At 27.7% G+C, this 144179-nt stretch overlaps 10 protein-coding genes and 2 non-coding genes across 13 annotated transcripts; 5 read left to right on the forward strand and 7 right to left on the reverse strand.

Moving 5' to 3' along the window:
- Positions 1–1255: 1255 nt before the first annotated feature.
- Trnac-gca lies at positions 1256–1327 on the reverse strand. The gene has a single exon. It is a non-coding gene; the product is annotated as a tRNA-Cys (tRNA).
- A 9819-nt stretch (positions 1328–11146) lies between these two features.
- LOC123300440 (general odorant-binding protein 70) lies at positions 11147–22010 on the reverse strand. Its single transcript, XM_044883017.1, has 6 exons — positions 21910–22010; positions 21019–21112; positions 16824–16918; positions 15435–15470; positions 12853–13003; positions 11147–11621 (listed from the first exon to the last, which is right to left on the reverse strand). Exons 1-6 carry the CDS (start codon positions 21982–21984, stop codon positions 11536–11538), a joined length of 537 nt encoding a protein of 178 aa, XP_044738952.1. The 5' UTR covers positions 21985–22010; the 3' UTR covers positions 11147–11535.
- Positions 22011–33355: 11345 nt separating this feature from the next.
- Positions 33356–35361, reverse strand: LOC123305825. 2 transcript variants are annotated; one of them, XM_044887659.1, is made up of 5 exons: positions 35238–35361; positions 34802–35155; positions 34549–34747; positions 34277–34457; positions 33356–33394 (listed from the first exon to the last, which is right to left on the reverse strand). In XM_044887659.1, exons 2-5 carry the CDS (start codon positions 35153–35155, stop codon positions 33370–33372), a joined length of 759 nt encoding a protein of 252 aa, XP_044743594.1. In that variant the 5' UTR covers positions 35238–35361; the 3' UTR covers positions 33356–33369. The 2 variants fall into 2 exon arrangements, with proteins under 2 accessions (XP_044743594.1, XP_044743595.1); XM_044887660.1 differs by lacking the exon at positions 33356–33394 and adding an exon at positions 33513–33579.
- A 13557-nt stretch (positions 35362–48918) lies between these two features.
- LOC123304915 (1-acyl-sn-glycerol-3-phosphate acyltransferase delta-like) lies at positions 48919–52548 on the forward strand. Its single transcript, XM_044886467.1, has 6 exons — positions 48919–49191; positions 50120–50292; positions 50470–50631; positions 51053–51391; positions 51906–52125; positions 52310–52548. Exons 1-6 carry the CDS (start codon positions 49014–49016, stop codon positions 52396–52398), a joined length of 1161 nt encoding a protein of 386 aa, XP_044742402.1. The 5' UTR covers positions 48919–49013; the 3' UTR covers positions 52399–52548.
- A 9767-nt stretch (positions 52549–62315) lies between these two features.
- On the forward strand, positions 62316–64182 carry LOC123292108 (1-acyl-sn-glycerol-3-phosphate acyltransferase 2-like). Its single transcript, XM_044872653.1, has 7 exons — positions 62316–62334; positions 62392–62564; positions 62668–62829; positions 62895–63092; positions 63154–63291; positions 63960–64058; positions 64168–64182. The coding sequence occupies exons 1-7, from the start codon at positions 62316–62318 to the stop codon at positions 64180–64182; spliced, it is 804 nt and encodes a 267-aa protein (XP_044728588.1).
- A 168-nt stretch (positions 64183–64350) lies between these two features.
- Positions 64351–66377, reverse strand: LOC123305969 (gonadal protein gdl). The gene is made up of 5 exons (XM_044887812.1): positions 66344–66377; positions 65835–66013; positions 65581–65741; positions 65372–65520; positions 64351–64519 (listed from the first exon to the last, which is right to left on the reverse strand). Exons 2-5 carry the CDS (start codon positions 65942–65944, stop codon positions 64379–64381), a joined length of 561 nt encoding a protein of 186 aa, XP_044743747.1. The 5' UTR covers positions 65945–66013; positions 66344–66377; the 3' UTR covers positions 64351–64378.
- On the forward strand, positions 65970–68704 carry LOC123305964 (osteopetrosis-associated transmembrane protein 1). Its single transcript, XM_044887808.1, has 6 exons — positions 65970–66346; positions 66416–66581; positions 66654–66768; positions 67423–67652; positions 67711–67879; positions 68644–68704. Exons 1-6 carry the CDS (start codon positions 66252–66254, stop codon positions 68694–68696), a joined length of 828 nt encoding a protein of 275 aa, XP_044743743.1. The 5' UTR covers positions 65970–66251; the 3' UTR covers positions 68697–68704.
- Positions 68705–69035: 331 nt separating this feature from the next.
- On the reverse strand, positions 69036–71387 carry LOC123305965 (chromatin modification-related protein MEAF6). Its single transcript, XM_044887809.1, has 4 exons — positions 71089–71387; positions 70739–70942; positions 70625–70661; positions 69036–69531 (listed from the first exon to the last, which is right to left on the reverse strand). Exons 1-4 carry the CDS (start codon positions 71164–71166, stop codon positions 69152–69154), a joined length of 699 nt encoding a protein of 232 aa, XP_044743744.1. The 5' UTR covers positions 71167–71387; the 3' UTR covers positions 69036–69151.
- A 96-nt stretch (positions 71388–71483) lies between these two features.
- Positions 71484–73554, forward strand: LOC123305963 (peroxisome biogenesis factor 2). The gene is made up of 4 exons (XM_044887807.1): positions 71484–71876; positions 71950–72381; positions 73163–73375; positions 73435–73554. The coding sequence occupies exons 1-4, from the start codon at positions 71763–71765 to the stop codon at positions 73513–73515; spliced, it is 840 nt and encodes a 279-aa protein (XP_044743742.1). The 5' UTR covers positions 71484–71762; the 3' UTR covers positions 73516–73554.
- A 3515-nt stretch (positions 73555–77069) lies between these two features.
- On the reverse strand, positions 77070–91966 carry LOC123305962 (paternally-expressed gene 3 protein). Its single transcript, XM_044887805.1, has 4 exons — positions 91836–91966; positions 89300–91282; positions 79302–79415; positions 77070–77427 (listed from the first exon to the last, which is right to left on the reverse strand). The coding sequence occupies exons 1-4, from the start codon at positions 91839–91841 to the stop codon at positions 77323–77325; spliced, it is 2208 nt and encodes a 735-aa protein (XP_044743740.1). The 5' UTR covers positions 91842–91966; the 3' UTR covers positions 77070–77322.
- A 2835-nt stretch (positions 91967–94801) lies between these two features.
- On the forward strand, positions 94802–94873 carry Trnaq-uug. Its single transcript has one exon. It is a non-coding gene; the product is annotated as a tRNA-Gln (tRNA).
- Positions 94874–121345: 26472 nt separating this feature from the next.
- Positions 121346–123258, reverse strand: LOC123305968 (hemolymph lipopolysaccharide-binding protein-like). The gene is made up of 3 exons (XM_044887811.1): positions 123052–123258; positions 122088–122388; positions 121346–121681 (listed from the first exon to the last, which is right to left on the reverse strand). Exons 1-3 carry the CDS (start codon positions 123154–123156, stop codon positions 121509–121511), a joined length of 579 nt encoding a protein of 192 aa, XP_044743746.1. The 5' UTR covers positions 123157–123258; the 3' UTR covers positions 121346–121508.
- Between the last annotated feature and the right edge of the window lie 20921 nt (positions 123259–144179).

Here is a 144179-nt window from a genome sequence, read left to right on the forward strand (position 1 = left end):
TAAATTCAGATTTTCGTTGATCAAAATTACTATATAATAAGTCACATTTTATTAAAAAAAAGAATCTCGTCGGAACTCTTTAAGATAAGGTGAGACAATAAAATATAATTAAACGTTTTATTTAAAGTTTTTAATTATGTTATCTATGGGCTGTTAATATTACTTTTAGTTAATTGTTATTGCTATTAAAAACATTAATGAAATAAACGCCATTCTCATTATTATAGACCGTGAGCTGGTAATGAAGCGAAATTTCCATGATTCTTTTTGTCTGCCTTTTGAGAAATGATAAAAACTTGGTAATATATAAAGAATCGAGATTTCGATTTTTGTTTTTCAAAATATTTTTCAATGTCGTTTTCTGTCTGCCGAATATGTTAAAAGGAAGTTCTTGACAACCTACCATTTTATCCACTGATTCTGGATAAAATAGTAAGAAATTTGCTACTATCGAAAGCCTTGAAAAATAGGGGTGCAGATCCATTACTTTTCGACGAAAGTGTGAGGGGGTGGGTCGCCGATTTTGATGCCGATTTTTTCTTAGAAAGTACATCAGAAGAGGAGATTATCATGAAAATTTGAGCCCGATTCGTCCAAATGGGGGCAATGGAGATTTTTTGAATTTTGAAAAAAGTCGATTTTAGTCATTTAAAAAAATTTAATTTATATTAAAATTTAACAAATTTTCCATTTGACTTAACTCCGCACACTTTTGTCGAAGAGTAATGGATCTGTCACCTTTCTAAACGGGTTAGCTTTTTAATATCCCCTACAGTTTTAAGTTTTTAGATTTGAGCTATTAAAATTATCGTTTTTAACATATAAATCCTATATTAAAGTGTTTTTAAAGGTATGCTTTAGTATGTAATAAGGCCAATTTGCTTAAAATTAAATTGGAAAACTTAAATTCATTAGTTTAAAGAATAAAAAACATTTTCCTATAAAGAAAATTATTACAATGCACCACTCGCTTTTCCATAAAATACATTTAATGTGATGAGTTGGTGACATTTTTGTTTAATTTCTTCTATAAGTGATTTTCTCTAAATCTTTAGGCATGCATATTTCAAAAACTATGATATATATTCTTAACTTTCGTCTAATTTCAAATATAATCCATCCTCAAAATTTGTAGGTGGCGTTAGTCTGAAATAACCACTAATTTTTTTAGTAACGCCCTAATAAGGTAGGCCTTAAAATATTTCTATACAATTTCCTTGATAATTAAAATTTATTAAAAAAAAGTTAACGTCTCAGGGGACACCCGGGTTTGAACCGGGGACCTCTCGATCTGCAGTCGAATGCTCTACCACTGAGCTATATCCCCATATGGACTCTAATTAGTTACATTGATACTGTCTTTAATGCTTTGTATCACATATTATTTTACACCCACGATTTTGGCTATTTAATATATTTACATAAATAAGTAGATATATACTTTTGTTTATAAACAAAAATAATGCGATTTACTTGAATTAACAAGTATAATTGAAAACTTTTTCACAAAAACATGGGCCTAGTCCTCGTCTTGGTTATACCATTTAATAATTTCAACCAAAACATCAGATAAAAAATGCCCTAGAGTAGTCCTAATATATATTACCTACTATATTATCTCTATTAATATTAAAAACTGGTGACTATCTTTACTAATAGTGAAAATGATTTCCGTTAGGTCGGAGGTAATATTTACTGAGACAAAGCCATCGATAACCACTTTGAGTAACATTCTCGTTATCTTTGATGCATTTCAATTGATATTTCATAAATACCTACGTTTTCTTTAAAAACATTCTTTAGATCGTGATAAATCTAACTAAAACTACTCTGTACAGTGTTCTAAATTTTTTTCGTACAGCGGAATAATCGAAGGTTAGACAAACGTTTGCAAAAAATAAAAACAAACATCTTAGATCTATATTTCATCTTATCTCTTAACGTTTTTATTCATTAGCCACTAGTAATGAAGATCCATATCTTATTCTAAAATACTTCACTTGTCTTATTAATCTTTACACAAAAAAATAAAACAATGAAATAGCAAACACAAAAAAAAAACATAAAATATTGCGCAAGATATTAAACATTGAAGTACTTAAAAATCTTTAAAACTCACGCGACTTCTATATATAATTATGATAATATGACTAAATAAAAGTAATACTATATTCTACAAGCATAGTTTTCATATAAAATTTATCACGAAACAAATATACCGCAAGTATAGCATAAAATACTACATAAGAACCTCTTTTAACAAGACATAACCATCGTTCACGGGCCACCTCCTTATTTCCGTTTGTTAACCTATATTTAGTTTTAGTTTCGACTTTATTATTTAGATTTGATGCATTCCATAATTCGAATTTAATTGAGCACCGAACACGCAAAGAATTTCTATTTTTAAATCTTACGAACTGTTTTGATAAATATTGAAACTGGCTGGCTGGCTTTCGACATTTGGGACAGGTTAGGTTACAGTGGTAACCTTAAGGTGATAGCTCCTGAAACATCTTGCACTACTTGCTATTATTGTACATATAGAGGCCTTTGAAACGGGGCTATAATTTAAAAACGATATATATATTCCCCATTACATACTTTCAGTGACTCTTTTACAGAAATAGAGCACCACAGTTACTTTCCAGACTTCTTCAAAAATGTTAGGACTTCAGTATAGCTTCCAATTTGGGATAACGCCTAGATTTCTTATTCCAGAGTTTTTCGGGTCGCTGATTACGAATCCGAAGTCAGAATTCTGATAGCAAACTTGCATTAACAATCGAGTGCAAATTAACTGCTACAAATATGACGTTTATTTATACGCTCCATAAACTGTAATCAGAAATACATTTTTTAGAAATACTTGAATCAAAAATAGCGACACTGGTGTTTTGTACATAGAGGTAATTTACTTAAAATAACATCTCAATAACAACAGCTAATACATCACATTAAATACATAAATATAAATTCAATTGAAATTAACAAGCGTAAAATAATTATTACATATTTAACATCAATAATAGGTACTTTTGTGTTTACAAATAATCTATGATACCTGTAATTATTTTTATAGATTCGTTGTTATAAAATCACTGATCTATTTCATATAACAACTGTACAAGTATTCAATCTCTTTAATGTTTGATATATTCTGTTGATTTGCATATTTTGATATTCATCAGCTATTTAAATTATGACAACTAATACAAATTATTATGAAATATATATTTACGTGAGGTCTTTAAATATATGGTGTTATATATATTTAAAGTTCAAAGCCCTCAAATATCGAGTAACGAAATCAGGTAATTAAAAGCAAACAAAAACAATTGTACAAATTTGTATCCTAAATCTTCGCATAAAATGGATAAGAAATTAATAAAATAGATATATGCTTAATTAATTATCAGCTTATAAAACCAAACAAGAAATCCATTATTGTAAAAGTCTCATTTCGAACTTGTCTCGCGCACAAAAAATATCCCAGCCGAAGAGATGAAGGATCACGTTTAAATATAAGATATAAGAACTTCTACAACGTTTTATTATAAATTAAAATTTTATCCATGCAGAAATGCTTAGACTGACCAAGCATGAACGTTTCTTTACGTACAGGAATGATTTCTAAGTGTTGCCGTTTAATTTCTATTAGTATTACCTAAGTATGCTAGTACTTATAGCAGCTTTTTCCCAGACTATACGAAACTAGACTGAGATGATGCGAGACCAATTTTTACTAGAACGAATTACCTTCGAACATTTTTTAAATTGCTAATAAAACAAAAACAAACTTGATTGAACCTCTGCCATGCATCTGAAACAAAAAAAATCTAACGACATTTTAAAATTCAGATATACAATTCAGCATTTCCTCATAAATACCGAAAAGACACCTTAGTTAAAAACAATGGGTGTTTTCAACCTTAATATAAAAAAAAAAAAAAAACCTCGTGGAGAGAAGCTTAAAAAACGCTAATTTTTAGAGGTAGTGCCACTATTCTCTGCAACGCGCTAGGTTGGGGCTGGTGGATTTTCTACTTACAAAGTCAGTTTTTCCAAAGCAACTTGAAAACCGTAGTATACTAGGTTTTGGATTTTAATTTTGTAACTTCAATAATGGAAAAATTTGTATCTCGTTTCTCTAAAATCAATAGTTGCCGTTGCTATGACTTATCAAAGATTATTAGTAACTCCGAAAAATTTGGTCGAAATTTTCTAGATAAAAGCTGCCATCAAGCTTGCACGTAATGATTCCGCAATTCTGTTTGGTTCACAACGAGGGCGGTTTGTCTAACTAAAAGGGGCATGTTTGTGGTTTTGTTATTTTAACCGATTTTAACGTTATAAACCTTTTAATTTTTTTTTAATAGTAAGAGTAGTATGGTCGTAAAGAAAATAATTTTATCTCCGTCCTAGGGCTAAACAGCAAAAGCAAGGTAAAATCAATAATACCTCAGTAACTACTTATTTCTCCGTCCGGCACAAATGGAACATATATCGGTTTAAAATGGACCTTATACCTCACATCTCTAAATCCAAATTAAACGTTTTGACATATAGAATATTGTCTACTCGGAAATGGAAATTTGGCGAATTTATAGTACCTGATGATTTAGATGAATCTTTGCAGTTGAAACTGAAATGAGTTTGATATTTGTTTTTTTATGGTATTCGAAAGCTAAATCTACCAAAATTGAACGTTTTTAAAGAAGGGCTGAAACATTAAAAATAAGATTCAAAGTTTCCCTGTTATTTCAGTAATTCTCTGGAAAATTTTAAATTTTAGATACTAACTATAAGAACAGCAGATACTAACTATAACTACTTAAGAACTTTTAAATACATAATTTTAGTAATAAAACAAAAAATATAATTAATTTTTATGAATATCTAAGTAAATTTTTTGGTTGTTTTTATTAAATAAATGATCGAATTAATTTTTCAAATTATAATTTTTAATATCTGTAAAAAGTTTAAGGATGTGAAACAGGATCTAAATAATCTTTAATGTTCGTGTTTAATTAAAAAATCTCTATTTATTATAAATGTTGTGAAAGTAAGCATGTTTGTTTGTTTGTTTGTTTGTTTGTTACGCTTTTACGCTAAAACTAGCGAATAGTTTTTAATGAAACTGTACAGCAATATAGTTCATGCTTCAGAATAACACATGAGATATAATTTATAAAGATATATTTATTTAAAAAATTTTTAATTAATTTAGTTTGACATTACCATAAATTACAGATTTCTGTAAAAATAGTCAATATAAAATACTTCACGGACATCTTTTCTGAAATACTCAATAATTACAACTATTATACATTTACAAAAATAGAAAACCATACATATATTTGAGCTGTGTAAAACAATTCTTACCAATATTTCGAGTGTTATAGAAAGGGGATAAGCGAGAGCAATCTTTTTCAACCAAACTTTTAAACCCAGCGAAGCGGGTGTGTATCACTCTAGTATATAATATTTTTTAAATATAATTGTAATATATATTATTTTTAAATAATGAATATGTTTTTTGTAAATGAATAAATTATATAAAATTTAATTATTTATTTATATATTTATTTTTTGTATGAATTAAAAGAACAATATATTTACGTGATAATATTAAATTTCTCACAAGATAAAAATTATTATAATAATTTATTATATTTGAACGAATAGATCTCTCGAACACAATCTGTGTATAAAATGTTAATAAATATTATAAAATATTATTTCTAATATTTTTCTCATCAAATAAATATCCATATTAAATTGTATTTATACACAATGTTCAAGGTGCATTATACCATTTTTGTCTGGTGGCAATGAGTATTTCATTACTTTTTGGGGTTTTTCTCATTATTACAAAAATTGCTTAAACGATGATCTAAACGCTATTTCCTTGTGAATATATGAAAAAAGTTTATCGATTCATACCTTTAAAAAACATAAAAATGCAATAATATTGATAAATTAAATGTAATATTTTGATAACAATTTTTGGATCAAAATTACCCCATCCACAGAGTTTCATCAAATTCCAAAACAAAATTTTTTTTCCTTTTTCTCGATTTTTTCAAAGTGAAGAAGTGTACCCCATAAAAAAATTGCAAAAAATCGATAAATTTTTTTATATCCAATTTCAATAAATTTTTGTAAATAAGGTAATTTTGACTCAAAAAGTACAAAATATTCGCATTTTTATTTGTTTAGTTGATTAATATTGTTTGGGGTAAAAATTTAAAAAAAAAAACATATATTACTAATTTTAAAATTATCTTTCAAATTATAAAGACGTTTCCCCAGCATGCCACTTGTGAGAAGATAGCAGAATAATTAAAATTCTCTGTAAATATAAACCACATGAAGTTAAGAAACCCTTGGTAACATTACAAACATGCAACCGTTGATCTATATTTGTCTATAAAATTATTAACATGGGTTTCCGATATACGAAATTCACATCCCCTTTTTGATCCCTAGATGAATTTCCAAAAATCCCTTCTTAGTGCTCACTAACGTCATTCATGAATTTTTTAAAGACGACAAAAAACTTCCAGTTTTTAATTTTAAATTCCTTCCAGTTTTAAATACAAAATATTATTATTCGAGGTATTTTGGATCTATATCATATACTTGGCTGAAGATTATTAATATAATCAACTGTTGCTTATTGGAAGAAGATATGTTTCTTATCTCTATAGATAGCTAATTAAATTTGAAAAAAAAATAAATTTTTAATGCACAATTAATATTTTACTATAAAATTATATTATTATTATTAATTTGGGAATTCTTTAAATAAAATTGCCTTGGCTTAGTTACTTATATATCTTTTATATAAAAAATACAGTAGGTAAGTATACAGTTAAATAATAATAAATATTACATATAATATGGTATAGATGAGATGGGATGATGGTACATTAAAATGGCATTGTACTTACAAACACTGACTTCTTACCCACAACAACAACAACAAAACATTACAATTTAAATTATTGCAATTAATAAAAATTTGATCTTTATCTTTTTATAAAATAAGTTATTGTTTAAAAAAAAAAATAAATAAATTTAATATAATAAAGGCTAATTTGTAAAATTAACAAGTGTTTTGTATTTTATTTTGAGCCGGTACTTAATTGTGATTTTTATATCCGTTTTATTATCAATACAAACTATAGTTGTAACCGCAACTTCACATGCGTGGTTTATAGATTTGCAATTAAGGTTTCTACTTCTATATAAATAGTAATATAAGAGCAATGAATTCAAAAATTTCCTCTTGCAAAGTGAAATTTTCGAAGAGTCCGTTCGCGTTGATTCGGATATCCATCGACATGAGACTATAAATCAAATAAGGTGTAATCAAATAAATTAAGGTCTCGTGAAAGATATCGTCTCGCTGCCAAGACTGGTCAGTTTGTTTCCCAAATGGTTATAAATAGAATCATAAACAAAGTCTCAACGTTGATGTAAGTTTTTTAGACATAGACTATAACCAAACAAATGTAGCTAGCGAAAAAAATAGCACACAGCTGAAAAGAATGACCCGAAATTAGTGGATTTCAATAATAATTTCAACAAAATCGGATCAAAGTTGCCTGTCTTATCAAAAAAATTGAAATTTTTAACTTTATGGCGTCATCAGAATCCAAAAAATTTAATTTTGCTCTATTACATCCAAATTTTATCAAATTTTGATAAAACCAGTATGTAATCCTACTAAATTGGGGTCATACGTTTCAAATTTGTGATCAAAAAAATTAGCCTAGCTCTAATAGGTTTCAAGAATGTGGAGTCCTGGTTCCGGAATTAAGCACATAATTGGTAGCTAGCAAAAAACTAACATCACAGCTGAAAAGATTGCTGTACCTTTGACATAGCTTTAAATTGAGTTACACAACTTGTTCAATTTAGCTGCTTTACAAACAATCAAGAAAAGAGAAAAAAAATTCTCAACCAACCAAATTTTGAACATAAACCCTATAAATGCTATTGTTTTGACGTTTTGAGATATTAACAATCAAAAGCTCTCCTTACGTACCTTTGATGTAGAAACTAAAATTACGATAGCGTGGTATCACTTTTGAGCATCGAGGCACTAAAGACTATGTCAAAACGCTTTTAAAAAGAGTCATGAAGTGCTGTCAAACCAGGCATTGTTAATGGCAAAATAAATAAACGAAAAATTGCTTGCTTTTTATAAAAATTCCCTAATCCCTTAAATTCTTCTTTGGCCAAGTTGACTTATATTAGTGACCTCTTATCAAAGTAGACTTCTTATCTTAGTGACCTTTTTTCAAAGCAGACTTAATTCTTATCTTAGTGTTTTTATAACCTGTATGTAGGAAATAAAAGGTATCCCAAAATAAAGTCTACATTCTTTTGAATCACTGCGCAAATACAATGAATCTGACGAGGAAAAATTGCATGTCAACTGATAGCTTGGGTATTTGGGAATTGAATCTCTATGGACCATCATTCCGTTTTTAGAGTGGACTGTAAAGATTACAAATTCCGTGGGGTAATCCTAGATTAATTTTCGTGCGATCCTTGGTACATTGCTATATTTTACCTTGTATCACACACATTGTAGCATGGGTCACACGTTTTTATTTTAAGCTCCTTAATATTTGAATTCTCAAAAAAATGATAGTATATAGAGCTTATTTTTATTCCATCGTTGTATTTCGTTGTGCTTTTTGATCCTTGGTACCTCCTACACTTTCCTCTACACTCATTGGCGAATAACTTAAAAATCATATTTCATTTAGCTTTTTTATTATATAAATATATATATTTTACAAATTTTACATTGAATAATTAATTTTACAAAAATTATTTAATGACATTGATAAAAATCACAGAGACATTTTTAATTTAATTATTTTGGTAACTATTTTAGTAAGCAGTAATTAATTAATAACTGTAAACTATTTTTCAAACCCTTAATTAGCAAGTAGACATTTGACATATCCATTTATTGTGATAAAAGATACCACATATAATTATTGATTGGTTAATACAGGATTGAGTGCAAAATATACCTACTAAAATTTTTGTAAATACACTCACTATAAAAAAATAGAAAAACCATTCCGAAATATTAAAATTATACCGAAATTTCCATCAGCTGTATATTAAATAAAACTAGTCGTAGAGGAATAATTTATCCTTATATATTTTCCTTTTTAGTTTTTGAATCTGAAGCTAAATTTTTGAATCATTTCCTACCGCTTTGTATCGATGATTGAAAAGCGGCGAAAAGTTATTCTTTAATTCTATTTTGGTGTATTTTCATACTATATACAAGCGTTTATGGTGTGAAAAGATTATTTTGCAAGAAATCGATTAAAACTTCTGTAAGCCATTTATATTATTTTTAAAATTTCTTTCGAGTCTAAACTCTTTTAAATATTTTAATAAAATTTCATCTGGAAAATATGACTAAAGTTTAAAATTAAAAGGATATTGTTTTTAAATAATGCTATTTTTCTAAGTGTCTAATATTTCCCAAGAAGATATAATATTCCAATTTAAATGTAATAATTTTGTTTAAATAGTTTAAAATTAAAATAAAAAAAGCTCGTATGAAAATATTTAAATGCGCATTTGAAAAAAAAGAAATAATACCCCTATTTTCTTACAAAAAAAATTTTACATCTCGTGTACGATACCATATTCAATCTCGACTTAAGGTATTTCCAGCATGGTATCTGCAGTTCCTATGCTAAGGCTATGGTTAAAATTTTTTTCGACATAATTTAACGAAAAATTAAATTTAAGAATTTAAGGTAGTACCAGCATGGTATTTGCAGTTTCTATGTTAAAGCAATGGTACAATTTTTTTTTCGACAGAATTTAACGAAAAATTAAATTTAAGAATTTAATAATGCTTACTATTAATTCCCAAAGTTTCAGAAATTTTGACCGTTTAAAATGGGAAATAATTATGCCAACGTCCCAATTTCGATCAATTTACGTCAAAATTAATATCTCGAAAGTGAAAATTAATTTCTAATTTTTTTTTTTAGAATTTTATTGTATAAACATTTTTTTCTACTTTTTCTTCAATATATAATAATATCATAAAAAATAGTTGGAGAGACCGGACATTTTACATGCTTTAAATGGGACATGACCCTCAAAATCGCGAACTTTGTCTTTAAATATCTCGCGATCTAAACGGCCAAAAATTATGAAATTTTAGGAATTCATAAATAAAGCTATTATAAACCGGAGAAAAAAATTCGGCCAAATCTGTCGAAAAGTGATTTCATGCTGGAACTACCTTAATGCGGTAGGGGATGGTAAAAGTTTTCTTCTGTCTAGAAATATATCTTTAAAATGAATGAAACTCGGACATTCAGACTCGGACAAGCTGTTTCAGAAAAATTTATTATTCAAAAATATACGATTTTTTATGATGAGTGTTTGTGTCGATGGAACTGATATGAAAATACAATGTAAATGAGTATTAACAGTCTAAGAATCTATAAATTCTATAATTCTTTTAATCTGCCATTTAAGATGGATGAATAAAGATAATTTTGTTAATTTTCTCAATAATCGAACTTAAATCCTACGAAACAGAAGTAAAAACAATCGTAGAATATTCTAATTATTTTATAAAACCCAAAATATGCATTGTAGTGCGTATGAGTAAATCTATGATTTTAATGTATTGCGAATATGAATAAAATGTTGGAAACGCACCAAAAAATGATTCGGTAATCACTCCTTGAGAAAATCATTTCATTTAAATGTACAGTATTTGTTATGAATGAATAATTTTAACTTTATATTACTTAAATGGGCCCAGTTTAGAGACCCGGTATGTCCTAAATTTTAAAAATAAACCCTCATATTCAAAGTGATTTCTCAACCATCTAACTTTTTCACATTAAATTTTAGTCCATTGTATTAACGAACACTGAACAAACAAATTAATTTCTAACATATTTTAATAAAGGTACGTAATATGCGCATCTTTCGACCTATTTAGCCCAACCCTATAGAGTATATAATCGCAGCAACGAAGCTCTGAAGCTCGAAAATTTGAACAGTAAGATGGATTTGAATGCGGTTTTCTGCATTCGATTCGTTAGAGCGTCAGGAAATTTTGTGACCTGCATTAATAATAAGAAATTAAAAATATGCAATTTTCATAAATACAATTCGGTTATTAGTGGTAAAAATGACTCCAAACTTGTTACTAGAGTGTTTTTGGGGTCGCTGAACACGAAATCCACTTAACTTTCTTATAACTCATTCAAATCCGTCGTACAATTCAGATTTTTCGAACTTTGACTATTTTTAGTGTTTCGTTTCCGCGACTAATATTAATAACGAAATACTATTTCAAATTTTGACACCTGAATTTATATGCCATTTATAGTCCTTAAAAAAAGTTTTCGTAAAGTTGTGTAGATAATGAGCCCAATTTTAAACATATTTAGAATACTTGTTAAATATAAAACTTTTTCATATCACGTTTCTTCGATTTGTTGTTGCTGTTGTTATTTAAGGTGTGTGTCCACAGTATTCACCAATTTTATCAGATACACATTCGAACACATCAAAAGCAACATCACAGTGTTTATGAGCATCTGAAACAAATAATTTTATTTATAAGTAAAAAACAAAATGTAAATTTTTAAACATTACTCTATACCAGTCATTCCCAAAGCGGTCTATATCGATTCCTTGGGATTGATTCAAACAAGAAAGGGATACGGTAGCGTTAATAAGAATAAGGGGTCTATGAGAATGGAAAACGATACAATTGATTGAATTGAATTGAATTATAACACGTTTAATGTTGCAATACAGCTACAAATAATTGAGAATTTCCTCTTGTACTAATTTACAGGAGTAATTTTTTTCTAAAAAAGGTTATCATAACGTACTGAAAGTAAATACACAAAATCCTTACAAATTGGGAGAGGGAAGTATTAATTTTAAAAAAAAAGGTTTAAAGTAAATGTTTTAAGAAAGTAGATTCAAAAGTTAAGTTATTATCATTTATCTTGTTTAAACAAATATTAGTAGACATATCGGTCAAATAGTCAATAAGTAAATCGTCATAGTTGTATAAGTCATAAACGGTTAGCGATACAAATAAAAAAGTTAGTTTACAAAAAAGGTAGGTAATTTAATTATCTATAATAAAAGTTATTAGCATTTTTGGTCTAAAGTGCACGGTTATAGAGATATAGCCTAAAACAGTTTTTCTTCAAATGGAGGCCCTCCCCCCCTATTTTTGTAAGCATTTTGTACATTTACATTCAGTACGTGATACTGAACCTATTTAAATAATAAAATAACTCCTGTAATTTAGTAAATAGCTTCTATATAACCTGTATTATGCAAGGCTTATACAGAAAACAAAAAAACATTCACTCTTTCAATGTTAGAACACAAAACTTCCTCATCACTATATCGTATTATGATCTCGCAGCTTTTTGAAGATATTCGAATTTCAACGGTGGTTTTCGTTAAGAGATTACACAGACCTAATCAAATCGTTGCAGATACATTTAAAAATTTTTTATCGTCCTGATAGATATTAACTTTTCCGTAATTTTTTTAATTATATTATTGTATATCCAGTTAAGATGTTTTTTGCAGTTTAGTGTTCAGAGTAATGAATTTATTTCTTAAAAATGAATGCGTTTTGGTAAAATTAAAAGTTAAATTTTAATGGCTTTTCTTTTATCCTTTTAATTTTTAATCTAAAAATTTAATTGTCTAAGATTTAATATCATTGATTTAATTTCAACTCGATTTCAGCTTCTGTTAATTATATTATTGTAGGCCATGTTAAATTTTGTTATTTACCTTTTTCAAATAAGTTAGTATGCTTTCTATAAGCAGTTCCTAAACATTGTTGTACTGCTTGATATGTGGCTACAAGATACCCTTGTTCTGCAACACCTTCTGTATACAAGTTGACTAATCCTTGTGTGGTTGGAAAACCATTTTGATCAACCTAAAACAGATATAATTATAATATGAAAGAAAACACAAAAACTATTTTAGAGTGTAAAAATACAAGACAAGAAAAAACAAGTAAAAATAGACAATTGACTGAGTTAATCGTTGAAATACCTTGCAAATAGACAGTTGAATATATGTGCTTGTATTGTTTTTTATAAATAGCATAACCTTTGATAATTTTAAAAAACTAAAACATTTGGCCACCGACTTCAAGAAAGACAAATAAAATAATATCAAAGAAAATATAATTATATATTTACTTTCTTCGACGTTAATGTAAACATGGCTTCGAATATAAAGGTAGGCGAATGATTCAAATGAAGCTCCAACTGAAAGGCCTATCTATAATCATACACTTTGTCTAATATCTGAGTCCATTTACCGGCAATAGTACTGAGAATGTCTACTTCCAAATAGGCTAAAATCTTTTGGACACCTTATTGTGTTTTATCTACTTTACTCTATCGGCGCAGGTTTTTCTTTTAAGCAAGTACAAACAAACCAGGGTATCATAAGATCATTACTCTTGTTTCCCATCACACTCTACGGTTCATTTGAGCCAACTACGTTGCCTATATTAGACCTTCAGTATAAAATTTTCTTTCCAATGAAACCACTATCATGGGAACTCACCCTACTTGTGTGTTTTATTTGACTTTAAAAGACAACTTTTTAAAAAACATAGAGAGGAATTAATTATTTAACGTTTTAACTTACAAGAAGCAATAGATATTACAAATATTTTAGTCTTTTTACAGATATTTTGGATGTAAACACAATCAATGACTGTTGTGCAATGAATGGACCTTGAGTTTTATCTACGGAGTATCTATAAATGGAAAGTTACCTTAAGTATTTATTATATGATAATTATTACATGTAAAACAAGTATTCATTTATATCTCTTCTTAATAATTAAAAATAACATTTTATAGTGATTGAATGAATTTGTGTCATTACATAAAGAACAGACAAACAAGAAAAGGACATTTTGTCTCGTAATAATTAGGCCACAGTCTTAAATGTTATTGAAAGTGGTTTGGTCCGTAGATATAGTACCATTATATAACTTCACATCATAATAAAACTAGCTACGGTACCCTCTGTTTTCGCATGCAGCCATCTTATGCATTATACCCATTTAGTTGACCTAATAATTTTAGAGATCCCACATATTGATGGAAAAATTTTCTAATATTCTAAAGTAGTATTTCATCAATTTGCGTGAAATCGGTAGCTTTGTGTTAAATTATTAAAAATTTTACGTAAAGGATAACTGTTACTATTTCACATTAATGTTTTTTTTAATAACATTTTCTTAAGCCCGGAACATTAGAGCAAATGTCAGTGAAATATATTAATTACATCAAGAATAATTACCATTGTCCCGTATACTTCGTACAATTTGATAAAATACATTTTCAGATATTGCATTTGTAAAGAATTATCCCTAACATAGAGCTTAAGTTAATGATTCTTTTACAGATTAAATGTTTTTCACATATATTGGAAGTTCTTGAAAAATATTATTATAGGCAACACCAGGGTTAAAACTTAAGACTTCTCGATCAGTAGTACAATTTGAAGAAAGAAGTATGTGTGTGTGTGTGTGTGTGCATACACAGTACGTTCGTGGTCACTTTTTCCTGATCGATATAGCGCGAACAAATAATGATATTCATTTCGTTGAGGTGTCGATCGGAGCGTATTAACGGCAATATGATCCGGCATTCCATAACATTCGATCGAGGAGTAGATGTAACAGACACATTTTTTTGTTAGCTGTTAATTATACAAATAACTAATAGTATAATAATAAATGTATGGCCTGCCATTTTATGATATGTCATAAATTAATGAAGACTGTGTGTGCCGTTTCATTTCCCAAAACAACGTAATTTGTATAAAATATCATTCCGATTAATTTATTATTTCGGGGTTTTCAACACTTATTTCAGAAGAAGATTCTTCCAGCATATAGCAACCACCACTACCCACGGCTTGTTTATATTATTTTAGAAACATGAACGAAGAGTAATAAATGAAAAAGTTTGTTTGTTTTCTAAAGAAAGTATGAGTTATTACAAAATGAAAAGAAATAATATTTTACTCATTATGAACAGCGTCTAGTCGCTTAAGACAATTGTCTTACTTGCGTATTATGTACTCTTTGAGTCAAAAAAATAAAGATAATAAATCACCAAATGAATTGATTCATTGAAAAATCAACTAAAAAAACTTCCTAACCGCAATTAACAACTGCCATTAATGTAATCATTCAAAATTGTATAAAAAATTGCAATTGTTCGTTATTGCATATAGGTTTAATATAAATCGCAATTGTTTATTTTTATTTGTCATTAATCATCGATTACACAATCAATTCTAATTGAACTATGTAACAATCATTTACATATACTTACAGCTTTCACTTTACGATAAACGCATTGCAGAAGACACTGTAAAAAAAAAAAATTAAAAACATTTAATTGTTTTGTTGTTTTATTTGAATAACTTATTATTTTGATTACTATAATATTCGACCGTAAGCCCATAATAAAGCGAATTTTTCTACTATCGTTTTGCCAGACTTTGAAAAATGAGGAATTAACCATGGCTCGAGTTTTTCTACGTTTTTCAACGATTTTCTTTTCCCTGTCATTTATTTGTTTTCAATAACTATCTTTTAAAATCATACGACAGACAAAAAATAATCGTATACAACCAGATTTCCATAAAATCGACACTTAAGATACGGTTAAAACATCAATTTTCTTTATTACAGAGAAATCTCCAAAATAATCAGTTAAAAAAATTATAGAAATTTCGCTTCATTATGGGCTAACGGTTTGCATGTACTGAATAATGAATAGCCTGCCTATGGTTCAATAAGGATGATAAGTACGATTTAGACCTATTAAAAAAATCTATTCAATTAGGAACAAGATTTTTTTCGTAGTAAGATAGAAGATAAAAAATTAAGCCCCTTATTTATAGAATGGCCACCCGAATACTCCAAAAAATATAAACTATTGAGAGAGAAGTTTGTACTATCACTTATTATTTAACAGAAATTTTAAGGATTTTTACTTCCATTTTTTAAGGAATAAATCTTTTCAATATTTAAAGTAAATCCTGATTACTAATTTGCAACTATGCACAAAAAATTATTTGTGCGTTTACGGTACGAAGTTCTACTTTTAATTTATACATCTCTTTTAGAACGGGTGTAGAATTTTGAATTGAAAATTTATAATTTGGGGGCTTATTTAAGTTTTAAATAGATTGGAACTGTTTAATAGATATTATAGCACGTGCGTCCGGGTTTAGGTGGCAATTCCAAAAATGAGAAACATAATTTTTTACCTTAAGTATTTAATGGTATATTAATAAGACAGACGGACACATTTTGGCGTTTAAAATAAATAAATAAATAATTGAGTTTAATCTCCGTTTTTCAGATCTCGTCTATAACTGAGGCCATCCACATCATTATTTGTAATCTTTACTTATTTGTTAAACTACAAGCGAATATACAATCAATTTAATGATGTGGATGGAGTCGGTAACTTCGTCCTTATCCAAGCGACGACAGTGTGATAAATTTACCGCCCCATAAAGTATTTTTGTTCACACTACCGTTACCTGGATTCGAACCCGCAATCTTCCAGCCAGTAGACAAAGCAAGTTAAGCAAGTATGGGATGAAAAATTAGTTCCACTTAATATGAGTGTGAATTCCTTCTTAACTTCAAATCATTATATTAATTTCCACAAAGTAAAGCTCACTACAACTAAAAAAAGTTAACTTACTCCAGCAATTTTCTTTTCATCATCAGTAAATGTTTCCCGTTTTGATCGTGATTTGCCTTGAAGTGCTTGTTCTTCTGATAATACATTTAATGCTTCTGTAAATTTCAATAAATAAAAGTTATAGTATTTATTGTAAATAAATGTAAAAATTATTAACAAATATTACACAATATATTACATACATAATTGTAATTTCAGATTCTCGTGTTTGAAGAACATTTTTTTATAAAATTATTAGACTGAAATAATCACATTTAGAATTCCGTAACAATTATTTTAAAAAACAGTAAAATAACAATATTTCACCAGGCTGCTACTGTTAAAATGTTTTCAAGAGTAGCATTAATTTATAATTTGGAAATTTAATAAATAGCGGTTTTAGAAAATTTTATATTATAGAATGTTGGAAAAAGATTATAGGTTCTGCAATTTTTATCATAAATGATCGGTTTTTATTTTTTAATAACCTACACAAGTCACACATTTTAAAATATAAGAAAAAAAATTGTTAACCGTTTTTAATGGTATACCGTTTGGGTTTACTACCTTACTCGAAAGGGGATAAATATAAATCTACACAATTTTGGTATACATACGAACGTCTTTCATCCATCAATTTTGATAGATATATCTTACAATAATTAATATAATCTTACAAAGGTACATTTTTGTACCTTCGGATGTTTAAATTGACCGGATAAATTCTTTTAAAACATGAACGCAGTCTCTTTTCTCTTGCAAACTTGGAGCATTCATTCAAAACGTGAATATTTGCTAAATATTTCAGGCGTATTCATTATCAAAATACAATAATTTTGGTACTTCTATAGTAAATCAACGAAATGTCAAAGTTTTTATCGTCATCTGACTGCTCAAAGTCCAGCGATAGTTAGCTGCTAAGTATATCGAAAAAATTTACAGGTTCTCTTTGTAAAAAATAAAAAAATATTCTTAAACATAATTTAAGTAGGTACTGTTCAAGATTTCATATTTTCAAAATTTTCATACAATAGTTAAAACAACTTATTTGAACATATTATTTTTTTAAGATTTTTACTAAAAATACAATATTTACTTGGCGCGCCTATTCCAGGAAAAATTCAAGACACCAAAAACACAATAGATTTTAACCCGCACGATGTTTTAGTACAAATTTTGTAAAAACTTAAAAACCTTGTGTTCTAGAGAATCCTTTATTTTTAACCTGTTTTATATGATCATAATAACTATAAATCGTAAAATCGTAAACTACGGTTGAACAGATAAAATCGCTGCGGTTTTCCGCTGTATAGAAACCTATCATAGTGACCATGAGAATAAATGTGATGTAGCAATTTCCAACCGTTTTGTGCTTATTTAGTAAAAAAATATCTTGCAATAATAGAAAATAGATGGGAAAGTTTCATAATTATACACTAAACTATAAAGATCATGAGATCACCCATATAGATCATAGAATCTCACATTTAATAATTAGGTTTATTACACTACTAAGGAAATTAACCCATCGAATAAATAAAATTAAAAGTAAGAATTTAACCTATGTAAGTTAGTATAGATGTAGGTAATAATATATACAAGATTATTTTTTTTTATGTTTCCAGTTATGAAAAATTAATTGGAATATAAAAAAACGGTAGAATTTGAGTGTTCTTATTCTTGGGGGGAATGAAAACAAGTTGTCTAATTTTATTTTCCGAGGATACATTCCGGGTCAAACGATGTCCAACTTTCTTTTCTTGGGTCTTAATTTTCGAAACCAGATTGTACGATTTTTTAATAAATCAGAAAAAAACTTTTTTCAAAGAAATTTCTTTTTTTGGGCCTTAGTTTTCAAAATTTGATTTTACGATTTTTAATAAATCAAAAAAAAAATTTTTTGTGTATTTCTTTATCATAAGTTGCTTGTTTCTCGATAAAAAAAGGATATGCACAAAAAAATACTATTTTGAGAATTTGTTGGCTAAAAATTTTATTTGAGAAACTTTATAATCTAAATTTAGATGGCAAAAATTGAGATAAATGAAAAACAATTTTTAGACAAAAGTTGCTTTTTTACGACAAAGACTCTACTAAAAAATATAGGTAAAACCAAGTATAATCATTGTTTCATCCGGTACCAGTCCTCGAAACAAAAAATTGGACACATATTGTCATTTCCTCCGAAGAAGACCCAGATTTTACCAATTCTGATATCCCAGTCCATGTATCAAATCAATCCGTTTTTTGAAAAGATTAGTCGGAAACTTTTTTTAAAAATTACCTGTATAGTTATAAACAACTATCTAGTACCCAATACCTAATTAATAAATAATAATATTACTGCACTTTGAATAATAAATTAAAAACGAAAGTAGTTTACATATTTTATTTAAATATAAATAAATATTATATTTAAACATTTTAGATAACAACATAATATTTATAAAACGTCTTATTAGATTTTTTTATTATGCACACTGATTTGATTATATCTACTTTTAATAATATTTGTGAAAGCAAAATGACATATTTATATTTATGATCGTTTAATTAATGGATATGGAGATAGATATTAACAATTAAATAATTGTAAAAATTAATTTATTAACTAATCATCTTTTTTGCACATAAAAACTACTTTTGTTTTCTATTTTATAAAAATGTTACCTCCTATTACGATTCCAATACAACATTTGTTCTTTTTGCATTGGTATAAAAATAATACATTATTTAACTAATTTTGAATAATAACATTGATATTTCATTTGTATATATGTTACAGGAAAAATCAATTGTAATAAGAGTTGACTCTTCCTAGGCAGAGTAACCTATTGCTAAAAACATTAGTTACAGTTAATTGGAAATAAATAAACACACTTATCCTATTTGAGTTAATTATGCCTCTGGTTTAATAAAAGTGGATGAAAGTAAATTAATTAAGTTAAGTGTAATAATTATGTCAGATTCCTTGTTGTAACAAATGATAGTCTACATTTCTATTAGTTGAAGAATATACGGACACTATCGTGTGTTTGGCTTGAGTCTCACGTTAAGATAATTTGGAGTAGATAATTAACGTGAGCATAATATTATTTTATTTTTTTTAGTACAAATTAAGTTTATAGTACGATTGAGTTCATTCACTGATCCTCAGAAAATCTGAGAAAAGCTCAAAAAACTTAATAATATATTACCAAATTATGTTGACGCGAAACTCACGCTAAACACACAATAATGGTCGTATAGACACACCTTTTTTAGGGTGTGTTCCGTAATATTCACCAGTATACTAGGCAGTGCTCATGACGTCATATTGTACTGGTAAAACGGGCATGATAGTGTACATGTGTTCACCGAGTGTTTGTGCAAAAAACTTATTTATTTTTTGTTCATTAAGAAGGAATTATGGCTTCTGAAAAAGACTTACTCGTAATACATGAATACAATAAGAATATATATTTAAGAATATATATACACGCACTGACCAGTATATTTCGGAACGATTCACCAGTATGGCGTCATTAGTACTGCACAGTATACTGGTGAATATTACGGAACATACCCTTAGTATTTAGTGATTTTTCTTAGTTTTTTTAAATTTTTCTATGTAGGTAAACTTATTAATAACTTACTTTACAATCCTTACTTTATTGAATAAAGGTTTAGCCTTTCTTATTGGTTTTTTATTAGCTGCTAGACTATTTCCTTGCCAAAACTTTTACTACAGTGAGAGTATTTTACTACTAGCTATAGTTAACTCTGGCTAGTTATAAATGTTGATCAAATTTCAACATTTTTCTTTTTTTTTTTTTTTTTTTTTTTTTTTTTAATTAACTTTTACTGAAAATACCAGTAACAGTCGACTTTACCTAGAAAGAGTCAACTTTTCCTGTAACATAAATCAATTCTTTGTCTCCGGAGATGATAATTCATTTTCATAGTAAAGTGTTACCCTTACTCCTGATTCAATGTATATTAGGTCAATTATATCGTCAGATAAAATCCATTATTGTTAGATGAAACTTATTAATGGTAAAATTAGAAACTTTGTAAAAACTAGTGTCATAAATTATTTACATTTTTTATAACGGATGCACTGGGAAATAATACATTTTGAAATTATCTACACATACTTTATATCATTCTCAATTCTTAAAAGTGAGATTGATGTTTAAAAATAAAAATAAATAATAATAATAAGTTTGTTAATTACCTGTAATAATTGCAATTTTAATTTCATCTTGACAACTTCCAATTACTTTTTGAATTCGCAATGGAGCTAATGGTGGAGTTGTACACCTTTTACCCTTGAAAAGAAAGTTAAATAAAAATATTTCATCAAATTCTAAATATTTCTTTGTAAATATCACTTAGAAATTGACACTTCTTCAGCTTGTTAGCGAAGGAGATTAATCGAAACCGAGTGTGTTAAGTTTGCTTCAAATTTAAATTATCAGTAATACCTAACGGTCAATTTAGGAAAATTTTACACGCATTTTTATTTATTTCAGAAGTCAATAATTCCCAACCGAACTTTTTCGAAAATAGATTTTTCCACCAGAAAGGATCATATCCTCGTTTTGATTCATTTCAACTTCCGCAATTGGAATTTACGTAATTTTTCACTAATCCCTGGTTTTTCTTAGTCAATTTGTTTGTCCAAACGAAGAGTAAATTAATATTTTACAAGGGCGTCTTAATTAACGGATTTTCAAACGATGGTCAAAACTCGTATTTTACCGTTTTTTTAGGATTCCAATCCGTTTTTGATAAAAATAGCTAAAAACTTTAAAAAAAATAAACTCCGTGTATGAAAATTTACCGAATTTAAGTAAATTATTTGAATGCGCCAGATTACATGAAATATGAGAAGCGATCATTTTACTTACTAAAATATAACAAAGCCATTAAACATTAATTAAGTTCGAGTTAAAATATATTTTAGCTCCTGGAATTACTACGCTATCTTATTTATCTAATAACAAACTATTAAGAACTTTATAGTGAGTAATTTAAGTTGCATACGTTATAGTACACAACACCGGTTTTAAATGGTTTAATTTTATATAAATTTACAAAATAAAATTTTTTGTATTATACTTACAGAAGAAGCAGCACTATTTACAAATCCAGTTACAAAAGCAACAATACTAATTGAAATAACTAAATGCTTTGCCATTGTTAAATTTAAGATTGGTAAAAACAAGATAGATATTAAAATTGTAAACAAATCGTTGAATAATTCACTTGAACAACATCCAAGAACTGATTATTATAAAATATAAAAATCAGTATAGGTAATATACTACTTAATTTAAATTTGTTGATACAATGAATGAAATTTTACCTTCATTTCATTTAATTCTTCGACTAGGTACTATCTTATAACGTTACAATATAAACCCCACTTAACAAGTACCTATTGCATTATAATACTTATGTAGTTATTTAGTATCTATACCTAATATTATTACATATTTAACGATGGTTTTTTTAAATATTTTTCATAAAATATGATTTTATATTATTATCAAAAAACTTGTATATCTATAGTTGAATACTGAATAATATTGAAAGGCTCAAGTAGTAAGTAAAGGCCTAGCATGCAAGGAATTGACGATTTCTATAACCATTATACAGAGTGTTCTGTTATTGATAGCAGAAAATTATACCAGTAAATTAAGCTTATCAAGGCAAATGGAAAAGCTATTTACCAAATTTCGATCAAAGGTCGGATTCGGGAGATGTAGCTATGGGAAAAATAAAAAGATTTATGAATTCACAGACCTATTCATTAAATTAGTAGGTGTCACTTTAGAATATAGAGGGGGCTATCATAAAACAATAATTGATTGTAAATTGATTTAATTGGGTAGTGAATATTTTGTTGTCGTTATTTATAAAGAAAACAAAAAAATAATTCACCATTAAATTGGGCAATACGTAACACAAAATCTTAAACATCGTATCACTTTACATCTTCAACACAATATACATAGTGTGGTTTGTCTGTAAGTATGTGTATATTAGCATGTATTTGATTAAAACGGACCTTAGTTCATTTGAATGAGGCAATAGTTCTGCAGTCAATAAGAGAACAACCTGTATAATATTAATTTTAGAAAGATAATTAATATTTCTTTCTTCGTTGGACTTTATTTCTGACTTATGACTGTAATTTTAACCCGCGACTAAAAATAGGAGTATTATAAGTTTAACTGTTCTGTGTATCTGTGTGTTTCTCTGTAGCACCGTAGAGCTTTTAAATTTATGAACCAATTTTGATTATTTTTCTATTGTTTGGGAGGTAATTCGATCGAAAGAATTCTGAGTTTTAAGTTTCCGTACCCGAGACAACTAGAAAAGAGGTGATGATCTTCTGACGGATGAACAGATTTTCTTGAAACATAGCTAAGAACACTCTCGATTAAATTACCTTCCACACAAATGAATAGATCAGGCATGATTTTCTCCGAAAGTTAGTCAATATGCCAATTACGTATTGTTTCATTCTAAGGCTCGTTCGATTACGAAAAGTGAATTTAACAACATGTGAGTAAAAATTCGAGCATTTTTCTACGAAAGAAGAAGTGGTGGAAAAAATAAGGAATCATTACTAAAAATATAATAATTAGGTTTGATTTTCAATCGCGCATTGTAATCTCTTACCAATTTGTCCTTAGTAAAATTAATTATACTCTAACCTATAAACTCTGGTATATTATATTTCTACACACAAAATTTTTATTTGAAAGACAAAGGAACCTTTCAATTTTAACACAATCATGTGAATCTTTGACATAATATTTGTTAATTTTTAATTAATTTAATTAGCAATCGCAAGAAAAGTATTATGTGTTCAATAATAAAATTTAACACTTCTCATTATACTTTCTGTGTGTGGCAGGCATAGATGAAAAACACCATTTCATAAAAAGTATTATAAAATGTAATTTCATTATTTTCGTTTCTATTCAACCAGTCGAAACTAGTCAAAATTTTTCCGCATATAAACTTTCTCCAACATTTATCCCTTTCTGATAGTGGCACAAAAAGAATAAATATAGAAACATAAAATTTAATTTTATGTATTAAATTAATATATAGCAATTTGTCGATCAGCGCAGCGATTCAACTAGCAATATGAATGATATTCAGCCATGGCGTATAATACATCATTTAATGAACTTTCTGGCAGGCTGGCTGATGATGGTAGGTACGATAGGGTGGCCATTTGACAAAAAAATATGAAATATCTGACATTAGAAATATGAAATATACCAAGGTATACTAAGTTTAGTCCCAAGTTTGTAACGCTTAAAAATATTGATGCTATGAACAAAATTTTGGTATAGGTGTTCATAAAATCACCTAATTGGTTCATTTTCGGTAGTTGCTCTGTCTGACTGTCGTCTGCCCGTCTGTCATCACGATAACTCAAAAACGAAAAGAGATATCAAGCTGAAATTTTTATAGCGTGCAACATAGGTCAAGTGGGTCTTGGGTTCGTAGGACCCGTCTAGTAAACCGTTAGAGATAGAACGAAGGCTTAAATGTAAAAAATGTTTCTTATAAAAAAATAAACTACTTTTGTTTGGAACATTTTTTCGTAAACATCACTGTTTACCCGTGAGAGCGCAAATTGTATAGTATGTATTATAAGGGAATATCAGTTATACATGTGTGACATGTATGTATGTTTAATGTGACAGAGTAATCAACACTGTCTATACATGGTATTTAAACAATTAACTCAGTCAATTGTTTGTTTTCACTTGTTTTATTATATAATATATTTTAAAAATATAATGTATTGTACTGAGATCAAATAGCGTAACTTAATAACACAGTATACATGTAAGTAATTAAAATATTATTTGTTAACGCAATTAAACTTCACTTTTATACTAAGTCTACGTAGAAAAAGATAATCTTCTAATGGCACACCCTTTTCTACTTGCACTTAATATATTACAACGAGCTAAAAAATAAATAAAGTACCATCAATAAAAATTTCAATAATTCTGATTCGGGGATTTAAAAGACTCTACTATAATTTAAGAATTTAAAATAAAGAAAATTTCCAGTATAATTCCATATAATTTTTTTTATGAATATACTTATAATAAATAAGTATTCTGTACCATGGCTGATACATATACAAACTAATAGTAATCATAAGAACACAAATAAATATCATAATTTAATAATTTCACTACCATAATATGTTATAATTTTTATAAAATGTCATGTGTAGTATTTCTTACTAAAATGTAATGTGTAGCATTTTTACGATTTTAAGTAAATTGGACACAATCCTAAAGTTTAAAAAACAGCAATAAAAGAGGTATCAACTTGAACTGAGCCAAGAACCAATCATACTATGCCTAGGTGATCTGTGTTCCAAAAATGGCTGTTATTGAACTTTTTATTTTCACAAATTCTGTTCGAAATATAGGTTGACGCGCACTCTGACGAAGGAATAGAAGAAAAATTTGTCTGTTTAATCGTTTTTATGTGGTAGGTAAGGAGTGTATATGGGTTATTGAACAATTTAGTTGAATACGGTGTCGTTGGATTTGTCTTAGGCCCAAAAATAACAGGCTATATTGTGTATAAAATTTTGGAGCCCGTCAGGCAGCCGTCTTTAATATATAACAAAAAGTCGAAATAACATCGTGTTTGATATAGTAAGAATATTTATGAAAATTTCCTATATATACAGGATTTTGCAGTAAGAGGTTGCCACTTATGTATTTAACTATCTTTTTTTAACACACTAACATCAATGTATCAAACAAAGATAGCCGAATATATAAAAGTGGTAAATTCTTACTGAAAAATCTTGTATTGTTAAAGAAATTAAATTGAATGCAAGCCAAGTGAGCCTAAACACGAAAGTCTAAAGCTAGGTTGAGACATCCATTGCCCAGCGTAGTGGAAGAGTAACTTTCTGTAATGAAAGTTTAAAGTAATTAAAAATTTTTGGGATTATGTTATTTTGTGTTTGTTTATGTTTGACAAAAAGTGTCTAATTTACTTTGTACCATTTCCAATTTAATTAAATGATAAAAAGTCATCATCATCTTCTTGTATTGTTTATCAACAGAAGATACAAATTTTATTAAACTATTGTCTATATTATATTTCATTTATGTTTTTTGTTTAGCTAATTAAATTTTCAGCTTGCTTAACTTTACTAAATATATATATGACGTACAAATATGCATATCTCCTGTGTTATGTCACACATCAAATGTTTAAAATGAAAATGAAAGTAAAACCCATCGTCCATCACATATTTCTTAAGTAGCAATCAACTTTGGTAATGATTTAAGAATATTGAAATAATTTTTAAAGAAAGATTTGTTTCTCAATAATATAGGCAATTTAATTTTTAAAACTTAAAAAAAAGGACTATTTTGAGTTTAGTGCAATATTCGGAGCCTCGTGAGCCTCGTGGAGCCTAAAATAAAAACGGAACGCATAAAAACTGTGATTTCCAGAAATAGATGCCCAAGCTTTTTTTTTTTAATTGTGATGAAATGCAACTAATCTCCTTTAGGTTATATTATCCTATGAACTAATCCATAACTAATACGCCAGCGAGTTCCTTAATACATAACATAGCCTCAAAAACTATTATAGACCTGGTAGGTTTTGTTGATTTTTTTTTGCGAATGGCTGAAAATACTTTTCTAAAGGGTAATTTTGTTCGCTGATCACGAATTTTTGGGTCATTTTGTTCCCCGAGGCAAGAAAAAAAATACGGCCATTTTTATGCGTGAAATTTGAATTGAACATGGAAATTTCGGTTTTCTTGAGTCTAGCTTTGAATTAGATAAAAAATATTTCAGACAAAAATTGTACCTAGAGTACATATGCAAAATTTTCCGCCCACTACAGTTCATTTGAAGATCATGAGCCTCAGATATGGCCCCTCATGCTCATTTTTACTGTTTTTTTAGTTTTTATAGGTAGATTCTAAATTATTTTTATGCTGTTTTTCCTCGCTTTTGTTTTTTTTTTTTAAATTTTAAATAACGCCACTTCCGCCGCTAAAATCAACAATTTCCAGAAAATCGTAAAATTGAGTTTTAAGGCCAAAAAATTCAATTATTAAAAAAATCAAAATAGGTTCTGTAGATTTAGGTCATTGTAATTTAAAAATACCATCCATTGTAAGCTTAATCAGTACCCCGATTTCTGAGCTAACTTAGAAGAATTCGAACCTCGAAAAATCTGCATTTCAACTTACTATTAAAATTTGTATTTTATAATTTTTTGTATAAAAATAAAAATTTGTAAGATAATATCCAACATCATTTTCGACAAATTTTATTTCATTTTCACCATTATATTTCAAACAAGATAGCACAAAAAAATTAAATCCGAATATTTTATCTGTCTATGTCCATGATGCTTGATTGAACCCGGTTTATACAAAACAGTCCTAAATGTTTAATTAAAACTGCAACTTAATAATATTTTGTTTTTATTATTTGAAAATCATCTTCTCTTATAAAAACAAATGTAGAAGGTAAAAGTTTAATGAACTTTCTAATTATTGCAAATCAAAATGTATAAAATTATAAAATTATGATTATGAAAAATGATTCCATTTAATATCGTTATAAACCACTTAGTAGTTTTACATACATCAAACCTATTCATTATGATGTAACACCAAAATTTGTTGTCCAATTGGCAAATCAACGGCCAAAAAAACATAGACATATTTATATATTTACTTATTTATTAATGACAAAACAAAATAACAACATATGGCATAATGATTTTGAAATATTAAATTATATAATTTGTAGATTTATTACCTCTATATATAAATAAATAAGCCAGAATTCGTACAAAAATTGATAAATCACGGAACTAAAGCGAATGAAGCTGGTCATGTGAATGAGATCCTTATAATCCACATCAGCAGTTTTCAAATTATAAATAACTAGCGGACCCAACGTTGTCCTGTGCAAACTTTACTCCAGTTAATTAATACCTATACTATGCTTAGTCCAACCAAACCCAAATTTACTCCTACCTATTGGATAGGCCGCTCTAATAAATTCCTATACACAATACCTGAATAATAATAAAAAATACCTCAATACTATTAAAAATATGTACATAGTACATAGTAAGTTGTAATATAATGTAACAAAAAAAATGTTTAAAAAAATGTTATTTTTCATAATATGATTTATATGCGCTCCCACCATTTAATGAAATTTAATTTTTTTTGATGCAGAACACTAAAAAACAGTTGTAGTGGACCGTGGAAATCTTATCCATTATCGGATTCACTTGAATATACACACAAAATTCCATCAAAACGGTCCGCCCGTTTAGGAGGAGTACAGTGACTAACACATATTAATCGAAATATATATAATATATAATATAAATTATTTTTTCATAATAAAGACGAGTTTCATAACAAATTCATTAAATTAATTATTCATAAATATTACTGTAAGTATTAGTTTTACAGAAAAAGTGATCAAAGGATAAATTAATTATTGAAGCTATGGTAAGGTGAAAATCCATCCAAGTATTATTGTCTAAGATCCGACATTAGAAAAACATTCCCTCATCAGTTAGTTGACGAAACAAGCACTGAATACGTTTATTACAATAATAGGAATGTAATCTCTGCCAGGATAGCCCTGCTGCTATTAATTTTAATTAATTAATTAATTAATTAATAATCAATTATTATACAATTTCGTTATTTTAATAAAATAATGTTTAATAAAATAAATAATAAAATTTCATAAGTACCTACCATACCATGAATATTACACTATAAACCTATTTATAACAGGCTGTTACTACCGCTACGGTTACCTGCGCACACCTGGCTATTTTGTGGTGTTGGTCAACAAGCGGAACTGGTTACAAAAATCAACTTTTTCCTATGATTAGACATTTACGTAGTATCAGCGAATATAGATATTCGAGTTAAAATTTTACTCCAAAGATAATTAATGTGAAAAATTTCATCATATACTCATTTTTTCTACTTGCAATATTTGTTGGGTTATTTGAAATTCTTCCGAATATTTTGTACGTGTACTGTAAATGCGAATAGTTGATTTTTTACTCTTTCCGCTTAATAATCATACCAGAAATACGTTTTATGTATTTTGTAGCAAGAAAGATCCAATAAACAAGCTTAAGACAGGATAGTAAGTTTTGTTTCTAGTAATAAACCTTTATAAAACCAGTGAACTCTTTCCCTTTCGTCTTACACTAGCCGACCATATACAGTATGGGTCATTTTAATCTATACACCTAAATATCTAGTTTTGTAGTTATTCAATCAAAAAATAACTTAAAGAAAAGTTGCAGAATTTGATGAGGGGGCATCATGTTCTGACATCACATCAGATTGTACCTAGTTCTTCGGGTTTCTTTAGTAGCCAATTTAGATCCTCTATCTAGATCTATTGCCCTCTATTGCCTTTGACAACTTTTGGCTAAAGCATTTTTCCGTATTTAGCATGTTTTCTTTCGATTAAATGCAATAATGACATATTTTCAAGTCGCACTTTTTCCGAAAACTAAAAGTTTTTGAAAAAATTTTTTTAAAAAAATTTTTTAGTTTTTTATGAGGATCAACTTTTTAATTTAAAGTGTTTAATTATCTCTTGCTGTTTAGGATGTAAATTGGCTATTAATAAAACACGAAGAACTAGGTCCAATCTGATGTCAGAACATGATGTATCCCATCAAATACTGCAACTTTTGTTTAAGTTATTTTTTGATTGCTTAACTACAAAACGAGATATTCGAGTGTATAGATTTAAATGGCCCCCCCCCTGTATACATATTGAGGTTGGTTCGCGTTCGCAACAGATTTTTTTAAAATTATTTTTGGAAATTATTTAACAATGATTACTTATTGATATTTTGAAAAATAAACAAAAATTAATGCAACATTGGTTGCGGTTTTTATTTAAGATAATTATTAGATACTATTAAAATGATTTTGATAGTTTGAGAAACCTTTCTTATTAGTAACGCACTAAAAAGCAAAAAAATAGTTGAAAATTTATTACTCATTAGTTATACTGATTTAAAAAGTTTGATCTTTCTGTTAGAGGTGAAACAATTGTTACCAAAAAGATATATCGCTAGAAAACAGAAACATGAAAACCTGTTTTTCAAATGAAAACCTATATTTTTTGTAAGTGATTCGTATTTCATAGCAGAAAAAATTACTTTTATTTGAAAAAAAAATTTTTCTTTTGTATATTTTTTGTGAATTGAGCAAAAAATAACAGATATTTTCACTCATTTCTTATGCGAGAACTGTTGTTTTTTAAGAAAACTCGTAGAATGAGAAGAAGTGTCTTTATTTAAACTCGAAATCATAGAAAATTTTTTCAACCTTCATACATTTTTTGCAAGTGTCAAGTGTAATCCTGTATATCCGCCTTGTTTGGAATACCTTCTTTGATTCCATTACTCTTAAACTTCAAGTAAAGTGTAGTTTGACAATGAGATAAAAAAATAAAATCTTAATGCTTGCTTGACTTTGGATATTTTGAAAATTTTTTTTAGATATACATATTGCAATGTTTTTGCCTACTCTATATATACAAAATTATATAACATATGTACATTGTATAATTTCAAAATTAAAAACAAATAAAACAAGTGAAATCAAACAACTGACTGAGTTAATTGTTAAAATACCATGTATAGACAGTGTTGATTACTCTATCACATTACACTATACATGTCACACATATACATAACTGATAATCCCATATTAATACATGCTATACAATTTTCATCCAATAGTTGTTTATTTTTTTATAAGAAACATTTTTTACATTTAAACTTTTGTTCTATCTCTAACGGTTTACAACATGGCTCCTACGGACTCAAGGCCCAATTGACTATGTGCCTCATTTACAAACTCGACCTCACTTTTTACGTCCTGAGTGCGCTGTAAAAATTTCAATTTGATATCTTTTTTCGTTTTTGAGTTATCGTGTTCACAGACAAACGGACGGACGGACACCCGAAAACGGGCGAATTAGATGATTCTATGAACACCTATACCAAAATTATTTTCGTAGCATCAAAATTTTTAAGCGTTACAAACTTGGGACTAAACTTAATATACTATGTATATTTCATATATACATGGTATAATTATTGGATTATGTATACATACTTAAATATTTTAAGTTTAGATCTAGATTGACTGAAAACACCTGAATGTAAATATTATTTACATCAACAATCTATTAAATATAAAAATTACCAATCGTTTCAATATAAAACAAGCCACAGTGCATTAGGCCGTTAAGGTCCAGATCAAAATCTTTAAATCTGTATTCATTTATAACTAAAATATATTTTTCTACAATTTTATATTGGTCTAAAATTTTGTATACATAATTTCAAAAATTCTCAGAGGAAGTTTTACTCAAATTGAGCCATTTTCTAAATATTGCGCTACAATATTCGAAAAAACCGAAAAAAGATTTATTGACTCTTTTTTGAAATACAAACTACGTCTCAAATTGTTGCAATTACCCAAGAAAAGTATTTTTCCCGCTTTATGGGACATTTCGGAAGCAATATTTATTCATTTTTGGTAAGTGAATAAATTGAGTTTTTTTCTGAAATGGACCGGCGTACCTATGTCCCTTCAAGGTGGCTATCGAATCACCAAACATTTACAATAAAAAGAATAAATCAACCAATGAATTATTCCAAAATAATTACGATTCTTGTTGAGTTCGACAATTGTCGAAAACAATTTATTGTTATAACAATAAATTTTTCATTTTATTAAATTTTTATACAGGGTGGTCCAAGTTATAACAGCAGAACTTCTTCAAATGGTAGATAACAAATATTACGCATATAAATGAATGAAATATTTTTTAATTTTTACGAAGAAAATTAGGTTCGCTAAATTTTTTGGAATTACTTAAGATGTTTTTAAATTATATTAAATATTATTTTTATATTCTTTTAAGAATATTTATTAGAACCTACCTATATAAAATTTGAAATATTTTTGTTTTTCTCAAACCTACGGAATCATTTAAAGTATATTTTTGTCTCTTTTACACTGTAATCAGGTCATTCAAAACAGGCTATGCATATTTTATAAAATTAATAAGAATACTATATATTTACAGCTTATGGATCTTGGAGAAAGTGACTACTACTGGGTCACTAAGAGTAGATATATAAACGATGGTAAATGCATAGTACCAACTTAGTTTAATGGATGTCTTGCCAGCATATATTTATAATTTCACTTTCATGATTGTAGAAGAAGTACCTATAAGTAGTTGAATATTCCATGTGATGATACGTGATATATATGTCGCAGCCAACTGCTTAATTAGTCATGCAATTAACAGCCTAATCGTTTTAACAAACAGCCCGTTCAACTAGCGGCCTGAAGATATTCAGCCATTCAATCAAACAGCTAGACATTTAGGCAAATGACTTGAATCGATAACGTTTAACTACTTGCCTAGCCTAGTAATTTAAATTTAGTTTCACTTTCTGCAACCTGGTGCTGAAACCAACAGTGACACTTTAGGTTTTGATCTCTCCGCTAAAAGATTAAATTATTCATAATTCTGGTTACTGTAAATTTAAGTTATATCGTGATGAAAATCGAAATGAAAAAACCTTAATCGCTGTAAGAGATCGATTTGGAAATCTGGTTTTATTTGGTGCACGACAATCCTGAGTGACAAACGATAATTTTACGACCTTGAAAACATACTAATCCCTACCATAAATGATTACATTGTTGATGGTTGGCAAGATGAAAGACTTGACCTCTGACTAATTTTCATACTAGTCTTCCGCTTACATCTTTATTTTTTGTGTGATGGCCATAATAAAAACGATAAAAATAAAATACTAAAGAGTTCCAATATTGTTCAGTTTCCTACCCTTTCTAAAGGTACCAAAAATATCAATTAACCGACCATAAAAATTATTGTAATAAAATAAATTCAAAGCAACATATTTAATTACAAAAGCATTAATCATAAATCCAAAATTTAAAATGTCAATTTTGTTTATTAACATGGTTTTAGGAAAATCATCTGTACTTTCGTTATGTTATAGTACAAAATTAGACATAGGTATACTACGTATTAAAAATTGACATATCTGCTTAAAAAATAAATCTTGAGTCTGTTTGAATGTCATTATAAAATTTACAAATTATTAACCATACTAGAGTGATTGGGAAAATAAAATGGTAATAAAAACAGTACTACAGTTTCATTTTTTATTGTAAGTGTATTTTTCCATTTTTTTTTTAATTTTATTTTTACTTTTTTTTTTTATACAGTAGAAGTAATTTTAAGTTTTTGGATTTGCATAGAATTACACAAAATTACAATTAAGTTTCTCTATTCGTTTTTACAAAGATTTTACAATTTTTTTACAATAGTTTTACGATTGACCATTTTGAAAAACAAATTTTGTATAACTGTTTGCATACCATTTTTTCAACCTCAATCTTATTTTGATTTTTCGTTTTAAACAACATTCAATCTCGTAATCGATTACCGCGTCTATACAAAAGCATACAAAATAAAAAAATTAACTATAGAAAAATACCTATATTTCTCTAAATCACAATTACAAAATTATTTCTTAGAAACAAAACGACACAATATAAAAAAAGAACAAGTCATTTATTTACGGACACGTATAAACTAAAATTTAATTTTTCAATCAGCACACACTGATTGTTCGCCTGAAAAATGTTGAAAAATTAATTAATTCGAGGTAAAACACTTATAGTGATATTTTGCTTAAGGGTTTCAGTACCAATTGAGATTTTTAGAAAATATTTTTTTGATTAGATTTATTTTCACTTTTAAAAATTTGAAGAGATCGCCGTACGCCTAATTTATTAGTATATAATAAAAATTCTGGGCACCAAGGTGTTGTAGTAATTAATAGTACAGCTAATCGAATTTTTTTAAGAATAGTGACCTTCTGGCGGTCTCTTGTTAATCAGCTCTCAAAGAATTTGGGATATTTTATAAAATTTCGGAGTAAATACAAAGGTAAATTGACCGGAAAAATATGTTGCACATTTAACCATTACCTCACTAAACACATGTTTGTTTTTTTAAATCGGTAGGGTTCAACTTGATCTAAATATTTCCTACTATTTTGCAATAGAATTTAACAATATCATGGTGGCAATACTTGAAAATGTAAAGATAATAAAGTTCATTTTCTAAATAGTATCTATAATTATTAACATGTGTTTAGTACTAGTTGTATATTAGTGTAAAGTATAAAAATTCTGTAATTTTACCTCCATATTGTACCCGAAAATATTCGAAAAAGGATTAAATAACGTCAACGTACAAATATTAACAAATTTTTCTTAATATCACTATAAACGGTTTTTATATAATAACAAAAGCACACAAATTTACCTATGAATAATTTGAAATCTATGTATTTTAAACAATGAGATTGTCCATTCTGGAACAAGTCGATTATCGAAATCACGTTTGAAACGTGCAAATGTTTCCATAAACACCATTGCACGTCGTGATCGATATTCGGACCATTTTAATCCAATGAATACTAAATCAACTTCACAAATTCTTCTACCTAAATATTTTAAATTATCATCAGAGAATGCTAAATTTTAATACTTATTATCACTAATAGATGGTACTAGTATATACTTTATGTACTTTACCTAACGAACGATTAAATGCCAATTTTCGCGGTATAATTAATTGAATTTCTTCGGGCTTCAATGCGACTATATCTTTATAGGTGCTTGGCCATCTTGTTTCAAATTCATATATTAACATTGTACGAGCGTTCCGTGTCATTAAATCTGATAATTGCTCGTATTTTCGAGTTTGTAATACATTTGTTATAGTTGAAACAGCCTTTAACATTTTGTTTTTTAAACAAAGTTTATTTTGTATTGTTTTTAAACTTACCTGTCTAGTTCCATATCTAAAAGCACCTTCATTAAAGTCTGGATCCCAATGTGCTAAGATCCAAAATTCGAATTTATGTTTCATCCACCTAAACACATTTGGCATATAAATAAGCCGTGGTAAAGTTTGTGGAGCAGCATCCTGATATACTAATCGTTTTTGGATTAAATTGAAAGATTGAGGTCGACTTAATAACGGTGTGCATTCTAAACGTTTTGAAAAGCTCGGTGCAAACGAACCTCCACTACTTTTAAATCGTAAGTTATTAAATATAGATTTCCTTGCAGCGCGAAGAATACTATCAGAGTTTAAACTAATTTTCATCCATCCAATCAAAAGTTTATGTGGTATCATCTAAAAATCATCCCCAGAGCTTTTAAAATTTTACTTCCGCTTTATATGCCTATATTGACAAAATATTATGAATTTAACTTACGGTCCACAAAAATTTGAAATAAATGATAGGGCCAAATTTTTTTACTATAAATTTTGAAATAAAAGGGCCGAAAACTGTGTGTGGTATTCACATTATGCCAAAATATTTCTTCCTAAATAAAAACTGAACCGTTTTGAAATTTTGACTTATTTTATTCTGCCATAGTTACAAAAAACAATTAAGTTTCTAAATAAAATGATAAAATCAAATTTGAATTAGTTTCAGCGCGAAAAAGGATTAAAAAATTGTATTCCAAATAATTTTGATATTATTATTGAATTTTTTAAATTTTAATAGAATCATGCGACAAACATTTAATGCAAATTCTTTGGATTTTTATTTCCAAAAACATCACTAAAACAAAAAACACTTAAAGGAACTATAGTCTATAATAGTTCACAAATGAGTTCGCAGAACTTTTAAATTGTAACTTAGTAGTATAGTTAGTATACATGGTGATTCTGGAAAGTTGGAAAGAAAGTGTTGAGAGAATATAGATGCTTAATACTAAATTTGCCATATTGCACAAAAAACTGATTAAAAATCGTAGAAGTAATAAGCTTTCGAAGATTATTACCCGTCTCTCCCTTGCAAAATGATTCATACTGATGCCACATCTATTATATCTCCCTCTTTGTATAATTGGGAGTTTTAAAAACCAACTTACGTGAAGTAAAAATTCCTCACCTGAAGTGGTAAAAAAAATCTAGTCGCCTTTCTACAATAATTTTTATTCATGTTTACTTCAAATTAAAACGATTTAAATTTGTTTTTCGTTATCTTTGTCTGATCGCAATTTGTATCAATGCAAAACTGAGTATTTGATAAATGGCGTATGGTATAGTTACTTTACCTTTAATTTGAAAATCATTGTAAGAAAAGCCTAGAATCTCATTTACAAAGTCTTTGAATAACAGCCAATTTGCAAATAAATATCGATAAATGTGAATCGGGATTACCATAATTACAAATTTTAATTAAAAGTATCTTTCCCGCGTTTTCGGCTTTACGATTTTATATTTGTCTTCCACTAATACCGTTGTCCGTTATGCAAAACACGTTACAGTCATGTTAAAATATAAACGAACTATATGCAAATGCAACACCTATTTGTATTTTGTAACACCTAACCAAACATTTTATTTTCTTCATTGAGTGTTGTTGAATGTTGAGTGACAAACATTTAGGCGGACGAAGAAAAGGGAAACTATAAACACACTTATTATTCGAAAAATGTGTCATAATTTTAATTATTTGAAAATTTTAATAAGAACTAAATTGTTCTAGTTTGTTGATTCTTTTAATATGAATTTGACAAAAAATACATTTGATTAACAAGTAGTTTGAAAGGAAACAAAATTTTTGTGTGTTGTGTGATAATTATCTAAAATTTTTTAAAAATTTGCGTAAGTGATTAAAACAAAATTAAGAAAGTGTAGAAAGTTCGTTTGTTTTTTATAATTTTGAAAAAAAAATACGTATTGTATTAAAAAAAAAAAATAATGCATTTTAAAATAAATGTATGAATAATTTATAACTTTTGGTTTATTATTTTTAGCTTTTTTTTACTTTTCTAGATTTCTTTTGATTTTAAGCAATTTTTGTGTTAGAATGGCTCTTAATACTTAATAGGTGTTTGGGTTCATTTAACCTGCAATAAATAGATAACTGGTTTTTTTTTGTTGGTTATGGGATATTTTCAGTAGAAATAACACCAATTTTAAAAAAACAAGTAAATTTTGCATCAGCAATTTTAAAATGTACCTAAATTATGAAACATTATTTTATGCATTGTGTTATATAAAACACCATCGGTATGAGTGGGTTTCTATATATGATTTATTTGGCTCAAAAATAAAAATGTTGCCCTACTTAAGAAAAATTTTTTGTACAATTGCCAAAATATAATTGGAATAAACTACTTATTGGTTTATTAAGTTTTGCTGTTTATGCTTTGGGTTTTGCTGTGTATGCTTTGAGTTTTGCTGTTTATCTTTAACCTGTAAAGGTTTTTTTTTTTAAATTTTGGATTACACTTTTTATGTATTTTAAATTATGCATGCATTTTTATTTCACTTTGTATGTAAATAAAATGAATCTACGCTGTAATTATAGAAATAGCAAGTACCTATTCTTGAAACAAAAATATTAAAATATAAGTGTGCATAGCCATACACAAAAAGACCTTGATTTAATATTACCACGTATATCGGAAGAATAGGAGGAAGTTTAATTATATGATGTTATTACGTAATAAGTTTTATTTACATCTGTTCATCTTGTTCATCAGTTTCATCTAAACTGACTTAATTACCTATAAAACTTCTTGAAATGTCATTTACTATTATTTTTTTATTTTATATGATATTCATATATTTTTTGTACCTCCGTTTGTTTCTCGTGGAGTAATTTTTGAAAATTAACTGTTTGGGGTGTCGAGTTGCGAGCATCTGTTTTTTGGGTATTGGATATAATGATTTTAATACTCTGTATATATGTAAAATACATATATCATGTATATCAAGGTGTATTGACTTGAGTCCCAAGTTTGTAACGCTTAAGAATATTGATGCCACGAACAAATTTTTGGTATAGGTGTTCATAAAATCACCAAGTTAGCCCATTTCTGGTTGTCCGCTCGTCTGCTCGCCTATCTCTGGATACAAAAACTCAAAAACTAAATGCGATATCAAGCTGAAATTTGTATAGCGTGCTTAGAGATATAAACAAGTTTATTATACTACACAGATTTTCATAGTTTCTATTCTCAGAAAAGTTCTTCAACCCGGAACAAGGCAGATAATGAACATGGGTAGTTCCAAAAGGCAATGCAAAAACCTGCGCCTATCCGATTTATAAACTGATAGAATTCTTTAATAATCTATTCGGAAATTTTTTGGATTCAAATAGGTTAAAGAAGATTAGAAGAAAAAGCAATTTCTTTTAACTATAAATCTAAGACGGAAATTTTATAGGATATATATTATAAACAATGTCTATTGTTATACTAACTTGCATATAGGTACTCCATTAAATAAATTCTTTCATGCCTGAGTTAAAGTTCAAAAAAGTTTATTCACCTATCTAGGAACGAATACAAAACAAATACTTGGAAATTTTAAAATTAAACTTTTATATTTTATGTAAGTGTTGAATGCACTTTTAGAAAAAGGAGTACAAAGGTCAATTTCTAATAAAATATAGACAGGATTCGTTTAATTATTCATCATTGTTTTGTATGCTAATGTGCTATTTTATGAATCGGTGTAGTACAGTGTAAACTGAGTGTATGACTGTATGGTTGGTAATAAGACTATTCTGTTCTATTTCTATTTAGTGTAAAATAGTGAACAACAAACTTGGGTACACATGTGCAATAGACGTAATTCTCAATCAGCGAGCGTTGTACGTAATTTTTATGTATGTATCATATGATTTGATTAGATATTACTTATACGGGAAAAAAGTGAATTATTATATACGTGAATTTGATTAATCGATAAATTTTATATGACAACGTAATTCAGTGATTCTCAATCAGCGAGCGGTATACGTAACAGGGGCGGATAGTGGGTCATGGAATTAATGGTTTAGTGTGTCCTTTAATAGCTCACTATATTTTAGAATTTGAAGTTGCAATCATACGACATTTACTTATGCTAGATACTTTTTTTTTTTATAAATTAAATCAATCCCTCGATTTTTTCTGAAACGAAATGTGCGATCACCTTTATATGAAAATTTGGTATTTATTTAATAAACTTATTTTCAGTAGTGAGCACAAGAAGTAATACCATAGAACCATAAAGTGGCCATACAAACAGTTGATCGGGATAGAGGCAGACCTAAAAAAAGAACACGTATAGCTACTACCTTCGTCTGTCTCATATCACCTTTATGAAATACACAGACGTGTTTAATACACAAAGCTCTTGGTCAGGATGAGAGACAAAGAGGGAAGACGGTACTTTTTTTCGGTTTCTTTTTTAACGGCCAATAATTCACTTATTGCGTTTCCTATGCTTTTAAGCTTCTATGTTATATATAAAAATGCAAAAATAGGTGCTTCAAATAAGCCGTGTGAGATAAAAGTAGCCCTATACGTCTGCATAATCATTAATCTCGTTTATACATTATAAAATCGTGAAAACGAAAAAAAAATGGGAAATCATAAAGTGTGTGTATACTATACACTATAGTTAGTAAACTCCCGTTTTTCCTTTGCGTTTTCACGGTTTCATCATACATCTACAAGATTAATAATTATATAAAAACCTGTTTTTAGCAGTTTTCCGAGGTAATAACTTTCTTCACTCAAAGAGGTTTTTTTTCAAAGTATGTTTAGTAAAAAACTACTATTTGTCTCCTAATTATCCCATTGAAAAACCGTATTAGTTATTTTTTTTTAATTTTAAACTACTTTGCCGTTACTCTATAAACAAACAAAAAATTAACGTCTGCCGGCCGGCGCCTTTCGTAAAACTTCGGATGCTCTCGATAATCTCCGGTTCGCTCGCATGGAGTACGAAAACAGTATAATTATCCCATACTTTTCTATTAAATCTTTGTTTCACGCTCCGAGTGTTTTAGCTCTCTGGCCGTGCTCTTCAGCCTATCGCACAAGGAATTATATTTACAGCAAAAATACGTCTTAATAGTTTAGCAAAGAGCTTAGATTTTTCCATCATGACCCCGTTAACTTTGAATAGTTAGGTAATATCGTGTATTAAATATTTTGTGTTTTTTCTAAACCTAGTAAAATATGGGAGTTCAGGGTGCAAGTGCACTTAGGGTACAGCCGCCCCTGATACGTAATATATGATTAGATTAGATATTAGTTTTACGGAAAAAAAATGAATTATTATATACGTTAAATTGATTAATCGGTAATTTTTAAGTGATTACATGACTTGTAGTTAAACTATACATTGTATTCAGTATTTACTTATTAATTGAATTTTTTTTTTCATTGATAAGCAGAATAGAAACTAATGTATCCTTGCGCTTAATAAAAATGGAATATTATCTAATTATTTTTATTAAGCTCGTCAATGTTATACGTTAATTTAAATGGATTTTTCTTTTTATTCACGTATGACAAGTTAGCTTCGCTATATATTTCTTTTCGATTTTTAAATATTTTTAATACACAGAGTAAGTGCTATTAGCGTGAATCAAACAAAAATAATAATTTTTATATTTAACTGTATGGTAACTCGTCTAGAATTTTTTTCAGTGTACATTTGAGACGTCGTTCTATCTATTAAAACATCTTTTTTTTTTAGCTGAAAAGTTTTTACAAACCATCAATTTCCGGCGTCATTCATTAAGTCTAACTTTCATAGACATTAGAAACTAGAATAATGTAACAAATGTCCTTGAAACTTTATATGCGTTTAATTAGTCATTTGAATGTTAATTATATACTTTGCATATTGACGTTTCAAGTACGGTACCTATGTACTTTGAACACAATGATGTGCAAAATTAAAACTGTAAAAATCTCTTGAACCTTGTCATAAAAAAAATTGGATCAAATATTATAAAAATATTGTAAGAATAAAATGTAATTTTAAATCCATTAGTAGGAAATTTCTAGTAATTGCCTTCACACATCCGTTAATTCCAATCAAAAATAAAGTTAAGAGCCACTAATATAAATCAACTGCCACATTAGATTTGTTTTACAATTTTTGCGTTCAAATTCTTCCTCAAAATTTTCTAAAAGAGTGCTTATATACTACCCACCCAAGGTATTAAATCACAAATCACGTTTATATATTATTCATTAAACAGTTTTGAACCAAAAAAAATAATCTTATTCAAGACTAATTTGTGGGATCAAAGAAAAGGACTAAACCAATCACATTTCATATTTAAAAAAAAAAAGTATATTTAATAAGCGGTATTGTCTATTACAGGGATGGGCAACCGATCGATCGCGACCGATAACATCGCGACGCATATGTATACGTAGATCTAAGCGATCAAGTGGCTCATTAGCTAATTTCTCCAAAGCAAATCGAGCTATTGCTTGGTAGGGCTTTAAATTCTTAAAGATGTGATCATGTTTGTATTTTTATTGATTTTATAATGAATAATTTCCTTACATATTGACCAGAGATGGACAACTTGCTTAAATCGACGTTTTTTTGTTTACTGGCGAAATTCTGTGCGAACTACCAATCACATACCTCTTGAACTATCAATAAAAACAGCTGTTTTTACTTGTCGTGAATCTACCGTCGCCTCTTTTCTATTGTCGTTTGTTTACCTTCATTAATCCAGCACCTACTCCTTTTATCGAAGCTTCCAATTAAAAGGGTTGCTTAAACTGTGTCTGTGAGGCCACCTATTTTAGGACTGTAGCATATGCTACACTTGCTATAAGGCTAATCCGTTACTGCAGTCTCAAATCTCACAATATGAAATATAGAAATATACTTATATTTTAATTCTTCACATTCAAAGATTTATTAGATTTATTGTAACTACACCACAAAGAAAGGAGATTACATTTGTATTATCAGGAGGTAGCTGAAATATTCGACACAACGATTTCTTTGTTTTCTTCCATATTCAAAGGACCTGAATATAATTAATTAAAAATAATGATTCTGTCTTATCGTACTCATTTCATTCAGTATGAAATGTAGCGTTAGGCATTTTGTACAACATTGTTACCGGGTAAAAAGAAAAAATTGATTTTCAAGGTGATTCTAAACTGAAGGAAAACTTAAACTTTAATTTTGGATTTTAATTCATTTATTTTGCTATTTGATTCAAGGCTGCAAACATTTCACGCGAATTTCAATCAAGCTGTATTTCTTATCACAATCTATAAAACATCAAATTACTACTGTTATTACAATAATATCCACCTACTATCAATAATTAAGTAGTATTAGTACTTCGTACTTTTCTTACCACATTATTTCTAATAATTATCATTAATTACTTACAGAATGTGTTACAAAAGAAGTATAAAATTAATTTACTTTTTATATTAGTAAAAGAATATTACTTTTATTATCAGATCACAAATACATACAGTAGAGCTAGATCTAGCGAACTGATTGCACTGAAATTTTTCTAAGCTATGGAGATATTATTAAAAGGAGATGTAATAGCATTGGCTAAAAAGCATTGACTTAAAAGTTATTCGTAGACTAAGCATTGCCTATCTCTCCGTACAGTGCGAAGCGCGTGCCAACATCTGAGGTAATTGCTTAGGTCAGCTAGGGACATTTATAAAAAAAATTCATTTATCAAAAGAATATAGGGGCATTTATCAAAAAAATATATATTAAATATAGGGGCATAAAAAAAACATACATTGAATGTCAAATGTTCATATCTTTAAATTTTTTACATAAAAGATCGTGATTTCACAGAACTTTTTCGCTTTATGACTTAAAAAAATACTTATCACTTTACATTTTTTCTTAAAGAATATACAAGGAATTTGACCTAAGCAATTACCACAATTGTTGGCACGCTTAAAATCGTTGGACACTCAGTCTATGTAATGCAATGCCAATACTAAACGGTATCGGATCCCGACACATTGGTACTACACATTTGTCAAGTAGTTGAAGTAGTTAACCGTTTGATGTGGAAATCGTTGAATGTAACACCGTGCCCTTCTTTATATTACTTCCATGCTTTAAACATGTTAAAATATTATTAATATTCTCTTGTTAATATAGACATTTTTGTTCTGTGTGCTTTAATTGCTACCATTTTAATCTTTTGTTTATTGAATAAAAAAATAAAAAACTCGTGAACAGAAGAGCTCTATCACTAATGCCACATTTCCCCCTCATTATATACTTGGTATTATTAAATATTTTTTATTTAAATAAACCGCGAAAAACATGATATTTCGATATAAGAGGGGTGCAGAGCTGAGAAGTTAAGATCCTCCAAATGCTTACCCTTCGCATGTATTAAACTCGCATACAAATTTTCAATCTACGAACTCAACTTGGAGGGCTATAAGTCGTGCAAAAGCTTTAAAATTGCGAAAAACCATGATATTTAGATATTATAAGGATAAGTTAATTTGTTAACGAAATTCGAATTAGTTCACACTTTGGCTCACTCTAGTTAGTGGAAATCTGGCCATAGAGTAGTTGTGCCTCTATTAGTAGTATAACTCTATTATTAGTTTAACTTTTGGAGATGTGAAGGAAAACTTGTATTGATTACATTCTCCACAAAAAAAAACTTCAATTTTCTTATTGTACAACTATGCTGTACTTCTCCATTCCTGTATACTTTGGTATCCTGATGAACAAAAAATTGTTCTTATCTATCCCTTAAACTGACAGTGTTTATGTAAGTGTATACAAAAAATTTATACTATGATTGACCAAGTATATTGTATACATTCTGTACCTAAATTTTTTCTACCGAATGTTTATTACTAAATTCTACAAGGAATCTCTATCTCACCACAATTACATTGGTTTGTGTACTTTGTATTATTACTAACTTGATTCGTGTGATTATAATTAAAAAATATGACTAGTTGGTTAGTTTGTTTTGGAGCATAGTTTAGAAATTATTTATTTAATAAAATGCCATCACAACACACTTGATTTAAAATAGGTAGTACACACTACACACGTAGTTGAAACGCCACTTAACTAGCTATCTTCTATATGAATTACTACATTTTTATTAATAAAGTAATTAATTACAATTTAAAAATTAGTTTTATGTTTAAAATTATTTAATTAAGTTCTGACCTTGTGTTAAGTAGTAATTTATAAAATAGTATTGTTTTACAAAAAAAAGTTATACAGTTTGTAAAAATTCAGTTAAAAACGTAGTAAATATTGTTTTTCGAGTGATTGGTGTGATTTCTTCGATTTGTAAAATGGTGTGTAAACATACATTTTTTATGACTTGATGTTTTTGCTTGTAATATTTGCATAATTGTACAAATTGATATTCAGTATAATATTAATAGACATTAATTTTGGAAAGCATTATTAATTCTTTACGTCACTTTTAACGGTAAACAATTTTTTTAATGTGCATAAAATTTTGGATTATAGTTTTGATATCACTTACAACATATAAATTAAGTTAACTTCGAATATTTGACAGATCAGAATTGTTAATCGTGCGATTTGAATTCATTTTAAGCCCGTGAATATCACCTAGGTAATTATACTAATATAGTTAATTTAAGAAAGCGTGGCAATGTTATTATCGATTCTAGCGCCATGTGTATAAGTGCAAATAACTAAAAAATAAAGTGAACAACGACGTCGCGCAACCTCTATATACATATGCGTCCAGGAGAAGGGTGGTAATAGCGAATTAGCCATATAGCAAGAGTATCAAATGCTACTGACCCCGCGCAATTTGGGGCCCCGTGGACTTAGCGGGGGGAAATGTTTTAAAAAGGGCGCTGTTATAATAAAACAAGAGTTAAGGAAGATTAAATAATATTGGTAAAATACTCCTTGACTAATGATGTCAAAATAAAAGCAAAACGATTCTGACGCGCGTTGTAACGGGCGTCCATAAACGACAAAAGGACGACACTCTTTATTGCCTTTTAATTCGATTTATTTATCATGTCTTTTGTTAGAATAACTTTATAAGGCTCGAAATTTCGAATCAAAATTAAGATTCGTTTTATGCCATGAATATATGAAATATATCAAGGTATACTAAGTTTATTCACAAGTTTGTAACGCTTAAAAATATTAATGCTACGAACAAAATTTTGGTATAGGTGTTCATAAAATCACCTGATTAGTTCATTTTGGATTGCCTGTCTTTCCGTCTATGAACACGATAACTTAAAATAAGGAAAAGGGATATTTTACAAGCTGAAATTTTTATAGAGAACTCATAAGTTAAGAGCAACATAGTTTAATTGGTTCTTGCAAACCGTTAGAGGTAAAACAAAAGTTTAAATGAAAAAAATGTTCCTTATAAAACAAATAAACAACTTTTGTTTGAAACATTTTTTCGTAATCATCATTGTTTACCCGTGAGAGTGCAATTTAATTTAGAACAAGTATAGTCTGTAAACATGTATTGTATTATATTGTTTGGTGTATATGTATGTGTTTGTTTATTACGATGTACGCTGAGGAAATGCGAAGAAAGATACTCTTAAATATTATATTTAACAAGTGAAAACAAGAAATTGATTGAGCTAAATGTTGAAATACCATATTGTATAAACAGTCTTGATAACACAATCATTTGCTTTTTTATGTCATGTAAATAAAGAAAGATAGCATTTTGGTGGAAACTTTAAAAATTTTTTTTTATCCGTGAAAAGCTGTTCCTTGACAGGTGCGCCCTTATGACAAAAAATCGAAAATGCATTTTTCCTCGACAGGTGCAGCGCCCTTATGTGCTCCTCTAAGCTAATGTTTTCTTAACATGACCATTATTTAATAAATCCACGAAAATAAGCAAACTTGGTGTGTTACATAAAAAAATTATTATCATATTTAATGATTGCATACACATAAATTTGATGTCCATAAAACGTTATTATTTATATACTTTTATGATTCAATAAAAAGTTATTAATTGAAATCACACAATAAAGTCATATTTTATAACTCACTACTTATTCTTCAACATTGCCTGTCTGTTTCAACATTTCAAATGAAAAATATTTATCTACAATTATTCATTCGTACAATCAAATATTTTACATAGATGAAATGTAAGTTGTCTATGCAAATTAATACAAAAGTAATAACGAACGATGATAAAAATAATTTCAGTAAAAATTTTATAATTATTACTTAATATCATAATATTTCTCAAGTATTCTCATGAAATATGTAAGTAAAGGAATGTTTTAAAATTTTTAATTAGTTTATATTTTATAATAAATAAATTTTCGAAATTTGTTGAATCGATAAGATTATTTATAAATAACACAGTAGGCAATTAATATAATAATATATTAAGTAGTTTCCATTCTATGCCGATCGATCATTTATAATCTAAATAATTAAATAATTTGTTTAATTTAACGTCAATAAAGTGTAACAATAATTAATCATTAACATATCTAATATATGCGAGTTATTGTTAAGCAAAACTAAAAAAATTAAACATTCATTACCGTACGAGTCAAAGAAAATCGTTAAATGATTTTCAAATGTCAAATGTTAATTAATTTAATTTAAAATAAATAAGTTAATATTCCATTTCATTTTTTTCAAAGATGATTTAATTATAAATAAAAGCCAAACCATAAATTTAATTTCAAAAAAAAAAGTTAATATTTCATCTATTTATATAAATAAAGATCCGTCCTTAATAAAATAGACTAAGAAACATAACAAAAACAGCACCTCATTGAACACCTCAAAATTATGTAAAAACCAGACTAGTAAAAATTTGTGAATTATTATTTCTTATAAATTTTTGAATTTAGCTAAAAAAATGATTTTTTGTTATAAATTAATTTTTTTTAAGAAAATGCACTTCATACCACCTTCTTTGGTTTTAAAAAACATAAAGTTTAAGATATCTTCTATCTGTTACAACTTGTCTGGTATATTTTTGTTAGTAAATGTACCAGATTTTGAATATGCAGAAAATGAAGTATATACTTTTTCAAGGGCCATGTCAAAACACCATCTTTATTTTTTTTTGCTGAAAGTTTTAACATCTACTTTATGCATAAAAATTGCTCTTGGTTCATGTTTTACGCTTTTATTTCGAGTATCGTGGTATTTATTTCAATAACTAAGCTTCGAAGCATCTTTAAGTAAATAGACATATGCACACGTTGTACTATGTTACAGACACAGACGTTATACATAAGTAGTTGATCTTTATTCTTTGGCGTACATCAAACTTATTTCCAGACAAAACAAACATGATATCGAAAATTATTGTTTTATGTGATTGTTTCAAATGATTATTTTAAAAATCGATGACTTTTTATCCTTGACCTCAATTTAAAAACATAAACAAACCACTTTTGTAATTGTGTTATAATTAAACTAACAATTATTCGTTTTATAAGTATTAGTTCCTATTATTATACCATGTATATATGAAATATACATAGTATATTAAGTATAGTCCCAAGTTTGTAACGCTTAAAAATAATGATGCTAGGAAAAAAATTTTGTCATAGGTGTTCATAAAATCATCTAATTAGTCCATTTCCGGTTAACCGTCCGTCTGTGGACACGATAACTCAAAAACGAAAAAAGATATCGAGCTGAAATTTTTACAGCGTACTCAGGACGTAAATAGTGAGGTCAAGTTCGTAAATGAGCATCATAGGTCAATTGGGTCTTGGGTCCGTAGAACCCATCTTGTAAACCGTTAGAGATAGAACAAAAGTTTAAATGTAAAAAATGTTTCTTATCAAAAATTAAACAACTTTTGTTTGAAACATTTTTTCGTAAACATCACTGTCTACCCGTGAGGGCGCCAATTAGGCGGAAATTTTATAATATGTACTATACTTGGTTATCAGTTATGTATGTGTCACATGTTTGTATGTGTAATGTGATAACGAAATCAACACTGACTATGCATGGTATTTCAACAATTAACTCAGTCAATCGTTTGTTTTCACTTGTTATACTTTAATATTATAATTATTGAAATCGATAAATTTTTTATTATGTATTTTATTTTAAATTCAAACTGCAGTGTATGCATATAATTACTGCATTGAATTATAATAAACGATAAAGAATCCATTGGGAACCTCACACAACCTCTATGCACTACACGAATCAAAAATTTTTGGGACTAATACATTTATAATAAAATGTTCATAAACATGTAGATTACAAAAAGCTTAATCATACCCTTTTATTTCCTAGACCAAAACTTTTTTTTAATTTTTGGCAACCCAAAAATCAGCTTTTCTCAACTTTCATCTCTTCAAGAGTTTTATTTGACGCTTAATATCGAAATACAGGTATAAAATAGACTAGAAGCGTAAAATAATCTACATTTAAAATATAATCCAAATGCTTTTTTTGAAAAAGTCTTGAAAATTAGTTCTACTTAGTTTGGACTGAAAACTCTTATACTCTACTTTTCTATTCAACAGCCCATTCATACATACAGAAGAGAAATGCTAAAAATAGTATTTTGAAATTGTTGAAGTGTAAAAGTACGATGTAAATTCATTATCGTATTTTTGGATAGAAAAAATATTACATCAAAAACTAGCTGTATTTAAATACTCAAAGCTCCTAATGTTGTAAGATCCTATGCCAGGGAAAACAAACCAAAAACAAGAGTTTGATTTTTTTTTTTTGATTTCCGTCCCCTTTTTCACGTTAATTTTTCAGTTTGAACTTTTGATCGCTTGCGGTCTGAATAACAACGTTTCATTATTCCTCACTCCAAAATTTAATTTATTTATTAACCATATTTAAACTATGTAAATATTTCCTTTTAATTTATGATTGTAGTGCGACCAGTTAAAAAAATTCTAAGCACGAAGCATGATAACAAAATATAATTAATTATAAATTTGAAACATAATACGCATAAATTTAAAAAAATTATAACAATTATTATCATTATTTTAAAACTAATCTTCAACTAAACATCGGATTCTATGTTTTAATTCTTTGTTACAGATGATCAATTTTCAAAATAATTGGGATTGGAAATTATTATAGAACAAAAAATTAAATGTACCTATTTAATTCGAAAAATAAAGAAATAAACCAGCGTTAATGTTTGATTGCAAATGAATGATTAATACATGATTATTACAAGACGGAAAAATTTTTAAAAATGGATTTATCAAAAATAAAACAGTCACGAATTTTACATCTATGTGTAGGAATTACATTGATTGCAAGTGGAGTTATTGTAAATTTAATACAAGTCATTTTATATTTAACACTATTTCGATTTAATAAATATTTATATCGGAAAATTAACTATTATTTATGTTATACAATTTATTCACGTAAGTATTTATCAATATATTTTCCATATTAATTTATATTCTTTTTTAAGTTAATATGATTTTTCGGTGAATGTCGAAAAATCGGTTCGTAAGCTTTCGCGCGATGGTTAAGGCGGTACAGTGAGGCCTTGAGCCTCACTCTTGGAAATCAAAAATATGTATTTTTGAAAAATGCGAAATAATTATTTTTAACAATAGATAATACCGATTTTTCCTTTCTCATTAGAAATAAATTTTTCTCTGTTGATATTAAATTATTTTATCTACGTCCGTAATATAAGAATTTCTTATGCTTCACATTTTAGAGAGGTAGATAAAGTTTTTTACAATATACGTGCGATAACGCGTTATTAACGCACTTCTGCGAATGCCAAACTCTTTCTACGCACTCGTACAAATTTCGCACGTATGCGTTAATAATGCTCTTCTCCCACTTGTATCGTAAATAACTGTCAACTCAAATAGATAATTAAACAAACGGTTTAATATCGTTGTGGTAGGTTTTCCTTTCTCGTGGAAAAGGCATTTTACAACAACACTTAATAAGTCATTTACGCATTCGTAATCATTTCGATGTAACTTTAGGAACACTAGGTTGGCTTCGAGCCTAAGTCCGAGATTATTCTTCAAAATAAGAAAAATTAAATTTATTCGATATATAGTTGCTTTGTTTGTCAAATGTAAGCAGATTAATTACTAAGCAATTCAATTTAATATCTAACAAATGTATTATTACTAGACTAACTCCATAATGCGCGTTTCAATTCATATTTAAACTGTAAAATTCGCCAAATTCAAATACACAAACTTTAAATCTCAAGTAAACATATCTACCATTAAAAAAATCATTCCAATGAAATTTTGGCGGTTAGTGAAGGATATTTCTTCAATGTTGGAAAAGTTTCTCAATAATTTAATTTTTTTACAGAAATAGTATTTTGTGGTGAATGGTGGGCAAATATTGATTTATATGTGTATGTAAAAAAAGGAGAATATGATAAATATTTTGGGAAGGAGCATGCATACTGTATTATGAATCATTCATATGAAATCGATTGGGTTGTTGGTTGGGCATTATGTGAACGACTTCGATTATTAGGTGTAAGTAAACTGACTATTTTTGCATTGCCGTATTCTCTTTTAGAAAATTCAGATGTATGTATATCGCTTAAAACTCTAAGATTCTCTTATGTTCCAAATGTGAAGGAATGAATGGTGTTCCAAACTTTCTCTCTTTACAAATTGATTTAATAAATGATGTAATTTTTTTTGTTTCAGAATTGTAAAGCATATGCAAAAAAATCAATACAATACGTGCCAGTGATTGGTTGGGCATGGAAATGTGCGGAATTTGTTTTCTTAGAAAGATCATTTGACAAAGATAAAGATATAATTAGTAAACAAATAACAGAACTTGCTGATCATCCAGATCCAATTTGGGTATGTTAAAAATTTTTGATTAATTGTATATGCCCAGTTTTCCTAAATCTCTATTAAAGCTAGGCTGCAAAGTATAAAAAAAAAACATTACAAAATTAAATAATAATAACATGTTAATTTCTTCATTGCACTAAACGACCATCCAATAAAAAAAAAACTACTGTAAAATCGCGTTTATTATTGTTTAAACTTTTAATGTTTTGAATCCTACCGCATTCCCTGAGTAAGCTAATGATTTGCCGTGTCTAAAAACAAAGAAAAGTATGATGACCCAAAACTTCTTCTAGCTAAAAGAACTTGCCAATCGGTAATTATCGTTTCTTCTTAAGCAACTAAAACTGTCTAATATGCGTAACTAATCGATCAAATTGCTTTATATTTTGTAGGTTTTTAATGTAATTCAATTATGTTTTTGTTTCAGTTGTTAATATATCCAGAAGGTACACGATTTACTGAAGAAAAACATCAAGTTTCCTTAAAATTTGCAAAAGAGAAAGGTTTACCACAATTAAAGTATCATTTAAATCCACGCACAAAAGGATTTTATGCAAGTTTACCAAGCATGCGCGGTAAAATACCAAGTGTTTTAGACAATGAATTAGTATTTGATCCAAACGATGAATATCAACCAACAATTAGGAATTTAATTAATGGCAAAAAATTTACGGTTCACTTATACTTGCATCGTATACCAATGGAACAAGTTCCAGAAGATGAGGAAAGTTGTAATAAATTTATGCATGATATGTTCGAAAAAAAGGTAAATAAGGTTTTTGTAAATAATCGGTTATTATTGCAGAAAAAACATTTTTACATTCAAAAAGATTATCTGGGAAGTTGAAAACTTTAGTAATCTTATTACTTTAAACTAGATGCTCTCGTTTCAATAAATCTCTTGATCAACTCTAACAATTTGATATAAATTTCGCATTCAGATAGTATTTAACGTAACTTCAATTAGCATCCTTAAAAAAAGAACGGAAAAAATTTATTATATTTTTGTAAAGCAATATCGAACAAGATAATAATTGGATGTCGTACGTCGTAACATCCATCTTTATGATGAAAAATAAAGATGGCATTCATAATTTTACACAAAATAATATCATAGATTTTTTGGTAAGAGTTCTAAGTTACCCAATAAACGTTTTGACTGAAATTACTAAATAAGTAATGCCATCAAGAAATAAACGAGTGAAGCTTAGTCGCCCAGATATTATTGTAAATAACCGATTAAAATAATTTCGATTTTAAGAAAGAAAGTTTTGTTCTAGGATAAGCTGCGAAAAAGTTTTCTAGAAACTGGTGATTTTTTTGCAACTTCCGGTGTTGAACGAGTTGATGTCCTCAAACCACCGCGTAGAATCTATCCACTTATTAATTTTATATGTTGGAGTGTTATTGTACTAGTGCCAATATTAAATTATTTACGAATATTATTATTTAGTGGCGAAATATTGTGGTTTTCAATTGGTATTGGTATAATTGCATTATGTAAGTATTATCAAATTTACGTTAACAACATTTAGATTCGATCTCATAATTGTGTATGTTCATCCTACCTTTTCTAATAAAATGAATGGGCCAGAATTTTTACGACCAAAAACATACCGATCCATGATCTATAAAATTTATTCGTGAATTAAGACATTTATAAACCTTTTTTTTTATTTTTCAGTTGTAGTGTCACTAAATATGATGGTTGGAATGAGTGACGTTAGTAAAAGTTCATCTTATGGTAAAACATCCGAGAAAAAAGTACAATAAAGTATTATGGACGACAAAATATTTTGTTGAGTTATACTTTTTGTTCATATATTATGAATTGTTGCTTAAAAAACTAAACGAATAAACATAGAATTTTTATTTTTTACATTAAATATACATAATACAGCACAATTTTTTTTATATTTTATTTTTTTTAAATAATGAAGTGTAAAAAAACTTACGTAGTAAAAACAAACAAAAAATTATAGTGATCAATTATTAGAACTCGTAGTAGTAAATAAATGAATTGGCCTTTAAAAAAATTAATATGTACATATAAAACTAATAAATTAATCTTTTTTATTTGTTCAAAAATAAAACACGAACAATGTACTGAATCACATAATTTGATAAAAGTATTTTTATTAAAATTATTAACCTGATAATGTGAATTAATTTTAACACATTGCATAGTTTTTGGTTTTGGAATGAAATAATTTTGTTTCGTTCAGTTTTTAAAAAGATTGATTGATGTTTATGATAATTTTTAAACATTTCAATCAACGTTAATTTTGTTATTATAAAATGATTGAGCCATAAACTCTATTGGCATTCTTGTTTCGATTATAATCATATTTTCACTAGATTTGTACACCGGTTGCAGTAATCAAGACTATAAATGTGGTAATAATTTGATCTCATTGCTGGTCTGACGTATCCATAGCAAGTTGCGTTTCGACAATCAACGGCAATTCGGATGAAACAAATGCATTTCCTTGTGCACATGTTAAAATTTTTTACCAAATTACAAATTCACATTATCAAACGCCTACACTTTAAAAATATAAAAAAAGAAAAAAACAACAAATTTTTACTATTTTCATAAAAAAGTTCGATTTAGTGCCAAAATTTTTTTATTAAATCGCAGAACCGTTAAAATTTTTCGCCAATATTCACTCATGCAACACAAATATACCAGAGTATATCTTAATAGTTTTTGTATTGAAAAAAAGTATTTAATATATTTTTGTTTTTATTTAAGTGAATAAAATCTACAATGTATTTTGTTTTCTTTTGTATTTTTTATTATTTATTATTTTTCAAAATGTATGTAATAATTAATTATTTTGTTAATTTTTTTTCTGTCTCTCAGCAGGGTCAAAAAAAGAAAAAATTATATAAAATAGCCAGACAATAAAATGTTTTGCTAAAAATATGCGTAGCCTTATCTGTTGTAATTCAATGTAAACAAATGTAATCCTATTGTTAGGTAAATTATGTTTTACATTAAAAAAATGTTGGTTTTCGTTGGGGTGAATTAAATAAATTTTGGGGAAAAATCTATGTGTACTAGACAGCTATATCGTGTACACATTCTTACTCCGAAATTGGTTAGTTGTAGTTGTAGATGCTGTCCAAGTGGGAAAAACTATTTAGACAATAAAACCCACTGTGATACTGACTTTTCGCTTACTATTTCAGTTCTTCATTTACCTTGAAAGGTTATTTAAATTAATTTTTGTTGTGATTGCGGGAATCGAATTCGCAAACCCAGGTATACCGCGTACGGCAAATAGTACACTTTAACCAACTGAATCATTTGGTTTAGCTAGCTCGAAAAAAATTCATTCAGTTTTAAACGGTTAAATTTAAACAAAATATTACTGAAGTCATAAACTGTCGTTGTAATTACAATTGGTTGTATTTTAGAAAGTAATTCACTCCTGTAAAACCAATTTCTAAAATATGAGCTATTAAAATTAAAAGTATCGTTAAATTTAACTAAAAATGTCACACCTAGGATTTCATAATATTTTACAAACCAACGACATACGACTGTGGAGTGATCTGTGTTTAGTAAGAATATATTATTTTAAAAAAAACGTACCACCATGGGCACAAATTTCAAAGCGCCAAGTTCTGCTTACTCTGTTTTAATGAAATCTCTACTGGACTAAAGCGGTAATAAGATTAATGAACTATTTATTTTAAATATTATTAATTCAAATTGAATTTGCAAGAATGCATCATTATGAAGCGTATGAAAATTTGCACGTTTTTTTTAAATGGCCAGTCAGTATTATTTGAAACAAGTTTCACAATAAGCTGGATAAATGTCACACATCTTCGATTTTTCCATATCGTTCACATATAGCCTCCATAGCACAAATAGCGAGTGATTTTGTAGAGTTACGAACTCCATAAAATTTTCGCGTCGGGGAGAAATTACGAGCCAACCGTTTTCCAAAACTAATATGTAACATCTTTTAATTACAAGCTCAAATTTTTTTCTATATTTTTAAAATGATGAAAATTTTGGATTTAATCTCAAAAACATAGATTCTTATATATTTTTTCGGTATAAAAATAGACATTTTTTTTTTTTTTTGATTTAGCGTGTTCACGGGGAGACAGGCGGACAGTCGAAATGAACTAGTCAGGTTATTTTATGAATACCTATGTATTGTAAGTGTAAGCAAGTGTGCGTTGAAGTCGCATGGAGAGGGCTCCGCCATGAATAATCACATAATCTTTGTAATTCTGAAATTTTAAAGCTAATAGTTTTGGATAAAGTAAGTAGATTTGATATGTCGCATGATATTTTTTGAAAACGTTTTAAATAAATTATCCCCAAAATTAACCGGAATTAAAATCGGAATATAATTTGTACACATGCTCATGTTAATTACGTATTTAAAGCGTAACACTGGCAACTCGCAACTCTGATGTAAACATACGCCTATGGTAAACAAAAGCTGAAAATTGTCCAAATATGAAACGATTTGAAAATAAAAAAATTTTATTACATTTGCGAAATAAAATTCTACTTCCAAAAAATGTAATATTGATTCCAATTATACCACTATATCTCTATAAACTATGAGTGAAGACCTACACTCTGCATGTTTTCCAAACTCTTAGATTCAATAGCTTCCGAGAAAATAGAAGGAATTAATGGTCAATTTTCCCAAATTTTTATCAAAATTTTCCAAACTATACATTTTATAAAAAAATTTTGTATTGTCCACAACGAACTCTTTAATTTGATATATTACAAGATGTAATTGGAAAGTTTTTATACCATGCATATATGAAATATACATAGTATATTAAGTTTAGTCCCAAGTTTGTAACGCTTAAAAATAATGATGCTAGGAAAAAAATTTTGTCATAGCTGTTCATAAAAACACCTAATTAGTCCATTTCCGGTTGTCCGTCCGTCCGGCCGTCCGGCCGTCCGTCCGTCCGTCCGTCCGTCCGTCTGTGGTCACGATAACTCAAAAACGAAAAAAGATATCGAGCTGAAATTTTTACAGCTTACTCAGGACGTAAAAAGTGAGGCTAAGTTCGTAAATGAGCATCATAGGTCAATTGGGTCTTGGGTCCGTAGGACCCATTTTGTAAACCGTTAGAGATAGAACAAAAGTTTAAATGTAAAAAATGTTCCTTATAAAAAAATAAAAAACTTTTGTTTGAAACATTTTTTTGTAAACATCACTGTTTACCCACGAGGGCGATAATTAGGTGCAAATTTTATAGTATTTGTATGTTGTATGTGTGTTTGTTTAAAAGTGAATATCTTTTGTTATTTACGTGACGTCAAAAAAACAAATGAGTGCGCAATGTATGACACTGTCTATACATTTTATACATACTGTCTATACATGTGTTATGTGATAAAGAAATCAACACTGACTATGCATGGTATTTCAACAATAAACTCAGTCAATTGTTTGTTTTCACTTGTTTTACTTTAATCATGATCTTTAAGAACAAAACATGTTTGTTTTATCAAGACAAACTACTTTTGGTAAATTACTATTAAAATGAATATGGAGTAGATCTAAATACACAGGAACATCTTCAAACTAATTTAAAACATTTAATTTTTCAATTTTCTTATGATAATTAAGTCGATCGTAGTCGCGCTCTAATTTTTCTGTGAGGGGTTCAATTTTTTTTTTGTCAACCGGAGTCGGTGGAATAGGCTATGAGAGTTGAGGCCAAATAGGCAGACACATTAATGATCCTGAAAAAGTTTCCTTTTCTATCTTTATTAACTGAACACAAAAAAAAACTTTCAAACTCAATTTTAAATATATCGTATCTTAATAAAATAACTAACAAACAATTAATTAAATTTTTATATGCCCCCTCTTCGCCAATAAAGTTAGGGGTTAGTATTAGTACATTGATATATTTGTTTTATCCCCCTTAAAAAATAGTAGGGAAGAGCAACAATGTGTTTGAGATTTAAAAAAATAATATTTCATCTGATTAAAAACTCGTGATAAAATATTAAAATTAAGAATAATTTTATAAAATACATTTTTTTTAACAAAATATTTCATTTGTTTAAACATTCGAAAATTAAATTTTGTACACATGCTCATGCTAATTACGTATTTAAAGCGTAACACTGGCAAGTCGCAACTCTGAAGTAAACATACGCCTATGGCAAACAAAAGCAGAAAATTGTCCAAATATGAAACGATTTGGAAATTAAAAAATGCTTATTACATTTGCGAAACTTAAATGTATACAAATTCTACTTCCAAAAAATGTAATATTGCTTTGAATATGCTATATATGCTACTATATTGAAAAAAAAATCAATGCTTCAATTAATTTTGCATTGTGTCTAAAAAAATTATACAGTGTATGATTTGAGTTTATCAGAACAAATGTTTAATAACGTAGAGGGTATTGCTATAACATCTTAATCTACTTGAAATTTTGAAATTGCATGGTTTTTGTAACTTCACTCGAAACTCGAAATGCTATTTTACGTGTGCTATTCCGTGTAGAATTTCTGGAAAAACCGTTTTTTCTTTAGAAAATTACGAAAATTATTTGAATACAATTTGTTAGTATTTTATGAGAAACATTTTTGCCATTTTTACATTTAGGTCTAATTTTGCTGCATCTCTCACAAACTGTTAAAGATAGAACAAACTTTATATAGCAACAAAAATTTTTCTCCTAAAAATACTTTTTTCCGGAACACGTTTTTGAAAACCAGCAGGCAGCATATTCAAAGTTTGTAACGCCTGTAGCTCCGAAGGGAAGCGTTTCCGGATACGTATTCTCCATATCAAAATACTTGTTGTGTATTATATCACCCGATAAATTATTGATCATTTGTTCTGATACACCACGTATTATTTCATATGAACTATAATTTTGTAGGACCGTAATAAAATAATTAGTAGTAAAATTGTGTATTAGTTTGAAAATTTATGTATAATTTAGATCAAATTATATTAAACGTGTTATTTAATCTGTGTTTTGTCCATTTATAAATTTTACATATTTTAGTCCAATTTAACTTTAATGCAGAAAAAGTAGAAAGTAGGTACAGAATTTATGAATGGATTTAAAATGAGTGTTATAAAAAATTGTTTTATATTAGTTATCTGATTATGTCAATATCGAAAATCATTTATTAATCATACAACAGTGAAAAATAAAAGGAAAATATTAAATAAACATTAATATTAAAAAAAGTCAAATTTAATATTTACTTAACGCTTTACACTCGTCTCTATACACTAAACTTGCTTTGCTCGCAAGGATTTTCCCCCCTTGAACCCTGTAGCGACTTTTGGACTAGGCTCCGCTTTACAGAAATTAACCTTACATGAATTTTAAGAAAACTTAAAAAAATATTTACCAAAAAGTAATGGAACTAAAAAAAGTTATTGGGGGGAGGGAGTTGTATCCGATTTTCCGGGAGTTGCAATGAAAAAATTTAAATTTTCCGAAAACTTGAAACTTTCTAAAAACCCTTTTAACAATTTTTGTTTTTATTTCTCGAGAAATTGTGGAAATTAAAATAATTCAGAGATTCACTTCTTAAATGCTTTCTTCAAATGAAAAGAGACTGTTTTGCCAACATTTTATAGAAATTATCACCGTTTAGCAGACCTATTTATTCCGCATAAATATTTATTTTCATACAAATAAAACTACGTCCTCCTCGTCTTTAAAAATTATTTTCTACATTTTAAAAATAAATACATTCAATTTAATGTCATTACTATTAAAAGAATATTCTGAAGTTTAATTGAAATAAATTGATATAATTTATTTTGCATGTAAACACATTGATGTTAAGGTCTTTTCAAATCTTATGAATTTCATATTTATCATTTATCTGCAGTGACTTTTCGATTTAGTTTCTTAATACAATAAGCAGACAATAGTAAAAAAAATTCGTGAACTTCAAAATATGTTTAGGTAGTTAGCTTCCGTTTATTGTATGTACCGTTTATGATTTCTGTCAATATCTCGGCATCCGCTCATTAAATCGTCCAAATTGTCGAACATGTCTTTATTTTATAAATGTAAGGTCTTTAATAACAAAATTAATTCTGACACAAGCATTAACGAATTATTTAATTCAAAAATTTATCAAATCGAAACAAGGTAAGTGTTGCTATTAAATGAAATTAAAAGACTATCTTGCAATATGAGTAAAAATACCAAGATCAAAATTATGGAAACGTGAAATTTCAGGCTCATTTAAGGATGTACGAGTGCCAGGGCAAAGTTTTTATAAAGGCAATTCTGAAAATTTTAGGAAGGAGGGGGCGTCCGATTATTTAAATAAATAATTGACTTCAAAAGTAGGCAAATATTTAACATTGGTTTTATGGGAAAACGGTAGATGGATGATATGTTTTCATAGATTTCTCCGAAACTAGTCGGTGGAAGTTTAAAAAAACTATTTACCGTAAAGTTAAAACCTGAATAAATTATTGAAAACAAAAAAACCCCGTTTTGCCCGATTAATTAAGGATGTATGGGCAGTAGTGGACAAAAAGTAAGAATACAATTTTTCGATATATGGAGTAATTTTCAAAATATCAAAAATTTAAAATTTTGTTCAATTATTTAGCTTTCAATTTTTCGAAAACTAAGGCAGATATCGAAAAATTTTATTCATATTTTTTGTCTACATTCATGAAGTTCTAACAAAATTCATCATCAAAGTTGAAAATAAGGTACAAATAATTTCATCCACAATTCTAAACTTGCCTTGGCACTCGTACTACCTTAAGTTTATAAGAAATTGGATTCATGTTCCTCACGCAGGGACTTATTAGAGAGTAAATATTAAAACAATGGATTGGAAAATTATTTCGTATAGGTGTGAATTGAAGGAGAAATAATTACCTGTATATTTTTACTTTATAGGTACAGGTGGCCAAAAGTCCTTTTTGTTTAACTTTTATTTTGCTTCAATCCTTCACGATATTTAATGTTGAATATGGAAAATTTACATAATTCGTACATATAGTCGCAGTTAATAAACAATGTGTGTAATTACCTTTATTTGAAAATAATAATAATCCCATTACTGTAATCTTCTTATTCTGTTTTATAGTTTGTGTCGTTAGTGTATTAAATTTCATTTTTTTATTTTATTTATATATACTTTATTATATCATGTTTTTGAAAATACCTTCTCAAATAACTTTGATACGAAACACACACAATAACTTCAAAAGTTAAAAAAGTATCTTTTTTAAACATATTTTTAACAAATAAGAATCAGCTAAGTTCACAATTGTAAACTAATTTAAATTAATACCATTAATTAGTAACAATTAACTATACTAATAAACATTTATTAATGAATATTAAAAAATATCAAATATTTCAATATTATCTGTTTAAACAAATATAATAAAAAAATATTATTTTAAAATACGAACTTGTATTTTTTCTAATTAGATAGTGAAAAACAGTTTTACAAAAATGTTTAAAAATTTTAAAAAATCAACAATTGCTCATTTAAGTTTAGCTTTAATTTATTTTACTAGTGGTTTTATTATTAATTTTTTGCAATTAATTTTATATGTATTTGTGCGGCCGATTAGTAAATATTGGTATCGAAAAATTAATTATTATTTCGTCTTTTCTCATTTTGCACGTAAGTTTCAAAGGTTTATTTATTTGTTTTCACCAATTTAACCACGAAGATATTCTTCGTGCGGTTGAACTAACGTAATCTATATAGAAAACACAAACTACAGAATAGGAACATAGTGTTAAGCGTTCTTCTTTCAAACCTTTCACGAGGTTGTTTAAAAATGGAATTACCAAGCTGTTACGACAGTATTTGAATCCGCCACATTATTGGTCATTTTAAAATTGAGGTTATAGTCGTCCAAAAAAATCACCAATCAGGTGACATGGCTTAGTATCATCACATCATGTGACATAATTTAATTTTGGAGCGGTCTACATATAGGAAAGGATGTCAAAACCTGTTCAATAAAGTTTCGATAGATAGCCAATGAAATTAGCCCATGACAATGATTTTAGCCATAAAATTAATTTGTAACTAGAAGGTAGTAACTAATTTGTAACAACTTAATAAACAACTGTGGAAAATTTCAAAGATGCATTAATTTTTTCTTTTTTACTATGATATTTTATTTTATTTTGTTGTACTATTATAGAGGCTTTGTATTTTAAGTAAAAGAGGTTTTAGGCTCGCACTGAGTGAAGAGTACAAAATAATTTATTTAAATTAGACTTTATCGAGGTTCTACTGGATTTGTAAAAATGTTTTAAATGGAAATTTTAAACTGGATTAGTAGAACGCGCGCTGACCTCCCAAGAGGCGATCTATTGTGAATTGTTTTCCGAGGGAACGAAGTGCCTCGCGTAATTGGTTTCGCTCCCGGTTTCAAAACGTTAAAAAAAATTAATGTCCCCTATACAAAAGCGTCGTTTTTCCAATTTTTTAAGATGATTTGTAAGCTAAAATTATTATTTTTTGTCAAAAAAGTTACGAATTTTTTCGATTTGAGATGATATTTAGCCGAAAAGGATTAATTTATGTGGGTGTTCGGAACCCTCAATGAACTAACATTCATGCTTGTTTAAATTTCTACAGTCTAATTAACGAACTTCTCTGGATCAAATACGATATAATCAAATATTCTCTTTCCGGCTTACTAATTATTGTATTGTGAATTCAATACGTTTATTATTATTATATTATATATATTCAGGGTTGCGTATAATTATAATTTCCATAAAATATTAAAAGTTAAAATTATATGTAAATAATTATACGATTTCTATTAAAATTTTATATACATATACTATTTTTATATTAATATCGATATTAGATGAGATTAAAAATTTACATATGCTTCTGTTCTTAAATACAGGGCAGCATACTGCCCAGAACGGTTTCATAGTTGCATTCTTCTTTATTAAAAAATTGGCAAGACAACTTAGATTGGACCTTGAAGCCAAAGGTCAGTTCATCATACACTTGTTTTCGTTACAGATGGGAGATAAAAGAAACAAATGTTTTTTGCCTGAAAGTATTTTGAAATACGAATAGATTCGACAAAAATATAATATAAAATTTAGCTATACATGAAAATATCTTGGAATTTTTAACTCTATTTGTTCTTGATAGAGGGTTTTTGGAATGCTCTTTTGAATGTCAAAGCCTGTCTATTGGTAAAACTTCTCCCAAACCCGAAATTGTAAAATTTAATTGTTTTAGTATATATTATTACATTCAACCGTGTTCTAGTTTTCATGTTCATTCGATCATATTCGAGTTTATTAAAAGAAAAAACTTATTCTTTGAAGTTTTAATATACCTTTAGTTAAAGTATACCTATGAGATTCCCACCTTTCATACAAACAACTTTTGCTTGAAATATTTCTCTGTACCTAAATTATCTTAGAAGATTTTACTAAAGGAAAGTTAAGGGCTTCTGGACATATACTGTATGAGTGTGATACCAAGTTGAAATAACCCGACCCTCTTAGTCAAAAAAAGTGGTCAACCTCGGAATCTAACGGAATAAACTGAATCTTCCTGAATCAAACTGAATACAACGTATTAAAAAAGCTTTCAGATAAACATTATCTCAGCTATACGTACCTTAGTGCAGGGTCAATATTTCTAAATTTTATCTTCTACAACTTTTATTATAATGGTTGATGCGATTGAAGGCAAAAGAAACGAGAAAAGAAATTTCGTTTTCAAGTTTTCTTTATTTTATTTTTTAGAATACGCATTCTTATCAGAATGGTGGTCTAATTCCGTATTAAAAGTGTATATGGATGAGGATGATTTTGATAATTATCTTGGTAAAGAGCATACATTAGCTGTGTTAAACCATACCTATGAAATTGATTGGCTAATATTAAGTAGTGTTATGAATAATCGAGATGCAATAGGAGTAAGTATTAAATATTATTCTAATGGTCAATTCAGGCCACAGTAATGTAAATTAATTGTAAAAAAATTAATTGCCTAAATAATGTAATTTTCTTTTTACGTAGACTGTACGAACATATGGAAAAAAATCCCTTCAATACTATCCAGTAGTTGGATGGACGCATTATTTATCTGAAGGAATATTTTTATGTAGATCGTATGATAAAGATGAAAAAATAATTAAAGAGAAAGCTCGTGAATATTGTGATTATCCAAATCCTGTTACGGTTGGTTAAAAATTTATCTTAAAATTTGGTTTATTGATTAAACAATTTTTGATTTAAACATTTAGGTATTTTTATGCCCAGAAGGAACTCGATACACTAAGGAAAAATCTGTTAAATCAATAGAATTTGCAAAAAGTAAAAATTTACCAATATTTAAACATCTTTTGACAATTAAAACAAAAGGTTTCACAGCAACTTTACCAAATATTAGAGATAAATTTGGAAGTATTTTAGACATTACACTTGCATTTGATCCAAATGGGGTAAGTATTGAAATACAAATAATTTCGAATATATTTTCTACATGCCTCTTTTTAATTTTAGGTCAAACCAACTATGTTAAGTTTATTAAATGGTTATTCTTTAACAGGTCACGTTTATATCAAACGATATCCCATGAAAGATGTCCCATCAGATGCAGAAGAAGCCGCAAAGTTTTTAAATGATTTATTTGTGCAAAAGGTTATTAGATCAATTATTAACAATATTTAAAATATATAAAACTAATACCATGTAGAAGCAAACTTATTCCTAGTTTAAGTAATGTGCAGTTATTTTACCATTTTGGTCAAACTATTTTTGTTCGATTTAAGGTTTTTTCGCCTTAATCGGATCAAATTTTCTATTATTCTAACGAGTTTTTACTGACCCTTGGCCATATTTTAAATTCATATTCTTGTTATTTTAACAAATTTTCCCAAAGTGGGTTGATCTCAAGTTTTGCGAGTAATTTATTCATTTAATTTTTTGTAACATATTCGGTGGGGCTTCGAAGCCTTTATCGTCTAGAGCCTGGCACCGCTATATCCCTTTGTCTTTCGTTAGCTGTTAATCCTGGCTGATAGCAATACTTGAATATATTTGTTGTTGGCTCCAATATTGTTAATCAAAAATTTTTGTTATCAAATTATATTATTTTAAGCGTGTAATTTTTGTCAAGAAATTATCTTTTTTATATAATTTATTTTATTTATAATCAAACAGCTGTTGTTGGTAAATTATGCCATTTTTATAGAATGCCAAAAATCTTATTATTATCTCTAATTTTAACCACTAGGTAGAATATCTCTTAACAGGAAAGCCCACTTTTTCAATCTTCCTTGATGGGCTAGTTCAATGTTTCTTTTTAGGATAAATTATTGGAGAGCTTTTTCACAACTGGAAGTTTTTTCACTTTATCAAATGTACAAGAAATACCACCGATAGAAATAACAAACGAATTAAAAACAGTATGTAATATTATATTTTGGGGTTACATTACATACTTTTTGTTAATTTTGTACATAATAATATATTCAGAAAATACTGTTAATTTATGTTTATTAATTGGACTTTTAGGTGGATGTAAGTTGAATTTTCGACTATTTGTACAACAAAAAATGCTTTAATTTATTTTTATTTTTTTCAGTGTTTGCTTTAATGAAATTTGGAGTAAAATTAAGTGAAGCAAAAGATAAAAAGTCAGCTTCGAATTCATTTAAATAAAAATTTATTAACAATCACTTACCACAAAATTTTTACAAAAATACTTACAATTAAAATGAATTAATTAATGTATATCAAGCTTCATTGTACTTAATCTTAAAATAAAATCTAATAAATGCATTTGAACTTTTAAATCGGTTTCTTTAATTGTAGCATAAAATCCAGGCACACCTGCTTTTTCAAGTATTTCTTGTTGATCTCGAACCTAAAAATAAATAAGATCTGAGAAATACGAAAAATGTACGAATTTTGATAAATCTACAGGTTTATAATTTTAAAACATGTAAGAATTGAAATTTTTTTGGAAAAAAATGCCATCGTTACTATTATATTAGACCTCAACACAGACCTATGGTAAATAAAAATGGTAAAATTATCTAAAAATATTATATACCTATTATACTCATAAAAAATTCAGTATTTATATCGATTTATTTCAAAAATATGGTATACCAAAAATATAAAAGTATTGCGTATCTCATTTGGTACATTTTTATACCATGTATATATGAAATATACATAGTATATTAAGTTTAATCCCAAGTTTGTAACATCCTACGAAAAAAATTTTGGTACAGGTGTTCATAGAATCATTTAATTAGTCCATTTCTGGTTGTCTGTCCGTCTGTCTGCCAACACGATAACTCAAAAAGGAAAAAAGATATCAAGCTGAAATTTTTACAGCGTTCTCAGGACGTAAAAAGTGAGGTCGAGTTCGTAAATGAGCAACATTGGTCAATTGGGTCTTGACCTATGGGTCCGTAGGACCCATTTTGTAAACCGTTAGAGATAGAACAAAAGTTTAAATGTAAAAAATGTTCCTTATCAAAATATAAACAACTTTAGTTAGAAACATTTTTTTGTAAACATCATTGTTTGATGTTTGGTGGTGATAGAGTTTACCCGTGAGAGCGCAAATCAGGCGTAAATTGTATAGTATGTATTATATAAATTATATATGTATGTGCAATGTGATAGAGTAATCAACACTATTAATGCATGGTATTTCAACAATTAACTGATTCAATTGTTTGTTTTCACTTGTTATTCAACTTACCTTTTTGTCTAATTCTCGAATAATATTCAAGTCTAATAATTTTAATTCATCTTTTTGTTTTAATTTTAACAAACATACATTTTTTATTTTTTCTTCAACTGTTAGCAAATTATTATTCACTTGATGATTTAATGTTTCCGTGAATTCCTCTATAAAAATTTAAACCGTTTAAAATAATCGAAGTATTCGTTGTATGAGATACATCCTACCTTCGTGTTTTCTTATAAGTTGTAACCGTTGGTGAAAAAGTTGTTTTTCTGTCACATGTTGTATTTCCATCAAACCTTTCACAATTTCAAATATTGTTTCATTTAGTAAAGAATTCGCAAGACCTGATAATAATTCGTACGGAATTCTCATTTGATATTCCCTAAAAATAATAAATTATATCGCATTTAAATATTGGCGCTCAAACACAAATTGACAAGAGAAAAATTTGATAAAAACAAAATAAAATACGCACGGTTCTAATTTTTGATGAAAACTTTGTAATTGTTCTAATAAACAATAAAGTTTGCGTTGTAGAGTTTCAGGAGAGTCTCCAGGATAATATTCTTCTGGAACATTATCCATTTTTTGGTTACCTACATTATTTTGTAATAGTGGACTATTTTGTATGTAAGTGACGTTTTTGGTGTAACCCTAGTAACAATAAATATTTAATAAAGTATTAAACTGTGACTAATTTTTAAGATTAATTAAAACTTTGTTAGATTAAAAACAAATTTTTTACATAGAATTCTCTATGATTTTTTATGAAAATCGTTATGCATGATATCATGTAAACGTAGTGACTTTATTTGATAAAATAATAACACTCATCCGTGAATCATTATTTTAGTTTGATATTGTGTAGTAATTTTAAATTTAAATATGTGAAATGAAATTCTTCACTGAATATATTTTAATTATTCTAAATATTTTACTTTTATTTAATATTTTTACAAAATGCGAATCTATGGATTCACCTACCTTGTAAGTATTGAAACAAAAGCATTTTAAAAAGTCTGATTTACACGATACTAATATTAGTATTTTTCGTAGACTGGCTGAATGCAATAACAGCTGTGATGCCTGTTTAAATGTTTTTGCACAAACTTCAGGAGATTTTTCGCATTGTGCTATAGTGAATTCCAGGCCCATTGAAATTTGTGAATCATGCGTGGAACCTTATATATATTTAAAAGATAGTTTTGCAGAAATTTTAAAGGTATTGCTATTGTTTGTAAGTTAATTGTTACGGGGAGCCATTGTTACAATTGTTTTAATGGATTTTTTCTAGCAATCCGATTCGAAGGGAAAATGTAGTTCTCAATATTTAGATTTAGATCGTCTACAAGTTATACGATCAATTTATAACTACAACGATGATTTATGGAATAGAGCCCAATGTAATAGTAAGTTATTAAAAATGTAATATGAAAGAGTTTGAGAGAATAAAACGATCATTGAGTTTTCGATTTAATGCTATTCAAATCCATTTGAAATTTATGATTGAAACGAACGGCAATGAATTGAAAAAACTATTGTAATTTTGTTGAAAATTTTGAATGGATTTTAATTGAAAACTGTATTTTCGTATGATTTGAATATGAAATTTCACTACGATTACACTACGGTTCTATTATAATAGTATTATGCATAAATTAATGCAATTAACTTTAACTTCTATGGTGACCAAAAAAGTTTGGCGATAGAGTTTTATAAAAGTTGACGAAATCAAATATCAAGAACTTTTCGAAATTTTGCCTAATTTTGGAAATATTAAAATCTGAAAATCGGTGTTTTTATCTCGTTGATGCATATTATATGTGAATTATTTATATACTATTGGTTTTTATGAATGGTTATGTATGACAAAATAATTCAAAATAACATAACTCGATTCAAACCAGCACAATCCTAATTTTTACATACTTACGCCTACTCTTTGGTAATAAAAATGTTATCCTGGTGATGTTTCAGAAACAGTAATCGAACAGAAGTTTCAAAATTTCATCACAGCATTTCTTTAAACAACTTTCATTGATATTTGTGGCAATTTTTTTTAGGTTGTTTTCAATTTCAAAATGGTAGTCTTACTAATAATTTCACGGATGATGCAATAAAATTTCGAAAGTATTATAATAAAACTACAACTTGTATCACTACTTACAAAAATCTTGTAAGTCAAGACGAACTTTGTAGTATATGTTTCGATGATTATTTAAAATTAAATGACTTTTATCATCATATCAAACGAAAAAACCAAGATTCCATATGTTTTGATATTGTTGATTTGGTAAGTCGAGATTCTTTAATGAAAATTTATGAAAATAAATTTGTATGCCTTCTTATAGATGAATTCAACTAGGAAGTTATGGAGTGCAGATTTAAATTGTTGCCATATACGGCAACATCCAGAAGTGATCTTTTTATTGTCTTCAGCAGGATTTGCATTATTGCCAGTAATATTTTATGTTTTAATTAAAGTTTTAACTAAACAGGACGAAGCTGCCTTAACACCTCGTAAGTATTAATATAAATTTCTCATTCAGAGTGAAAAATAAGATTTAGAAACACACGCAATTTTATTATTCCCGATGACTTGCGTGTAATTTTCGAGTTTTAAATCAGAAAATCTAACAGCATATATGTATAAACTGAAAAATAAAGTAAAAAATGCAGTCACAGACCTTCAATCTTTATTTTCAAATCTACGAATATTTATTGGCCTTCGATAACATGTTATCATTTAAGTAGAAAGAATTACTATTTGAAATTCGTAGAATTTAGAAAACTAAAAAAATTTAACTTAATTTGTAGCTAAGATTTCATTCAACATCTATTTAACAAATTAGAAGTTTAAAATTTTTTTAAATTTATTTCGTCCGTGGCTGTTTTATTCGAAACTAAAAGATAATGTAGACGTCAGCAATTAAAATACTTATTGCAGTTATAATCGGACTAAACTAAATGGTATTAGTTTAAATAATGCGATAGAGCAGTTTCTTGAAATATTTTTATTTGCTGGACCGTTAGTGAGAGCGATTGCGGTCAATGTCTAGAGACCTCAAGAGTGAGAGGCTGGTTTCACAGCTAGCCATTTTCTATCTGACCGACATATTTCATATTGCTTAACATATTTATATTACTGGACGCACAGTTTTTGATTTGATTACACTAATTAAATTTGAACTCCTAAAATATACCTTCCTATTATTTCTAAGTCTTATAAACATGTAAGTAAATCAATTAATATTTTATATAACTTATTATAATAACATTTTCAGAACATCGATTTGCTGAATCATTTCCTTCGCCTTCAAGTAGTGTCGATAGATAAATTTTAGATTAAAAAAAAAAACTAGATTTTATTAAAAATGTCTATATATTTTATTATTATTTAAAAGTGTTATTATTTTATATTAAAAAAATTTTATAATACTGAAATAGTGGCTGTTTTGATAGTATGTTACTTTAATTTTAATCAAACAACCTTAAATCGAGATTTGATTTGTTATAATCTTAATTTTCTAAAATCAATTTGTAAAATTTGTAATTTATACTATTCTATAAAATCCATTTGTTAAATCCATTAGTAATAATTATTTTTTGGTGAATTTTATCAAAGATTGTACAAAAAATAATATTTAAAAAATAATGTAAGCAAATTTGAGATCTTTCGATTAGTATTTTAAAGTACGTTGAAATAAAAATTTTTTAAATAAAGTACATTATACAGTCTTAAAAGACAAAACTACCCATAAAACTTAATTGAAACATTTTAAAATTTTAATTTCATCTATGTCGAGCTTTTTTATTATTCCCTTTTTTTGCACTATTACCAGTCGTCACTGAATTTCCAATGCCACTTGTATTGGCTGATTTATGTTTTGCAGATGAATTTAACTCTTTACCACTTGAGTTAAACCCATCTTTTGGACTAACTGCACTGCTATCACTTAACCCATTCGCCATATTATAATGTAGGGCTCCTGGTGTAGATGATGTGTTATTTGTCGAATGTTTCCCGGTTGATTTTGCGTTATTTGTTATACTGTCATGATTGTTATTTGTATTAACGCCTGTTGTAGAGTTTGATGCATTTACAGCGTTTGGTAAATTTGTATCTGAACTATCTTCATTTGTTTGTGATTCAGTTTCGCTGTTATGATCATCTATGGGGTAAAATACATGTAGTATGTCAGAATCATTTACCTACATTAATTGTAAATTAAAAAGAACTGTGCAAAATTACAAGATGTATTAGAAGTAAGTACTCCTAACTTTCAGAAGTGTTCTGAAAAAAATTAAACTAATTTTTTTCTATGCGATTAATAATACTATTAGAAAGCTAGGAATAATTATACTGATACACCTGAAACAACATTAATGTGTGTATATACATCTACTATACAGAAATCTGTAATTAACCCACAGTGCGTGTTTGGGTTTTTATTGATTACAATACTTTTAAAATTAAGTATGTGGCATTTGAAAATTTTTTGAAATGCTCCGTTTTCTTTAACGAGATCCCGAAAATTGTTTGACACCTTCAAAAAGTGACAATCTTAAATTTATCATTTTGTTTGACACCTTCCAGGCCAAATTGTTGCATTTGTTATTTAATTATTGTCTTATTATAATAAATAATAATAAAAAATAAAGTGGTAATAATCAAATTTTGGTTTGTGATGCCAAAAAAAATATTTTCTGGAGATCGTGAAAGAAAACGCAGCACTTTCGATAATTTTTGCAAAAAATTATATATTACAATAGCTGTCTGTTTTTTGTTGTTGACACAATGCAAAAAGAAAGCTAAGTTGATTCAAATTCGCCATAATGAAACCGCTTGAAGTTTCAAGTGTATGGTAATCAATAAAAATTATTACTAAGACGTACTGCAGGCTAAAAGAGAGCAGTAAAATATTTAGTTTTTGAGATATTAAAATAAATGTTTGAGTCACAGTTCTTCAAAATCAAAGTATAAGATTTGATCATCGTAAATCTGTAAAGAAAACAGTTCGACTATCTCCACAAAAAAAAGGAAACTAAAATTAAAAAATCTCAAAAACAAAAAAAAAACACATTTATTCCGTAAACAAAACACCTACATGGAAAAAAATGATAACAAAATTCATGATCAAATGAAAATATTTACAGTTGTAATCATGAATTTTATAAAATTGTGGTAACAAAGGATAGAAATGAAAGAAATAATACAAAATTATTGGGGGAGAATAAAAAGAGCTTAATCATAATCATTCTTACTTTTTTCTTGTGATTGGTCGACTAATCCACTCACAGCCTGGAAATTAAACAACATGTATGAATAACTTACAAATGTTGGCATCCTGAAATGTTCAAAAAACGTTTTATACTTACAGCCATGGACGTAATCGAAGATTTTGAGAATAATCTTTCTGCTTCTTTGAATTTTCTGTTTCGTTTATCGGTTTTCGAATTTGTATTTTTATTACTGGCTAAATATCGATCCCAACCACGTATTATATTTCCATATAATTGAGTATCTTCTAAATATGAGCCTTCAAATGCATATATTTGGCGCTCTAAATTCGCTAACGTTTCCTATAATACATTATATTGTTACAGTGTAAATCAGACTTCAAATGTATCATTTTAAAGTTTTATAATTTTCAATTTGTAGAAATACATAAGCATTAGATTTTTATACTGTTTAATAAACTAAAAAAATTGAAATTAAGTATACTTACAGCAATTTCAGCTTTTCTTTTTACAAGTTCAGCTAATTCATTTCTTGCATCAATACTTGTGTTTTGTTTAGAAGCCATTTTTTCTTATATGTCAAAAATGACCTATCATCAAACTTTATACATAAAATTTATTCCTTGTGCTTTTTCGTGTGTAATGCACATGTACTTATATTTTAATTTGTTTTTTTTTTAAACTTGTAATCAATTTGTAAAATTTATTTTATAGTTATTTTCAAAGTAAATAAACACTGAAAGTTGTGTTTCACGATCATAACAACAGATGGTAGAAAATTAAATGATCTTCCTTGGCGCCACCTGAAGGCCGTTAAATGTTACCTATTTTACAAGGTGTATCAAAATACAATACCGACTGTATTTAATTAAACCAAATTTTTTGAATTGTTTTATATTATACTAATTCTTATGATTGGTTATTTTCTTTAAACCTTCCAATTAGAATAAAAATATTTACAATAGATGATGAGTAGGAAAAAAAGATAAGAATTGAAATGGATCATGGACTCTTGGGGGTGATTCGCCTGATACACTTTGTGCAAATTTCATCTATGACAGACAGAAACATTTTGACATTTCTAGTCATTACAAAGGTTATGTTTACAAAGTATGAAGTTATTGGTTTTAATTTTTCTTGTAGATAATAATATTTTTCGAAAATGTCCACACTAAATTATTTAACAAGAGTTGCTCAAGTTGATGCTTTAAAACTAGACAATGAAATTATTGAAATATTTAAGAGACAAATTTCGGAGTTGTTGCAGTACGTTCCCGTAAGTCAAGTATTTTTATCAAAGTATAAGAACATAAATTTTTTTAAATTTCTTTCTAAAATTTTAATTACAGGCAGGACTAGCAACTAAATATGATCCCGAAATTACCTTAATATTACGATTGTTCATGTTCAATCATTCTCTAATCAAAAATAGAGCAACTTTTGGTCAACAATTGTTAGCTATAAAATACGATAATATGTCGAATAATAAATTGTTGTTGTATGGAATTTTAACGCATGGTGTTAACTATATCAAAGATAGAATTCATACAATTAATTCCGAAGCTATTCACGATTTTAATGTTACAAAATTATTGGATAGGTTAGAAGGATTGTTGTTATTAGTAAATTTAATAAATTTTTTAAATTTTTTACGTACTGGAGAAAAACCATCGCTAGTTGATAGAATTTTAGATTTAAAACAAACTAGCACCGTAAAACGATATTTAAATAATAACATATATTCTTTTATGCAACGAGAAATTTTATGGCATACGTTTATTGTAAGTATAATTGTCATTTTAAATGATAAATGTTGGTAAAATGATAAGTTAAAATTGAATATATAAGGGGGTTCCATTACTGTTTCTCTGATGACTGTTACTATGATTCTTTTATAGAATTTTACGAACTAAGATGAAAATCAAGAATACAATTTTTCAAAATGCCGATGTTTGTAATGCCATAGCTTTATACGAAAATTAAAGCAACTACAAATTTGTGGCACCAAAATTTAATTTAGGTTCTCATAGAAGAAGTCAGCATATTTCGAAATATCACTGATTGAAAAAGGAAATTTGATTTTCAATTATATATAGTGTTTTAAATATGAATTTTATTATTTTTGATGTGTACAAATGTGTAGATTGGTTATAATTTCTATTCCGAAAAATACATAAAACCAACCCAACCCAACATACGTCAATCCAACATAATCAACGTAACGTACGCATTTGCTTATATGAAAAAAATATCTTTTTGTATCTACTAACTAAATTTTCATTTTCAATCATGAATATCTCGAAAATTATAAAAGTAAGGGCTTGGATAATTTCTTCTTCATGTCCATTTTATTCAGAAAAGTTCTATATACATTTTTGCTGCTTAAAAATAGTAATGCTCGAACTGAGGGAATGTTGTGTATTTCTAATAAAAGTTATTGTTTTTATTAACGAAGTTGGGAGGTAAGAGTTAGAAATAACAATTAAAACATGGGTTTTTTCCAAAAATGCTAAATTTAATTGCTATATAAATAATTCTTAAAAATTAGTTTTTCTCTTGAAGGAATTATTATTGATAGTTCTTCCGCTAATCAATTATCATAGCTGGGTAAGGCGTTTTAAAAATTTAAGTCCCTGGAATACAAATTCTAATCAACATCATATAGAAGCACCAAGAGTTTTTACAATTACTACAAAATGTCCAAATTGTAATGAAAAACCTGTTTTACCACACCACATGGGATGTTCACATATTTTTTGTTATTATTGTTTAAAGGTAATTTTTGAGGAAAATTAAAAAATTTAATTAGTTGAAAATTGATTATATATTTTTAGGGAAATTTAGAAGCAGATACTGGATATCAGTGCCCTGTTTGTAATTTTTCGGGGCAAAAATGTTTAAAATTTTATATGTAACATAATAAAATGAAAATAAACTAATTAATTTGTACATGGAATTATTATTAAATTTTCTCTCTAAATTTAAAAGTGATACTTTGCTTTAAAAGCTCAGCGATAAAATCATACTAGACAAATCGTTGAAAACACCATGCCTGTAAGATAGATTTTTAATCTTCTTTACTTGCATTTTACAAGGAGACAGAGGAGATGCTACATGTGGAGAGGGTAAATAATAAGTAAATGTAGTAATTTGGGCAGAATTTGTGTAGACCAGTAAATGAAACTTTTCGTTTTCAAACTCTTTTTGAGTACTTGGTGTAAATATGCTTTGTGTTCGTACACGCTACAAAGTGGTATCACAGTTGAAAAGGTATCACAGTTGAAAAGGATGGCCCAAAATTAGTGGATTTCAAAAAAAATTCTAACAAGATCGACATCAAAATTGTCTGTGTTATCAAAAAAATAAAATTTTTTAACTTCATGACTTCATCAGAATCAAAAAAATTAAATTTTTCTCTATCATATCCAAATGTTATCCAATTTTGGTAAATTAGGTATGTAATCCTACTAAATTTTGGCCATACTTTTTAAATTTGTGATCAAAATTAACTTAGCTCTAATAGGTTTCAAGAAAGTAGAGTCCTGGTATCGGAATTAAGCACAACAGTGATAGCTAGCAAAGAACTGGCATCACAGTTGAAAAGGATGACCCAAAATTAGTGGATTTCAAAAAAAATTCTAACAAGATCGGATCAAAATTGCCTGTGTTACCAAAAAAATAAAATTTTTTAACTTCATGACGTCATCAGAATCCAAAAAATTAAATTTTTCTCTATCATATCCAAATTTTATCCAATTTTGATAAATTAGGTATGTAATCCTACTAAATTTTGGTCATACTTTTTAAATTTGTGATCAAAATTAACCTAGCTCTAAAAGGTTTCAAGAAAGTAGAGTCCTTGTATCGGAATTAAGCACAACAGTGATAGCTAGCAAAAAACTGGCATCACAGTTGAAAAGGATGACCCAAAATTAGTGGATTTCAAATTAGTGAATTTAGCACAGCCACAACACCACAAACCCATACTGTTGATACTGTTAGCCCTATTACTTTGGAAACAAGAGAGATCTTTTAAAATATTATTTTGACGCTTACTTCGAAACTTTACTTTGTATGATTTGTTTTATAAAGCAAATTGTATCTGGACGTCGTTTATAGCATCGATAAAATATGCAAAACTAAAACAAAACTAATATAAGACGTCAGAATTTATACATATTTTAGAGCGGGGAAGTTTAGTAAGTAAAATTTTGTGTACTACTAAATTATCAGCTCTATTTCGAATCCGTTTTAAATTTAAGTTAAATAATTAATCCATATAGGGTTTATCAAGTACTTTCAGTTTTGTATTGACATAAATGGCAATCACACTTCAGGGGCAAATATTTTAATTGTTATATTACGAAGTAAACGTGAATGAAAGTTCTCGGGGTTGCTAAGAAATTTTTGTGGAGGCCGATTCTAATAATTGATGCGAGTGATTTCCTATTATGAGTCAGGACGCATGTACACAATTCAAACAATGCTACAGAATCGCTATGTATACAGAATGCCCCGAATAACAATACGAAAGGAATTTTCGGCATGCAATGAATACAGAATTATAATAAAAAAATATATTAAATTAGGTGGTAATTTAACAGCTTAAAAATAAATTAAATGCGAAACAAACATTTTTAATGACGTAAATGGTCACCCAAACTTGTTTATTACGTACAAACCTTTGAATTCACTTGGAAATTTTTGTTGACTTCAGTTTTGTTGCTGATTAATATTTTATGTTTCAATTTTATTTTCTATTTTAGAAACCATTTCGACAATTTCATTTATATCATTTACTCGTATCTTATCTTATCTGTGTAAGTTGATATTTTTGTATGTTAGGCAAAATGCACTCTATATGTGTTGTAACAATTGCTCAATTTTGCTGGATAAAATAGATTGAATTTTTTGAACTCAGAATTAAAACTTTTGTATATTTGTTTTTATAATATTTTATAAAAGATTGTACATAATCTTTTTGTTGATATTGCGAAGAATAATATTTTATTTCTTAGAATCTGTAAATAAATCGTCGCTAACATTTGAATCAAATCGAATCAAATCGTATAGGAGGGTTATATTTTTCGAGGGTATGTTTGTGTATTTTTGTGGCATGCTCTATTCGTTGTTTGCGTAGTCATGGTAGGGACAATAAAATCGATGCCAGCGCTTCAAGTGAAATTTTGGCGATAAAGAAGGCCGTTATGATTAATTTGCAGTTCTTTACAAGTTAATCTTATAGAAAATGTCAAATTAAAATTATTGAAAAACACTAATTAATTAAACCTAATGCATCAAAAATTGTGAAAATATGAAATCAAATTGCACAAATATTATTTTTCAAATGTAAATTATCATAATTATTTATTTAAATTTGTGAGACATTAATATTAAATTTTCAATAAGAGTCATAAATGCAATCCATACAATTATATATGCATCCATACAATTCTATAATTAAAGTAGTGTATCGTTACCATGGAAACGCCTCCTATTAAACTTACGCACGGTGCGAATAGCCTAAATGGCTTGATGCTTTTTGAGGATTAAAAACTTTCGTAAAAATTTTTCAATTGGTTTTTTAATGTGGATACATACCAATATTCAACCCTCTAGTTCACTTTCGAAAAGTTATGAAAGTATGCAAAGCCTTAAAAACCTCAAAAAAAAAGAGATCTTGTGGTATAAAAATAGAGTAGGTGGTTGGGATGTTGATATTCTTAAAAGGCACAATCTAGACCGTACTAACCCAACTTACATGTCGATTTTCAACACTTTGGCTCAATTTAAGAGGCTGCTATACAGTAACGCATTTTTCTTTTCTAAAAACCCTTCAAATAGTTGGAATGAACAAAATGAAATTCAACTTATTTGAAAAAAAGGAGATCGTTGGAGAAGTCCAAACATTCGAGAAACAAATAGGTATATAGAATATAGGTATCTTAAAATTTTTAGGCTGGAGGGTTTTATTGAACCCTTTAAAATACAATATTTAAAAATAAGTAATTAATTAAAAAATTGGTAATTGTTTATTTCAGAAAAATAAAATATGCATAAAATGTACAAAAATTTTAAATCAGTTTTTTTTATCACACATTACAAAATTATATAAAATATGTAAATTAATAATAAAAATAATAATTATTAATTAATACAAAAAGTGGGTATTGCTTTGTTTTTAATGTACATACATAAAAATTATATTTAAAGACAAAAGAGAATAAAAATTCATTCTAAAACAAAAAACAAGAGAGTTGTGAAAATCATAAAATGGAATAAGAAAATAAAAAAATTTAAGATGAAAAATAAATAATAGATGATTGAAATGAAAATATTTATATACATAAGATAGATTAGATAGATAGATAGATAGATAGATAAAAAGAAAATAGCAAAATAAGGAATAAATTAGAAAAATAGAATAAACAAATAATATTATTTATAATAATAAATTAAGTTAAAAATTTAATTGAGTAAGAACATAAAATGTAGCAAAGTTTGACATATTTCATGAGAGATCTGAATTTGTGACATTTTGAATTAAGCGTTTAATGCTTTTGTTTTTATTCGTCAAACTTATTTCGAATTAATGAGTATAATATATTATATTGGAAATAATAATTGATTAAATATATAAATATGTATATTATATTTGTTTCGTTCTAAATTGAGATGTTTCGTTCGATATACTCGGCGGGTACTCGTTCAATTTAAATTATTTAACTTTTATGAATTGATTTGCCAGATTTGGTAACTGTGGCATGGAAACCATTATCCCAATCAGCATAGTAGTCAACAGTTCTTACTGTACCATCTGGTTCAACCTATAAATGAAAAGATTTTATGATAAATTTAATTTTATAAAAAAAGTTGTTATTAAAAAAATTGTAGTTACATATAAGCCGAAATGAAAAACAACTTCTTTTTTAATTAAATTTTGAAATATAATTTTTTTTTAAATGTTGCTTAATTAAATGAAACGAGACAGTAATTTTTAATGAAAAATATAAACGTGGGATCTGGTATTAAGAGAGCCTTATTTGAAAAAAATACCAAATTTGGTTCTTACATGATTGTATCATTAACAAAATTAAATTTTACACTACATGATCTTACTTCTTTGGTCTCAAGGGGTATTTCTTTTATTTACTTCTGTGTAAGACTATAACAACTCTTATTTTTAAAAAAACTTATTTTATATGGGATTATAACGAGAGTTAAAATAGATTCCAAATTTTTGAACGTTATGGATACTCATGATAGGACTTGCGGGAAAAGTTTTTCTTTTTGGTGCAGTGAAAAGTTGTGTTTGTAGGTATGGCTTAGAATAAAAAAGATTATAATTATTAATTTAGTTTTTTATCACTTCCATTATAGATTTAAGGATGTATGAGCGCCAGGACAATTTTGTATAAAAGGCTTGATTTTTTTGTATACAGCTTTCACCAAATATTGAATTATATAAAAAATAATTTGTCGTTTGAATATAAAAAAAATACTACCAAGAAAGTTGATACCACAAGAAATAAAATTAAAAATTACTTAATCATTTTTTTTTTAAATAAAAAGATTAATTACTTTCTTCTATTCAATAAATTTAAATTACTTATTTCAGTTATTCATTTCACTCTAAAATAAAATGATTGTAATTCTATTCTATTGAAAGGTAATAATTGGCTACATTGTTTTTGTATTATTATGTAACAAAATTATTGATTGATTGGTATATGCTCCGAAACACGCAATGTGACATTCAATTTATTATTTTTAAACTGCCTTTAAAAAAAACTAATAGTTATTATATTTTATTTCTTAATTCATAATTTGTTAATTAAATTTCAAACTATTTATAAAGAGTACACTTTCAAATTGTAGTTTATGCTCTGTAAAAATTTTTAGGAAGTATCAAAACCAAATATCGTTCGTTATATTCGAATTGCCCTTTTCCTATGTGATATCCGGTAGTAGAGACGGCAAGTAAGTAATTGCAAGCTTACTTAACTTACCAACCGTATGTTCACTAGCAGCTTTAGGGGTGGGATGATATAAATATTTATTACATTAAAAATAATCAAAATAAAGAACTAATGCGACATTGTTCTGTACTGCAAAAAAAGTTAACGGTCAATTTCAAATATGATATTGATGGAGATTCGTTGTGCGATAAAGTTTTTGGCTTGCAACACTATCTCGTAGACAGTTTAGCAACACCTATCGAAACATTAAACATCAAGAGTTATATAACAAATGTCTAAACATTAAATATCAAGAGTTATATCCCAACATTTGGATGTTACTGCGTATTCTAAAAATTGATAAAAATGTATACCTGCGATCTACAATGTCTCAAACAAGATTAACTAGGTTGGACATTCAAAATCAAGTAGCAGAAAACCTATATTTTGCCAGCAGAACAAGAAAATTTAACTATGCAATAAAGTTTTTAAATAGAAGAACCAAAATCAGGTACGTGATTTTTACCGAAACAAAAGATTGCGCTTTGTGCAGTGTGTAGATAAGTATGATTGTGTCGGCCATTTGGGCAGTGTGTAAAGCGTCCTGATGAGCATACAAAAAGAAAGTCTAATGTTAAACTAGTGGTACGGCCGATATTTTAATAAAATGCTTTTTTTTCGATCATAAATGCTGAAATTTTGTTAAACAAAAGCTACACTTGAAGGATTTTATTATTACGTACCAAAGAATATTGTCCTCGAACAACTTCACCATCACGTTCTTCTTTTTGATGTTTGATGTCACCAGTGTGTGGATCATTTACACCATATTCGAAGGCATATCGTGGATGGAAATCCTGAAAATAAATTGAAAAAATTTTTTAGTCATAAACAGTATAGGTATCTAGTTTAATAATATTTTCTAGTTAGCATATCTCATTCTTAATATTAGATTCATCAACTATAAATAAATATATTTTAAATTTCACGCTGTTTAAAAACAAAACTAATTTATAGTAGTTAATAAGTATTTTGTTAATCGTTTGATATCATTGAATTCGATGTTTTATCCTTAAATGGTAACTGGACATTTAAAAAATAAACTTTTGTTTTAAATATAATATTTTATTTATGTTTATAAATAACATAATTAGGTCAAGGTATGAAGGTATGGCCAATCAATTGATTTGTTATAAGAGTAAGTATATCTATTAGTTATAATTGATCTGATAAGTGTTCAAGGTCTAATGATATATTGTAAGACATTTACTAAAACAGAATAATTTAATCAACAAGTGAGAAAATTCAGAAAATTAGTTTATTTATATAAATAGACACCGGGTATAATTTCGCACGGAAAAACATCAAATATTCGCACCAACCTAAAAATGAACCACCCAATATTTATACGGTTATCCTTCAAGTAGGCACTTACATTCGAGAAGACAATCTAAAAACATGTAAGGCAACAGCACACGGTGTTCCCAAGCGGTCGCCTATTTAAGTACTAACTGAGCCCAATGCTTCTTAACTTCGGTAGGTACGTAAAGGTAATGTATGTTTAGAACTTTTGGATTTATTATTTACACTACTTACGAAATTATAATTAGGATGTATTAACCTTCCGGAAAAAATTATCTACGTGATGGTGGAAACCGTTTCAAAATTCGTTACGTGGTTTAGAAGGAGTTTGCGGATAAATAGACAGACTGACAGATGCGAATAGCGATTTTCTTCGACACTATGTACACATAGATACTTAAAGTAATCTAGACTCTAAGCTAAAAATGAGCCTTGTTTAACAAAGAGAATATTAAACTACTGTGGCTTGAGAAAAATCCTTAAATTTACATATACACATAGTCTTGAAGGCTTAACAAACAAATCCATCAATTGTTTGGATAATACACCAGGCGAATGGTGAAAGTGATATTGTAGGGTTAAGAATTAAGATAGAGATTCTTAGACCGATTATAATTTTAAGTTTTTAAGGAACTTTAAGTACCTACACGGCACATAATTTTATTAAAGTCAGTTGCTATATTTTTCATAGAAAATTCGTTAAAATCATTGATCTAAATTTGTTGTTTCACAGTAAATTTTAACTTTCAAATACCTGCAACTAATGACTAATTAAAATATATTAAAGTAATTAGGTAGAATGAAAAAATTAAAAATGAGTCATTATTTAAATAAAATTTTGATTTGATTGAATAATAAAATTATTTTACCTGTTCGGAAATTAATTATAGAGATATATATGATCAAATTTTATAAAAAAATTTCCAGCTCTGATTTAAAAACGTAATTTTGAGTAAATAATTTATTCATTTAAAAAAAACTAATCTCTAAAATGTTTTTTTATGTGCAGCAATTAGTTACTCAAAAGTATAACAGTGGAGCCAAAATTTTAACCAGATTAACATAAAATAAAAGCAACGATTGGGTTGTAAAGCTATCATGTTATAAGTACGTTTTTAGGGCCTAACTTGTTTGATTCATTAGTAGTAGTTGATTTATAGTCAAGCAAAATGTCTAGTACCCTTTTTAACCTCAAGACGTATAATAGCAAGAGCAGCCTTTTTACGTTTCTAAAGACCGAGATATCGATTGAGATGTATCTCGCGCCGATTAAATTGATTTCTTTAACATCCTTTTTACATGGAAATGAGTTTTTTAAATAAATGGAATAAAAAAAAACTTTAATTTCGGGAAATAATTTAGTAAAATGATCAAATAACTAACATGAGTGTGTAAGCCTTTATGTTCTGAATAAAGCTCTTATTTGGGCTTTATATATGAATATTGCTTGTTTTCTTGCTTAATGAAACTTGCTGACAAGAAGGTACCTAGCTATATCAATATGACCCGACACATTCTCTTAATTTTTTTCAGTATCTTCTTTGAAAAGTAATACACAACAAGAAACAATAAACATACTGTATTAAAACATATTTAATGATATAATTACTATTTAAATGTCATTGTACCTTTTAAAGCCTAGACATTTACTTAAGTAAGTAAAGGTATTGAACAAGTACCTTGAATAATAAAGGACATTTAAATATGGATTTATGTAAAATAAACTTGTAAAAGATAATTTTTTTTTTTGCATTTATCTATACAAATAACCACTTTTTTTGTTGCTATAAATATGATTTGATTTTATATAAATTATTATAAAAATAGAAAAAAAAAACTAGTATAATTTTATTTAAGTAATTCAATATTATCTATTTCTATGTCGATTCAAACGTGTTCAAATGTTGAAAATCTTATTTTATGAAAAACATATGCTGACAACTCTCAATTGTAATTCTACTTTCATAAAAATATTTGTAAATAATTCGACTAAATTTGTGATAGATCTTATTACCCTATGGAGGATAACTTGTCTGGCTTACTGAAAAAATAGAATTATTCAGTGTGTAAACGAAAAATAATAAATAATTCAATACGGGTTCCTAACTTGGGTTTTAATTATAATCTTAAAAAATAAAATAACAAATTGGGCATTTTATAGTAAGTTGATGGAATTAATTATAATTCATGGGGGCGGTAGAATTGATCACATTGTCGTCGCTGGGATAAGAACATTAACAAATAATGATGTGTGTAACCTCTGTTATAGGCATATATGCCAGAGAAACGGAGGGTAAACCCCATTATTATTATTATTATTATTATTAGTAAGTTTATGGAGCGAAAAATATTAATTTAACAGTTTTTTTTTCCGCAAAAATATCTGGTTAATTTAATATTTTCATTTAAAGCTTATGTAAATCATTTATCGCTAAATTTTCACTGCGGAGTAAAATTGACTAAATGAATTGCAATATTTACTATCCTGGATTCATTATTGAACTAGTTTAATTAGCTTTTTGTATAACACGTTTAAGGTTTATGTATTACTTTGATGTGTAAGCGTCAAATCAGTTTACAATGGCCCCAATAAAAGTCATTAATTCTTACTCTTATACCATTATACCATACTATTATTACTACTCGTTTTGTTCGCAAAGGTTACTCCCAAGAACCCCGTAGCGGCCTTCAGCATCGGCTTCGCGTCACAGAATAATTTCGGTAAAAAAATTTCCCCCCGAAGATCTTCCCCGATAGTTTAACACGGGGGGGGGGGGTGGATAATGACAAATGCAAAAAACTGCATTATTGGAGGATGTGGGTAATGAAAATTTTCTAAGTATTCTGTTATTTCTATAAAGTCTGTTAATTTGACTTTATTTTGGATCGATTACTGAAAATTTCATCTCTCAAGCATGTATGGTACAGAAAATAATAATTTTGGACGGTTTTTCCGATTTTTCGGGGAGTTGGAATAAATAAGGTTGAAGTTTTCCCTTTAGTTTCAAGCAATTCCCCGTCGAATGTGGAAAAACGCACCTTTCTATCATGTCTAGAAGTTCGTTAGAATTTGTATAGATGAGTGAGAGAGTCAGCTTCAAATGGAGCTATATTGTAATTTAGACCATACTATTATGTTTATTGAATTAGTTTGTATTTAGTTGCGGAAACAGATCAAGCAAGATTTTTAATAAAAAAAATTAATGATAAGGTAATCAATAAACTAAAATTATTTAGGAATTTTATACATGAACAAGAAAGTGTACGAACTAAATGTTGTGAAATGAATTAAAATTCATCAACATTTTGCATAAAAAGAACACCTAGATCTGAGAAACATGCAATAAAAAATAATTGCAAGGTATTTAAACTAATAAAATATTTATAGTTATTAATCCTCGTTTATTAATATTAACATTAAATATTAATATTATTTGCTACATTACATAAATAAATAAAAAATAATTAATTTATCATTTATAGAAATTATGGTAATTTTTAATCTAGTTTTTAAAAACATGATAAATGAAATTAATCAATAGTCGTAGATATCGTTTGTAATAAATAATAATTATATTTCTAGTATTTTATTATATCTTAATATATTGTCCAGTTAGATAACGACTAACAACTAACTAACTGTCCTAACTCGTGTCTGTTTAAGTCATTTTTTAAAAATTGTTAATATATTTTATTTAGACATTATGAAGAAAATAGAGATTGTTTTTATTTGTATACGGAAGTTAATGATATTTCACTTGGAGTTTTGCATTCATAATGTCGACTATTTTCTGTTTATATTTTAATTATTCCATAAATTTAGTATTTTCCAGGAAATTAATACCAATTTTTTTAAATATAGTAATTAATTTAAATTTCTCAACAACTTTTCTTAGTCTATTAGTTCTTTTACCCACTTTCTATATTTAGTATAATGTACCAAGAGATTTGAATTCTTTTTAGAACACTATTGGTTAGTTGGGGAAATATTTGAGTACGTATGGGTAAGAAATTGACTGAGCTTTGTTAATTTTGCCAATTTAAATGTATTCATTGTATTTTGCTAACAATGAATTCGTATTTGTTTCTAATAATATTTATCTATTATTCGCAAAACCAGGGTATTCATATATCACCGTCTTGGTATCCTTAATTTATTTCAACAATTTTTCATAAAATCTCGCCGATAAAAAAATTTCTGTCTTATATTGTTGGTAGAATTTGGAGTTAATTAACATTTTAAATCGGTAATTTTAAAATTTGAATTCAGGTTTTTGGGAAAGTTCCTTTTTTTAACGCCTGGGGCGTTATAGGTGACCGTGATTACAAGAACGATAACAAAAGGTAAAGGCTTAAAGCTTTAAAACACATTGTTCGGTTCGACAGTTGATTCGAGAAAAATGAGTTAAAAAGTGTTGAAAGTTACAGATAAATTAAAATTTAATTCGAAGAAAGTTAAATAATATTTGTAATACTTTAATAAGTAAATGGAACGAATGGTAAGAGCTTCATTAAACTATATTTTGTAATAACTTTTGACTTCCATGAAAAAAGAGAAAAGAAAGAAAGCTTGAAACATCCATCTGCCTGCCTGTTTGTTCAACTGGTATCTTCGTCGTGATCGCAGCTCCCAAAACTATTTCCATATTATGTGTTTGTTTTTTCCCTAGATGTGTTCTAATAAATGATAAAATTATAGGAGCGTTGAAATTAATTCTCTGAATTATTTTACCTGCAGTTTTAAATTGTATTATTTCGCAGCACTTTCATTATAACAAATATAATAATTTTTAATATATGCAAAAGAAATTGCTATTTTCAAGAGTAAACGACTCAAATACGTTTCATTGTTATGAACAAAATTTTGAAGAAACTCAGATGCGAAAGGTCTAAAATACTCTTGTCATAAATACAAGAAAATGTTTTCTACAATCAACACACCCGGTATACACAGATAGAAGTTTTTTTTTTTTTTTTTAAATCATACTGTACAAATATATAAATGTATTATTTAAGACATAGATTGTTATATAATGAGTATCATAATAAATTAAATTATATATATTGTCTATATATAATAATCCTTAAGGCGACATGTTCATTCTTTATTTTCAAAACCTTTTTTTTTTTTTAACTTTTGTATGTACGATAAAATGTAAAGAATTAAAATTTACTCAATTAACAGGTTATTAATGTGTATATAAAATCAGTCAACGCCATTAAAATATTAAAATAAAATTATAATAATAGATCAATCATACTATGTTGTTTGCTAATTTTTAAATAAATTTCATTTTTATTAAACACATCATAATTATAATTTATTGTATTTTTTAAGCCGTTTCAAAATTTAATAATTTGTAGCTGTTTTAGGCGAAAGTGAATCAATTTTGTAGGATAGTGAGTGACCCACAAAATACTTTTGTAGGTCACTAGTGTAGGTATTATCTAATTTTAATTACCTGTAAAATTCTATGCAATTTATCTACATAGAATAAGAATTTAAAATATTTATATTTTTCATTTATTTCGAATCAATTATTTTAATTATGATAAATTATGATAAATTAATAGCAACTTATCATTTTTATGTGACTGAATGTTGTAAATATTTCATGTATATATTTCGGGGAATAATTGACATCACGTTTTTGAGAACCTCAAATGGTTTAAAAAGCTACCGTATTCGATATGAGATTGTGTTTAAAATGACATACATATATCAACTCAGATTATTTTCAGTTCGAGATCTATACATACGTCGAGTGCTTAATAATCCAAAAGAATTAAATAAAATAATTTTTGTGGAATTGTTAAAAATATGAGGATTTGTATAGCTGAATAATTGATGCTATTTGGAAAAGTGAACAGAAAAGTAAAATTAATGTATAATAGTGAAGCACTCTTTTCTCGAACAATTTTCAAAACAATTATACTTTGTATTAAAAAATTTAATTTCTTATGGAAGTTTAATATCTTTGGCGCTTTTAACTTTGATATTTGACAGTGAGGCTATAATGGAGCGAAATTTACATGGTTATTATTTTCTACCTTTCTGGGGATTAGCTAAAGATATCTTAGTTTGATAATATAGAAATTTGCAGTTTTTAACTGTGACTCGAGTGTCAAATTCATGGAAATCGTGTGTTCGATTTTCGTGTTTTTCGACGATTTGTCTGCTGTATGTAGGTTAGAATAGCGTGCCATTTTTTATTTTTACGCAAAACGAAACATTGTCAATCTCTATGCGTTATGTTTAAATAAGCATGTAGCATTCAGTTTTTGATTTTTAAATGGACCACTCTATATTTTTTTGCAAATTTTCAAAGTAACTTTTTAAAATCCCTTCCTTTTTTACGAAAGTTATGGTCTTTTAAATGTGAAAATAAACATTCAAACTAACTCATTTTCATGTCAAAATTATCGTATTTTTTTAAAAATTGTCTATATAAACTGAACTCCAACTCTTAAGCAAGCCTTAGGTCTGGACTATCACACTTAATTTTGAAATAAAAAATATTGGTTGTTCACCGGAGCTTAACTACTTTTAAAAATCTACAAAGAAATATATTATGACCCATTTGAAAATATTTTTCGCTTAAAATAATCTAGATTAAAAGTGATTGAATACGTGTATTTTTTTTAAGTGAAGCGTTAAGAACTGGTCACCTTGTATACAATAAAATTATCATGCGGTTAATACAAATTATAAATCGTCTACTATAGACACCTAGCTTAAAAGAATAAATACTAATAAAATTTAAAAATTGGCAAGTTCCTAACGTTTTCATGGCCGCTTTTTGATATCGTCTGGCACGGAAACATCCCTAGCACTATCATTACTGTTTAACCCCACAATTCTTTTTGAGATACTCTATAATTGCTGAGGTACTTTCTAAGTCTCGGTGGCAATGAGCAATCGCCAGTTGTCAATAAAAGACTTTAGTGAGGAGTTCTTTGAAGTCTTGGTATCTATGAGCAACCATAAAGGCACAATAACTACTCTATCGTAAAAGAATGAATGACTCTCGAAACTAAGTATTTACAGCCGGTAATTGTTGTTTAATTAAAAACAATTAAAAAATACTTAACGAATTAATACACCCTATTGTAAGCATAAAATATTAGCTTAGCGCCTACTTGAAATATTTTTGTAACTATACACTACTACTGTAAACTATACTAATAAATAAACTAAACAATTTTTTCTTTGAAAGCTCTCAGATAAAAAATTAGAAACGACCTTTCTCTTTAGTTTGTGAAAAAAAAAATTAAAGTTCTAGATTAAGGTGTAGATTACTATTAAAATAATAGTAAGTCGGGAAAAATTCAGCTCTAGTCGGTTTAAATTTATCAATGTTCATTAATCTTAAAAAAATTATTTATATCATTAATATCCCTTTTATTAAATTCAATTCAAATCATTTAGGATAAGGTACACAAATAAACTTGATCATAATGGGCAATAATTAATTATTCTGAGTAATTCAAGTGTACTTTATGATGTTTCAAAATTTCATAAAAATGTCAATAACCTTTTTTAATTAAAAAAAATAAATAAATTTGTCAATTTTTAAATTATGGTACCAGATTTGTATAAGTATAACCAATAAATCGAATTTCTTGAAAAATTACCATAAATTAGATAATTTTTTAAATAACTTTATTTATATTGTCTCTGAATCATATTTTAATATGTAAAATATACAAGTAATTGACCCAGATTTTTGTGAATATAAGTTTTATGGCTACATATTACATACGGTTAAATAAATTTATAATTTATTTATTGGTGGACATTGGTCGATCGTCCAATATTATTATACAGGCAGACAGACAGGCGGATAGACAGACAGATCAAAAATATGTATCTTTCTCTAAATACAGAAAGCGACACACCTTATTAACCACTTTACATGTTGGTTACATAATGAAATAAAATATATTATGTACGTTTAATTTCAATCGTTACGATTAATTTTTTTTTTTGTAAATATTAAATATATTTATATATCTAAATAAATTTTATATCAATCTAGAGGTATTTTTTAATGCAAAAGTGTTTCTTGATTTGGTGTCATGGCTTTTATATTTCATATTTTATTGATTATAAACGTATTACAAGAAAATTAGCTTAATGAAAAATTGATAAAAAATTTATGCAAAAATGTTTATTGGATTCATGAAGCAAAAAAAAAACTACATTCACTTTTTATGATCTGAATATCATAATCCGAGAGGTGTGAAATGATATATATTCTTATCAACGTAATCGAATCTATGCATATTATTAACTTTTGTAGTGATTACTTCAGGCGGTTAATTCAAGAAAGTATGTTAATTTTACATAATTTTAAATTCCTTAAATTAATTTCCTATAAATTTTGCATCTGTCTAATTTTTTAATATTTAAAGAAAATTTTAAAGTAGATCAGTTAATCGAACATTTTTCTTTTACGAGGAGTGGGTAGTTAGGTGCCCACCAACTATTTAAAGGAACACATTTGTCATGAAGGAAGTGCGTAGTCCTAGCGACTATTCTTAGGTGCTAATTTAAATACCAAAAGTACGTAAAACACTTAATTTCAGTTTGACCAAATTAAGTTGTGGGGGTTATTTACTATTTAAATATTACATGATTATAAACATATAAATTTTAACTGCGGTTATTTTTGACATCTACTAAATCAAAAATTTGTTTATTGGTATAAAATATCTAGCTGAAAAAAACTAAAGAATGCAATTCAAAGAACAAAATGTGAAGATCACGCATAATCTTTTGCTAGCGATTCATAGATTCCGTGTTATATCTTGAGTTAGATACATCGTAAAATACGAAATTTTACCCGTTTTTTATTTCATTTTCAATTTTCCATTCAATTACATAATTTCAATTATTGTTTTTGGATTTGTAGAAAAAAGTGTAAGAAGAAATTTTTTCTACGTTTTTAATCGACTTATACCTTATCTATTGAATATTCCGAATTATGGAATCAGAACACGAACTTGACTATGTTGCCTATCATCGATAACTCACCTCTCTTTGAAAATAAGTTTTGGTTATTGGTAAATCAAAAGTTTGGGTTTTTATATGTACGCAAGATGATTCTGAGGTTTCTAATTACCTACACTCAATAAGACATATGCAAATTAAGCTTTAAATTTTGAACCTTTGAATATCGTTAAACGGTGGTTTATATAAATATTAGTTAAATTTTTTTCAATATTTCATTCAATTAGTCAATGTTTTTTAAATAGCTAAAGCTAATACTTATGTACGATCATAAATTTCTTGATATTTAAAAAGGTGATAATTTAAGTAATATTTTCATTACAAAGTTTCCCGAATTCTGAATTATATAAAATTTTGTTAACTTACATAATTTTCCAATTGTTGGCCAGTGACTGACTTGACAAGCGCTGGTTGAGCTTTTAATACTGGTGCGGAGGTAGCATAAGTGGCTAATGTGGGAGCAGATGCAGCATATTGACCGTAAATGCCTGGTCCAGAAGCTAATCTGAGTCCAGCGGCTGATGCGCTTGATAAATAAGCACCACCAGCTAATAAAGGTGCAGATTGAACGGTTTTTGTCAATGAAAGTGATGCAGCAGGTGCTGATAAGAGTCTAGCACCGAAAGCTCCATGGCCAGTTGAATATGAGGCCAAAGCTGGAGATGCTGAATATGATGCGATAGCTGGTGAGGCGGAATATGTGGAAATAGCTGGGCTTGCTGAATATGCAGAAATAGCTGGTCCAGATGAATATGCGGAAATACCTGGACCTGATGAATATGTAGCTACAGCTGGACTAGCTACAACTTTTGAGATTGCTGGTCCTGCAGAGTATGTGGCAATTGCTGGTGAACTTACTACTTTGGATATAGCTGGTGAGGCATATGAAGCATATTGTGCACCGGAAGAGTATGATGAAGAGATTGCTGGAGAAGCATATGAAGAATAAACGGCAGGTGATGCAACTACTTTTGATACGGCTGGTGCAGCGTATGATTGGTATACAGCTGGAGCAGCTGCTACTTTAGTAATGGCTGGAGCTGCATAAGATTGGTAAACTGCTGGAGCAGCAGCAATTTTAGCTACAGCTGGAGCAGCATATGATTGGTAAACTGATGGCGAAGAGTATGACGAATATGAGGAACCTGAGGAGTATGATGATACTACAGCTGGTGATGACACGACTTTAGAGACAGCTGGAGCAGCATATGATTGATAAACAGCTGGAGCAGCAGCAACTTTCGTAACTGCGGGTGCAGCGTAGCCAGAGTAAAGAGCTCCTGATGAATAGGATGAAACAACAGCTGGTTGGGAAACTACTTTAGCTACAGCTGGTGCAGCATAGGATTGGTATACAGCTGGTTGTGAAACTACTTTAGCTACAGCTGGTGCAGCATAGGATTGGTATACAGCTGGTTGGGAAACTACTTTAGCTACAGCTGGTGCAGCATAGGATTGGTATACAGCTGGTTGTGAAACTACTTTAGCTACTGCTGGTGCAGCATAAGATTGATAATAAGCTGGTGAGGACACTAATTTGGATGAGCTAGAGCTAATATAACTAGATGATACAGCTGGTGCAGCTGAGTATTGAAGTGGGTTTACAGCGTATGAAACTGCTGGAGCAGCAACTTTTGCAACTGCTGGTGCAGCGTAACCAGAGGAGTATGACGAATAAACTGCGGGTTGTGCAACTACTTTAGCTACGGCTGGTGCAGCGTAAGATTGATACACAGCTGGTGCAGCAGCTACTTTCGCAATAGCTGGGGCAGCATAGCTAGAATATGAAGCTCCAGAAGAGTAAGAAGATACAACTGCGGGTTGTGAAACTACTTTAGCTACAGCTGGTGCAGCATACGATTGATATACAGCTGGAGCAGCATACGATTGTACAAGAGCGGGTGCAGTAGCTACTTTAGCTACAGCTGGTGCTGCATAAGAAGCAGCAATTTTTGTTGCATATCCTGATGAATATCCTGTAGCAATTGCTGGTGATGAATATCCAGCAACCAATTTAGGTTGTGCGACACTGATTTGTGAGTATCCTGGGGTATATGAGGATACTTTAACACCAGGTGTTACTGAATAGCTGCTAATTGCAGGACTAGCTTGATATGAACTATAAGCAGGGGATGCGCTATATGTTGAAATTGCTGGTGATGCACTGTAGGTTGAAATTGCTGGACCAGTTGAATATGCATCTAATGAAGATACATAGGCTTTTTGGGCATTAGCTTGTAATACAGTACCACATTTAATTGGACTAGGATGTATGTCTGGGTCATAGTATGCATGAACATGGTGTGATGAGTAGCTCAAGATGAGTAGTACTACAGTTGATGTAAATATCTGTAAATTAAAATGAAGAAGAAATAATATATTAACTAGCATTATTATAGAAGTGAAAGTCAAATTATATTAGCATAAAAAGTATATTATCTCAGGTTCAAGTTTATTACCGCTTATTATTATATTATAAATTATATGAAATTCTCGTTAAAAATGTTAAATGACATTGCAAAAAACAAAAGAAATGTTAAATGTTAATATTATTTTATTAGATGGAAATTTCATATCCAGATTATATTTGGAACAAGTCTTTTGCTGAGTTTTTGCTTCTGTGAGCTCATTTGAGCATTATGGTTTTAGTTTCCATATAGATTAAACACTTTCCATTTGTACAGCGAACAAATCATACGCGAAAATAAAAAAAGAATAAATAAAAATGCGATGTTTTATCACTAGAAAAACCGTTTTAATAAGCAATAATAAACTTTTTTACGAGTTCTATGAAATGAAAATTTAACACTTTTACCAATCACTATAAACACATGTTCAACTAAAATTTCACTTCCAAGAAAAATTGCAAAAAAAATCACTTCCATATATTTCTCAATCTTACCTTCATATTTTATGGTACGTATTCTTTTTCATACACAATATAATCACACCAATTTGGATTAAAAAATATCACACACAAAATTAAATTTTAACCCAGAATACCTTAAAAATTCTGGTCTAGTTTCGGGTCTCACACACTGATGCAAAATATAATAAATGCATTGCTTTATATATAGTCTTTTTATATGTAATTTGGATTGTACACAAAATAAATTGTCCACAGTTGAGGTGAGGACTTTTTACCACCACTAAAAAATTATGGTGGAGAAACACCCATATTATTGATACTACTGAGCGAGATGATATTATAGGTATTATTATTATTGGTCCAGTTATGAATACTGCATACAAGAATTATATTAAATAAGTATTATTTAATAATAATTATATTATTTTGTATAATATTAAATTTTAATAAGGAGTTTTATCGAATCAAAGAGAGATGGAGAAAAATGAGAGTGTTATGGTGGGTCTGGTATTAAATATTATTTAAAATATTGGTAATAGAATTTAATATTATTTAATTATATTTTGTATTATTTAGCTTGCTCTTATTTGTATGTTCTTTTACTTTTGTAAATATTCCTATAGAGGTTTTTTTTAAAAGTAGATTGCACCATAAATTTGTACTCTCGAAGGTTCCGTTTTTTTGCATATGTATTGGCCCCGAATTTTGGAGATTTCGCATTAACCTCTGGTTGTTTATTTATATTGCGATTAATTTTTCAAAATAGAATATTTTCTGCTATGCAATTAAAATCTCAGTTTTTAAAATGCCATGTGTCGGTAAATACGAATCCTGACATTATAGTTTTCCCTCATTAAAATGAAAATATAATTTCTCTTGTGGGCTGTGTATTTTATATCGAAGAACTTCCATAATTTTTCTTACAATTAGGCTACGAGTTTATATTTCGGTAATTTTTATTAGTTTTCGGCAATACACAAGATTGTATTCAAATTGTGTTTACAGACAATAGATAAGTTTAACTGAATAGTAAAAAATTACTGATTTTGAGGAATCCAAATAATCTTATTATTAACTATTTTTTTAGTTGGTTTTTCATCAGACTAATGTTTGATAACCATTTTTTATAAAACAATTGAAAAAATCAAAATTCTAAATACAAGTACACGCGCTATAATCTCTCGAGGACATACAAGCAATATTTTGAAATTCAATAAAAATTTCTATTTTATTGTAAATACTAAAATTAGAGGCAAAGTGATTAGCTGATAAATTTTAATAAAGTTCAGTTTTCACCAAATTTTTTAGAAGAATTGCATACTTTATATCACTACTGTATTGTTCAAAGACGGTCATTCGAAACTCTCCTTAGTATTTTTAATATACATTTATAATTACAAAATATGTATTTGCACTGATATCGAGTAACAATTAGTGAAATTAAGGAGGTTTTGAGACTAATTTCTTATAAATAAAGTCACTGAATAAAAAAAAAACGAACCTGAAATTATGGGAATTGATTAAGTAATTACTGTAATTTTTGAAATTCTTTAAGAAAAAACTATGTTTAGTTTAAAATTTATTAGAAATTTATCTCTCTCTCATATATCTGCATGCTAATAATGCAAATTTTAATAGATCTTAGTTCTCATGTATTTAAGTTAAAAGGTAAGTAACTAACTCGATATTGTGGTAACTTTCAGTGAAAATTAAAAAAAGTTTATTGTAATTAGTAAATTTTAATCTACTCTAAAAACATAGTACATATATCAATGGATAAAATTACAAACATAAGCTGTTGTAGAGCAGTAAGTCAATTGTCTCATGTTGACCATTGGAATGGTCAATGTAAAATTACTTTCACTCTCTCATATAAAGACGTAATTATAAGCAGTAATTGATATGTGCTGTTTTTTTCACTTAAAACGTCAGGTGCTCTCCTCCAAGTCTAACTTTTATTAATAAGAAATACGACGAATACAAGAATATGTATGCGTATTAAAGTCAACTAAGTTGGTTAACCGCACTCAATGTTGCACTAAAAAAAATAAATAGCAAAATATGTAAAAAATACTGTATGAAACATAATTTTTAAATATTTAATACTCTCATAATCTTTAAAATTCTTTAAGGTAGCAAATTAATTTAGTTGATGAACTCCTTAAGATATTTCCTCCATGAAAGGACTTGTCGACAGATTTGGCTCTTTTTTTTAACAGGTTCAGAATAATGTTAGCTATGATCCCGCAAAGTTCGCGATTCCTATTCAAAGCATGTTAAACTCAGTGTCTTCCTAGCTGTGTTTTACGACATAATCCATATTTTTTTACTTGGGAGTACTTCTTTAGAAAGTTAATGTGATGGGGCTGATTTAGAAAATCTCCAGTTTGACATATTTCCGCAGTTTCAAGGCCGCTGTATCCGAATCAAACCTTTTCAATGTGATGTCTGTGTGTGTGTGTACGTATGTGCGTATGTTCGTTCGAATTCTTTCGCCTCGATTATCTTGCGAACCAGTTTTGGCATTAACACGTGAATGGGCTTATTCGATGCATAATCACGTATTTAAGAAAGAGTTTTCAGCAGAATTAGTTGAGCCGTTTTTTAACGGTAATAAAAAAACTGGAAAAAACTGAATAAACAGAATCTGAAAAGTGGATAAAACTCATCATTTATCTATGGAGATAATGATCGTTCCAGCATAAGCTGCAGTACATGTTCGAAGAATAATCTATGAAGGCTAACAAGACCTTTTTTTTAATGTTTTTTCCCTGTCTGGGAAGCTAGTCATGTTGACTACAGGGGTCGCACTCGCACCACTTCAGTACCACACCGACTATGTACTGCCAATTTATTACAATTTGAATTAACTTTTGTTTACAATTCTATGGTTAATAGTATTATTAGGGATTATTAAAAAGAAACATAATTTATAATATTTTTTGTACCTTTACAACAGTCTTACGTTTATATATCATCAAATATTTAGTTGTGACACCGGTTCCATGGTGTAATGGTTAGCACTCTGGACTTTGAATCCAGCGATCCGAGTTCAAATCTCGGTGGAACCTGAGAAATTTTTATTTCCGGTTTTAATAAATATCATTATAGAAAAAAAGTAATCATATAATTACTTTTGTATTTTAAACACAATTTCTTTTAACTAAAGGGCAAATTTCATGATGTATTTACATATTTTTAAATACATGTAACAAGATTAATATACTTGTATGTAATAATTGTTCAATTTTAATCATTTTTTGCAGGAAAGAAATTATTTTTTTAAACGAATATAATTGATTTTTTTTTTTTGCATATATGTAACAATTATATAGAATTTGATGTAGTTTAAAATAATTATAGGTATATTAAAGAAAAATGCTATTTAAAGAACATTGTTATATTTTATTGATAATGTGATAACTTTTACTTTTAAAATTTGTGGGTACAAAACTTTTTTTAGCAATTATAATGTTAATCATTACTTGTACAATATTAGGTTGGGAACAATAACTTTTAACTATTGTTAAAAATTTTTAAAACTAAAGAATCGAATCTTATATCTAATATTAAACCTTTTGATAACAATTTCTGATAATTAATTAATAGGATGAAGTTTGAATGTATAACCACTTCATTTGTAGATAAAATATTTTAAAATATAAATATAGCAAACGCAGGATTTAATGAGGCATCAATAGAAAATTGCAAATCCAATTTCAAAGATCATTCATAATAGTACAGGCAATTAGAGTTTTTAAATCTAATTTTTTTGAGGACAGTCTGATTAAGATGTAGGCTCATTTGGTTCGTAATTTAATTTAGAAAAAAGCTTCTTTTTCTTTTTTTTTAATTTGCCCCACGATATGAAACATATCTAAGAACACTCTCCATTAAATTGCCTTTCAAACAAAATAAAAAAAATCAAAATCGGTTCATCCGTTTAGGCGCTACGATACCACAGACAGACAGACACACACACACATAGCGGTCAAACTTATAACACCCCTTTTTTTTAGTTTGGGGGTTAAAAATAAGTAAATCACAGATCAGTTCGATTCCCGTTATTTACTTGGATAAATTATTTCTAGATTTGACACTATCTAGACATAATAAATTGCAACATTGAATATTTACAATGAAAATTACAAGTTGCTTGCCGATAATATTTTACGTAATAAACAATATCTGCATATAATGATTTTTTCAATAATTTGCCAAATCATTTTACAACACCACAAACAGAATAAAAAATTACCATACTTAAAAAAAAAAAAATTATTATATATTATCAAATTAAACAATCTTAATGTTACATTTAATTTGTCAGTTTATTTATTTATAAAAAAAAAATAACACCTACAATTCAATACTATAAATAAAAAGTAAATAATTCATTGAAAGTGTAAATCATGTTGAACTAAGGTCGGGTCATGTACAGAAAGTTATCAAAATATTCAAGGGAAAATTACATACTAATTTTCAACTCTCTAGCTTAGTTTGAAGGAACTGTGTAGGTATGTAAGGTCTTAAGACACCAAAAAAAATTGATTTGGTGATATAACAATCCCAAAAAATACTTCTTTGACACTTACCCAATCTACATAACGTTTTTCAAACCTCTAGGCTTATTTAGAGAGGCCCTATTGAAGTTCATGCATAAAATAGTCGAAAATATATTTTCTCTGAGAATTTCCTCGAGTTGATGAAATCAGCCTCCTTCCCATTTATAATCAATCTGTCTTGTAAACCAATATACAGAATGTTCGATTTACACCTAGGCATATAACTATCACGAGTATGACAGAGTACATGCGTTAAGCAATGCATCTAAGTAAGAGGTATTGTAGGTGTTATATGAAATTGCAAATGTGATTTGTATCGTTGCTTATCTGTTGTAGTTCATCTATTCAAATAAGAAACTCCCACTCTCCAAGCGTCTTATAACTATCTCAACGCATATCAAAGCTTCAACACATGTATATAATACCTCTCACTTAGATGCATTGATTAACGCATGTATTCTGTCATAGTCATGATATTTATATTAATATATGATGGATTGCTTAATTAGCCGTTTGGCTTTTATGTAAAATAACTGATAGAAGTTCAGCGGTTTTTCATTGTTACAGAACTTATATTAGGTAATTGCATTATCATTCTTATTACACATGCAACCCCTTCCCGTTGACTTCCGATACAGCATATAAGTTTATATTTTTAGGGAAAATATGACTTTTTAATATACTCAGTGAAATGCGAGAGTAATAATTTAGAAAAACCTTCATGCAGTTATGTTTGGGCAGATTTAACTTCTAGCTTCTAGCTATCCTTGACTCGTTTAATGCGAGGATCTTGTTGGAAAAAAATAAAAAACTTTAAGCATAAACTCTAAGGACCACAAAAAGCATTTTTCTGCAGGAAATAATTTTTTTGCTCTTCATTGTGGTAGAATATGATATATAATTTTTACAAAATAATGTTTAAATGATTGATTACATATTTTTTTCCAACAAATATGTATAAAAAATCTTTGCTTAAAATATAAAAGTCTTCAAAAAATTATTAATTAAGAAGTAAAATCAGAGAATGTTGTATTATTAACTGGTTAAGTAATACCTCCAATATTTAACGAACATTTATTGGTACTTATGTTTTAAATTATATATATTGTTAAGGCGGGTGGCCAATTGTCGTTGGGCCAATTTTAAAACACAGGTGGAGTAAACAATGATAGATTATATTCAATATTATTATTAAACAGATCAATAATTTAATTCGTTCAAGGACATTCAAATAAAGTGTTAAATATGTCGTTAATTTTGATTGAGAGGTATATGGTACTTTTTTTTTGTTTTAACTCCCATAATCAACAATTCTATACTGAATTCAACTAAAAAAAATGAATTTTTTCATGGTTGACAGAAATTTATTTATTTTTTATTTAATTAATTTGATTTAGTTTTACAGTTATATCGTCAGACGAAAAAGTATGTAATTTTTAAACAAAGTATAAATTTTTTGTTACAGGCAAGATTACTCATTCTTCATTTCAGTCCATTCTTCTAAATACTCTAAAGTGGACTTTTTAATATTAAATTGGATCTTTGTTTGATTTAGGAGGAATTATTTTCTAATTTTTTGATTATCATTTGTGGATTTCTTAAGTTCAGATTTGGTTTTGAATTTTCAAATTTTAATGGCTAGATTCGGTATATCGATATATTTATTTAAGAGTGTTTTATATTAACGGACTTCAAAATTGGCATTTCTGTTAAAAACTGAATTTTTCGGCTGCTATTTTGAATTTTCTCATTTTTTATGGCTAGATTTAAATTCAGCGGCTACCAACCCTTAGAATGGTATTTTTATTCTCAATTTTCTTTTTTTAAATGCGTTTCGTTTTATTTTCAATTACGAACAAAGTGAATCTTGTTGGATCAAAATAGCATCATTATCAAAAATGGTAGTTTTTAACCTCCGAACTTAAAAAAAGTCTATCTGTGTGTGCGTGTGTGTGTCTGTCTGTGGCATTGTAGCTCCCTTAACGGATGAACCGATTTTAATTTTTTTGGTTTCGTCTGAAAGGTAATTTCGCGGGGTGTGTTCGTAGCTATGTTTTAAGTGCAAGTTTAGTGTTTCGTACCTGAAAAACTTATCAGAGGGGTTTTAAAATTTTGCAAATTTTACTTGCAAGTACTTTCAATTACTCGTCTGTTTATTTAATATGAAATTAAAGATAGGTACTTTCTGAGGAAATAACGATCAAAATTAACGTTTTTCTATAGAAATTTTTGTAGAGGGAATAGTTGCTAGATACGACCATGACTACGATCTTTGAAATTTCAAGCCGTTTTTAATCCCCGAACTAAAAAAAGGGGGTGTTATAAGTTTGACCGCTATAATGTGTTTATGTCTGTCTGCTTGTCTGTGGCATCGTAGCGCCTAAACGAATGAATCGATTTTTATTGTTTTTTGTTTAGCTGGAAAGGTAATTTAATGGAAAGTGTTCTTATCTGTTTCAAGTACGAGTTTATGGTTCCGTACCCGAAAAAGTTTGGTAAAGGCTTTAAGGAAAAGGGTAATTTAATGAACAGTTCTTAGAGATGTTTCAAGTGCGAGTTTAGGGTTCCGTTTACGAAAAATTTGTCGCAGATTTTTTTAATTTTGTAAATTTCACTTGTGAAATGACTGTTAAGTAATACATATTCTATATTGTTTCTTAATTTTTCAATGGAAGTCAAAACGATGTATTTTACCAATAATACTTCTATAAATATGTATTTATTTTAAATATAAATATGTTTAATTAGATATACCTATACATTAATGTTTTTATTGATTCGTGAATTTTTATTACACATTTTATATAAATTGCAATATTTCAATCGATCGTGTGGTACTAATATGTTAATTAGTAATTTTAATATCATTTATGAGTCAGTCATATTATTTATAGTATAATATAAAATAATGTATTTAGGGTTGATATTATCCTACATAAAAAATTCAAATAAAAAATTATAAATAATTGTAATATGCTCCATGTAATGTTTTGATAGCTTCTTCTCGACCGCCAACTCTGAAGACCTGTTATCACTGACCACCACTTCTCTCTCCTTCGTAACTCTCTTCCATTCGATTGAATTGAGCTGACGATTCGGCCTACTAGTGTGAGGAGCTGTCATCATTGACCACAATTATTCACAATTGAATTGTTTGGCGTTGTCACGAGTCCAGCCCTTATCTCCAAAATTCCTTCTGCAAATCTACCAAAGGGCGCTTTCATTCCTGCCTTTTGCAACCCTGCATCATATTCAATGTCAACAAGATGCGCAACAACACGTGCCGTTTCGTTAAACATCGTGTTTACCCTTTCTTACTAATTGTTTAACTTAATTTAATTGTTTTCTACAAAAAACTTTCTCCCTTCACAGCCGCACACGATGCCAGACTAGTTACATAATGCATAAGGTAAGCATAAAGAAGATGATTAAATGATGGAAAACATATTATTCCTTATTTGTTGTCGGTAGATAATACTTGTTAATACAAATTTTTTCATTTAAAAGTTTTTTCTAAACTTTAATAATTAAAGTATAAGTGGATGATCGAACATGATGCATATACCAAAATACGAGGGTTCTATCAAAAGTTTAAATAAAACCGAAGTTAAATGATTGGCTTCTCAAATAATACTCATTTTGAATGTGAAAGAATAGAAATATCATCATAGTACAATGGTGGAAGCGATGGGAAGTTATAAATATACAATTACATAGAACTATTAAAAACAATTTTGTGTCAAACGAGCTGTGTATTTTACTGTTATTCACATATTATACCAACTTTATATACCATGTATATATGAAATATATCAAAGTATATTAAGTTTAGTTCCAAGTTTGTAACGCTTAATATTGATGCTACGAACAAATTCTTGGTGTTTATATAATCACCTAATTAGTCCATTTCTGGTTGTTTGTCTGTTCGTCTGAGTACACGATAACTAAAAAACGAAAATCGCGCTAAAATTTTTACAGCGTGTTCAGGAAATAAAACGTGAGGTCGAGTTCGTAAATGAGCAACATAGGTCAATTGGGTCTTTGGTCCGTAGGACCCATCTTGTAAACCGTTAGAGATAGATACAAAAGTTTAAATGTAAAAAATGTTTCTTATAAAAAAATAGACCATATTTGTTTGAAACATTTTTTTGTAAACATCACTGTTTACCCAAGAGGGCGCAAATTAGGTGGAAATTTTATAGTATGTATTATATGGGTATATCAGTTATGAATGTGTTGAATTTTAATTCAAATTTCGAATTAAAAAATTTTGTATAATAATCATCAATATTGATAATTTTAATTCCAAGTTTCTTATAAGGTCTCTTATAGGTCCAGCTCTTTGTGAATTAAAATTATCAATATTGATAATTTTAATTCCGTAAATCGATATTAAATTTTGAAAAAAATAACTTGATGTTTTAAAAACTAAAACGGCGTGTCATACATATGTGTTGTTTCTCCTTCATTTCAGAAAATTATATTACACAGCTTCTGCCTGCTATATCTATATTTTTGTAAAATTAAAGCTTGTATTTGAAATAAATAACCACCTAAAAACCCAATTTTAGATACAGTACATACATTTTACAAATAATATGCGTGTAAGTACTCTGATTCAAATAAATAGACATAATTAAAATATAATTTTTAAATTTAATAAATAATGTGTATTAACACTAAATGTGATATAGTTTTTTAAGTAAAAATATTATTACTTCTATAAAGAAATACAAATAATAATAATTATTTACAATATGAATTGAAAGTATGTATATAATATAACTAATACATTATAGATATAGTTTACTATTAGTTATATTATTATTTATATAAATGTAACTGTTTATTTATTTTATTTTATATTATTTATTTATACTTATTTGTTTTTTTTATTTTAAATAAATATTATAACACATCTATATAATCTTATCTTGTGTGTGTGTGTGTGTTTGTGTGTCTTATAAATGACCGCCTACAATCAGGATCTTGTTCTAAGTTGTAATGTTTATATGTTAAATGTTCATTAATAATGTTTGTTATATATTTGCATATTATTTAAACATTTGATTTTAATACGTGTGAAATAGATTAGTAATTGAATTAGTTTTATATTTTGTTGTTGTCTTTTTTGTATTTTATTACTATTATTACTAAGTACATCTATCCTGTGGCGAAACCATTTTAAGTAAGGAATGTGCAAAAACTACAGCGGAAAGAGCGTATAGAGAATTTTTCTTAAGGAGGGAACATTTTAATTTAATTTTACATAATTTCAGGAAATTTTGTTCTAAATTAAAAAATTTGATAAAAATTTAATCATTTCTATAAAATTTTTAAATCATTAAATTATTTGATAAAATTTTTAGTCTAAAATAGAAAGAAATCATTTGAGAGTGACTTAGGTATCATGAAATTTAAAACAAATAATTGACTGAGTTAATTGTTGAAGTACCCTTTATAGAAAGTATTTAATATCAGTACTAGTAGCACCATTATTTATAAAATGGAAGAGTTGAAAAAACCACAATTATGAAATTTTTCGAAAATATTTCGTAGAATTTATTTTGATTTTACGAAAATGTATTACAAGATTACTAGTTGAAGCTACTAACAAATTTTCAACTTCCTATCTTCTATAGTTTTGGAGAAAATGGACACCAAAGTTTCGATCTAATTTGTACTCTCACGGGTAAATACTGAAAATACCGATCTTTACGAAAAATGGTTCAAACAAAAGTTATTTATTTTTTATAAAGAATTTCATATTTTACCTTTTTTTATCATATTTTATCTATCTTTAACGGTTTACAAGCTGGGTCCTACGGACCCAAGACCTAATTGAACTATGTTGCTATCGTGTTGACAGAGAGACGGGCAATAATTAAAAAATCAATTTAAACAAATAGAAAGTAGTAGCCGGAAACGAATTTGGTTCCTCTTGATATCCGGTGTAGCACCTAGGCGGTCTCGGTCACTGTTGATACTCTATAGTGACTCAATTATTTGTGTAATATTTTATTAAATTATCAATTTGTTTCTATTAAATTATCAATTTGTCCAGTTTTTACATTCCATAGTTATAAAATTAAAAAATAAACCAAAATAATTAAAAATAAAAAATGATAATTTTGTCATGAAAATCGGTATATGGGCATGAAAAAATATTCAAAGCAACTTTTTCTAATAATTGATATATCGCTAACCATCTCTGGCGCTAGGCAAAATTTTAATAATTTGACCTATTTGTCAATTTGTACATACTGTATATATTTCATATACACAGGGCATAAAAACAGAATGTAGTCAACTTTAATAAATGAAAAATAAAATAAAATTTTGTTAATTTAGAAACTCCGAAAAATGTTATTCTATTTTACTTAAAAACAAATGCACCCCAAATCATTATTTCGCTTGTCTTCTAAACTAAGTAAATTTTGTCTTCATGTACCTGCAATATGATTCAAGGTACATTGTAACCGGGTAATGTTCTATTAAGAAAACGTGTGTACTTGATAATATTTATATTCTAATAAATTTTAAATGGTACACCTACTGAAATCAATAATTTTGAAGGCGTAGTTTTGTAAATTGGCGCCAATATAATATGTTTTTATACATGTCAAAAAAATGACATAATACTTTGAGTATTATTACAAGTAAAAAAAATTTATTAAACGATATTATTTTTATTAAAAATTATACTTATATTATGCTTAAGAATATAATTTTATAAAATACTAGATTGATACCGACCGCTTCGCTGGGTTTAAAAGTCAAGATCGATAAAGATTGCTCTCGCTTATCCCCTTTCTATAACATTCAAAATAATGGTAAGTTTTGTTTTACACAGATAAAATATATGTATGTTTTTTAATTTTTTTAAATGTATAATAGTCGTAATTATTCATTCAGTATATTAGAAAAGATAGCCGTGAAATATTTTATATTGACTATTTTTACAGAAATCTGTAATTTATGGTAATGTCAAATGATTACTTTTACAGAAATCTGTAATTTATGGTAATGTCAAATGTCAAATTAAATTAAATTTCTTTATATTTTTAATTAAAAAAAAAAATATTTTTTTATCAATTATAGTTCATGTGTTATTCTGATATATCAGCTATATTTCTGTACAGTTTCATTAAAAACCATTCGCTAGTTAAAGCGTGAACGCGTAACAAACAAACAAACATGCTTACTTTCGAATTTATAATATATAGAGATATGCCTATTTGTTGGTCATTCAATTTTAATTCATACAATTTTTCAACTCTAATCTGATTATTATTCTTAATAATATGTAAATATTTTATGAATGAAATAATTATAATGACCTTATATCAATTTCTAAACAAAATTGACTTCTATTTGGCAACAATTGTATTAGTTCAACTTTTTATGGGAAAATTGTCTCCGTAATATAACATTATTGAAAGAAAATATTTTTTTTTTTTAAATTTTATTTAGTTTAACGTCTGCACTTTTACAACTGAGGTTATATGTACAGTCGGTTAAATACATATTAAGATTGAACCATTTCACGCCTTGATTAACATTATGTAACCTACCAGTAGATACCCGCCTGCTTTGCTGGAAAATTTATCCTTTAAAAACAAAGATTATCACGTTATATCCCTCATTTTTTTTGAAAATGAAGTTTTGCCCATCATACTCGCTGACATTGTTGCTTTCTATAGGTTCAATGATTAAATAAACCTGATTTTTATTCTTTTTGGATCAAAATTACCCCATCCATTGAATTTCATCAAATTCCAATTTTTTTTGAGATTTTCTCGTTTTTACCAAAGGGGTACCCCTTATAAAAGTTGCAAAAAATCGAGAAATTTTTTGTATCTCCTTTTTCGATAAAACTCAGTATATAAGGTAATTTTGATCCAAAAAGTACAAAATTTAGGCGCATTTGACGGCTGGTCGAATAGTTTTTGAGATACGGACTAAAATCGATCCAAATATTGCGATATCTCAGAAACTCTGTATCCAATCATTCAAATTAACCTGATTTTTATACTTTTTGGATCAAAATTACCCCATCCACCGATTTCGTCAATTTTATAACTTATTATAGGTGAAATAATTTTTAAAATCGGTTAAGTAGTTAATTCAAAAAGGACGAATTTTCATATAAACTATCATTACTTTTTAGCCACCAAAATTATAGAGTTTCATATAAACTTCCATCCCCAATTTGACCCTCTCAAAGAATGAATTTTATGAAAAAAGTAAAATAAACTTTTGTCTCAAACCATGAGCTCATATATCAACTTTTACTTTTCTAACTTTAAAAATGATATATTAACTCAAATAAATTTATTATTCTATTTATCCTATAAAAATAATTCATATTTCTATCTCCAATGGTTTTGCCCTCGACTTTTTCTGCCGATTAAAACCTTAAAAATACAGGAGTATAATCATCGTTTCAAATATTTCGTACAACGATAAAATAAAGTTTCAGGCTTTGAGTTTATAAATAATGACTCCAAAGATACCGCTTGTGAGAAAAAAAATTAAAATTCTCTGTTAATATATATAAATCACATGTAGTTAAAAAAAACTATAGTAACATGACAAACATGCAAACGTGGATCTACATTTGTCTATAAAATTACTAACATGGGTTTTCCATATACAAAATTGTATTCCCTTTTTATCCCCTCTGGGGCAGAATTTTGGAAAAACCTATCTTATCGGATGCCTACGTCATACAAAGAACAACACTTTCCAAGTTTCAGGTCTCTACGATCAGCAGTGGTTTAGGCTGTGAAATGATCCGTCAGTTAATCATTCAGGACAAAGCATTTTATATATATAGATAAAATTTACAATGTAGGTACCTACTTAGTACACTTTCCTATTTTATTGGATTTTTTCATGAATCATAGTTATTTTTAAATATTATTTTCCAAAAGCTAAATAAATTAGTTTAATATAATCAATTGCGTGCCATCCGCACGCACTATCCTTAGTACCGTCTTTTAGCTATTATAGGATCGCATAAAGAATTTTTTAAATTTTTTTTAAATTTTTCAATGAATAAATATAAATAAATAAATACAAAATATATGTTGTATTTGCAAGGCCAAAAAACGATGCTTGAGAGTATCGCTGGTATAAAGACGGGCATACAAAGCATTTAACAAAGTTCTGAAAAAAATCACGATATTAAAAACATTAAAAATCTATTATGTATTTATTGTTAAGGATAAGTACCTAACATTCTTTCTTGTGTAAGCGTATTTGTCACGTTTTTAAAGGAATATTTCAAAAAATTTCATGTATGCGCAATTCAGAGAAACAACAATTTTTTGGCGCAAATTATTGAACTAATTTTTATCTTTTCAGGTTTTTCATGCGGTACCTACATATTATTATTTTTTCATAAAGATTTATTAGTTTACGAGCGATAAACGTTTCATACATTATTATTAACTTTGTATTATATATTAGTCGGTTAAAAGATCGAAATTTTGTTATTAATTCACTAAAAGTTTGATAGAAAATGATGATAAATATAAGTTTTATACGCAATACATTAATTTAAATTAATAATATTCAATAAAATAATGTGTGTAAATTAATTTTTTTTATTTCCAATTGATAGAATGAATTCGATATAAATATTTTATAGCGCAATGACTCCGACTTAGGCTTTGTATATGTGTATAAAATTGTTAGTTTACTTATATAGCCTATAGGTATATAAGTATTGTGTGTATATCGCTTATTATGTATTATGAAGGTGGATTAAGTGATATATAACATTTGTATTTTATAATGTTTGTTATTTATCTATCAAAAGATATATTCACTTTGGATGTATGGTTGAAGTCTTATACAGAATGTCACACACAACTCCATAGATATAAATCAAACGTAAAGTTTTTGAACATATTTGCAAGAAGTTATTTTGTGTGAACGTAGTCATCAGTCTAATAGTACTGAGTTAGAGCGATGTTGAAAGACCTACCTTTTTTTAGTTACATGTCCGATAAACATTTAACATAAGTTTTTGGAAGATAAAGGAAGATGTAATGTGAAAAAAGTTGGTATAAATTACTTTTTGACCGATTTCAAACAGAAAAGGAGGAGATTACCTCAGATCTTTCGACTGGGTGAACCAAGTTTGATAATTCATTATCTATTTGAAAACTGGTGCCTGCTGTGTGGTTCCATTTCATTTTGGTCAGGACAATGGCACCCATGAGAAAACCATAAATAAATTTTAATTAAGTATGCACGACAAGAGGACGAATAACTCAATATCACGCCAACCGATTTCGATGATTTTTTTTTAGTGACAAATTAGTTAGTGTACTCCAGATTCACTAAAAATCACAACAAAAAAAAACCTTTTAACAAAAAGAAAACCGATTTCAAAAAGAAAAACTTTTTCTAAACTAATTAATATGTACTAAAAACTAAAAATATAACGATAATGAAGAGCCTAAATGGCCGAGCGGTCTAAGGCGCTAGTTTTAGAACGTTGGACTGTTTAGACTTAGGTTGCGGGTCCGAATCCAGGCAGCGGCAGTGTGAACAATTTATAATTAAAAATGGAAGTGCAGAATTGATCACATTGTCGTCGCTTGGATAAGAACGAAGTAACCGACTCCACCCACATCAAAAATGTAATTGTAAATATGTTTGTAATGGAATAAATAAAGATTAACAAATAATGATGTGGGTGGCCTCTGTGATTAGGCATGCGTCACAAAAACGGAGGTTAAACCCCCATTATTGTTATTATTATTATTATTATTATAACGATAATATAATGTAGTTAAAATTATTGTTATTTTTGTAGTCGGTGTCAGCCAAGCTAATGTAGCAAACTGTTCTGTCAGAGTTGTTTCCCAGGCTGACACCGACTTCAAAAATAACAATAATTTTAACTACATTATATTATCGTTATTTTTTTTACTTTTTAGTGCATTTTAATTTGTTTTGGAAAAGTTTTTCTTTTGAAGTTGGTTAAAAGGTTTTGTTAAAAGTTTTTTTTATTTTTATTATGAAGGGACAGGAGTTTTTGAAAAAAAAATCAGCGCTCAATTTTATTAACATTTTCATGTTTATACGCTGGTAGCACTACACATATATACTACATCTTCAGTGTGGAATATACTCCGTACAATGTGTATAAGAAAGATACTATTATATATTTTTCCGTATTTTTGTGTCCTGCATAATTCAATGCAGCCACCATTAAATAAATAAAGAATATCCAAGAAAGCATTGAAAAACACGTTTTTTCATGTTTATTTCACTGAAACTCGAAAACTGAATGAAGAATGAAATGATTAAAATTGCAAAACAAAACTATAGATAACGTTCTACACATGTGTTCTTAATGCTGCAGATTTGTTTCATTTTTTTGACATAAATTTTTGGTTTGAAGAGTTTTGTGTCGTAGTTAAGGAGTCATTTTACAATTGTAAGACCACTTGTAGTTAAATACAAAAATATAACAACAAAATGATAGATATAAGCATTGATTCATTATTTGATTTATTAATTCATATTTAAATCAAATAAAGGCACCATACATTTATAAGCAAACCTCTAGTTCTCCAAACTAATATTAACAAAACTAGAATGTTTATAAAAATAATTTTAAAAATCAACAAATGTGTCCTTTAAATACAGTTTGAGGCTATTTTCTGTGTACAAAAATTTCTTAATATTATTATAATTTTGACGCTAAGTATAATATTATGAATAATGAAATGTAAATTAGATTTTTATAGTGTTATAAAGTTTATTTAATCTAAAACTTAATTTCGTTTCTTACACCCTGCATATTTAAGAACAATATGAACTTATGCATGAAATTAAGTTTAAACTTTGTAACACTCAAATGCTGAAGGTATAGTAAAGGAACAAAATACTATCTCCGTCTATAGTTCGTGCATTCGATAGATAAAAAATGCAAAGATTTCGCGATAGAAATTTTTATAGCGTGTTTTATATCTCAAAAATAAATTGCGGTTTGTAAGTGAACAAAATCAGAGAGTGGGTCACTATTTACATTGGGCACAATTTGAGCACTCAGCGGAGAAATTTATTATCATATACTTAATTTTTTATTTTATATTACTCCATTTAGTTAAATTCTTTAAAACTATGATTAATTATTATTGAAAACGATTTAAATATTGATACAAAAGCATATTTAATTTCCTTCGTTTGAGTATTCTTCACGACGCTCCCACCATATATATGTTCCTGGGCAAGATTAAAAATTGAAAAAAAATATGTTAAAATTTTATAATGTCTTTAAAACAATCAGGTTAAATAAAAATGAGTTTGAATTGATGAGATACCAAGCATATTGACAACTAGAACAGATAGGATTCTACTTTTCTAGAATAAATTTGAACTTCTTTTTCCCTGTCCAATTTCCGTTTCAAAAAATTGTTAAAATAATACGTCAACGGAACATAATTTGCCTATTGAGTTTCTCATTTATAGTTAGATAAAAATGAAATAGTAACTCACTGTATGTTTTGATTTTTCACAATTTTTAAAGAAAAATTGTCGACAAATAGATGTTTGAAACTTCATCAATGGCCTATTAAGGTCGTTTAAAAAAATTGTAATTACTATATAACTATAAAGACTGCAGTGTGTTCTTCCAGAAATGTAGTTCCTTAAATTTGCCACAAAATGCGTTTCTGCTTTTTTCTCTAGGGGTAAAATTAATCGAAAAAGATGGTCGACCAACAAATCTACATAAAACTCAAACAAGCTTGGATAACAATTCTATATAGAGTTTTTTGTACAGAGAAAGCTTGACAATAATAACGACATGCAAATAATTTCTGCACTCGACATTTACTGTTTGATATCATAAAAATTTTTCCTACCCTCTCAACTCTTGTTGCAAAACAATAGGCGATAGTAAGAATTTCTGGGATACGTTTTCAGCTCTTCGCGAAGATACATCTTTATAAAATTACGTCAATTTTATTGACAAATCTATTTGAACGAAATATTGTACAGTCTATGTAGATAATTTAGGTAAATTAACAGAAGAAGATTGAGAAAATGCATAGGGCCCAATAATCGAATCCTGATGCCTTGAATTCAAGTTATAATCTTTACTACACAATTAGCTTTGCTATCTATTATATAATGTGCATTTTTATACTATAGGTAATCATTAATTTGATGATAAATGGTCTACTTTATAAAATAAATTTATTAATCGAACTAGTTTTGTTTTAATCAAACAGGAATTGGTTTTTTATTTTCTGGCTCGTATCATTAATATTATTATTATTATTTCATTAGAATAATAATATAAAAATAAAAAAGATTTACCATGTAAAATGATAATAAATTTTTAATAATATGTTTTATATATGTAGACTGTACAGTGTAATCAAACCGCCATTCTACGTTACCTATATCTTGTCATAATTCGCGTACATTTGTAATTCGTTACACGTAAATATATTATATTATACTATATTGTATGTATATCACCTCCGTCTCTAAAGTTGTTTGTTCTATCACAATTAAAACTTAACATATTTAATTAAAAAAACATTTTTTTGGTATTAATTATTGTTTTTTTTAAGAATACCGCTTTATGAGAGGTTCGTATAATTTTTAATATTTCACTTCTATTTATATAATGGTTTATAATTTATTGTCGAAAAACAAAATACCGTAGAAGCGTTAAGTCGACTCCTTTTTTAGCTGAAAAAACTCTTGTTGAGAAACAATCTTGTTTAAAAAGTGTAGGGGTTTTGATCTCTGCCATATACTTTTATGTATGAAAGGATTTTAATAAATTTTAACTTTTTGGAAGAATATTTCAAATGGATCAATAGTCTCGCTAATTTTTTTTAAATTATGCAAATTTAATCTTTAATGTTTTGTAAAGTTTAATCTTTTTCGATGATAATGCCATCATTATATATAGTGTGTCTCCGGATAGAGATAACTATACTTGTAAATTTCCTTATTTTCCATTTTAAGAAAAAAAGTCATTCTTTATAAGAAGTTTTGCTTATTATGAAAAGTATGTAGGAATATTTAAAACTTCTAAACAATGTATAGGGTAGGCAAAAATTTGGTATCACCATTTTTTTTTGGGTAAACTACCCTTCGTTTTTAAAAGTTGACAAAATGTTACTAAAAAAAGTTACTCGAAATTAACAATTATGACTCTAAACAAAATATCAAGAAGATCTTTCCTTTGACAATTCCATTCTTATTGAATGTTTATCCGAGAAAATAAATTTTCTTTTTAATTTTCTAAACTAGTCAACAAAAAATTACACTCTCGGATAGTACATGTTCATTGATTTATTATTATTTTCTTTCTTGCGTTTTTTTATAATTAGAGCTTTTGTTCAAATAAAAAATGATGCTATAATTAAAGTACACGGATCTTCTTGGTATTTTGTATAGAGTTATAATTTTAAATTGTGAATAACTTTTCTCAGTAACATTTCGCCAACTTATAAAAAAAAGGGTAGTTTACCAAAAATAAAAATAGTGATTCCAAATTTTTGGTAACCTGTACATTACTAAGAAGTTTTAAATATACCTACATACTTTTCATAATAAGCAAAACTTCTTATAAAGAATAACTTTTTTTCTTAAAATGCAAAATAAGGAAATTTACAAGTATAGTTATCTCTATCCGGAGACACACTATATATCATAAGAACATGGATGACCTTATGAAAGCTCCAAACATATTTTTGCAGCGGTGCCAGAAGCCTTACACATAGGTAATCTATTTGTAAGAAATAAATTTCTTAAGTAATTAAACAGAGTTTGTTTTCAATTAAAAGCTTTAAGATCAAGAGTTGATTTAAAAAACTTTATTACCCGTATATGCATACTTTAACGTCGGGCTGATCATGATTTTTTATTGGCGTATTCAATACCATGTGAATTATTTAATGACGATGATTCTGAATGGTAAAAATTACTTCAAAAATAGTTATTGTTGAATTCAATGTAGACATTTTATTAATCCATTAATTGATCTAAAGTTTTTGTTCAGTTCTTTTGAAAAAATATCTTAAAAAATATAATAAAAGTTTATACATAAAATCTAAAAAATACAATAAATGAATGTTTATTTTTATTTTATTAATTAAAAAAAATATTTTTATTAATAATTTGAACTTGACTTTTAATAAATAAAATGATGATCCAAAGTCAGTTATTCATTCATCTTGACTTTGTAAATCGTCATGGATCAAAGATTTTATTCATTATTACTTTACGGTTGGCTAATTTAATTCATAATAAATAATAATAATATAAGTTAGCTATTCAAAGTTTACAATTATATCAATATCATTAGAATTTCATTATTTTATATTACCTTTATTGGCTTTTACTTTTAATAAATATTATTTAAAATGTTAAATGTTTATTGGAAGACATTGACTTTATTATTAAAGAACAGTGAAAATATGCTATTATTTTAAACTCATTTTAAATAGAAGCTTTGAGTTTCAGTAAGCATACTGATTTGGCAAAAATAGACTTTTGAAAAAATGTGGCTAATAAAAGTTGCTTTTCAAAAAAATATTAATAGTGATTTTTTTAATCATTTTTTTTTGAAAACCCAACAAATGGGTACATATTTGAAAGGAAATAATATATACGATAGATGTATCTGTTAGGTCTAAATTGCCTTACTCTTGAAACATTACGATATGTATCCATTATTCTCTCTAATTTTTATTTTTTAGGAGTTTTATTTACTTAACTGCTTGGATGTACTATGTAAATGAAGTACATACATACAGAGTCTCCCATAATTGACTGCAGAACAATCGCTTCCTGAATTAGCTGAGAAAAAAAAGATTATGTTCTTTACCAAATTTTGATCTGAGACCTTATTTACGAGATAATTAAGCTATTCTAACAGAGGATGTGTTTTATCATAGTATGAAGGAGTGGCATAAATGCAAAATTACTACAAAAAATACTAAATTTGGCTCCTTATATTATTGTAAAAATTAACACATAAAAACCATGTTTTACTACTCATTGTAAATTAAGTTTTGTACGCAACCAATCGTGCACATATCACATAATTTTGCATGTATTTTATCGAAACGGACAGTATACCCACAGAAAAACCACACTATGTATATTGCGTTGAAGTTGTAAGCTGATACGATGTATACGTTTGGGCTCTAGAGTTTTTTTTGTGTAGTAATTTCGTATATAGGTCACTCCTTCACACTATGATACAACACATCCCCTGTTAAAGAAGTGTGATGATTTTTATTTTGATGAATGTTCTTTTTATTAATTGATCAATTTTTAGATTGATTTTTTCATAAATTAGGCCTCAGATCCAAATTTGGTTTCAAGAACATTTTCTTCTTTTTTTTCTCAGTTTATTCAGGAAGCGAAAGTTCTACAGTCAAATATAGAACATCCTGTATAAATGAAGTTTTAATTAGTTCCTCGGCTAAGTGAATTTTAAGACACGATCAATATTGATCTAATGAAATAAAACATAAAATAAAAATAACTTATTAATAAATTATCGATTAAAATTAATATCAAAACTTTGAGTATTTTATATATGTGCTTGAATGATATGATTTAATTATGTGGGAAGTGAACAAAACTAGAGCATTATAATATTATATTGAAAAGAAAGTGATTTATAAATAAACAAACTTAATAATTGTATTACAAAATCCTTTATTCAATAAAAAAATTGTAAAAATAACAATATTTGTATTTTTTTTTTTTGTTCAAGTAAAATACTTTCATTATTCATAAAGAGTAATGAAGTAAATAAAGTAGCAAGGTTATAAATCAAGTTAATTAACTTAATTATTTAATTTTTAAACACGTACATACAGTAATTATTAATATACTATTTACAATACCCGTTGAAAAAGGCTGTCCTCTTTATGGTTTTTTGCTCCTGTACATTTTAAAAATACTAAACCACCAATGTTTTTTTTTGGTTCCCGCATATTTGAAAAACGCTGAACCGCTAATGTTTTTTTTCGTTTCTATAAATTTGAAAAACACTTAGCCATGAATTTTTTGAATCATATGTATTAATATAGGTTTAATTAACACAAGTAAAGTGGTGTAATAAGATTGCAGCAATTCCCTATTGGCTACTAATTGGATTGCCTGAACATTTAAATAATTTTAATTAATAATTATATATATTCAATATTTTTATTTATTATTATTATTTATTAAAAAAATTATTTTTATTTTCTTATACATAATTGAAATACAGTTGCAGAAATTGATAGTTTTTTGTGACAATTTGTTTATCTATAAGAATTCTACCTGATGATTTTCGAAATTATTCGTATAGACTTATTACACCTAATATGTTCCTTGAAGATTAATTGTTTCATTGCATATCGAACATCGGACAAATGCCGAAATTTGATATATATTATATTTATGCTTTAAATAAAAATTTTAAATCATTCTTATCTTGATAATTAATCTCTTTTTTTACACATTTTAGCAAATTATATTATAGTGTACAATTATTTTTCTTTTAAAAATTTATAATTTAAATTTTGCACAGGTGAGTTGAGAACAATGGAATGCTATATTGATTCCAAAATTGGTTATTTTTATTAGATATACTTCATTAAAAAGTTAAAAAAATATTTCATAAAAACATTACTACAGGATGTTCTAAAAAGCAGTTTGTTTACAAAAGTGAGTTTTTCCAAGTTTTTCCATAAAATTAATATTCTACGATGCTATCGAAAGATACACACATATTGATTTGATACATAGTTTAATGTAAGCTGGTAGTGCTGGCGTTTAATTTTTATTATCAACGACTTAAATTACTGGAACAGAAAGTACTCAAAACCATTCCGAACGAAAAATACAGAATTATCCAAAAAACTAACAATGAAAAAGTATGCCATGAAAATCCCAAGTGAAAACATTCTCTTAGAAAGTTTGAGTGAAAACATCCTTTGTATTAAAACCTCACATTTTAGGGTTCTAAATTACGAAAAACACTTTTGTCATAATGTAATATTAAAAGTCTGTCAGCATATTATATAAAATTATGGCTTACGCCTTAATAAAATACTTTACAACTTAATAAAACGCTAAACAATCGAAAAAGCAGCTTTAAAGATTAAAACAAACATACAGACAATATTAAATAGAAAATCCTTAAAAATACAGTAATACCATTTCTAAAAATTTGTATAATGGAGGGAACGGGAAAGCATAAATTCGTTATATTTTGATATTTGTTTGTTCAAAAACAACTTGTTGTTGGTGGCTTAGACTACAAGCCTATTTTTAATCGATATTTCAATAATAATCAATTTTTTACTTGGAATCTAAATTGTTATTTATAAAATTAAGTTTACTTGGAGCTTCTTTTCATTACAGTCTTAACATATGATACAATGATTGGAAAGACACTTTGTTAAAAGTTTCAAATTCATTTCTTGCAGGTTTTTCGGATATTCAAATTAAAGATACGAGTTAAATTTTTTCCATGTGAGAATTAAACTACTAATGACATAAAAATTTTTTAATTTCATTGCATTGCAATTAAGATTCAAATCTAATAGAATATTGTCAATTTGAGTTAAACAAACTGCTAAAAAATTAATAGTAAAATTTTAGAATTCGCAGCGAATACATATAACTCATTCGTTAAAATGATCTTCATCTTTAGGGTACACCCAATATAAATTATGTTTAATAATTTATAATTAATATTTACTAATTAACTATCCATAATAAACAATTTTTTGATAATTGTCATCTAATTTGATCTTTATAATAAAAACTAGTACAAGGATATTTTAATAATTTTATTTAAAGAAAAAATTATTCATCCGTAACTAGAAACAAAAATATAATCCAAAATAAGAATAAATTAAGTAAATAACATCTGGTTAGCAATTTTTTTTTTAAATCTTAAATAACATTAATTTACTTTCCATATTTGCATTAAAAAGTCAGAAAAATATCTGTGTGTCCTGTGAATAATAAACGTTATCTCATTATTGTTTAAGCATAAAAAGAATTATTTTATTTCTAAATTACTTTTCCATTCAAGATAAATTACATTAATTTTAAATGGCAAAAGTGTGTTCTTTTTCCGCTGGTAAATTTGCCGTTACCAGCGAGTTAATGTCAATGTCCATTGCTTTAGTACGTTGTCTTTTCGTCTTGTCTAACTACGATTAAGTTAATAATTTTAACCTTATGAAACTACGATTTATTTGAATGTGTTATAACCTCATAAAAATAGCTTCTTATTTGTTTTTGGTTGTAAATCTACAACTCTAATTTCCCAGAGACTAATAACGTAATAAGAACGTAATAGAAGAAAGTATCATCATAGTGGTGTCATTTTGAATTTTCGAAAATCTAGATCTAATAGAGGTTCAACCTAGCTCTAATAAGTATTCGTTCTTCACAACTTAAGGCAAATAATTATGGAGCATTTTACTAAAACTAAAAAAGATTAGTCCTGATTTGCCGTATTTTGGTCTAGATTTCAGGGGGGCTCGATACGATAGTATTAGAACGGTCAATATGGAAGTCAAAATCCAAAACAAAATTTTTGTTTTGAAATTTGATGAAACCCGGTGGATGGGGTAATTTTGATCCAAAAAGTATAAAAAATAGGTTAACTTAATGATTGGATGCAGAGTTTCTGAGATATCGCAATATTTAGATCGATTTTAGTTCGTTTCTCAAAAACTATTCGGCCAGTCATCAAATTCACCCGATTTTTGGACTTTTTGGGTCAAAATTACTTTATATACTGAGTTTTATCTTTGTACTCTAGACACACTTTGTATTCCAAATTTTATTGCTGAAAATATTAAACAAATTTTTCTTTACAACTTAATTTATAAAAATTTTTAATAAAATATAAAATAAATATAATTTATAATATATTTCTTAGTTTATACATAAAATCACTTAATTTAATACGATATGTCTCAATATTATTTATTTAATATAATATTAATATTTTATATAATTGAATATTTTATTACAAATAATATGATTTATTAATTTAAAATGTCATCTAATATTAATAAATAATAAATTTGAGTTTAATAATTTATAAATCTTAATTCTGAATTCGCGACAAATTATTTCATACACTTATTTGTTTATAAAACAAAATATAGAGTGTGTGATATTATTTATGGAGCTTAAGAGAAGTTTTAGTTTTGAACAAATTATCAAAAAATTTTCAAGTAATATATACTTCTAATAATAAATCAGTGGATCTATTCCGTGCACAGATAGAGTGGCTAACTCTAAATTTGGGAGAGTCTGGAAATCCAAATTAATATTTATGCAAATATTTAAATATTAGAAGAAAAGCTCGTTTACCGTGAATTCTTACAAAAATAATTCATTCATTTATTTTTTAATTTTAATCTATAAATACAATTAACTTTTCTTAGATATAAAATCAAAGAGTCAGTCAAGCATTATGAATAAGTATAAATTTCTCGCGTTAATAGACTAAATGATTATTCAAATAGCTCTTTCAAAATTATTGAAAAAGCTGAAGATTGTTTTTTATGTTGGGTCTGGAGACATGGTAATTTTCGCTTGAAAAATTTTCACCCTGAAACTTTAAGATTGATAATTCTATGCATAGAATTCTAAATTTTTAAGTAGTTTATAATAAATGAAGTATAGAGAAGATAAAGAGGCTAAGATACCTGGCATAAATTTTACATATTGAGGAAATATTTCTTTATACAGACTGATTTCTTGTACAAGGAATTGTAGTATGTGAGTTAAATAATAACCTCAACGTGGTAAAACGTTTAAAGGATTAATTTTGAGGTTGTTTTATAATAACTTCATAATTAATCCTTTATTGAAACTATTAGATGTTACAACAAGATCCCACGAGGTACACGTTGAGAAAAAATAGTTAAAATTTTACATCATAGAATCCGTGTAATCGGATATTGGATTCGTAAATAGCGGTCCAGAATACCTCAAGAACAAAGTTTGGACGACAAATATTTAGTTTGCCATTTGTGTACCAAAAAAGTAACATTCTTGGCCAAAAATCAGCGACTAAAAATACCTCCTAGATAATGATTTGGACGATAAATACTTAATACCGTTTTTGTGGAAAAGTCGAATTTCGGGTCAAAAATGCAAGATTTTTGGAATACGTGACATAATTCATATAATCTGACATCGGATTCGTATTCAGTGATCAAAAATACCTACAAGATGAATATTTTAAGCCAAAATAAGTATTTAAAGAAAAACTTGGGCTGCTGGGGCCCTTTTCTGACTAGACTAAGTTGGTTGAATGTTCCTTGGGCCAATATAAACACGTTACAAAAATTTTGATTAAAATCGGTGCTGTTTATTCGTTGTACTATATTATAACTATCAAAATTTTTATTCAGCACCTTGTATCTTCAAACACTCTGCTATAAATATGTAGTATTCATAATATTATTTAAAATGTAATATGATAGTGAAGGTGTTACTGTATTTAGGTACTGTTTGCAAATATTCAGTACAGTTTTTGCATATTTTCAATGTAAATTTTATTATATTTTTTAAATAAGTAATTTAATTTAATGGGAACATGATAAATAAATAAAAAACTCGTGAGCAGCAACGCTACATCATTAAAGTCATATTTCCCCCTCATTTAATGTTTCTCACTGTCAGATGCTTTTTATTATAAATAAATTTTTGTCTTTTTTCAAAAACATCAAATGTCTACAAACAAAATTTCTTAAAAAATATGATTTTGTAGTGAAAAAAGTAAAAATAATTTACTGGGTTTGTTTATTGTAATCTATATATTAAAACAAAAGAAATTTTCCTACGAAAATCGATTTCTTTAATCCGCTCAATATTATCGGATGGGCTTAGTCTTAAATTAATATAAAATCAATACTAATTAACGTTGAAAAAAAATCAAAAAAAATTTTCTAGAAAATATTTTTCAAAATTTTCGACAGTTAATAAAAATGGCGGCTAGAAGACGATATAAAGCTGGTTTTTTGGTATGCTATTTAGATACCTTAGGAGAGTGTGAAATTACGTTTTGTAAGCAAAATAAAGTTGTACTACCTGCGTAATACGTGAAAAATTGCAAACAACTACTTTGATTTCTTTCATAAATTTTTCAAGAGACTCGCAAGTTGAAGCTATCTACAAATTTTCATATCTCTATCTTTTATATTTTTGGAGAAAATAGACACCAAAATTTTGCCCTAATTTGACGCTACATGCGAAAACAATGATGTTACGGGAAAGTTTTTTCAAAAAACATTGTTTATTTTTTGGTATAATTAACATTTTTTACATTTAAACTTTTGTTCTATCTCTAACGGTTTAACAAAAGCATAATTCAAAATTTTAGCATTTTTGAAATTTTTCAAGCATCATATCTCAAAAGCATCATATTAGACGGAACTGTGGGTCGAATTCAATTGTTTAATATTTAGTATATTTTCAAAATGATACCAGCAACTAATGCCAAAAGCACATAGTTTTTGAATTAATCTACAATAACAGAAATTACGCCGGTAGCGAAACTTTTTTTTGGTTGTAAAACGTGGTTTCATACATGGTATTTCAACAATTTACTCAGTCCATTGTTTGTTTTCATTTGTTTAATGAAATTCTTGACTGAATTCAGCAAAATAAATTTTTAGCAATTGTCACAATTGTTTACAATTGCATTATGAGAATATCCACTCCCTAATATTATAATATATAAGATTTATGAAAAATGAAGATAAATTTCAATTATACATATATTATTTAATTTCTACAGAGCAATTTGACCGAATTCTTTTACGTATTTATATGTAAAACATAATAATAATGAATCGCCTGCCGTCATATTGCATATATGGTAGAATCCTGGTAATAAATCAATTTTGAATCATTTTAATCCATAGTATACATGCAACCATATACAATACGGCTACCAACCTACGCTATCTTTAAAAAATGCGTATAGCAAATCTACAGTGACGGCATAAGTTACGAATGGTCACACAGTTATGGTCGTGTACAATCGTTAATTGAAGCGTTTTTGAGTAATGCCTGAAAAACTGAAAATTTTCTGCCTTTTTTTCAGTTTTTGATGGTCCATTCAAAAACTATGAGCTTTTGAAATTAGTTGCTACTATCATTTTGAAAGTATATTAATTTTGAAACAATTAAAGCCAACCCACAGCTCCGTATGTCTAATAGTTTTTGAGATATGAAGCTCGGAAATTTTACATGGTTTTCAGAAATGTTAAAATTCTGAGTTAGGTAAACCTTTAGAGATAGAACAAAAGTTTAAATGTAAAAATGTTCCTTATAAGGTAAGGTAAGTAGGTAGCTTTTACTAGTGAGTCTTATAAAAAAGTTTTGAAAAAAAAAACAAAAAAATTTTTCTAGAAAATAATTACAAACTTTTTGACGAACAAATAGCGACCGAAAGGATATGCAAAGCTGCTTCTTGGTTTGTTTTTTGGACTTCTTAGGGGAGTGTAAAACTACATTTTGCAAGCAAAAACAATTGTGTAACCTGTGTAATTAGTGAGAAATTGTAAAAAGTCCGAAAATTTGAAGCATAACTTTCTTTACCTGTGAAACGTAGTTTCACACTCCCCTAAGATCTCCAAATAACATACCCAAAAATCAGCGTTTTGGGATTTTAATGTAGAATTTGACTGGCGTAATAGATTAAATAAATAAAATAGAAAGGAATTCAATGTAATTTTAATACCATACTTATTAATCTAATTGATTAGTCTTGTTAAATGCACGAGATGACTTTTCGATGCCTAGGTTTTCGATTTTGTATTCAAACAAGCCAAAAGAAGTGTGACACAAATTTTTATTTTATCTACCTCAAATTCTTATAAACCTACACTAAAATGTTAAACAAATTCTAGACTTTTAGGTGAATATTCTCGCGTATCCCGATACGTATCATTATATGCCAAGTCTACGAACATTGTATCATTAAAGATTAACGCCGCCACTGCACATACGTAAAAAGTTGTTTAAAAAATTATTAACAAATAATGAAACAAATTACTTTTGTACGAGTGTAAAATCCAATTATTCTTTCACTTAGTTTAGAAAGACAATTAGTTGTTAATTTTGAAATTTTAATTTTTTTTTGGGAGCGTTCGTAACGATATGATTAATCAACACACTGATATTAGAATTTTTCTTTGTTGATTTATTATTAAAATGCTTTTTTTTTTGTTTCTCTTTAAATAAATATTTTTAAATTAATAAAATATATAAATACGATATGAAATATGATTTATCTATATGGATTTCCGGTGATTAAAAAATTATTATTATTATTTATTATTTTAATATGACGTATCAGATTATATCCAATTAAATTTTAAAATATATTTTAGATTATCTATACATTTTTTGTGTATTATAATATGTGTCGTTTTATTTAAGTTAGTGGTTACCAACCATTACTGCCAATAAGTTTTTAATTAATTGTTATTTACAATTCATGTGATTATTATTTATATTTTTGACAAAAGTACAAAAGAAATGATTTATTCACTAAGAATAATTTATTTAGGTAGCAAGTAGGTATATTTTTGGCTCTAGGTAAGGCTGGGCTAGACTTAAGGGTTCACGCCGATAAAGCGCGATTCTTTCCTTCAACGATCTATACATTCAACCAACACATATGTTCTAATTCTTATGTTTGAAATATTTGTAGTTTCGTTTTGACGTCCATTTTTTCTACATCCTTCAGGACTTGGCGGAAGCGTTACTAATCAAACTTTTTAAATAATTTCAAGTTATTTATCACGTCCAAAACGAAAAGTGTATTAACAAATCGGATATTAGGGAAGTTGGCCTATAGGAATAATAAATCAGAACATAACAGTTGATACTTTAGAGGTTATACTGTAATTTTGATAACTATAATTTGTAGTTGCTGACGAAGTCGTAATAAAGATACGAAACATAAAACTGGATCAACTTCCCTGTGATTAAATTTGTTTTTTAATCGCATCAAAGTTCTTTAATTTTTATTTGATATTGTCTTTCATTAAGTGAATATGAATGAACAAATTTTTATATGAAATCTTCATTTATTTATTTAACATGATTTCAATGGAATTTCACAAACATAAGTTAGTGGGCAGTTGCAGAATCTGTCATTTAAGCCGCTTGAAGGATAGCGAGAAAAAGTACCACAATTTTCGTTACCTTGCCAATTGTCAGGTTGATCAGGTTCCCAATGTACATATCCTGAACTTCTTATTGATTTTCCTGGAATATTAATGGAAAATTTGTAGTAATTAAAGTAAGAAATTACTAAAAAATGTTTTTAGGAAATGAAAAGTATTTTCTTCACTCATCAAAAATTACTAATTGCTCTTGCGTGCGCTAAATTTACCTGTCGCATTCAAATTACCATTTGTGAGAAATATATAAGGATCTTGTACTCAATCGATATTGACCTATTGGTCATTGCACGGAGAATCGTGCATCAAGAGACACTAGATCCCGAATTCGTAAAAATAATTTTTTTTAAACTGATACGCACTAGTAATACGCACTCGAATGCGAATGTATTAACTGTATTCGACTATAACTTAGCCCTCGTGTACAATTAGCAACTATTTTCGCTTTGTTCTCAATATATTATTAATTTTTAGTATTATTTAAATCGTACCATCAATTGTAACATATTGGCCTTCTTGAAACAAATCATGAAATCCTACAAAAACATCATGTTTATCACAGCTTTTATCATCTATAACAGCATCTGGGTATTGATTCATCAAACGAAGAAGAAATTGCGCTTCCTCTTCTGAATTAATTATTATTAAGTAGGCACCTTCTGCTTCACAAATTTGACGTGCTTCATTCCATGTTTGTGGATCTTGATGATATTTATAATAACTGTCTTCAAATCTAACATAATCCCGCGGAATGAAATTGATTCTTTCAGTTATCAACAGTTGTTTGGATGTCTGTAAAAAATTACTCCTATGAGATGGCACAAATTTTTACAAATAGATAACATAGATTCACGGATACATACAATATCAAATAAGGTATCTTTTAGGGAAGTAAATCAGCACCTACACATTCTGTTTTTACTTAATAAGGTATACTGTGTGTTTATTTTAACCTTACATATGCTTAGAACTAACTAAAAAAATTTTTTCAAAAAAATACTCAAAAAGATTGATTTTTGCATTTAATTTCTGCTGCGGTTTTATAATTTTTACTTAATGTTTCAGGCAAATCTTTCGCAGTTTTAAAGCAGAGTGAACTTTCGAATGGTCCGGAGAGCCCAGGTATAATTAAATGGCTGCGAATGACGTATAGTTTCATTTTTATTAATAAAACTTTTTATCGATTTTGAAGCAAATGTCAAGTTAAAAAGAACACTCTATATAATTAGCCAGCGAAGCAATATCGGAGGCTCATTATCTGTCTATGATATTGTTCTGTTTATTTTTTAAGGAATTTTTAGAAAAGTAATTTCGCTTCCACAATATTGTTTATAAAAAAAATCTCTACTTTAAACCTTTTTTAATATCCAAGCATTTCCTTTAAAAGACAAAGTGATACCTGTCTATAATGTTATTTTTATACAAAAAATTTATTTGATTGAAAAGTAAACTTACTGTGTTAGTAGGATGTTTATTTGTAATAGCATCAGTCTCGTTTCCTAATGCACTTGAGCTTAAAACTAATAAAATTATAAATTTAAAGGCCTGTATTAAATCCATAGCAGCAATTTAATAAAAACTTTTGCATTAATTAACGTGCCTTTCAATATCTGCCGTAATCGAATTAAAAATTTTTCTTTATATCTAATATGCCTTGCAATGTTTTTTGTGTAAATGTGTACCATTCGGTCTAATTTTGAAAGTAATAACGTAGTTATTTGGATAGCTGTTTGTAATTTCCTAAATATTTGTTCAAGTGTATATATAATAATTAGCAGATACCCGCCCGCTTTACTGAGCAGTTTCTCCTTTAGACTATCACGTTTCAGCCCTCACTTATCCGCCCTTTTGTTTACAATTTTATGGATTTTAATTTTTTGGTGGGGAACTAACTTTTTTAATAGGTCCAATCATTAAATTAACATGACTTTTATACTTTTTGGATCAAAATTACCGCATCCACCGAGTTTCATCAAATTACAAAACAAAATTGTTTTTCCCATTTTTTCGATCTTATCAAAGGGGTACCTCTTAAAAAATGGCCAAAAATCGAGAAATTTTTTGTGAATAGTTTTTGAGATACGGACTAAAATCGACCCAAATATTGCGACATCTCAGAAACTCTGAATCCAATCATTAATCTGGTCGAATAGTTTTTGAGATACGGTCTAAAATCGAGCCGAACATTCCGCTATTTCAGAAACTCATTATATTGTAACTTATTATAATAGCTGAAATAATTTTTAAAATCGGTTAAGTAATTAATTCAAAAATGAGGAATTTTCAAACAAACTACCACCCCCTTTTACCACCAAAATTACAGAGTTTCATATAAATTTTCACCTTCAATTTGAAACTCTTAAAGAATGAAGAAAGTAAAATAATTTTTTGTCTCAAACCATGAGCTCATATATCAAGTTTTATATTTCAAACTTCAAAAATGACATAGTTTCATATAACTTTCACCCCCCTGAAGAATGAATACAGAAAACTTTTGTAGTGAACCATACTCTTATATCAAGTTTCATACAAACTTCCAACACTCATTTTAACTTCTTGAGGGATTAATTTTCTAAAATTAAGCGGTATCAACTAAAATTAAGCTGCGGTTGGCTAGTATTATATTTAGGATGAAATACTCGTTCGTTTGAAAAAAAATCTAAAATATCCTACACACAACTTGCTTTGTTTGCTGTAAGTTTGGACAATCTTAATGAAATACTTTTTTTTTTATGGACAAGTAAGTGTTAGAATAATTACTAATTTTTGCTAGCGAATTTATACATCTATGAAATATTATTATAATATATAACCTCAATAATTTACTTACTCATTAACACAAGATTATTATTCATATCCGTTACAACTTAGGGCTATAAGAAAAATGAAAATATAATAGCAATAAAAAATATTGATTTCATGGTTAACTTTAACATAAAGTATAGGATATATTTTCAATATATATTTATAAATATTTTAGTCATAATAATTTCAAATAATTAAAAAGTCATAATAATTTGAAATTATTCTTATAAATATAGTTTTAAGTATTTTAAACTTACTACTAGATAAAGATATGACATATTTTTTATACCATGTATATGAAATTTATCAAGGTATACTAACTTTAGTCCCAAGTTTGTAACGCTTAAAAATATTGATGCTATGAACAAAATTTTGGTATAGGTGTTCATAAAATCACCTAATTTGTCCATTTTCGGTTGTCTGTCTGTCTGTCGTCTGTCGTCTGCCTGTCTGTCTGTCTGTACGTCTGTCGCCACGATTACTCAAAAACAAAAAAAGGTATCATGCTGAAAATTCTGGACCCATATTGTAAACCATTCGAGGTGGAACAAAAGTTTAAATGTAAAAAATGTTCCTTATAAAAAATTAAACAACTTTTGTTTGAAACATTTTTTCGCAAACATCACTGTTTAGCCGTGAGAGCGCAAATTATGCGCAAATTGTATAGTATGTATTATAATATCGGTATATGTGTGTGACATGTATGTATGTGTAATGTGATAGACTAATCAACACTGTCTATACATGGTATTTCAACAATTAACTCAGTCAATTGTTTGTTTTACTTGTTATTTTATTAAATTTATAAAGCAGCTAAAATGGTAATCTACATAAGTTGTTAAAATTTATTAGCCATTAACGAGGGAGGTATGTGATTGGTAAATACAAGTTTTTTGCAATAGCTATTCACACATGCGATATCATCTTAATGAATGTGTTTGTTGCTTTACAGTTCAAAACTATAATAATTTAACAAAATTTTTGGAGGAAACGCACGTTATGTAGTCATAAATTGTGTATATTACTACATATAAAAATTCGTCGATGTTTTGGTAGCACTTGTCCATTGCGGAAAATATTCTTTAGTCACATCCTTGCTCATGCGAGGATCCAGCCCTCATATAAGGTGAAGTGCATGGCACAGCACTCGAAAATCGCCCAAATGCGAATCGGAATATGAATTTGCTCATGCAAGATATAATGCAATCCTACAAAGGAGATGTTTACAAAATATATGACGCCCTCGCCAAAATTTTGTACAGTGTATTTGTAAATTAATAAACCTGTAAAATGTTAGTTTGTTCGCTCACAAAAATTACAAAAGTAAATATGGATATACACATCACATTGTCACATTTAGGCTTTAAACTACTGAACCAATTTTGATAAAATTTCTACTACTTCAAATTAAATTAACGCCAGTAGGTATACATTTTACATTTAATTACTTAAGTAACAAATTCATTGCTTTCGTATCGATTTGGTGACCAAAATTTAGCGTAAACAAGTGAAAACAAGCAATTGACTGAGTTAACTATTGAAATACCATATATACACAGTTTTGATGACGCAATCGTTTGTTTTGTCACACACACATAACTGATATTCCCCTATTGATACATACTACAAAATTTTCTCCTAATTAGCGCCCTCGTGGGTAAACAGTAATGTTTACAAGAAAGTGTTTCGAACAAAAGTTGTTTATTTTTTTATAAGGAACATTTTTTACATTTTAACATTTGTTCTATCTCGAACGGTTTACAAGATGAGTCCTACGGACACAAGACCCAATTGACCCATGTTGCTCATTTACGAACTCGACCTCACTTTCTACGTCTTAAGCATACTATATAAATTTCAGCTTGATATCTCTTTTTGTTTTTGAGTAATCGTGGTGACAGACGGACAGACGACAGACAGATAGACATACAGAAATGGACTAATTAGGTGATTCTATCTACACCTAAACCAAAATTTTTTTCGTAGCATCAATATTTTTAAGCGTTACAAACTTGGGATTAAACTTAATATACTATGTATATTTCATATACATGGTATAAAAATAATTCTTGATTTTGTCTCTTTTCAACTCTTGATCCTTACTTATCCCATTTTACAGTACTTCTGCTTTAAAAAAACAAATATTTTTTTGATAGGAATAGATATTCATTACCAACAGATCATTTAAAAATTTGTTCTCTAGCGTAATTTTGTATAATATGTATTTTTGTGCAAGTAATCGATTTTTGTCTACATGTGTAATCAGATGTAGATCCCCTGTGATATCCAATGAAACTTATAGTTTCTGAGTAAAGTAAAAATATCCGAAACAATGGCTGGCTATGCAGTTGTTCAAGTTCTATAAAAGTGGTTTTACTTTTTTAAATACAAAAATAAAATGGGTAAACATTCAGACTATATTTCTGCATTTGAGTAAAATAATATTAATAATTTTATGTAAATGTTTGACCTCACCTTATGACTTGACATCGCTTACGATCTAAAACTACTATAGAAAAAATACAGCGAAAGTAAACGACCTCCGTTACATTTATTATAACACGAAATAATAACATTTTTAAGTTGTATTTAAAAAAATCTGAATGATAATTTTATTATTTTTAATTAGGTTAATTTGATCATGATTTTGACTTATTTTAATGATTATAGGAACTCATTTTTTATTTAAAAGTTTTATAATTTCAGTTTTAGTCTTTTATTTTAGAAAATATTCATGCATTCAAAATTATTTCCTCCATTTGTGTTTATTTATATTGCCTCTATATACACTTAATAAATAAAGTAATGGGGCTTTACCTTCGTATCTGTGACATATACCATAACAAAGCCCACCCCCATCATTATTTGTTAATCTTTATTTATTTAACTACATATATACAATTACATGATGTGTGTGAAATCGGTTACTTCGTTCTTATACAAGCGACGACAATGTGATCAATTCTGCACCTCCATTAATTACAATTTGTTCACACTCTCGCTGCCTGGATTCGAGCCCGCAACCTCCCAGTGAGTAGCCAAACGGTCAAAGACTAACGCCTTAGACCGTTGGACCACTGAGCTAATATATAATGTTTTATACTTTAGACATCTCTATCATTCCTTATACTTTTTTCTATCTCTATCATTATTTCTTTTCAGTATATTTCTCGAACGGAAATTTGAACGCTTGTGATGCATTTACGTTAGTTTTAATGGACAAATTTCATTTTAAGTTCTACATATAATTTAAAAATTTTAAAATTGTAAAAATATCTCGCATAAAAAAAAGATTGTATATGTAAAATATGGCATTTTGGATATTAATTTGAGAAATTTGAAACGCATACTCCATGTATCAGAACATCCATACATACTTTTGATTAGTGCTGATCATAGGTGCTTTCGCAAAACAAGTTACATTTTTTTATAGCAGTTCAGTTAGTTCGGGACTCATCCAAAACTACATCCAAAATTTGGTCTCCTGCCATGATAACATTCAACACCCATTTTTTTTTGAATTTATAATTCACATTCCCCGTCTGTGATTTCTAATTTTGGACATAATATCTTTCAGCTTATAGTGTTGAATAAGGAGCCTAAGAGGCGACGAGTAGCTGTGTACCTATAAAGTCGTATAGTCGAGCATATATTCCAAAGTGTACTAAATATTCAAAATATTGAAAAAAAGTATTGTTTTACCATGTATATATGAAATATACATAGTATATTAAGTTTAGTTTCAAGTTTGTAATGCTTAAAAATATTTATGCTTAGAAAAAAATTTTGGTATAACTGTTCATAGAATTATCTAATTAGTCCATTTCCGGTTGTCTGTCCGTCTGTCTGTCAACACGATAACTCAAAAACGAAAGGAGATATCAAGATGAAATTTTTACATCATACTCAGGACGAAAAAAGTGAGATCGAGTTCGTAAATGAGCAATGTAGGTCAATTGGATCTTGTAAACCGTTAAAGATAGAACAAAAGTTAAAGTGTAAATAATGTTCCTTATAGAAAAATATTTTGGTGCATTCTTGAATTCATGATATAGAAATAGTTTCTAACCCTTTAACGCTTAACGGAAATAAAAATGCTGAATTATTAATGGTATGAAAACAAATCTCTATATATTATAAATGCGAAAGTAAGCATGTTTGTTTGTTTGTTACGCTTTCACGCTAAAACTAGCGAATGGTTTTTAATGAAACTGTACAGCAATATAGCTTATACTTCAGAATAACACATGAGATATAATTTATAAAGATATATTAATAAAAAATTCAAAAAAAAAATTAAAAATTAATTTAATTTGACATTTTACATTACCATAAATTACAGATTTCTGTAAAAGTAGTCAATATGAAATATTTCACGGCCATCTTTGCTGATAGACATTATTTCGAGTGTTATAGAAAGGGGATAAGCGAGCGCAATCTTTATCAATCTTTACTTTTAATCCCAGCCAAGCGGGTGGGTATCACTCTAGTTATGGAATATGTTCCAAATGTAAGCGCCACTATGATCCACGCTATACAGTAAATCCCTACATACCTAATGACACAACGACATGATATGGTAATAAGTATAAATTTTATTTTAGAATAAGTGTAAATTACTTTCCAAATTGTTTTTATTTTATTATATGATATAAATTAAAATTTATATTAATTGACACACCTATTTTCAATAACTATAATAATTTGAAATTAGAATAAATAATTCGCGTAGCATTATAGTTATAGATATACAAATTACATATCCATTTCTTATAATACAGATATAATGTAAAATTATGACTAAAAACCGGTCAAATGTGTATAAACGGGCAAACTTAATAAATGTTCCGCACCAAAAGTATTATCGGGATTAAATTAGTCAGCATCATAGAGGTTATTATAGAGTGGTCCAACTTTTAGTTGGACTAACTAATATTACTGGGTACTTTATTTTGAAGAGTAAACTATCCGATAAAAGATGAAAAAGCATTTTATTTAAGTAATTGTCTCGACTGGATATAGCAGTGGCGTACCTAGGTGGTAAACGACCCTGGTGCATAGAGAAAAAAGCGGGCCTCTACCCCCTCTCAATTTTAACTTGAATTTAGAAAAACATTATTTACCTTTCAATAAAGTTGTCATTAGAAGTAACGGTAAATAAAAATTTAAATAAAAAATACTTTTACTGTACATACAAGCTTTTATTGTACTAAAAAGTAGAAAATAATTTTTTCCACGAGTCTATTAATATGAAGTTTGACTATTCGTAAAAGCTGGGGGCACTCAATATAAAATATTGATAATGATTCAGAGCCTTTCAATGTATGCAATAAAACTCATGTTTTTCTAAATTGCAGTGTCTTTGTTTGTTCGGGTGGAATCTTGCAACTTAGATTTATATTGAGCGCCTCAAGCTTTTACAAATAGTCAAATCTTTCTGACGAATCTATCTTTGACGTAATTCACGAAAAATATATTTTCTACTTTGTAGTAAAATAAAAGCTTGTGCTCTATGATACCGCATGATACCGCACTTACCTTGCAATGCATTGTCATCCAAACGCACGAAAAATTCAAGAATTTTGCTATTGAACTTTATGTTTAAATTTTAAATTCATTATTGCTGTTTAAATTTTATTTAAATTTTCGACACCGGAAAATCTTTTGGCAAAATAGCTATTTATCTGCCAGAATTACTTCCGTGAACTTGACTCACGACTTCTTAAAACTTTTGACATGAAATAACTAAACCAAAATAATTGTACTCTCCAACCAAAACAATTTTATCTTTCAAATCACCTTCGAAAAAATAAGCTGCACCTCACTTTTTTAGAATTGAAATTCGAATGTAGGTTCTAAGAAATTGTTCACAAAATGAAAATATTTATAAAAAAAAATTAGTCATTTCTTGGAATAACCTAGAAGTTTGATTTCGAATATGTTAATATCATTTTCACAATGGTACTAGAGTACTCGCAATGGTACTAGAGTTTTCACAAGAGTACTCTTCATGGAGTACGTTCAGCCAAGGGCATTTATCCTGTAGTCCGCGGATTGGACATGCCTTTTGGTGGGACCTAGTCTTTATACTTAAACTACCAGCTGAAATTTATGATCAATTAAGATGACTTTGAATTTTCTAAACTATCCTTGGTATTTGAAATTCTATTCATTCAGTAGCAAAATTGTATATAGACAAGTGGAAAACATTCCTTTCCCATTAAAATTTGTATTATTTGTCGGAGATTATTTTCATTATAATTGGCAAACTGTCTTATAAGCCTATTTTAAATTTTTATACGAGAAGTTATACTTTTAAGAAAACATACAACAATAGAATGATTGTACCTACGTACTTCTCACTAAACTGTGAATATTCATAATCCTAGAATTCGGATGCTTTCCATATGAATTAAAAATAATAAATGAATCAAAGCATGTATAACTTCACTCTCCAATAGTATTGTGTAAACTCAAAATATACGATGGAAATCAAATCCTCTGTATTTTTAATACAAATTCCTTTTTTTTGTTACTTTTAATGGTACGATGTCAAAATTTACAAATCAATGCCACTTTTCATCATACTCAATATATCCAATCATATTCCACGCCTATTAATATCAATAAATTTACAATGTGATATATTTTTAAGGGAATGGGAAATGAAAACGAAAAGGGGATCAAGAATCTGCCACAAAGAACATATCTATCCTAGATAATTACATGAGAAGACCTTAGAAACAATGTAGTTTTGAACAGGTTTGGTTTTCTAGGTTAGTATATGTAGAAAAATTCGACCTGTGACTAAATAATATATAAGATAAATAATGCAATTCAATTCATGTTTATAATTTAATGAAAATATATAAATTTGAAAAATATTTCCGCACGTTGTGCTAAATTCGATTCTACGTGCGATGAATTAAATCCGCCTAGATTAGACAATTTTCACTGGAGTAAAAATTTGGTTTAATTTTTAATTTCCCGAAAAAAATGTTAGACAGAGTACTAATATTTGCATAAACGTCATGAAACACTTTAAGACGATCACTTACAAACTTGTTTCTTGGAGATATTGAGTAACTATAATTTGAATAAATAACGAAAGAAAAAAAACTAGTTTAAATTTTTTAAATATAATAATTTTAATAAATCATGTCAAACCTAATATAGAATCCTATACAACAGTTCTATCGAAATAATTCAAAAAACAAAAATTTTATTTTTAAATATTTATTTAAATACATTAAAATTTTAATCAAATATGTCAAATGTTATTATTTTTGATGGATACTTTTAAATGTTAATTGATAACTTATTTACCTATGTATTACACGATTTTCATATTTGACATTAGTAAATTAAAATTGTTTAAAATTTAAATATGTTTCCACTTTCTTGAATTAAATTAATTTATTAATTATATTTATTTATTGGATAAAATAATTTTATAAAAATTTTTTTTTATGAATTAATTTCACTACAACACAAGTGTTCCAAAAAAATCGAAGGTTCGGAAATATTCTGGTGAAGAGCGTTAAAGATTTCACACTGGAATTTTGGAATTTGGAAAATAACATATATACACATTATTTAATCAAATTTTTATAATTTTAACTAGGCTATAATCAATTTCAGCGACAAAAATTTAGCCTTTTGAACTAAACTGAAAAATTAAGAGAAAACTTTTAAAATAAAGACAAATAGAGAGTTATATGACCACCCTGGACTAATTACAAAATAGATGTAAACACAAAACTAAATTTCATACCAAAACATCAGATCCCGACAAAAATACATAAAAATAAATTTAAACAATTAATACAAAATATCAACATCATACTAAAATATACACAGACGGATCGAGGAATGACACATCTACAGCTTGTGCATTTGTCCATGAAAATAACATCCCATCGGATTATTTTCATGTACAAATGCACAAGCTGAAGATGTGTCATTCCTAGATACAAACTAAATCCACACTCATCCAATTTTACAGCCGAGGCAACTGCCATTTATAAATCAATAAAGTATATAAACTCAATAAATAGCAACCAGTTCGTGATCATCACAGATTCGCTGAGTGTTTTAAGGGCACTCGAAAGCAAACAAACTGGCTCCACTATCTTAAAAAAAATTCAAAGGTGTGTCTATGAACTCGACAAAAATATCAAAATAACTTTCCTATGGGCACCTGGACACGCAGATATAGAGGGTAACGAACTAGCAGATAAAGCAGCTGAAGAAGCTCACACTACTGGACAAGAGTACCATAAAATTACAAAAAAAGACATTTTAAACTATATAAATGATTTATTTATAAAGAAACGCACTGACGAATGGCAAAATGTACATCATAACAAACTCAAAGAAATAAAAGATGACACACAAATATGGAAAACCTCACTAAACACCAACAGAAAAGACCAAGTGATAATAACGAGACTGAGAATGGGACACTCAAAATTAACCCATAAGTATCTGCTTATAAAATCCCCTCAACCAATTATCCACACGAGGAAAGTTTTCCTCTCGGAAGGATACACAAAAATCTGCATGAGTTTCTCTTTGTACTTTTTTCATACAACGACAAATAAATAGGATAGATAAAATGATTGTTTGAGGAATAAATAACATTCTCGTAAGTTTATAAGAGGAATACCACTTGGTGACATGACCAGAAAGAAGAATTAGAAATAAACGACTTTCTTATGGGACTATACCAAGGAAAAGTTCATTTGGTTCTGACTAGAGGGACCTTTCAGCAGGGGGACCCTATTTTGCCAAAGCAACTGCTTCTAGGCAACGTGCAATAAAAAAAAACTTCTGTTGGATGGGTTTAAAATGTAAATATCAATGTTTTAGACAAAAAACAAAAAGTTTTAGAATTTATTTGGGATCCATGTTGTTAATTACTCGGTAAAAATCGTTTGTAAAAATTTGAACAATGCGTTGTTTTTTTTTTATTAAAATTTGCACGATTTTTTTCTAGCTTTCAATGTCTAGTTTTACTGTTGAATGTCAAAAATAACGAAAATGTATAAAAAATGAATCACGATTTTGTTCGAATTCGTGATTTAATAGTCCTTTTACATGTTAGTCACATTACAAGCGAGACATTAATCTGATTTATTAATTTACTGATCGACAGTAGATGTCGAACTGTCCATCCTCGTCAATTGATTAATCATATTTACCCGAAGGGTATTACTCTGTTATTACGTATATATTGAAAATATAAAATATTGCGATTTTATCACAAAATATAATAAACGCTGTAGTCATACTTGTTATTAGTAAATCGTGCTGTTAAAATAAATATTAATTAATAGATAAATATTTTAATCTATAATAAAAAGTGTTAAACATTCCATTAAATTTAATCTACATTTTTCTTCCATCAACTAAAAAAATCATTTTTTTTATTATTCAGCTTCATTATATAATAACGTTTATTATACCATGCATACATGTAATATGCAAGGTATACTAAGTTTAGTCCCAAGTTTTATACCATGCATATATGTAATGTGCAAGGTATATTAAGTTAAGCCTCAAGTTATACCATGCATATATGTAATATGCAAGGTATCTTGTAACTGTCTAAGTCTAAAGTTTGTAACGCTTAAAAATATTGATGCTAAGCAAAAAATTTTGGTATAGGTGTTCATAAAATCACCTAATTACTTATTCCATTTTCGGTTGTCTGTCTGTCGTCTGTCGTCTGTCTGTCCGTCTATCATCACGATTACACAAAAACGAAAAGTGATATCAAGCTGAAATTCTTACAGCGTACTCAGGACGTAAAAAGTGAGGTCAGTTCGTAAATGAGCAACATAGGTCAATTTCGTCCGTAGGACCCATCTTGTAAACCGTTAAAGCGAACCGTTAAACCGAACAAAAGTTTAAATGAAAAAAATGTTTCTTATAAAAAATAAACAACTTTTGTTTTAAACATTTCTTTGTAAACATCACTGTTTACACGTGAGAGCGCATTTTATGCGCAAATTGTAGTATTTTATGAGTATATCAGTTATATGTGTGTGACATGTATGCATGTGTAATGTGACAGAGTAATCAACTCTGTTTATGCATGGTATTTCAACAATTAACTCAGTCAATTGTTTGTATTCACTTGTTTTTTATTAATTTGAATTTTATTAATACATTTTTTATAAATAATTTAGATTTTGGTAATACAATTTTAAATAACCTAATTCTTTTCTTCATAAATCGGAAGTATTGCGGTTTTATTTTATTCATTAAAAAAAATAAAATTTCTTTTGGCAAATTGCTTTTGTTTATTTGAGATGAAAGTAATTAATTTTTTGTTATTTTTTTCCACATGATGAAGTTAGAGATATAATATTACAGATTTTTAGTGTACCTATTATATAAATTAGATTCGAAATTTGAACTATTTTTTAAATTAGAACTTCTAAAGCTTCAATATGCAAACTTTGGATCGACAACTTAAACTAGTAAATATACATAATAACCTTCCCCTTGAAACTCTTTCTATTTGAAAAAAAAAAGTTTCAAAAACTGTTGCATAGTATGAAGAATCTAAGCATATATAGGGATTAGGGACAAACAGACAGGTTTGCCCCCCCCCTCCCCAACTACAAAAAAAGAGTTTTAAAAGTTTAATTGCTATGTGTGTGTGTGTGTGCGTGTGTGTCTGTCTGTCTGTCTGTCTGTAGCGCCTAAGCACTAAGCAGATAAACCGATTTTGATTTTTTTGTTTTTTTTTGAAAGGTAATTTAATGGAGAGTGTTCTTAGATATGTTTCAAATGCGAGGTTAGAGTTCTGTACACGAAAAATTTGTCCGGGGTTTTTTAAATTTTGTAAATTTCACTTGTATATTATATTTATGATATAAAATGTATAAATAGCTCGTTTAATGCTGTTTTTGGTGCTATCTACTTTCACAATGATTACCCAAAACTTTGTTGTCAATATATATTTTCACACCATTGTTTAACAGGTTAACATTAAATAAAATCATTTTTTTTGTTTAAGAACGTAGTATCATTCAAAAAACTTGTGTAACATAATTTATTTAATAAATTAGTTCCGGTTATTGTAAAAAAAAAAAATATTATTATTATTTACGATTATTAATAATAATTTTTAAATATTTGCAATAATAATCATAACAACAATATTGCCTAAAAAATTCATACACACACCCAAATTAATTGCAGTGATTATATAAGAGTATATTTCATCATATTTATTCTAGTTTTAAATTTTTAGCGCCGCGGTTAAGTTTTTTGTATTTTCGTCGATATCGTAAATTGATTAAATTTTTTTTTCTTATTTATTGCCTATACAGTTGTTTATTCCTACGCTTAAAGCAATAATAAAATAATTTCTTTGTAATAAAATGATTTTATTAAATTAATTTATAGTTTAATTTGAACTATAAACTTTCTCACACATCTAAAAGTTTATAATTTTTGTTTCAATTTCAAAAACTCAAAAGAATATCAAACTTGGAAGTAAAACGACAAAATATCTACCAGAAAAATATCGACACGACGTTTTATAAGTAGATACCTATGGTATCAAGTTGTAGTCAATTGTTTCATACGATTCCATCCAAAATAGCTACTGAATATCACTAACGATAAATAGAGACGATCTATTGCAAAATTTAATTGAACAATGATAATTATTTATTTTAAATAGGTTTTTTATTTTTTATACGTATTAACAATTAATGCAAATAAATATATATTTTAATGTAATAAATCCCGCAAGGGTTAAACAGTTTGAATTATATAATAATTATTAAGAACAATAATATGTATAACAGTAAATAATGCCCTGTGAACATTTTTATTATGTACAAGTTAATTCATTTTAAATCATTAAAAATTATCCAGTCAATGGTACAAAATATCCTATACAAATCCAATTCGGCCTCGGCTGATCTTCATCTGATTGAACTCTATTCTAGGAAGCATTTTACCATTTACATGCAAACAACTGAAAATTAGTCATATTTTAAATAAAACGTTTGAGTTATTGCGAATTTTCTAAGATGACAGCGCTTCAATCGATTTAGCTGTACCCTTCACCTACCACGCACACAACGAATACATTGGTTAGTTATGTTGATTCAAATTTTGTTAGTCGAAATTTATGTTGGTACAGTTTGAGATCGTTTCGAGTGGTCCTAAATCAATTTACTTACAAAAAGTTTGAGACCTTAAAACAATTTTTACATATGAAGCATTTAAAAAAATCAAATTTTGGAAAATAAAAATAGTCTATGTTACTCTCCAGTCTTCCGACTATCGCAGTGCAAAATATTTTATCCATTTGATGCTCAACTTTGGCGTAAAAGAATGGCAAATATACAAAAAACTACCTGATATTTTTTAAATATTTTCTAAAAAGTGGTATTTACTTTCAAAATTAATAAATCATCCTGTATCGTATGTGCACAAAGTTCGAATAAAAAAAGGTATAACATGGTTTTTAAAATAAAAATTAAAATGTAACAACATAGAATTAAGACATAAATTAGTTCATAAACCTACAATTATGTTATTATATATTATAAATTGTATGTATCTACATGGATTGATTTAAACGAACTATGTATTTCCATATGTAATTATATTATTATTAAGTACTTACAAGAACTATGTATCTCTATTCGTGTACATGGATCTAACACTATTTTTATATACTTTGGATTTTGGAGAGGAGTCTTTTTCAGGCAGTTGATAACAAGTGTTTTCATGCCTTGGTGTCCAGTGACAGAAATGTTGTCAAGATAAAACACGACGAAATAGTCTAATAGGGAAAATTTTACTGATGCTAAAAGTAACTGATGACAAAATGATTAATATTAAGTAAATATGGAAATCATGTTCAAATTTCGAATTGTCTTAAAGCGACTGATGTCTGTGTTAATTAGGCAGTCGTTTTTAATAGTTCTATTTTATTATAAATAGAACGAGATGTAAAACATTCATAATTAACGCACTAAACTTTCATAATAATCAAAAAATCTGTACTAAATATATTAAAATTTAATGAAAACTGTTCTCTGAACTTTCAAATTTAAAAGATTTAATTCACACTGATTACACTTTTTGAAAGATGAAAATTTTACCAAATTAACGCTATTACGATTAGCTTAACCATATTGACGGCTATTATATTGTGAATGAAATATGTATTAACATATTTATATAAAAGTTCATCTGGGCTTTGGAGCGAAGTTGTAATTGTAGTTGAAATTTTTGGAGTTCTTAATAATTTATGAAAATAAAGTAGATACAAATTGAATTAAAAAACTCGAAAAAATAAGAATAAAATTTTCAAAACTCCAATGTCTTAATGTAATAAGCAAAAGTTAAAATTTATATTATTTCGGAATAATTAAAGGAAACTTTTATAAAACTTAAGTTTAAGATAAAATATCATTTTCGTCATGTTTTCGGTATTTATACAAAGTCAAGTCAAGTTACTGAAAAAATTTGAAAACTTCAATATTTCGCGAAAAATGTAGGTTTAAAAACCCTAATAACGAGATCAATTCCTGAGTAATAGATGTTAAATTTTTTCGGACTTTTCTCACTGAACGGATGTTTTTATTCATTATTTCTAGTGTATCTTGTAAAAGTTTCAAATTTTTATCTCAAGATTTGTAGAAATGGTAAAGCTTTAACTGATGTCATTCGAAATCTCTTCAATTTTCAACTTCGTGTGCTACTTCTGCAACAATTCATTCTTATTTAAAAACAAGCGAAAATGACAAATGCCAGAGTTAATTGTTGAAATACCCTGTATAGAAAGTGTTGAATGTAAGTTTTGTTCTAATTTGCGGACCCACGGGTAAATTTTTACGAAAAAATATTTCAAACAAAAGCGGTTTATTTTTATACATAAGGAATATTTTTTACGTCTAAACTTTTGTCATATCTCTAAGGGTTTAAAAGATGGATCCCAGACTCAATTCACCCATGTGGCTCATTTATGAATTCAAATTCATTTTTTACACCCTGAGCACGGTATAAAAATTTCAGCTTGGAATCTCTTTTAATTTTTAAGCTATCGTCTCGACGGACTAAAATTTGTACAAACTTAGGACTAAAAATAGTATACCTTGATATCTATTTCATATATACAAGGTATAAAAATAATAATTCATTATACACATGTTTCCTTTTTCATTTGATTATCTTTCGGTTATAATTATAAAATATAATTTTTTTCAATTGTAATCGCAAGTGAGTGACTGGATTGATCAATCAAATAGATTACTAATCAACTTATTGATTTAAATGAGTATAATTTTAGAAAATAGTAATAAATTGAATTCTAATCTTAAAAATGTTGGGATAAAAAACATAGATAAAAAAGCACGCGTTTACGATATTTTAGATAATTTAAAAAAAACAAATTTCAATTTCGTGCATTACTATTTCTTCGTTAAGTTCTATTGCTATTAGCTAATTAAATATTTTATAATTATATCTATTTATGTACTTAATAATATTCTAAGAAACGATATGCAAATGTAAATTACATTTCAATTAATTAACTAATTATAAGTTGTACCAGTTTTAATAAGTAATAAAAAATTATAATTTATTGATATTCTAAATAAATTTTGTTATAATTTTCATTTGAATACTAATAATAATATATTTTATTTACAATAATAATTAAATAATAGTAACTCTTATTACACCTACAAACGCCTTCAAGAACTTATGTTCATATACAAACTATTTAAAAGTATTTATTATTTTTGACGTGAATACGTCTATGATTTCGTTTTGAATAGGTATTATTTCGTGCGCAGGAGTGTTCTTTAATTGACCCCTTGCACTTATATTGCTGCCGAGGCCGTATGCTATTGAATTAGCATCAGGGGTCGTTGTTGTGGTCAGATAATACATATGTAATTACCCTATTCATACTTTGAAAGTAATTTTTCATTCTATAAGTACAAGCATTTACAAGTTATCCTAAATTTTTTGCATTTTTGACGGACTGGCAGGTCCCTCATATCACGCTGGAAAGGTTACTGGAAAAAATTTTTAAAATACAACTAAGATAAGAAACCAACATAGTTTAAAGATGTATATAACTACAAGTCGCTGTGAAGGTTTTTACAAGATCGACAATGTCTATATTGGACATGTCCCGCTGGCAGTTAGTTTTCCGAAAAAGAAATTTTTTGTATTCAGTAAGAAAATACAACAGGAATGTCGATCGGCGTACTATTTCATTAATCGGCCCAGTCTTATACTCATATAAAGGTTCTGGCAATAATCACTTTACAGCTGATAAGAAACGGCTTCTTATTTACGGAGAAAATTCTTCATCAAACTAACACTAACAGACAATGACGTCATTGGTTTAAATTTACCATTCGACCCACTACAACTGTTTTTAGGATTTCACACCAAAAAAATTAAATTTCATTAAATGGTGGGAGCGCATATAAATCGTATATTACAACTTAGTATGTACTATGTATTTTTAATTGTATTGGGTTATTATTTATTATTACTCAGGTATTATGAATAGGTATTTCACTGTCGAAGGCTCCAGTCAGACCGACGGCAAGGCAAAATCCGAATAGATAGGACTAAAATTAGGGTTTATCTAGATGAATAGGAGGCAATAGATAGGAGTAAAATTTGGGTTTATCGGAACCGAGGGCATGACCTATCGAATGGGATTAACGGACTTAGTTGGAAGGCTAAGGATAGTACATGTATTAATGAATTAGAGTTACGTTTCCACAGGACAAAGTCTCGGGTCCGATAGGTCTATTATATTCTACATTATTCAGAAAATTTAAACAAAATACAATATTTTACCGTTGATTTATCAAGATATGATACTCCTACACATTGTTTTATCCAGATATGAGTTAATAAATATGAAGCAGTATAATGGCTCAATAAACTTGTAACGACCTGGTGACTCTTATATTCTTGTATAAGAAATAAATCCATGATTACCAACTACCATATATTACTTTGATTTCGTTAACAGCCAACTACCTGCAGACATTGTACTTCAAATACAATCACGTTCCTACAAACTCACATAGATTCTATCATTCTAGCAATATATATATACACCCAATTTACCCAATGCTTATTCTCTTTTAAAATATAAAATGTTTTCACTGCTATTCTCATTGTAGATAAACACTAAATAGTTTTTACCCAGCCCTGCATATTATTTGTTATTATTCGTCAAAGAGAGAATATACCAAGAAAAAAACTCAAATATTCACTTAAGGGTAAATAATTTTTATGAAATTATTAAATTAAATTATGATTTTTATAACAGATAAAATACAATTATATAATTATTATAATGCAATCAATATCATATCTGCACACGTTTCTAATCGCTGTATGTTTTTTTATTGCAACTAAATTTAGCTATAATATATTTTTAAATAACAAGCTATAAGATAATATTTATCTTAATACTTTATTTACTGTCAAAATAATACAAAGAACTTAAAATTTAATATTTAATTCAATTGTTGTTGTTTCAATTGAAATAATATTTATCCAATTGTTTTTAAATAAAAATAAATAATAAAAAGTTATTTCAAATATCAGCAGGAATCTAAATATATAAAAAACACTAGAGTGATACTCACCCGCTTCGCTGTGTTTAAAAGCAAAGATAAAGATTTCTCTAGCTTATCCTCTTTCTATAACACTCGAAGTAATAGTAAAGATTGTTTTACACAGGTAAAATATATGTATGGTTTTATATTTTTTTAAATGTAGAATAGTCGTAATTATTCATTGAGTATATCAGAAAAGATGGTCGTGAAATATTTTATATTGACTATTTTTACAGAAATCTGTAATTTATGGTAATGTGAAATTAAATTAATTTTTATATTTTGTTTAAATTTTTTATTAATATATTTTTATAAATTATATCTCATGTGTTATTCTGAAGTATGAGCTATATTGTGGTACAGTTTCATTAAAAACTATTCGCCAGTTTTAGCGTGAAAGCGTAATAAACAAACAAACAAACAAACATGCTTACTTTTCAATTTATAATATATAGAGATAGAGATTTTATTATTTTATAAAAATATTTAAATTATTTTTTAAATGTTTTGTTCATCTTACAAGGATATTAGAATGTTAAGGTTACATATAATTTTTTACTAATTGAAGTATTACATTACAATACATTGATTTAAATATTTTAAAAGTGTACTTATTACCTTATTGTATGACCTTTTTGGTTATTTTATTGAACGTACAATGAGTAAAATATTTAAAATGTGCAAGATAAGTTTAAATTTGCATACGATAAACAGCGGTCTCTGCAGTTTTTATTCTTAAAATTTTTAGAAAAAAGAAGTACATTTATTTTAGCGCATAAGTACTTTGAAAATTTTTTCCCAGTATTTCCCAGAAAATTTGTTTTCAAAGAGTCACTGGTCAATTTTTCATAAGGCTCACAAAAACTTTCCATAAGTCTACCTACAAATTTTCATCTCTCTATCTTTTATATTTTTGGAGAAAATCACACCAAAGTGTAGCTCTAATTTTGCTGAGAGAACTATGATATTTACGAAAAACTGTTTCAAACAATAGTTGTTTAGTTTTTTATGAAGGAACATTTTTTACATTTGAACTTTTCTCCTATCTCTAACGGTTCACCTTAGGCAAAGCTCAAAATTTTAACATCTTTGAAAACCATATAGATTGTTCAAGCATCATATCTCAAAAACTATTAGACATACGGAGCTGCGGATTGGACCAACTAATGTCAAAAGCTCATAGTTTTTTAATTATGCAACTGCAAAAATTGTCCAAAAAAGCCCGAAATTTTTCAGTTTTTCACATATTACCAATGTAGCATTATTTTTTGCTTGCAAAATGTAGTTTCAAACTCCTTTAAAGCATCCAAATAGCACACCAGAAAAGCAACTGCACATCGGTTTTTGCGTTTTTACTGGTGTATTAAACTAAACAGTGACAAAATTCCAATTTGTTATGACATAAACATTAAATATGGTGGCCCACATTGGAAAAGCCAATAATCTGATGTATTTTTACTTGTTGATTTTGTATCACTCGTGAGAATATTTAAAGATCGTCGGCTATGTTACTCTTTCACTTGATACCAAATGAAGACAAAAATTTAAGGAATTTGTCTCAAAATAGCCAAAATACTTTTTAAATCCATAAGAAATAACATAATACACGTATGAACGAAAATATTCCCTTGCTGTTTAATTAATTAAAATACTTGATTAAGAATTTATTAAATAAAAAGTAAAATGATTAACAAATGATATACCTACCAAAAATAATATATGTTTATGTAAACATCATTTAATGTGTCCTAAATTTTTTGGATAAGGTGTGGTAGCCAACAACAACTACTTACTACTTACTATACATACTTCAGTTGCAACTATTCGTACAGTGTATAGGAGAGACTAGGGAACTAGGGCTAGTTGGAGAATTTTCCAATGTAGCTCATTATTATTTTTGAATATTTGATTTTATCTGATCTATATAAACATTTATGAGATCAATACTTCAGGTAAGATGAAGACTACAATCGTATTGGTATAATTTTATCTTAAAACTCTTTCCGCAAATTTTTTTAAAATTAATGGTGTGGTACAATCATACATCGAGGTTCGCTTTAAAATTGAAGCCTGGTTGGAACATATGAACTGGCAAATATTTGTAAAATTGCAATACAAAGATCATTGTATGTCACGGTTCTACACTGTTTTAGAAGTATATTTGAATTGGTTTTTTAAAATGCAAAATACAAAAGGTAAATAGTTTTTTTTTTTAAGCAATTCTTTCTTGGTGTAAATCAGATACTAACGTAACGTATAAACCAATTTTTCAAATTAAGGAAAAAAGCGTATTTTAATGATAGGCTAAGTAGGTCATCAGAATACTTAACTCTAGCTTGGTTTACTAAAGGTTTGGCCACCATATTAAATTGTTGGATAATTATCTCGATTAATATAGAAAATTTTATGTGAAAAAACGATTATAGGAAAATTATTTTTATCAACTTAGATAATTTTCCAAATTTCTCATATTAAGAAAGCTATAAAGTTTCAAACTGACAGTTTGGTAGTGCAAACGATTGATGGTTATGCAACTAGCTATTTTTCAAACCACAAATCATATAGGGAATAAAATAAGAGACAAGAAAATGATTGAAATTTCTCTGTAATTACTGTAGCCTCGATAATCGGAATTCCCGATAATCTCGAACGTCCAGTAATCCAACATACATCTTATAATTCTAAAAAAAATAATTACACATGAGTATTACTTAAATATATCCATTTCAATTATAATTTTGTAATATTTTATTTTATTTATAATAAATTTTTCAATATAGTCAAAGTAACCGCAACCAATCCACGAATCGGAACCCTCTGGTTTGAGACTATACCATATTAATTATACAAATTATGAAACAACATTAAAGTGAATACAAAAAATGATCGCAGTGAATAAAAATAAAAATTTTATTTTTCAGTATAAGTAAATATTATTTGCATTGTATGTATGTATGTATGGTTCCATATCCCTTTAAGGGATGTTAGAGACTACTTTAGTCCATGTTTTTCGCTTTTCCGGGGCTCTGAATATTTCTTCTTATGCCATTCCAGTCCAAGCTTTTAGATAATCCATCCAGCAATTTTTTTTCCTTCCAACTGCTCGTTTAGCTGGAATTTTACCAAATAAAGCCACCTTGA

Source organism: Chrysoperla carnea, chromosome 1 (assembly GCF_905475395.1).
Source record: "Chrysoperla carnea chromosome 1, inChrCarn1.1, whole genome shotgun sequence".
Classification (NCBI taxonomy): Eukaryota; Metazoa; Arthropoda; class Insecta; order Neuroptera; family Chrysopidae; genus Chrysoperla; species Chrysoperla carnea.

Coding starts and splice junctions, on each gene's coding strand:
- LOC123300440 (XM_044883017.1), bottom strand. CDS start 21,984: ATGGCAAAGCATTTAGTTATTTCAATTAGTATTGTTGCTTTTGTAACT. Junction 13,004..15,434: donor TTTATCGTAAAGTGAAAGCT/GTAAGTATATGT, acceptor TATCTGTTTTAG/GTTGATCAAAATGGTTTTCC. Junction 11,622..12,852: donor TACTAACTTATTTGAAAAAG/GTAAATAACAAA, acceptor TATTTGTTTCAG/ATGCTCATAAACACTGTGAT.
- LOC123305825 (XM_044887659.1), bottom strand. CDS start 35,155: ATGATACCACATAAACTTTTGATTGGATGGATGAAAATTAGTTTAAAC. Junction 34,458..34,548: donor GGCATTTAATCGTTCGTTAG/GTAAAGTACATA, acceptor TAAAATATTTAG/GTAGAAGAATTTGTGAAGTT. Junction 33,395..34,276: donor AGATTTCAAATTATTCATAG/GTAAATTTGTGT, acceptor GCTTTTGTATAG/ACGCGGTAATCGATTACGAG.
- LOC123304915 (XM_044886467.1), top strand. CDS start 49,014: ATGGATTTATCAAAAATAAAACAGTCACGAATTTTACATCTATGTGTA. Junction 50,293..50,469: donor AACGACTTCGATTATTAGGT/GTAAGTAAACTG, acceptor TTTTTGTTTCAG/AATTGTAAAGCATATGCAAA. Junction 51,392..51,905: donor ATGATATGTTCGAAAAAAAG/GTAAATAAGGTT, acceptor GTTTTGTTCTAG/GATAAGCTGCGAAAAAGTTT.
- LOC123292108 (XM_044872653.1), top strand. Junction 62,830..62,894: donor ATTATCCAAATCCTGTTACG/GTTGGTTAAAAA, acceptor TTAAACATTTAG/GTATTTTTATGCCCAGAAGG. Junction 63,292..63,959: donor ATGATTTATTTGTGCAAAAG/GTTATTAGATCA, acceptor GTTTCTTTTTAG/GATAAATTATTGGAGAGCTT.
- LOC123305969 (XM_044887812.1), bottom strand. CDS start 65,944: ATGGATAATGTTCCAGAAGAATATTATCCTGGAGACTCTCCTGAAACT. Junction 65,521..65,580: donor ACTTATAAGAAAACACGAAG/GTAGGATGTATC, acceptor AAATTTTTATAG/AGGAATTCACGGAAACATTA. Junction 64,520..65,371: donor TTCGAGAATTAGACAAAAAG/GTAAGTTGAATA, acceptor ATTTATTTTTAG/GTTCGAGATCAACAAGAAAT.
- LOC123305964 (XM_044887808.1), top strand. CDS start 66,252: ATGAAATTCTTCACTGAATATATTTTAATTATTCTAAATATTTTACTT. Junction 66,769..67,422: donor GAATAGAGCCCAATGTAATA/GTAAGTTATTAA, acceptor AATTTTTTTTAG/GTTGTTTTCAATTTCAAAAT. Junction 67,880..68,643: donor CGAAGCTGCCTTAACACCTC/GTAAGTATTAAT, acceptor TAACATTTTCAG/AACATCGATTTGCTGAATCA.
- LOC123305965 (XM_044887809.1), bottom strand. CDS start 71,166: ATGGCTTCTAAACAAAACACAAGTATTGATGCAAGAAATGAATTAGCT. Junction 70,943..71,088: donor AAAGAAAAGCTGAAATTGCT/GTAAGTATACTT, acceptor AATGTATTATAG/GAAACGTTAGCGAATTTAGA. Junction 69,532..70,624: donor CGACCAATCACAAGAAAAAA/GTAAGAATGATT, acceptor TTTACCCCATAG/ATGATCATAACAGCGAAACT.
- LOC123305963 (XM_044887807.1), top strand. CDS start 71,763: ATGTCCACACTAAATTATTTAACAAGAGTTGCTCAAGTTGATGCTTTA. Junction 72,382..73,162: donor TTTTATGGCATACGTTTATT/GTAAGTATAATT, acceptor TTTCTCTTGAAG/GAATTATTATTGATAGTTCT. Junction 73,376..73,434: donor TTTGTTATTATTGTTTAAAG/GTAATTTTTGAG, acceptor ATATATTTTTAG/GGAAATTTAGAAGCAGATAC.
- LOC123305962 (XM_044887805.1), bottom strand. Junction 79,416..89,299: donor GCCAACAATTGGAAAATTAT/GTAAGTTAACAA, acceptor ATTTATTTTCAG/GATTTCCATCCACGATATGC. Junction 77,428..79,301: donor TTCGAGGACAATATTCTTTG/GTACGTAATAAT, acceptor TTTCATTTATAG/GTTGAACCAGATGGTACAGT.
- LOC123305968 (XM_044887811.1), bottom strand. CDS start 123,156: ATGGATTTAATACAGGCCTTTAAATTTATAATTTTATTAGTTTTAAGC. Junction 122,389..123,051: donor ATAAACATCCTACTAACACA/GTAAGTTTACTT, acceptor AATTTTTTACAG/ACATCCAAACAACTGTTGAT. Junction 121,682..122,087: donor CCAATATGTTACAATTGATG/GTACGATTTAAA, acceptor TTAATATTCCAG/GAAAATCAATAAGAAGTTCA.